The 144,179-nt window shown below is 43.2% G+C and overlaps 2 protein-coding genes across 4 annotated transcripts; one reads left to right on the top strand and one right to left on the bottom strand.

The window, feature by feature from the left end:
• Positions 1–54,563: 54,563 nt before the first annotated feature.
• On the top strand, positions 54,564–58,877 carry ermn (ermin). Its single transcript, XM_080198246.1, has 2 exons — positions 54,564–56,460; positions 57,059–58,877. Exons 1-2 carry the CDS (start codon positions 54,783–54,785, stop codon positions 57,433–57,435), a joined length of 2,055 nt encoding a protein of 684 aa, XP_080054372.1. The 5' UTR covers positions 54,564–54,782; the 3' UTR covers positions 57,436–58,877.
• Positions 58,878–63,342: 4,465 nt separating this feature from the next.
• galnt5 (polypeptide N-acetylgalactosaminyltransferase 5) lies at positions 63,343–130,173 on the bottom strand. 3 transcript variants are annotated; one of them, XM_080199101.1, is made up of 11 exons: positions 125,534–125,704; positions 117,819–117,907; positions 113,130–113,296; positions 99,317–99,436; positions 93,611–93,746; positions 79,984–80,103; positions 79,117–79,234; positions 74,727–75,062; positions 73,480–73,560; positions 69,853–70,011; positions 63,344–64,667 (listed from the first exon to the last, which is right to left on the bottom strand). In XM_080199101.1, exons 1-11 carry the CDS (start codon positions 125,684–125,686, stop codon positions 64,527–64,529), a joined length of 1,620 nt encoding a protein of 539 aa, XP_080055227.1. In that variant the 5' UTR covers positions 125,687–125,704; the 3' UTR covers positions 63,344–64,526. The 3 variants fall into 3 exon arrangements, with proteins under 3 accessions (XP_080055225.1, XP_080055227.1, XP_080055228.1); XM_080199102.1 differs by lacking the exon at positions 125,534–125,704 and adding an exon at positions 121,177–121,213 and having other exon boundaries at positions 63,345–64,667; XM_080199099.1 differs by lacking the exons at positions 117,819–117,907; positions 125,534–125,704 and adding an exon at positions 128,171–130,173 and having other exon boundaries at positions 63,343–64,667.
• Between the last annotated feature and the right edge of the window lie 14,006 nt (positions 130,174–144,179).

The raw sequence follows: 144,179 nt of genomic DNA, 5'->3' as shown, positions 1-144,179 counted from the left end.
GCCCAGAGGGTGGGACGCTACCACTTGATCACAATTCCTCCCTTTTCTGATGAAGGTCGTTGACCTTAACATATTCTTAGATGTTGCCTGCCTTTCGAAGTGTCTCCAACATTTATTGTTTTTATTTAAGTTTTTCAGTATCCGCTGTATTTTTTTTCATTAATGGGGTTACGTTTGAAGTCAGGATCTTCATGCCTAGCATTCTATCATTTAAATCACTGTGGTCTGTGAACTTGATTAAAAACAGGATGTGGTGAACATGCAGATGCTTTTTCAAGAGCAGCTTTTTCCAACATGTAGATTCAACTGAGCCTCCTTTTCTTGCTACAGTAAAATTGAAATCAGACACAGCAGGAAACCTAAACAAATTTGAGAGGGTAAATAATACTAGGAACCATATTGCCTTAATGTAACAGTGATACTTGGACACGATGGATTTTTAGCAAACCTGAAATAGGTTCGAAAAGGTAGAGCTACAGGCAGCAGGACCACAATAACGGGGGCGGCACCGTGGTTAGCATTGCTGCTTCACAGCTCCAGGGACCCGAGTTCAATTCTGGCCTTGACTGACTGTCTGGGTGGAGCTTATACGTTCTCCCCATGTCTGTGTGTGTTTCCTCCGAGTGCTCCAGTTTCCTCCCACAATTCAAAGATGTGCAGGTTAGGTGGCCATGCTAACTTGCCCCTTGGAGACTCAGGATATGTAGGTTATGTGGATTAGCCATGGGAAATGTGTAGGTTTACAGGGATAGGGTGGGGGTGAAGGCCTGGGTAAGATGTCCTTTCGGAGAGTCAATGTAGACTCAAATGGCTTCTTCTGCATAGAGTCAGAAAGTCATAGAGTCGTAAGGTTTACAGCATGGAAACAGGCCCTTCAGCCCAACTTGTCAATGCCACCCTTTTTTTAACCTCTAAACTAGTCCCAATTGCCCGTGTTTGGTCTATATCCCTCTAATCCATCTTACTCATGTAACTGTCTAAATGCTTTTTAAAAGATAAAATTGTACCTGCCTCTACTATTACCTCTGGCAGCTTGTTCCAGATACTCACACTTTTTATGAAAAAATTGCCCCTCTGGACACTTTTGCATCTCTCCCTCTCACCTTAATCCTATGCCCTCTAATTTTAGACTTCCATTTGGGAAAAGATATTGGCTATCTAGCTGATCTATGTCCCTCATTATTTTGTAGATCTCTATAAGATCATCCCTAAGCCTTCTGCACTCCAGAGAAAAAAGTCCCAGTCTATCCAACCTCTCCTTATAGCTCAAACTATCAAGTCCTGTTAGCATCCTAGTAAATCTTTTCTACACTGTTTCTAGTTTAATAATATCCTTCCTATAATATGGTGACCAGAATTGTACACAGTATTCCAAGTGTGGCCTTGTCCAACTTCAACAAGACGTCTCAACTCCTGTATTCAATGTTCTGACCAATGAAACCAAGCATGCCGAATGTCTTCTTCACCACTCTGTCCACCTGTGACTCCACTTTCAAGGAGCTATGAATCTGTACCCCTAAGTCTCTTCTATAACTCTCTCTGTAGGAAGAGTTATGTAGGGATTCTGTGATTCAAATACTATAATTATTCTTTCTCACCTTGTGCGACAAAATGTATAATTTTCTTTCAACGAAGTGACTCAATTCCCACACCAAAATATATTCCAGATGCCTGTTTAATGCTGTATGGGGCTTTTCATTCAGTAGCCCAATACAAATCAAGAAATAATGTTTGAGCAAATGACCATGTCTCTCCTTTCATGTCGTGTGAATATTGGAAGTTTCCCTCCATTCAGGCCTATATCTCTCTCTGGTACACTCTAGATTGTTCTTTCATGGAAGAGGTGGTTAGTTCATGGCAATGTCACTGGAGTAGCAATTTAGTAAGCCCAAGCTGATGCTCTGAGGCATAGGTTCAAATCCCATCACAGCAGCTGCTGGAGTTTAAAATTAATTTAATACATTTAGAATTGAAAGATGTCTCCATAATGGTGACCATGAAATGATAATCAATCTGCAGAAACAGAAGCCATCTAATTTATTAATGATCTTTAGGGAAGGAAATCTGTCATCCTTCCCTGGCCTGGTCTATATGTGACTCCAGACAAGTGACTTTACGATGGCCTATCAGCTACTGCAGGAAAAATGATAAGGAATCATAAGGAATCAAAGAAGAGGTGGCACGATAGCATAGTGGTTAGCATTGCTGCCTCATAGTGCCAAGGACCCGGGTTCAATTCTGACCTCGCGTCACTGGCTATGTGGAGTTTGTATATTCTTCCCGTGTCTGCGTGGGTTTCCTCCAGGTGCTCCAGTTTCCTCCAACAGTTCAAAGATATGCTGGTTAGATTGATTGGCCATGCTAAATTGACCCTGGTGTCAGGGGATTAACAGGATAAATATGTGGGGTTATAGGAATAGGGCCTAGGATTGTGGTCAGTGTAGACTCAATGGACCCAAATGGCCTCCTTCTGCAATGTAGGAATTCTATCATTCTATGAATGAAACTATCAGACCTCCCAGCATCAATCTGGGTACTGGAAATGACAATGGCACACTTAACTCTATCGACACTACAACATCCGCCCCAAAGTTGAGAGAGCAATCCCACAGACTGGTTAAGCAACAGTCTGACATAGTCATACTCATACTGGACAAAATTATACCTTACCGAAAATATCCTAGACCCCACCTTCTCCATTCCACATCCTGTCCCACTTCAGAATATACCCTGGGTGGGGACGTCAATGTCCATCACCAAGAATGGCTCAGTAGCTCCACTACAGACTGAGCTGGCTGAATCTGATAGGATATAGCTGCTAGGCTGGGTTTGTAGCAAGTGCTGATGGAATTAACAAGAACTAAACCCAGCATGACCTTGTCCTCATCTCCTGACTCCCCAAAGCTTGTCCATCATCTACAAGGCAGGAATGTAATAGAATACATTTGTCTGTGTAGCTCCAACAACACTCAAGAAGCTTGATACCATTCAGCTCAAAGCAGCCCATTTAATTGGCACCCCATCCACCATCTTAAACATTCACTCCCTCCACCTCCATACACAAAGACAGCAGTGCGTACCTTCTACAAGATGCACAATAGAAACTCACCAAGGCTCTCTGATCAGCACACTGCAAAGCCCACAATCTCTACCACCTAGAAGGATAAGGGCAGCAGATGCATGGGAACACCATTACCTGCACGTTCTGCTCCAAACTACTCAACATCTGACTAGGAAACATATTACTGTTCCTTCATTGTCACTGGGTCAAACTCCTGGAACTCCCTCCTTAACTACATTGTGGGGGTAACCAATACTTCAGGGACTGCAGTTGTTCAAGGCAGCAGCTCACCACCACTTTCTCGGGAATAATTAGGTTTGGGCAACAAATGATAGCCTGGCCAGCGATGCCCACATGCCATGAGAAGAATAAATTTTAAAGAAGAATGTTGGCATCACAGGCAAGGCTAGCATTTATTGTTAATTGAATAGTTGTTCATTTCAGAGTGTAGTTAAGGGTCATCTGCGCTGCTGTGATTCTGGAGTCCAACGTGAACCAGATGAGTTTTAATGGTGATGTTCCATTCTAGCCACTTAATTGTGCTGTGAATAATACCCTTGGCTGTTTAGCCCATTTTGTGCCCGATTCCTGGTTGAAATTATGAAGTGTGGATAGACTAACCCTTCCATCTGCGTAATGCCGTTATGTAAATTTAAAATAATTCAATCAGCAACGAGCTAAAATTCTGCCTTCTTGGTTTGGTGACACAGATATGCCAGGTAAGAGGGTCAGAAAATTATCTAACTGGAGGGGCAGGGGACAGGGGAAGGGGGTGAGGGACTTTAGCTTCTAAGAATAAATGGGTTTGGAATTGGGTGAAGAATTTAAAGTGCTGAAATTGACAATGCATTGGGAAGCCAAACCCACCTCAACATTTAACTGCTTAAATGTTAAAGCATTTAAAACCTTAGAAATCCCCTTGGGAGAGAAAACTTTCAAACTTAAATATGTTAATAGGTGATTAAGATTTTTTGAAATAAAAATGTAATTGTTGGTGCATGGATTTCCTGGGGTCCCTGGAACTCCCCAGTAAAAGCAAAGCAATGGTACAGTGAGAATTGAGCGCAAGAAATGATGAGCAAACATTCCCATACATGTATAAACCTCAGACCTACTTCCTGGCTTAATTGTGTGAATGGCTTTTGCTCACAACTTGTTCTGAGTGTTTGCGTTCACCATTTTTTTAGGTGATTTCTACTTTAGAGGTGGCTTCATTATTTTCGAGCTGTTTTTATTACATGGGAGGCCTGTGACCTGAATCTGCCTTTGGCAACAACAGAAAATGTTGAGACATTTGCCTGCTTGTTAGGAACCTATCCGTGTAATCTTGTCACACCACGTGGCTAATCTTTCCATCTCCTACAGCTTATAGTCAGTGTCCTTAGCACTGCTGCCTCACAGGGATCCAGGCTTGATTTCCTGGGTCTTGGGTCACTGTCTGTGTGGAGTTCTCCCCATGTCTGTGTGGGTTTCTTCCGGGTGCTCCGTTTTCCTCCCACAGTCCAAAAGACATGCTGGTTAGGTGCATTGGCCATGCTAAATTCTCCCTCAGCGTCCCCGAACAAGCACCAGAGTATGACAATTAGGGGATTTTCACAGTAACTTCATCGCAGTGTTAATGTAAGTCTACATGTCACACTAATAAATAAAATAGTCTATTCTGCCTAGTGCCTCTTCCTCATATGATTCACCTCCTGCATATTTGCTACTTCTCTTTCTGTCATCTTTTTCTCTCTTGCATTATGGGTTTCCTTCTCCTGCAAAAGATATGCAGAGTCCATTACACTTAGCTCATTATTGGAAATGACACCCTATGACCACCAGATCTGTATGATACAAAATTCAGAGGGTGAGCAGATTTGCACATTATCCAGTCAGGATATTGTTAGACATTAAGCAAAGGTAGTATAAATGGATTTTGGTTATATGAGCTTTACTGGGATGGTAGGAATTTAGGTTGTTAATTTTGATGAGGTTATTACATTTTTTTCTGCACTGTATTGAAGATCTGAAGGTTGTGGAGGTGAGAGTAAAAGTTTCTTCCGTCTCTCCTCATTTTGGCATGAAATTGTCTCTTTTTCTACATTCCAAGCAGTCCTAGTATTCTTGCCTTCAAAGCTTACACTAAAACATCCACACCTGCTTCAATGAAATTAAAAATTCTCTTCTCTATAGTTCTTCTGGTTGCCATGGTATTGTTGTACTGTTAATTCTGATACTTTTGACCAGTTTGCTTACTCCAAGGTTTTACTCCAGTGCCCTTATTTGCAAAATGGACAAGGAAAAACACAAGTAAAGGTTCAATAAGTTTATTAATAATACTACTAACCCTTAAATTACCCACATAAAAGAAGAGGATACCCTAGATTCAAGTATACTACCAGCAAAGATGGTTTGGTTAAACTGCAGGCTCGATTCTCTGAGTCCCTCTGGTCCATTGTCACGAAGGTGAGTCTTGATGGCAGCTTCTTCCTTCCTTCCTTCTCTGGTCAGTCTTCTGATGTTCAAGCTCGCCTCCCTCATCAAGTCTTTGCTCCTGGTGTGTCTGAAATGTGTACCTTTATCCTCCTGCCTGCCTGCCTTTCCAGAAACTTCTCTGGTTTCCAGTCAATGAGGTTCCAGGAGGGTGTTCCAATACCCAGTAGATTTATTGATTCTACCTGATAGGACACCAGAACCCGCCCCCAGGTGTCCATCTCCATGCTGTTGCTAACATGTAACCTGTTGCCAGGTGAGGTAACTGTAGGAACTTGAAGCAACAGAACGTCCAGCCTGATCTGGGCTTCTAACAATAGTAAGAAGTCTGACAACACCAGGTTTAAGTCCAACCAATTTATCTGATAGTAAACTCACAAGTTTTTGGGGTTTGCCCTTCATCAGGCAACTGGCCTCTGTCTGAGGCCAGAACTCTCCATTCTCTGCCTGTCCATTCTCTGTCCATGCTCTGTCTGAGGCCAGAACTCTCCATTCACCTGACAAAGGGCAAACCCCGAAAGCTTGTGAGTTTACTATCAAATAAATTGGTTGGACTTAAACCTGGTGTTGTCAGACTTCTTACTGTGTTTACCCCAGTCCAACACCAGCATCTCCACATCATGACTTCTAACAATAGGCCAGTGCATTTCAATGGGGTGCGATGATCTCCTGCTGGGTCTCAGTAGAGTGCGATGATCTTTCATGGGCCAAGCCCAGGCATGTTTGCGCATTTGTATAATTGGCCTGCCCGAAGTTTGACTGTGTTTGATTTTAAGATGCCCAATTCTTTAACTTAGGAATCTAACTTAATCAGCCTTAAAACTAGGCCCTGATTATATTACCACATTCACTCCTCAATGAACCAGATCACACAATCCTTATCAAACCATCTCAACAAGAAAGTACTCTGAATCTGGGGTTGATGGTATCATCCCTAATCCACAATAGTACCAACAAATTTAAATGAAGTAAAATAATTTTAACAAGCAATAAAGAAACAATACATCAATAGGGCATATACAAAACAAAGCTATAAACAGTACAAAATGACAAGTGGCTATACATATTATAATATAGATGGGAGAGTATCAAAGTTCTTGATTGTAGCACCTTTCTCTATGTCAGATGGCCCTTGCCGAGTCCAAGTTTTGCAGAAATCCCTTCTTCCATTGGGTGAATTTAAAGGTGAGGCTGCTTAGGTACATTGCCATAAGTAGGATTCCTATAACGGCCAGGTGTGACAGAATGTGGATCCATGGGTGGATTTGGACATTTGAACATCAGTCCCAGAGGTCATCCCAACATGTAGTGATTCTAATTTCATTGATGTTCTTTTTTTCCTCCTGCTTGTTGCACCACTTTGACAAAGGTCTTATGTACTGTAATCAATTGTGTCCGAATTTGTTGAAGTTTCTCGGGTAGAAGTGTTATCCTGATATCAAACTTTTCAAAATAGTCCCCCAAGCTTTGTCTCAATTCCTCACTAGCGTTTATTAGTGTTTTCTCTCTTCTGTGTATATCTACCATCTCAATCAATCCTATCCTGGCCAGAATGTATGGTTTAATGCAAAAGATAGTGTTGTGGATGTTACAAATGGCTGCCCACGCTGGTAATTTTCTAGCGAGGTTGCAATCCAATATCCTCCCTTCCCCCTGTAAGCCACTGACGTGACATCCCTTTCCAAATTTCGAGTTTTCAATGTACAGTTTAGGTCAGTAGTTGCTCTGAATCCGCACGGGGTATATTCATTTTCATACACCGGATATGGGCGCACGACCATTTTGTCTGTGTGTTCGCATTTCTCTAGGCTGGTGCCTATGAGCTCCCCTCCTTTCTTAACAACATATGGTAGAGTATCCTGGTATCCCATCCACATCCCTCCTTTAGTGATCCCTGTATTTTCGGCTTCAAAAGGTCTCAACCCAACTTTATCTTTTTGTATTACTGAGTCCCCTAACACCATTCCTTGTGCAGTCCCTGGGGTTCGTCTACAACTATCGTTAGACCAGACCTTGGTCAGTTGATGTAATTGGCAGTTAGTAACATTGGGGGTGTCTTTTCCCCCGGTACAGGTGTTCAATCTGTTCATCATTGATCCAGGATGGAACTTTCCCCTCCTAATCTGGTCAAGATTCTCTCTTAACTGCTTGATCATTTGTTGCCCATAGATGCTATATAGGGTTTGGTTCTGTTGCCTGGCATCATCTTCTACCCTTCCTTGGGCGATCTGACTAAAGCAAGAAAGCCAGTGATTAAAAGAGCCATCATCCTGATCCCTGATGTTTGAAGGAATTAATTATGTTGATTTTGGGCATGTTTGGGCATGTTCTTTAGTACGGTAAACATAAGGCTACTAGCCTTGTTCTCAGCCAAATCTCCCTCGGCGTCTTGCCGAGCATTTTCATTTAAGCTGTCCAGAGCCTGTTCAACTTGTCAGGTTAGGATCCTGAGCTTATTATCCAAATCCAGATCCGGTGCATTAATGATGGATACCCCCTGTCTGTATGCAGTCACCAGATCATTCAGGATTTCTCTTCTCTTGTGCCCCTTTGACCTGGGTGTCTCTTGCCCCGCGTGTGTCCCAGTCTTTCAGTTTAGCAGCCTCTGGGTCAAGTGGAGATACAATTTTCTACGTGGGGAGGGATACCAGTCTGGTAATTGTGTTCCAGCTAAATCTGCCACTACTGGTACCAATTCATAGTATGTGTTGTTGAATAATATTTTCCCTGTATGTTTTAGTTTCAAATGCATTTTGGGGCCCTGGGATGGTTTTGGGACAAGTGGGAATGGGTGTGCTAACAGTTAGTCTTAACCCATTCTTAATTTCATAATATATGTACTCATTTTGAATAACCTTACCAGGGCATTTCTTTCCTAATTCCAGCCCTTTTTCTGGGCCATGGGCTTGACAGGCTTGCTCCATGCTCCCATGGTTAGTGTATGCCCACCAGTCACTAGTAAGGGTCATCCTTAGGGAGCAGTAATCAGAGCTCCCATTATCTTTCCTGTACACCATTCTTTGGTTGTTACACCATAGGTGATATTCTTATTGGGGTGTACCCATAGGATGGCATCCTCACATTTGCCTGCATCTGGTGAGGTGAACCACATATATCCGGGTATATATATCTTTTGGTCTTCAGTTGGTATCATGTCTGTTGTTTGGTCTGTGGCGAGGAGTCCCAGATAGCAGAGAAGTATGTAGTTCATTCTGTGGGAGATCAAGGTAGCACCTGATAATTCTTATTAATACCTGATTCTCTTTTTGTTTTCTTTACTAGAATGTCATATGACTCCCCTCTTTTTAAAAAAAAACAAAGAAATAAGTAGATGAATAATAAAGGCCCAATAGTGTCATATGAAGAGTTGGTGAGCAATCAGTATTTAATGGGGTTGAGTGGGATAAAGAGTTTGCAGAGCTGAAAATATAATGTTGGGTATGTGGCATGTGTCTTTGTTGTTGGAGGACTATGGCACAATATAACAATAGATTTTTAATCCCACATCCAAACTGGGGTGTATTGGAAGATTATGGCGCAGTATAATGTGGGCAGATAAGAAGTCCTTTTCACTTGGGTGATGCATGGAGTGGACAGATAAAGATATGTACAATTTGGACTGTGACGTCCTGATTCTTCCTTAGTGGAGGGATCCTACGTGGGCAGGCTTTGGCTGCCAGGTACCCACTGCGTTACCATCTCTGGTAGTGAGTACCTGGTCAAATGGTTCTGGGAGTCCCGGTACCACGGGCATATAGGGTGGTAATTAAAGGGGTATATGGGGGTAAGGCTTACAGGTGCCCCAACCTTCTCTTCGGGGTCCCCTGGGCCAGGGTTTTATTCCTGAAGCCCTGTAAATTGGGGCAGGAACTGAGGATCCACGTGCTGGTCCTGGGGGTACCTGTGGGGTCAATAATCTGGGGTACAGGTTGTGGACAATGGTTTGAGTCCGGTGGTATGGGGCGAGGTTGGGGCTCTCTTGTGGCTCAAAGACTCCTTTCAGGGTGATGTGGTATTGGTGAAAATTTTGCTGGGAGCTGAATGCGTTCATTTGGTTCATATGATACCACCTGGCTTTCTTGTGGTCTAAAATGACCTTGCATACTGAGGGGCTGGCCTTATCTACCACTGGATAGGGTCCGGCGTATTTGGGGGACAAGAACGTATCTGGCCGGAAGATTCTTGAGCGTTATCTGGTGCCTTGTCGTCCTCATATTTGATGGGTTTTACCTTACCATCAAAATAGGTCTTACTTTGCTGCTTCCATTTGCCTATTTTAACAGCTGCAGCCTGTTGTGAGGCCTGTATGTTTTCCAGGATGACTCTCACAGCATTCTCGTGGATAAGGGCAGTGACTTCAAGCCTGGATAGACTGAGTAAAGGTTCAAATCCTCCCATAGGATGCCCGGTCATGAGGACATGGGGGGTGAATCTGGTGGAATTAGATATGGAATTGCGCACTATTATTAATGTGGAGGGGAGGACTTTGTTCCAGGAGTGATTGTTCTGCTGAACAGTCTTACGGATCATATCTTTGAGAGTACGGTTCATCCTCTCTACAACACCCCTAGATTGGGGGTGGTAAGCAACGTGGAATTGTTGCTTTATCTCAAACAATTCCATTACCTATTGCATTACCTGGGCAGTGAAGTGAGTGGCCTGGTTGGAGTTGATGCTGCAGGGAAGGCCCCACCTTGTGAATATGTGCTCCACTAGGATGTCAGCCTTGACCTTGGCCGTGTTAGTGCGGGTTGGAAAAGCTTCCATCCATTTACTAAAAGTGTCTACAATGACCAGGATGTGTTTGTAACCTCTCACTCTGGGTGGTAAGGGACCAATATAGTCAATCTGGAGATGTGTCCAGGGAACTTCCACAGGATGAGTAAGCCTCAATTCCCCTTTGTGGGCATATTAATCAGGATTGTTTTGTGCGCAGATGATACAATTATTAATGTCACACATCCTGTTCTGGGTTTGACCACCAGCACAATCCTTTGATTCACTCACTTGTGGTTCCTGCCCCTTGATGGCCCTGGACATCATGGCTTTGGAAAATGATTTGGTTATGGTCCCTGGTTGGGACCGCATATAGGCCGTCCTTAAAGACAAGCCCGTACTGTGCTGATACTGAGTCTCACCATTTTTCAAAGGAGGCGGGGTTTGCCCTTCCTGAACTTGTTTCAGGTCCTGGTCACTGCTCTGGGCTTGTTTTAGGTCTTTGACCTCAGTCTAGAAAACAGTTACAGCTTCAATACGCTCTGTAACTATTGGTTGTCAAAATTCCCCCTCTCTAGCACCCTGTTTCGCTAATTCATCCGCCCTTATGTTCCCAATTGGGGAGTTGCAGTGGTGTGCCTCTATTCTAATTATGCCATACTCCTGGTTTTGGGCAGTCTGGAGAATAAATCTTAACAGTGGGGCTGATGGCAGAGGTTTCCCATCTGCCAATATGAATCCCCTTACTTCCTATAGGGGTATGAAGTCTGTTAAACTATTCCAGACATACATATTATTGGCGTGTATGTCTGCGGGTGTGGGGAACGGGTCAGGGTGGCTGACTACATACACCACCGCTACCAGTTCTGCAGCCTGTGCACTCATGTGTGCTGGAAGTTTTAAGGCTATCTCCCTCAGGGGGCTTGCCTTCTTGGTCTTCCACATATATCCTACATCCTGTCCTCCTATTTCCCTCTTCCACCATGGATGACCTATCTATAAAAATTTTTAAATTGCCCTGAGCCCGCATAGCTTAGGTTGCCTGCCAGGAATGTGGGGACCCAGGTGTGTTTGACCGCAATGTCTCGACCCTGTAATATGAGTGTCCACTGTGCAATACGGTTTTGACTAACTGTCCCATCTTTAATTCGGCCGTTCAGCAGTAGTTGTGTGGGGGTGTAAGTATAGTGAAAGGGTTCAAGCCGACTATGTAGTTAAAGCGGTGCACTGCCCAGAAAACTGCTAATAAATGGGTTTCGCACACCGAAAAACATCATTGCACCGGAGTTAATGTGCAGGAAGTGATTGGGCTGAGTCGTCTGTGTCATTCTTGGAGGAGCACGGCAGCTCACAAATCATTTTACGGATGGCCCAGGTTTTTGTATGTGTATTATCATCAAGGTCAAAATTCTTACAGGCTTCCCAACTCCCCTCAGTGGCGTGTGCTATCAGGGTCTGGATCCACGTGACTGGTGGTGTGCGTTTAATTGAACTCGATTTAATTGGCTGAAAACCGTAACAACTTGGTTCCAGAGTAGGTCCTCATTGGCTGTCAGATGTTCCCCTCGCTTTTGTTGGCGGTTGCTTAAGCTTTGTATCGAGTCATCCCTATTGTAGCCTATGGCGGCCGGAATGGCTGCCTTCATTTCTGATAGGGTTCCTCTGGCCACATTCTGGGGTTCGAGTAGGGTGGAACGGATAGCAGGACTTAAGACATAGCAAAATAAGTTCAACCTCTTCTGCCTCGTCTAGGCCATTTAAAACATGAGCTTGGATGACCTGGTCAAAGAGAGCATGTGGATCCCCGGAGGGTTCGAATACCCCTATCGCTTTAGCTATGTCCGTGAGCTGTGTCATGGTGTATGGAGTTACATAATTCATATTGTGGTTCTGTCCGTCCTGTCATTGGACGGTGACCGGATTCATCGGTACGGGAAACAGATTAGTGATTGGACTTATTGGAATGGATTAGGGGCTGAGACTGAGTTTTCCGGGGTGGGGACTGGATTAGGTGGTGCCATTTGTTCCATCACCGGGAATGGAGGTGAGGCTTCCCAGTCGGCAGTGATGCTAGCTGTTGCATAATGGCAGGCATCCACTTCTAAATCCCCCCCACTCTACCCCTGAGTCACTCTCCCCTGTTTCAGTGGTGTATGCACCCATTACATCTCTTTTTATGGCTAGTTATGATTTTAAACCTTCAATCTCGTGCAGGCATTTGCAGTAGTCTGTTGTACAGCTGTATTTTCTTTTCCTGTTTGGTGCAAACCTTTTACTGCAGCCTGCAGGTCGCTGCATTTATGTTTAACTTCCTCTACCTGTTGCAGTGCAGCCTCTCACTGACAGCGCGCTGTGCCTTTTGGTAGGCTTTATAACGCTGAGTCTGGAATTGGCTCATGTGTATCAAATTAATCTGGTTCCTTTCCTCTCGTGTGCCTACCTCTGCTTCCAATTTTATAGGCGGGTGGTAGCACTCCTTAAGCCCTGTTTTAGTTGGGTTACCTGGGCCTCTCTGCCCATTTAGCCCGGATAATCTCTGCTTCTCTACCACGAAGCTGCTCTAGGCAACTAGCGATCACAACCGCTTTCCTAAGCTTGGGGGCCCTTTTACTCACTTCCTATGGTCATGACTCCAGCAATTCTCTCCTTCGGATCCCAGATCAGGTTTCAGGGCGTCTCCCCATTGTACCCATTTCAGCCACTTATGGTTCGAATATAAACGGAGGAATTCCTCCCATTCAGCATGACTGGCCATAATTATTTCCTTTTAGGGTTCGTTACATGGGCATGGGTAAGGGATCGGGGTAGGGGTTTGGTTTTCACTGAATTATATCCTGTAGATTTTACCCAAATTCCCTTGACTATCCGAGTTCTAACCGCAGTTTATCCACCGTGTATTATAGACACCAGGTTTATGGCCCAGTTTACTGGTTGAATCTGTATTAGTCCTTCATTCACTTAAGACTGGCTGTCACATGGGGCAACCTGCCCTCCTAATTCAAGCTCAGACGGAGTGTTGGAGAATACCGGGTTGTAGGTTCGACTTCAGAGTAATGTATCACTTCTTATCGAAGGACTATCTGGGGTGCCAAATGTTGTATCTGTTAATTCTCAGATACTTTCGACCAGTTTGCTTACTCCAAGATTTTACCCCGCTGCTCTTAATTATAAGATAGAACATAGAACATTACAGCGCAGTACAGGCCCTTCGGCCCTCGATGTTGTGCCGACCAGTGGAACCAATCTAATGACCCTCTAACCTAAACTATTCCAATGTTATCCATATGCCTATCCACTGACCATCTGAACGCCCCTAAAGTTGGCGATTCCACAACTGCTGCAGGCAGAGCTTTCCACGCTTTTACTACCCTCTGAGATGGACAAAGAACAAACACAAGTAAAGGTTCAATAAGTTTATTAATAATAACACTATTAACCCTTAAATTACCCACATAAATCAAGATAATACCCCAGATTCAAGTATACTACCTGCAAAGATGGTTTGGTTAAACTGCAGGCCCGATTCTCTGAGCCCTCTGGTCCGTCATCACAAAGGTGAGTTTTGATGGCAGCTTCTTCCTTCCTTTCTTCTCCGTCTGATCAATCTTGCGGATGGTCAATTTCCCTTCCCTCGTTGAGTCTTCGGTGCTGATGTGACTGAAATGTGTACCTTTATCTCCCTACTGCCTGCCATTCCAGAAACTTCTCTGGTTTCTGGCCAATGAGGTCCCAGGAGGGGTTTCCAATACCCAATGGGTTTCTTGATGTCTGCCTGACAGGACGCCAGAGCCCGCCACTAGGTGTCCATTGCCATGGCATTACTGACATGTAACCAGTTGCCAAATGAGGCAACGGCAGGAACTCTTGGTGACAGAAAGTCTGGCCCGATCTGGGTTTCTAACAATAGGCTGGTGCATTTCAATGGGGTGCGATGATCTCCTGCAGGGTCTCACTAGAGTGCGATGATCTTTGATGGACCAGGCCCAGACAGGTTTGTGCATTTGTATAATTGGCCTGCCCAAAGTTTGACTGTGTTTGATTTTAATGTGCCCAATTCTTTAATTTAGGACATCCAATTTAATCAGCGTTAAAACTAGGCCCTGATTATATTACCACAATATTTTAGCATTTTACCAAAGGATGATGTGGCCTATTCCTGTGTTATAATTTCCAATTCACTATAGGCAATGTGAATTTCCAGTAAAACTGCTGTCAGCTTTCAGATCCAATAGTGACTTGATATTGTTATGTTTCCCCAAGTTGTGCCCAGTTCTCTAGCGGGAGATTGTTAATTGTTATGATAATGAATTAGCACTGACTAACATGTAAGATGATGTGGAGATGCTGGCGTTGGACTGGGGTAAACACAGTAAGAAGTCTCACAATACTTTTAGCAAAAGTGGCTTTTGCTACCAAATAAAACCTGCTGGACTTTCACCTGGTGTTGTGAGACTTCTTAACATGTAGGAGGTCAGTGGAGAGGTAAATCGACAGACTGAACTGATACCAACTATTGTGCAAGTGTCAGTTGCCCCTGAGATTTGTATTAAACCTGCCTCATTACACATTACCTGACCCAAAGTAACCTGACCCCTGGTTGGATCCACAACATACAGCTCTCGGAAATTGTTCTGAATAGACTTTATGAATTCTTCCTCATGGGTACTCTGACAATTTGCTTTTCCCAATCTACATGAAAATTAAAGTCATCCATGATTAGAGGATTGCCTTTCTTACTTGCCTACATATCCCCCCTCTAAAACCAGTCCCTCTCTATTTAGTTTAAAGCCCTCTCTACTTCTCTAGTTAGGTGATTTATAAGAACACTTGTCCCAGCATGGTTCAGATGTAGGATATCCAAACGGTATAGCTCCCGCTTTCCCCGATACAGGTGCCAGTGCCCCATGAATGGAAACTCACTTCTTCCACATCAGTATTCATCTCTCTAATTTAATGCACCCTATGCCAATTTGCATGTAGCTCAGGTAATAATCCAGGGATTATAATCTTATGGATTCTGTTGCTTAATTTAGTCCCTAGCTCCTCAACTCTCTATGCAGATTCTCTTTCCTCATCTGCCTATGTTGTTGGTACCTATATAAGCTATGACAATGGGATCCGCCCCTCCCATAAAAGGCTCCAGCCTGCAGCAAATGTCTCAAACCTAGACACTGGATAGGCAACATAACCATCTGGACTCTTGCTCCTTGCTACAGAGAACAGTGTCAATCCCCCTCACTGTACTTTCCCCTACTACAACTACTTTCTTATATGCTCCTCTCACCTGAATGGCTTCCTGTACCACAGTGCCGTGGTCAGTCCACTCAATCACACTGCAGCCCCCACTCTCACCCAAACAAGCTGAATAAAAACCTCAAATTGCAGAGGTTGACATTTCTGCGCTCTGGGTTCCTTTACCTTCCCCTTGCCATGCAGTTACAGAATTTAATTTAAGACTATCATGATAATTGTTTCTTTGCATAAGAGGTAAGTTAATATCTCAAGGGTCAACTTAATATTGAAAGTTATCACAGGAAGGGCATCTTTGTCGATGTAATGAACTGTTAAATTTGGAATTACTATCAATACCCTGCATGTCCTGACTCCTATTCATTGTTTGATGCTGTGTAGATTTGTTTACTTTGCTCTAAAAGCCTGAGTCATGCACTAATAGGGCACATGTTCCTGCTGTTGGCAGTTATGGAGCTTACGTGACAGGACGTGATATATTTCAGTACTCTTGAATTTAGTGGCAAGGGTTCTATATTCGATCTCTAGATTTTAAAATATTTACCTAGGTATTGCATAGATAAAACCGCAATCTATTTCATGACAATGAAATACTACTTATGGGAGAGGTCACTGTCCCTGAAACCAAAGAAATAGCTGGCATAAAAATACAAAATCATAACATGCACATTTCTTTTAGGTACAGGCCCAGCTTCAAGAACATAGCCTTACCAGGTGAATAATGTTAAGTATTCAAGTGACATAGCCTCACAGAATTGCACAGTTAGCATTGTTAAGCTTTTAGCTTGGCTAATCATGCCTAGCACAGATTACACTGGAATTCCAAAATTGAGCCTCTTTTATCAGGACTTGGAACAGAAATTTCCACACGTTAGGTTTAATGGCAGATGACAATGTAGCAAGATCTGAAAAATTTGTTTCCCGCCGATGTAAAATGATGGAGGGGACATGTCCTATGGCGGGTGGGCATTTGCACCAGAAGCTGGTGTAAATAGGATGCAGCAAAAGGCCCACTGAAATCACCCACTCCTGGCCCGATTGTCCATGCCCTGAGCAGGATGTCACACCGGACATCAGGATACCAAAATACGTTTAGACAAACGTGTTGTGTAGATGTTGGAGCTTACCTTAAAAAGGCCTGGGGCAGTTTGCAGAGGTTGGAATGGAAGCCATTAGTCGCCATGGAACTTGGAACATTCAGCAGAGGGAGGGTGGAGCATCTACCAAGTGGATCATCAAGCTTCAGGCCCATTTCTATCTTCTATCATGTCCAGATGCCTTTTAAATATGGTGGCCAGATATGATGATGGGGTGCGGGCAGCTAGCCCACCCTACTGCTCAAAACAGGGAGTTTCACAGAATCACACAGTGCAGAAGAGGTCCTTTGGCTCATTGAATCTGCAACAACACATTAGAAACACCTAACCTACCTACCTAATGCCATTTACCAGCACTTGACCCTTAGCCTCGCATGTTATGACGTGCCATGTGTTCATCCAGGTACTTTTTAAAGGATGTGAGGCAACTTGTCTCCACCACCCCTCATGGCAGCCCATTCCAGACCATCATCACCATCTGGTTTATAATGATTTTCCTCACATCCCCTCAAAACTTTCTAGCCTCAGCTTGATCTTGTGTCCCCTTGTGACTGACCCTTCAACAAGGAGGAACAGCTGCTCCCTATCCCCCCTCCGCCTTCTCTGCTCTAAAGAAAATAACCTGAACCTATCCAGGCTCTCTTCATTGCTCAAACGCTCCATCCCAGGCTCTGCATCTTCTCCATACAATTGCATCCTTCCTATAGTAACCAGAACGCTACACGGTACTGCAGCTGTGGCCTAACCAAAGCTTTGTACAGCTCCAACATAATTTCCTCATTCTTATTAGCTATGCCATGACTGATAAAGGCAAGCTTCACTTTGCCTTATTAACCACCCTATTCACCTGTCCTGCTGTTTTCAGAGATCTGTGGACAAGCACCCCAAGATCCTTCTGTTCCTCTGAGCTTCCTAGTGTCCTGCCATTCATTGACTACTCCCTTGATTTGTTACTACTTCCAAAGTGCATCACTTGCACTTTGCAGGATTAAATTCTATCTGCCACTGATCTATCCATCTGACCAACCCATTTATATCTCCCTGCTAAGACCTTCTTCCTCACTATTAACTACCCTGCCAATCTTCATGTCATTTTCAAATTTACTATCATCCCCTCACTTTTTCATCTATATCATTAATATATATCATGAACTATAGGCGACCCAGCACTGACCTGCCGTGCTATGCCACTGGACATAAGCATCCAGTCACACAAACAGCCTTCTATTATCACCCTCTGTCTCCTAACACTAAGCCAGTTTAGGATCCATCTTGTCAAGTTATCCTAGATCCTATGCGTTTCAACCTTCTCAGTCAGTCTCCCACGTGGGACCTTGTCAACGACGTTGCTGAAATCCATATAAACTACATCAATTGCACGACCCTCATCTACACACCCAACCATCTCCTTGAAAAATGTGGTCAAATTCATTAACCATGACCTCCATCTGACAAAGCCATGCTGACTACCCCTGATCAAACTTTGCCTCCCCAAGTGGAGATGATTTCCCTCCTTTAAAATTTTCTCTAATAGTTTCCCTACCACTGATATGTGACTTACTGGTCTGTAATTCCCTGATTTATATCCATTGCCCTTCTTGAAAAGTGAAAACACATTAGCTGTTCTCCAATCCTCTGGAACTTCCCCTGTGGCCACAGAGTAATTAAAAATTTGGGTCAGAGCCCCTCCAATTCTTCCCTTGCCTGCCACAAAATACAACTCATTCAGACCAGGGGATTTGTCCATTTTTAAGCCCACCAAAAGCTCCAATACCTCCTCACTCTCTATGTCAAACTGTTCAAGCATCTCACAGTCCCTTCTCCCAAATTCTGTACCTATATTCTCCTTCTTCTGAGTGAAGACAGATGTAATGTACTTGTTTAACACCCAACCAATGTTCTCCAGCTCCATGCACAGATTTCCCCATTGGTCCCTAAGGAGCCTTCTACTTTCCTGATTCCCCTTAATATTCTGAGAAAATATCTTGGGATTCTCCCTCATTGTACCCACCAGTGCTTTTTCATGCCCCTTCTTTGCTCTCCTAATTGTTTTTTTAAGATCCCCCTTCACTTTCTATACTCCACGAAGACCTTTGCTGAATTGCTCCCTTTGTACTTGCTAAAAGCTTCTCTTTTTCTTCTTAATGAGTCCTGAATATTTTTAAACATCCAAGGTCTACATGGGTTTCAGTAAGACCTTTGACAAGGTCTCTCATGGCAGTCTGGTGCAGAAGGTGAAGTCACATGGGAACAGAGGTGAGCTGGCAAGGTGGATACAGAACTGACTTGGCCATAGAAAGAAGTCTCACAACACCAGGTTAAAGTCCAACAGGTTTATTTGGTAGCATAAGCCACCAGCTTTTGGACCACTGCCCCTTCATCAGATGAGTGGGATTTCAGTTCACAAAGGGCATATAAAGACACAAGCTCAATTTACAACATTACGGTTGAAATGGCTTGTGCTGTACTTCTCTTTGTCCTTTGTATACCCAGTTCTTCCAATCTCTTCAATTTCATGTCCAACTTTTCTTGCAAGACAGATCATGCTGGTCTTGCTCTAAACAAAAATGAGGGGTCACCTCTGGATCTACATGGATCTTCATCTGGAGGCCCGTTACTTTGCTTAACTTATTGCAAAAAACATTCTCATACTTCATCACTAACTCAGGCAGTCCCAATTGTTCTTGGAAGATCTTCCTTGATTATTCTGAGCCAATGACAGCACAAGAGATTTGTCCTGACGCAATTATTACTGGGAGCTGAGCGGACTTCTGCCAATAGCTTACGGGTACTGTGGTCGTACTCTTTGTCCTGATGGCTTCTCCTATGTACGTTGTTAGTCTTGCTGCAGTATCCCTCAATCTCAACGGTTAGACTCCTTCTTGTAGATTGCGAAACACGTGTTTTCCTATTACCAAGGCAGAGGCTCTCGCATCAAATTCCATCTTTAGAGCCTACTGTTTACTAAACACATAACAGTGATGGGGGCTACCTTGCCTGCTTTCATGTTGAACAATGAGTTTTTTAAAATTCATTTGTGGAACATGGGCATCGCTGGTTGGCCAGTGTTTATTGCCCATTCCTAGTTGCCCTTGAGAAGGTGCTGGTGAGCTGCCTTCTTCAATCGCTGCAGTTCATATTCTGTGAGTTGACCCACAAATCCCTTAGAGAGGGAATTCCAGGATTTTGATCCAGCAACTACAAATGAACGGCGATATATTTCCAAGTCAGGATGGTGAGTGGCTTGGAGGGGAACTTGCAGATGATGCTGTTTCCATCTGTCTGCTGCCCTTGCCCTTCTAGATGGAAGTGGTCGTAGGTTTGGAAGGTACTGTCTAAGGATCTTTGGTGAATTGCTGCAGTGCATCTTGTAGATAGTGCACACTGCTGCTACTGATTGTTGGTGGTGGAGGGATTGAATGTTTGTAGATGTGGTACAAATCAAGGGGGCTGCTTTGTTCTGGACGGTGTCAAGCTTCTTGAGTGTTGCTGGAGCTGCACCCATCCAGGCAAATAGGGAATATTCCATCACACTCCTGACTTGTGCCTTGTAGATGGTAGAAAGGCTTTGGGGAGTCAGGAGGTGGGTTGCTTGCCATAGTCTTCCTAGTGTCTGACCTGCTCTAGTGGCCACTGTGTTTAAGTGGTGTGTCCAGTTGAGTTTCTGGTCAATGGTAACCCCAAGGATGTTGACAGTGTGGGATTCAGTGATAGTTATGTCATTGAATGTCAAAGGGAGGTGGTTAGAATGTCTTTTATTGGTGATGGTCATTGCTTGCCTTTATGTGGCACGAATGTTACTTGCCATTTGTCAGCCCAAGCCTGGATATTGTCCAGATCTTGTTGCATTTGGACAAGGACTGCTTCAGTATCTGAGGAGTCATGAATGGTGCTGAACGTTGCACAATTATCGGCAAACATTCCCACTTCTGACCTTATGAAGGAGGGAAGGTCATTGACAAAGCAGCTGAAGATTGTTGCACCTAGGACACTGTCTGAGGGCTCCTGCCAAGATGTCCTGGAGCTGAGATGACCCTCCACAACCACAACCATCTTTCTATTTACCAGGTTTGACTTTGACCAGCAGAGAGTTTGCCCCAGTACCTATTGATTCCAATTTTGCTAGGGCTCCTTGATGCCATACTCAGTCAAAAGTGGCCTTGATGAAAAGAGCTGTCACTATTGCCTCATCTCTAGAATTCAGCTCTTTTATCATGTTTGAACCAAAGCTGTAATGAGGTCAGGAGCTGATTGACCCTGGCGAAACCCAAACTGGCCGTCACTGAGCAGGTGCTGCTTGATAGCACTGTTGAAGACCCCTTCCGTCACTTTACTGATGATCGAGAGTGGGCTGATTGGGTGGTAATTGGTTGGGTTGGATTCATCCTGCTTTTTGTGTTCAGGACATACCTGGACAATTTTCCACATTATTGGGTAGGTGCCAGTGTTGTAACTACCGGAAGAGCTTGGCTAGGGGAGTGGCAAATTCTGGAGCACAAAACTTCAGTACTATTGCCTGAATGTTATCAGGGCCCATTGCCTTTGTAGTATCCAGTGTCTCCAATCGTTTCTTGATATCACATGGAGTGAATCGAATTGGCTGGAGACTGGCATCTGGGATGATGGGGACCACTGGAGGAGGCTGAGATGGATCATCCATTTGATGCCTCTGGCTGAAGATTGTTGCAAATACTTCAGCCTTATCTTTTGCCCTGCTGTGCTGGGTTTCTCGATCATTTAGAATGGGGGTATTTGTGGATCGTCCTCCTCCAATGAATTGTTTAATTGTCCACCACGATTCACGACTGGATGTAGAAGGACTGCAGAGCTCAGATCTAATCCATTGGTTATGGGATTGCTTAGCTCTATCACTTGCTATTTTTGCCATTTAGCATGCAAGTAGCCCTGTTTTATTGCTTCACCAGGTTGACATCTCATTTTTAGGTATGCCTGGTGCTGCTCCTGGCATGTCTTCTTGCACTCTCCATTGAACCAGGGTTGATCCCCTGGCTTGATGTAATGGTTAAGTGGGGGATATGTTGGGCCATGAGTTTGCAGATTGTGCTGGAATACAATTCCACTGCTGTTGATGGCCCATAGCACCTCATGGATGCCCAGTCTTCAGTTGCTAGATTGGTTCGGTCTGTCCCATTTAGCATGGTGATAGTGCCACACAACACGATGGAGGTTATTCTCAACGTGAAGGCGGGACTTTGTTTCCACAAGGACTGTGCGGTGGTCACTCTTAATGATATTGTCATAGACAGATGCATCTGCAGCCGACAGATTGGTGAGGATGAAGTCAAGTGTGTTATTTCCTCTTGTTGGTTCTTTCATCGCTTGCTGCAGACCCAGTCTAGCAGTTATATCCTTTAGGGCCTGACCAACTCGATCAATAGTGCTGCTGCCGAGCCACTCTTGGTGGTGGACATTGAAATTTCTCACCCAGAGTACATTTTGCACTCCTGCCATCCCTAGTGCTCCCTTCTAGTGTTGTTCAACATGGAGGAATACTGATTCATCAGCTGAAGGAGGATGGTACATGGTAACCAGTAAGAGGTTTCCTTGCCCATGTTTAATTTGCAGCTATGAGACTTCATGGGGTCCGGAATCGGTGTTAAGGACTTCCAGGGCAACACTCTCCCAACAGTATACCACTGTGCTGCCACCTCTGGGGGACAGGACATATCCAGGGATGGTAATGGTGGTGTCTGGGATGTTATGTGTGAGGTACGATTCCATGAGAATGACTATGTCAGACTATTGAACAAAGAACAAAGAACAACACAGCACGGGAAACAGGCCCTTCGGCCCAACGAGCCCGCGCCGCCGTCCCACTGTCTCAGTGTCCTATTCATGATTTTAGTCTACGCCTAATGTGCGAGGATCAGGGAGGTCCAATTTAGGGACAATTTAGTACCCAATCAATCAACCTAAAAGCACATCTTTGGGGATGTGGGAGGAAACCGGAGCACCCGGAGGAAACCCACGCAACCACGGGGAGAACGTGCAAACTCCCACAGACACAGGCCCAAATCCATTTGTCCACACAGCAACAGAGATAGTCTCTGAGCTGTCATGTTGCCCTCGAGATGGTCCAGTTTAAGCACACTAACGACATGAAGCAATAGGCAACTCCCGAAGCAACGTCCAAGAGCAGCCCACTACAACCTGCCGCATGCATGCCCCTTGCTGGACTTAAATGCCTGTGGAGACAAAAAATTTCATTATTAAACAGGCAAAGACTGTAACATCCCTGAGGCAAAATGTATTCCCAAGCCTACAATGTTTAGTAATTGCTTGACTAGTCTGTGAGACAGCTCTCCTAATTTTGGCACTAGCCCCCAGATGTTAGTAAGGAGGACTTTACAGGGTCGACAAGGCTGTTTGTTTTACCGTTGTCTTTTCCGATACCTAGGTCGACGCCAGGTGGTCCGTCTGGTTTCATTTCTTTGTTGAGACTTTGTAGTGATTGTTACAACTGAGTGGCTTGCTAGGCCATTTCTGAGGGCAGTTGAGAGTCAACCACATTGCTGTGGCTCTGGAGTCACATTAGGCCAGACCAAGTAAGGATGGCAGATTTTCTTCCCTAAAGGACATTAGTGAATCAGATGGGTTTTTCCGACAATCAATGATGGTTTCATGGTCATTACTAAGACTCTTAATTCTAGATATATTTTATTGAATTCAAATTCCACCACCTGCTGTGGCAGGATTCGAACCCAGGTCCCCAGAACATTATCTGAGTTTCAGGGTTAATAGTCAAGCAAAAATACCACTAGGCCATTGCCTTTATGAACATACATATCCTCGATTCTTCCATAATTTGCACTTGCATGTATTATTAACTCTGTTATTGGGCTGACTTGACTTACTTTGCTGCCTTAAGTAAGCTTTGCCATGGCAGCAAAAACATTCAGCCTCTTTATGCCAGAGGCTCCAGGGGATTGATTACACCCGCACTGGTAACACTTACTTCAATCCGAGGCAATTGATTAGCTCTTTTAAATATCCTTGCTCTATTTGTGACTGCATTTGCTTCCCATTTTAAAATTACATCTTCATTTTTGGCACCACTGCTGACTCCAGCTTCCTATCCCAACCAGTGATACATGTCATTTTGCAAAGCTCCTGTGTGACTTTCTCCAGCACCTTTTTAAAATTTGTATCTGCCTCTACTAGTAGCTTCCTTGGCCTTATTATTTACACAGGCTAACCGGTCCTGCAGCATATCTTGAAAGTGGTTCCACTTTCCTCTTGCAGTGTTTTGCGATCTATCTTAACTTGATAATATAAGTTGCAATAGTTTCCCCAGGGGCAACTTCCAGTTGAGTTAAACTTAAATCGCTGCAATAATACTGATGCTTTTGGGGTGTTAGTGTGTTTTCAGCAACTTACCTACCTCAGTGAATGAAGTGGAGTGGGGTGTGCTTAGGGATTTGAGGCTGCATATTAAATTGTAGGCCTGAGTGCCACACGTAATCAGAAGAATTTCCTTTCTCTTCCCCTCCTCCTTTATTCTGTTGGTCTGAAAATAGTAGCCCAAATGTTCAATGTCTTTGGTCACCTTCCTTTATGCATCAATGTGTTGCTGATGGTGAAATGCTGCACAGGTCCCCAGTTGCTTCCTGAAAAATCCCAGAGATAAAGAAATTAAGTGTTACTGTCACTTTTACAGCCACTGGCAGGGGGAAGCCTCCAAACCCAGGTGGTGTCAGATCTCCTCAGAGCAAATGGTATATGTGGTGGACCAAATCCCTGAACAATTGCAGCCTTGCCCCGCATTGCCTTCTCACTCATTTGTAGAAAGGAGACTCATGGACAATAGACCCTTGGTGTTGCCAGTCACCCCTGCAGTCTGGGTCTCTGCTCCTCAGCCTCCTGTTGATGCTCATGCTCCCTCTGGCCTTGTCCCACATGTAGTGCCCCCAGTTGGAGCTGACTGCATAGACACCTCTTCCCCCTTCACCTCCTGCTTCCAATGAGGATTCACAGAAAAGCGCTTGGACCACTGGATCCATTCTCATTTTTGCCTTGTCTCCGAAAAGAGATATTGAAGACCTGAATGGTTAAAGGGTGCTGAATACAAAGGTATGAACGAAAGAGCTATGGGAGAAGTGGGGCAGCTAAACTTTGGCATCTGAGATCACGTTGTTCCTCATTCTCCCTTGCCCCTGGGACTGTAGCACGCACACAAAGATGAGCAACATTCCATTCCACAGGTCTTACATCTGGAGCCTTGTGGGGCAAGAACTTGTGCATTATCTCACTGAGCTAATATGACTGCACTCCACTCATTGGCTTGGCATAACTTTGAGCATTCATTTGATCCTGGGAATGAATGGAACCTGTTTGGCCACTGACAAATAGCATTAATCATCAACCCATGACTTTCCTTCACTGATGGGATGGTAGAATCGATTAGCTGTTTCCCCTTCACTGTAGCCTTCTCTCCCCAGGATTGTATTCTTGATGTGAGCCTATTGAGTTGGACAGATCCCTTTCAAAGTTTAATATTGGAAATCTGTCTTGCTCTTGTTTCCTGGGCTATGGGCTGAGCCCTGTGTAACTGACCTGGACCCTGTCCACTGTAGTGGCAGCAACAAGTGAGTATGCAATGCAAGAAGGAGCCCCAAAATTTTGTCATCCTCCCACACTTAATCATACCCCATCCGAGTTGGAACTGAGTTTACGTTTGATTTTGTAAGAAGCCATTTTACCTGAGTTTGGAGTGGTGGTTGAACATTGGCACACCACCCCCCACCCTATCCCTGTCCCCGTCCCCATCCCCCAGAGCCCTTCAACTGTGACGCACCCATGCTTACATGGACCTGTACCCATCTCATCCGGAGACTGTGTGCACTGTCACTTACAGGACTTCCCACCTCCATGAAACATTCACATGTACCACCTGTATTATGTGTTCCCTATCTACAGATGCAAACGTCCACTGTGACCATCAGCATATCCTATGCAGAGTCCTTCATGCCGAGGTACATAACTTTAGGACAGCCCTGTACACCAAGTTGTTCATTTTCCCTCTGAAGCAAACAACTTCCGGCCCCGCCGCCCCCTACAGCTGGGTACACCATGCCTCCAATGATTGTTCCTGCTGCCTGCCTGCTGCTCTTCTGCAACTGTCTCCTAGCTCTGACTACAGACTGAGGTCCACATAGCTCCTGGATTTCCTTTCCATCATCCCTGACTCCTTTCCATTTTGCAGTAGAATTATCTGCACTCTCTGATTCCAATCTGCCAGTCCCTCAACTTAAACAGGAGCATAATGTAGTTCCCATTTTAAAAAAGAATAATGGACAACAGTCCAATTAGTCCTTCACAGAGCACTGCAGCTCTGACCAGTTTAGTGTTCATGTGAACCATCCCTAACGAGTCACTCTAACACACATCATGCCCATAATCTACAATCTGTGCACATCCTTTTAGTTATACATGTGCCTGCCCTTAGACTCTCTTATATGTTAGCATTTCATGCAGCCTTGTTGGCGCCCAACTTCCTCTCTTTGACCTTCCCTCCTCTGGCCATTGAGATCCCCTGTCCTTCCCCTACCCTCTTCTTGTAAACCTTCCTTCACATTGCCCCCTAGTGTTTGTTCTTTCCCCACCTCCCTCCTTGCACAGCTCTCCTTCCACATTCCCCCCCTTGTCTTCTCCAGTTCGACATGAAGGGTAGGAACTGGTCTTCCCTAGCAGGGTGATGTACAGCGCATTAGGAGAAGCATAGCACTATGGCAAGTAGGCTTTGCATGTTGCACTCATCTGAAAGTGTCTGGCGAACTGAGGGCCATGTTGTGCGTGTGAGCATTTAACAATTGAGTTTAATGCTGACATGGTTTCTGTTTGGTGTGATCCAAGATTGGAAAGCCTGGTGGGATTCTGATGGACAGCTGTGCTAATAAACATTCATGGGATGCAGGTGAATGCAAAGGCACTCACATCACCTGCCAGTGGTAAGACTGACCTGCTATTAACCTGCCATTGGGAGACATTGCCATTGCAATGTGATTTAACACTGATGGCTTTCTGACTTTTGGGCTCCCTGTAGTTTCTTCATTCTTACCTGCCACCAAACCCCTGTGTGTGCGATGGCAGAATTCCACCCTTGGTCTGCTTGTTGTAACGTCTTAAGGATGAGGCAGCACACCAGCAGAGAAGGGGAAAAAAGGAAATAAATCATACATTCCGGATCCCACTATCTTGTGTAATGTCTGGTCTCACACGCCCAAAGAGTTGGGGGTTTGAGAATTGCTCGAAATTTGTGATGCTGAGTAGGTATCATCCATGGATTGAGAGATAGAGGCAAAGACAACAACAATTTCAATCGAGTTTTGACTAAGCAATGATGCCAGTACTGGAATGTCCATGTCAAGGTGGTGTGTAACTTGGAGTTAATGGTGCCAGAGTTCCCACATAAAGTTTAAAGTTTAAGGGGGCGATTCTCCCAGTTCACTGCACTGCTTTTGGCAGAAGCTGTTTCACGGGCTTCCCACTGGATGCCCTGGCCTCCGCGTGCCTCCGGCAGCCAGAAATTATTTAACCCCTAATTTGAATGCCATTAGTGGGCCCAGGATTGAAGTCTTCAGGGCCACAGTACCTCATTCAGTTCACCCAATCAGCACCTTTGGGGGTGGCTCATCCTCTATTGAAACCAGGTTGCCTGTACATTATTCACAATGAAAGTTAACTAACAGGCCCATGACTGGCCCAAACTGATTCACCTGGACTCCCTTAACAAGCCAGAGCTGTATATAAGCTGCAATGATGGATACACAGGCAGTCACGGCAGAAAACTGGCCCCGAAGAAAAATGCTCCAAGATTTTCAGAGATGGAGGAGGCCCACCTGCTGGACGTAGTGGAGGAGAGGCACCAGCTACTGTACCCCACTCAGGGATGTGGCTCAGGGGATTGCGCAGCAAGTGTCATGTGGGAGGCAGTGGCATCGGCAGTGAATGCCAGGACTCTGACCCCTTGGTCTGGAGAGCAGTATCATAAATGAGGACACATTACAGGAAACAAGCATGAAACCTGCTTAATGTAGAGTCTATATGCAAGATTTTTAACATATTATTGACAGCCACACGTGTGTAAATGTGAATAACATTTACATTATTGTTTATTGGAAAAATAATGTTTAGTTTGCACTAAAGAAAGCAAGGAAACAATGAGTTAAAAAGTGGATTGTACTAAACTGGATCTTGCCTGGTCACACTGACCACTTAATTAGATTGAGAACTATTTGGCATACTGCTGACTGCTTAGGGTTTTGTCTGATCAGTTTGAAACAATGAATCCTGTTTTGAAAAGCAACCTTGAATCTCGGAAGCAACCTCAAGTGGCCTTAGAATGCTCATATTTTGTGAAAACACTGTCAAGTATATATTCAACCAGCTGGAGATAGGAAAGATTGAACTACATAGGATTTACAGTACAGAAATAGGCCATTTAGTGTTCATGTTCATTACTAATTACACTAATTTACTACTAATTTATATTAACTTATTGATTATAGAAAAGATTTGGATTTTTTTCCTGTAAGTAGAATATTAATGTAATAGGTATTTTTTCGATTCATTCGTGGGACACGAGCATTGCTTGCTGGCCAGCATTTATTGCTCATCCGTTAGTTGCCCTTGGAAGACAACAAACCATATCGGCATGTCTGGAGTCAGGTGTAGGCCAGACCAGATAAAGACAGCAGATTTCCTTTCATAGAGTCACTACAGTACAGAAGGAAGCCATTTGGCCCATTGAGCCTGTACTGACCACCATCCCTCCCAAGCCCTATTCCCATAACCCCACACATTTACCATGCTAATCACCCTGACACTCGGGTCAATTTAGCACAGCCAATCAACCTAACCCGCACATCTTTGGACTGTGGCAGGAAACTGGAGCACCCAAAAGAAACCCTCACAGAGGTGGGGAGAAAGTGCAAACTCCACACAGACAGTGACCCAAGACTGGAATTGAACCTGGGTCCTGGCGCTATGAGGCAGCAGTGCTGCCACCATGCTACCTAATTTTCCTAAAGGATAGTAATAAACATGATGTGATTTTCCAACAATCAACAATGGTTTCATGGTCATCAATAGATTACTTTTTATTGAATTTAAATTCCACCATCAGTCGTGTTTGGAACCTAACCTGTGTCCCCAGAACATTAGCTGAGTTTTTGGATTATTAACAGTCTAGCAATTATATCACTAGGCCGTTGCCTCACCATTGAGTGTTCTTCCTCTGAACGGAGTAAATTTGACAGCAGTTTTTATTCATGACTACAGTAAACCAGTGTTCAGATGAAGTGCATCAGGAAATTTGCTTTCTGCATTGCATCCACTGTTAGTAAGGAAGCCTGAGGTTGTTGACTTAATGATAAAAGTTAAAATACTGTGCACTGTGGTTTTAAGGCTATCGTTCATTGTAGGTGGAGAAACAGAAACTTCCACTGCAGAAACCTGACAAATATTATCCTCTTTTTCAAACAGAAACTGAGTGATATTCTGTTTTAAAGCTTCCACTGGTGGAATTGTACCTAATTACACTTCACTTATTTTGCAGATGTGATACCAACATATCAGATGCAAATTCTGTAAATATTTCAATGCTGTTTTCTGCGATTACTTTAAAATTAGATAATGTTAAGTGGAAAGATTTAAAATATAAAACTACATATAATCATTCACTACAAAATTTGGTAAAAAAAATGAAGTGATCGTTCTTAAATTGGCAACTGGAATTTTGCAGAGCTAAGATGAAAATTCGCATTGTGTTGTATTATTATGCACTTTTATCCAGTTGCATGTTTTTCATTATTAAAAAAACACTTCAGTTGTTATTTTATTCAGTCATTGTATCACTTCGATGTACTAGGCAACAAGGAAGCACGTCTTTAAAGGTTGGCACCAACTCATTTGCTAAAATATCTGTAACTAAAATGTTTATTTACATTGAGATTCATGCTATCTTTCTGCAGCTGCTAATCAACTGTGAACCTAAATTGTGATTGAATTAGAAAGTATATTAAACCAAATAAAGGTGGGAGTTTTATTTGTTTTTCAGTTTTTAAAAAAAAGTAATTCCTGGATGTGGATCATGCTGGCAAGGTCACTATTCTGGTTATGCATCTTCAATAGAATCCTAGCACAGAACATAGTTGTGAAAATTGCATTGCTTGCCTGGGCAGGTAGGCTGAGAGGTTAGCCTATGTGGCCAGAAGAAAATGGTGGCCCAGGTGATAAGCAGAGCTGGTCTGTAACGTTACCACTGGTACATTGCTTCTGTAGCCAAGGATATCCTCTTTGCCTGGAGACATATAGGCTGCCTGATTTTGACAACAATACCCCTGAAGTTATATTGACTTTTGGAAATATTATTGGAACATTAATGGTGATAAGTACTTTTTTCCCAAATGGAACATTCTCAACAGAAAAGGCTTTTTAAAGTTCCCTGCCATAAAATAGAATATTTTTGGTTCACAATAAAAAGGCACACCAAACAGTATTTGATAACATATTCTGAAATTTAACCTGCTTACATGAGGATTTTAGAGATGGTACAAAGATTATATTTGATGAGATAGCTAAAGAACAGTTGGTTTGCGTATTACTTTAACAAATATGATCTATGGGATAGTGTGTTGACATGTTGCGAATTAAACAAAGCAGGGTTGCAGCACAAATCTTCAGCTGGCACAAACACTCCCATTAACGTTTTCTTGAGTTCATGGCAATTTCTTTAAGTGCACTGTCCCTTTAACTTTTCCTTTGCGGCCATGCACACACTGTAATTAAAAGGGGCTTACAAGCACGTACTCGGCACACGGACTTCTGGGTTGCTGTGAGACAACACAGCTTAGCTGGAACTTTGGTTGGTGCTTGCAATGCTTGAGTGGAAGTTAAATTAGCCTAGGGTCACCTCTGTTGGAGAAGACCAACTGTAATAAATACTTATCATTCACTTAAGTGACCACCGTTGGGTTTTACTAGAACAAAGAACAAAACAGCCCGGGAAACAGGCCCTTCGGCCCAATGAGCCTGCGCCTCCATTTTAACATCACGAGCCCCCCCTCCATCCATGACCCTTATCTATGCTTATGGCATTCCACCTTGAAGGAAAACTAATTTAAGGACAATTTATTACATCAATCAGCCTAATAGCACATCTTTGGGGTGTGGGAGGAAACCGTAGCACCCGGAGAAAACCCACGCAAGCATGGGGAGAATGCGCAAACTCCCACAGACACTGGCCCAAATCCATGTATCTGCACAGCAAACAGTGATAGTCACTGAGCTGTCGTGTTGCCCAGCATCTGGTCCAGTTTAAGCGTACACTAACGACGTGAAGTACTAGGCTATTCTCGAAACAACCAATAGCAGCCCTAGTACAACCATCGTGTGTATGCCCCTCGTTGGACAACAAGGCGGACCGAAGCACCTGTGAATTAAAAGAGAAAAACATTAGTATCATCTACATCCTTATACATTACCAGGGACGTCCCAAGGCTACTGAACCTTATTTAAAACGATCTCCTATATCCCTCCATCTCCAACCCACTCATGTGCCTGTCTAAGTATCTCTTAAACAACTCCAGCGTGCCTGCCTCCACCACCTTGCTTGGCAGAGCATTCCACACCCCCACTACCCTCTGTGTGAAAAACCTCCCTCTAATATCTGTGTTATACCTCGCCCCCCTCACCCTAAGCCCGTGGCCCCTTGTAATGTGCGTTTCCAACATAGGAGAAAGCTTACCACCCTTCATCTATACCCTTCATAATCTTATACACCTTATACACTAGGCTTAAAGACTCCCAGGAACAGAAATCTACCCAACAAGAGCTGCCTGTCAGTCAGAAACTGCAGATCTCAATTACAGGCAGTGCCACTGGGAGTGATGGTAGCTGCCAGCAATACAGCCAGCAAATACTCAGCATCTATGGTTCTATGGTTCTATGGATCAATGAGGGACCTGAGGTCATGTGTGCGAATGGGATGAGGGTGGTGGGATGGGAGGAGTGCATTCAGAGGCAACGCAATGGGAAGGCTATTAATGGACCCCTCTTCCAGGCCTTTTGATCAGGAAGTGATTGCCTTAAAATGAAGGACCCTCTGCAGCCTGTAAGCAACGCTACCAAGGGTTTATTTTTCAGGTGTCCCATGTGGTGACTCTCCATTATTTCACTTCTGTTCTTATAAATCTGTATGAAAAATAAGGACATAGGAAAAAAGAAATAGAAACAGGGGTAGGCATTTCAACATTGTCACTTTAATTTGATGTGTGTTGTATCATAACTGATCTCCTGCCTTGGTTTCATATTCTCCATTATCCTTTATCCTGTAATTCAAAAAGTCAATCTTTGATGTTCCATGTTGAATATGACTGAATCTATCCCACAACTCTCTGGGACAGATGATCAAAAGTTGCATGGCCTTCTAAGTAAAGAAATGTTCCCACATCTGTGCGCAAGGCCCAACCGCCTCTCTGCCCCCCCCACTCCACAAGGCCCAAACCAATGCCCATGCTCCCACGAGGCTCAAATCCTGAAAGGCCTGACCACCCCCTGCCCCGAACTATATAAGGCCTGACCTGACCTCCCCCTCCACCTTCCTCAACACCCAAAATTCCCACTTACCTTATACACTTCCCTTCTCTAAGTGGGGCAAGACAGGATGGGAAAAAAATTAAAGCAGCGGAGTGGCAATCTGACTCTGATTGTCACTTCCAGGAAGTTCATTATGTCTCAATGAGATTATTTCTCATTCTTCCACATTCCTGTGAACATAGTTCCAGTCTACTCAATCTCCCCCCATAGAACAAACATCTCATCCTAGGAATCAGCCAAATGAACCTTCTTGCACTCCCTCTGTGGTGAATGTCCCTTTAAGGATCAATCTACAGAGTAAGGGTCACATGACCTGGGAACCAATTGGGGAGCAGGGTGGGGAATCACCCTGGTAATTGTGGGCTTCTGTACTCGGAGGCATCTCGGGAGCTGTCGAGGTTGCAAGCCTCTGTACAGTTTTAATCTATAAATAAGCAAGTTGTATGTCCCAAAACTGGTGCACCAGCATCTTTACATTTGGCGATGAAAAAGAAGTCCTTGCACTGCATGTACCCAGTTTACATTGAAGTTGAGAAGAGTACTTACCAAGATGCCCCTCTTCAGACTGGTAGATCCATTTGATTCCCCTGCGAAAGACTGGAAACAATATGGAGAGCATCTTGGATATTACTTCCTAGTGAATGAAATAGGGGAGGAGGCAATGCATAAGGCAAGTCTCCTGACTATGTGTGGAACCCAAACTTACAATCTGACTCGCAGTCCCAAGTACGCCTGACTCTAAATCATTCAGTGCATTCAAAGAATTGGTGAAGTCATATTTCCAGCCTAAACCATCAATCATACTCCAGCAATTCAAGGGGGACATTCCTAGGCAAAATGATTGTGATTTATATTATTCAATTGAAACAGATACCCGGGTTTAATGATTTTGGAGCTACCTTGAACGATATGTTATGGGACAGATTATTGTGCCAGGTGAATAACAAGGCAATTCAACAGAGATTACTCATAGATGTTGATATAAATTTTAAATGAGCAATGAAGATAGCGCAGGCTATGGGAAGCATTGTAAAAGGTGCACAAGAGTACAGATCATGCAAAATGGCGCCATTCATCGGTTAGGACAGGAGCTTGCAGTCAAGCACTGATGCCAAAAATGCAGAAGTAGCTACGAGACGAGACACGAGTTCAGCCACAAATAAGACAAGAAAATTTACAAGAGGTAATCAATTGGCAAATGTTGAAGTGAATGAAGGACCAACCACTCTCCTGAACCATGTAGGTATAAACAGGCTGAGTGTTTTTGTTATCATTGAGAGATCACTTTTAAGGCATTGGTGCAGAGCCAAGTCAAATCTACTGGGCAGCCAATTAAATAATGTGTCACCAGTACCCAACGTAGAACAGCTGGGCACTAATGATTTAAATATTCACTCATTGTTGAATATAAAAGTGGGCAAGACAGCCCCTATTACAGTAATGTTCTGGGTAAATGGGAAACCTCTTCAGATGGAAGTTGATATGGGGCATCATCTACTATGATAGGTGAGCATACGTATCGGTACTTGAGACAAGGAGTACAACCACTGAATTTGACGATTACTGTGACCAATTTAACAACTTACATTGGAGAAGGGATAAAAAGAATGAGAACTTCAATGGTACCTATAAGCTATTGGGCAACAGTCTGCCCAACTCACATTCATCATAGTGACAGGTGAAGGGCCAAGCCATATAAGCTGTGATTGCTTTAAAGACATCAAGTTAAATTGGACTGAAATTTTCCAATTGTGGAAAGAAGGACTGCGTGAACTGAAGAAATATGAGAGCATCTTCAAGGATAAATTAGGCAAAATGAAACGCCTGCAAATGAAGATCTATGTGGACCCAGAGACGACCACTCGATTCTGTAGGGCAAGACCTGTATCATGTGCTTTACGAGATAAAGTAGATACTAAATTAAGTTGTTTGGAGGAACTAGCATATTCCGGTCAGTTTAGTTCTCAGCATGGGCAAGGCCTATACTTCCCGTATTGAAACCAAACAAGACAACCGAACATTTGTGATGAGCGTTTTTTTTACCAGGTTTGTTGACGTTATTGGTTCCCTTCTATATTCTGTTAAATAAACACCAGTGTTAGTCTTGGGAGTCTCATTGCCTTCTGTTTGAAGAGATGGTGTTGTCACTCCAATGTAATGAGGCCAATACTGCGAGGGTGGTGTCCATAGTGGTGCATTGCATTCACTTCATCACAGAGGCTGTCCACTCCATGGTTCAGAGGCATGGTGTGGCTTCTGGATCTCACTCTAGCTGCAACTCTATCCCATGGAAAACCCCAGGGGCCCCTGGGTACCCAAAGGGAGGTGGATCAGCTGGTGCATAACCTGGACCCTTCCAGCCAGGAGCCTCTAGGGATTTCAACCCATTTGTCTTCCCTCTTCCTGTGACTGACAAATCTCCAGCCTCCCACACTGAGGAAGGTAACACTACAGCATCCATGCTTCCCAAAAACAGGCCAGGGCCTTTCAGACACCAGCCCTCCAGAGGACACCCACCAAGGTCATCTCAGGCAAGTGGCGTGGAAGTCAGAAGGCTGCCTCCACCTCAGTTATGAATCCTGGGGATACATCTCAACAAATTGGTAAAGTTAAGAAGGTTAAGAAATGATAGTCACATTGTGGGCATGGATGGTGTTAGGCACAATGAGATAGTGAGAACTGATGTAATCCATTAAATATCACTTTATGGATCATCCTAGTGCCTCCCTACTTTCAATTCAATAGTGTATTCACTACCATCCTTCACATCAAGGCTGGATGCCCACCAACAGTGCCTCCTCCATATCCCTTCTGTGAGGGTGTCAGCTGAATGGTTGAGCTTCCCTCACACTGTCTCAATGCAGTAATACAGGGTGTGATTCTGGTACCGAGGAGCCCTCCCACCGCCCCCTAGTCCTGGGCATCCCCAAAGTGAGAAGCAATCAGAGTACCTGAGCTCTGCATACCATTTGGGCCCAGCCCATCTATCGAGGCCTTTCCTCTGCCTCCTCCTGGGGTTCCCCCTCAGCAGCCTTCTCAATGACTTCCTCATCTGAGGATATGTGGCAGTCTTCCATGGCCTCCTCTGCTAGTTCCTCACTCCGTTGCTGCACCAGTTTATGGAGGGTTTGGCATATATGACGATGCACGACACCCCCTGGACTATACTTCATGAAAAAGGATAGAGATAAAGGGTTTTAATGCTGTTGATCTGGTGTCCCTGCATGTGAAGACAGATTGGTGGTTACGGTAGTTGTCTGGGCGTTTTTTTCAAAGGAGCTTTGCTGGGGAGAACAAAGCAGAATTAATGTCCTTAAGATCTCTCTCTTGTTTTAGCCTCTCCAGTTTCCAAATATAGATGAGTTCTCCTGAAATGCTGATTTCATAGAGACATAGAAAATAGCTGCAAGTGTAAACCATATGGCCATTCGAGCCTGCATCACCTTTCAATATGACCATGGCTGACCATGCATTCTCAGTATCCAACTCCCACTTTCTCTTCATACCCCTTTCTCCCTTTAGTCACGAGGGCCTCGTCCAGCTTCCTCTTGAACTTTTCTAATGAACTGGTCTCAACAGCTTTCTGTGGTAGAAAACTCCACAGGTTCACAACTCTCCGAGTGAAGAAGTTCTTCGTCATCGCAGTCCTGAATGGCTGACCCCATACTCTTCGACTGTGATCCTTAATTCTGGACTTCCCCAACATTGGGAATATTCTTCCAGCACCTTGCCTGTCCAGTCCCATCAGGATTTTATACGTTTCTATAAGATCCCCTCTCATTCTTCTAAATTCCAGTGAGTATAAGCCCAATTGAACCAAACTTTCTTTATCTGTCAGTCCTGTCGTTTCTGGGAATCTGTCTGGTGAGCCTGCATTGGTTCCCTTCTATATTGTTAAATAAACACCAGTGTTAGTCTTGGGAGTCTCATTGCCTTCTGTTTCAAGAGATAGTGACATCAGCAAGGCAACTGAGGAGATAAGAACTATTTGTTTATTGGAATTTTAATTGCTGAAGGAAAAAGCTACTGCTTAGAACTCAAACTTGAACTTGGTTTGGGAAGGAGAAGGTTGCCCAACCTGAATGCACCGAATTTCAGATGCGTCAGAGACAGAGTAAATTGGGCAACCTTCTCCTTCCCAAACCGAGTTCAAGTAACAAGTTCAAAACAGAAACTCCTCTCAGTCTGGTGGTTTCCAGCACCTCAGCCTCTCTAAACAGTGGCTTTTGTTTCAGCAATTAAAATTCAAATAAGCAAAATAGTTCTTATTTCTTCGGATGCCTTGTGGATGTCATGTGACTTCTTGAAAAAGGTAGCTTTAGGCTGATTCCTGGGATGGCAGGTCTCTCATATGAGGAGAAACTAAGTCGGTTAGGATGATATTCATTGGAGTTTAGAAGAGTGTGAAGGGATCTCATAGAAACTTACAAAATTCTAACAGGTTTGGATAAGGTAGATTCAGAAACAATGTTCCCAATGGTTGTGTATCCAGAACTATGAGTCATAGTTTGAGGATAAGAGATAAGTTTGGGGGCGTTTAAGAGATCCGTGGATAGGTTTATGGACGAAAAGGGAGTGGTTTAGGTTAGTGGGTCATTGTTTTTTAACTGGTCGGCGCAACATCGTGGGCTGAAGGGCCTGTTCTGCGCTGTAATGTTCTATGTTCTATGTTCTATGTTCCCACAGACCAAAGTGAGCTTGAGACCTTTAAAAAGAAATAGGTCAGTTTGCAGGAAAGTGTTCAAATTGTTCAATGTCCTTCCAATTTAAAAATGTTCTTGGAGACATGTATTCATAATGCTATTGTGAGCCTGCATCCAGTTGTCTATGTTCTATTAGTCATATCTCAGTCTTTCTGGTGGTGCGTAGCTTCTGATTCCTAACAATCTATTTAACTGATGATCTTCTACAAATAATTGGAATGATTATATTAATTTGAACACATTTTCAGGCTTGCTTTTGATTGAGCTGAAATCATAGACAGTGCCCACGTTTCATATTACAAGGGTGAATTGATGTATAAAATTATTGCCAACACATTTAATAACAGCCTGCTGCATTCCACTGATTGGGAAAATGTCACAAATGGTCATCAGGGGGAAGTAGATTTTACAAGGACATGACCTTAGCAATTGCTTTGATCTTGTTCACTGTGTGACTCATTCTAAAATGGTTCGATACACTTTTAATAGTATCTTCTTCAAAGGTTCATCTAAGTATCACTGCTTTGGAACAAATCAAACAAGAAATGTATTGAACCTTACTCCTTGGAATGTTTGTACAATTAATTCAAGCAGATGTCAAATAAAAAGTTAATTCAAATCCAGAATTGCTTTCTTTTGCACAAAGTCATTTCTAAACATATAGGAAAGTAATGGCTCCATTTGTAAAATCAAAGCTTTGGATATTATTGAGAGGGTGATTAAGAACCCTGAGTGGAAACAGCTTTGTGCCTGTGTTATGCCCTAATTAGCCAGTATCAGCATACAAGTTCATAGGATCTGTACAGTGCAGAAGGAGGCCATTCATCCCATCAAGCCTGCACTGACAACAATCCCAACCAGGCCCTATCCCTGTAATCCCATGTATTTACCCTGCTAAATCCCCTGCCACTAATGGGAAATTTAGCATGGCCAATCAACCTAACCTGCACATCTTTGGATGGTGAGAGGAAACTGGAGCACCCAGAGGAAACTCACAGAGGAAACCCATGCAGACATGGAGAGAATGTGCAAACTCCATACAGATAGTCACCTTATATAGTTGTTTTATTTTATTTGTTTGTGATGTGGGCATTGCTGGCTGGGCCAGCAGTTATTGCTTATCCCTGAGGATATTTAAGAGTCAATCTGATGGTATTTAAGAATCAAGAGTGAGTCACATTGCAGTGGGATCTAGAGTTACATGTAGTCCAGACTACGTAAGGACAACAGATTTCCTTTTCTATTGGGTTTTTACGACAATGGTTTCACGGTCATCATTAGACTTTTAATCCAGGTTTTTATTGAATTCAAATTTCACCATCTGCCATGGTGGGATTCGAACCAAGTCCCCTGAGCATTACGCTCTGGATTACTAGTCCAGCGATGCGACCACTACACCACTGCCTCCCCTTACCTGAATAAGTTGCATGCTTACTTTCATTACCAAAATTTTGGGACTTATATTCTGTCATGCTATCCTTTCTTTCAAAACTGCAAATTAGTCACAGGCCCCTGGGGCATCTGCCTGAATAGGACAGGAAGCCCTAAAAGAAGCAAAGTTGGAAATTCCAAATAACATCCGACCCTAATGCAGAGTATTAGTGATTGTTTTTTGATTATAGTAGAGTGTTTACTGAGTTTAGCGCTCAATAAGCTTTCATCTCATTCTCGATGAGTACACAAAAATAGTGGTCATTGAATTTTTTTTGAATTGAATATAAAAATGAGGATGTTATGTTTCACTTATACAGGGCTTTGATGAGACCACATCTCGAATACAGTGCAGAGTTTAGACCTCCTGATTTATGGAATGATATAAATGCGTTGGAGATGGTTCAGAAGATGCTTAATATATTGACACCTATAATGATTGTGTTGTCTTATGAGGTCAGGTTGGATAGACTGAGCTTGTTTCCACTGGAGTTTACAAGAGTGAGGGGTGACTTAATTGAAGTATATAAGATTCTGAATATTTTGACAAGGTGAAATAGAAAGGATGTTTCCACTTGTGGGTGCATCCAGAACTAACGTGCACTGTTTTAAGATTAGGCATTGGCCTTTTAGGACACCGATGAGAAGTTTTCTCTCTCAGAGGATTGTGCGACTTTGAAACTCTCTGCCTCAGGAGGCAGTGGAAATGGGGTTACTGAATATTTTTAAGGTGGGGGTAGGTGGATTCTTGCTAGGCGAGGAAATCAAAGGTTAGTGGGGATAGATGGGAACGTGAAACTCAAATCACAAACAGATCAGCCATGATCTTATTGAATGGCAAAGCAGACTTGAAGGACTGAATGACCTACTTCTGCTCCTAATTCATATATTTGTATGTTCATTTCAATATTCAGCTTGTATGTGACTACTAGATGACTTTCATGCATGTCTGTGCAAGATACCCTGAAGACTGCGATGTTGCATTCATAATGTGTCGGTCACAACTCCCATAGGGCTTCATACCTTCAATCAGAGTCAAATAACTGCTCTTTGGAGACCAGACTACCACATAAGGATATGGCCAATGATATCTTTGAGGAACCTCCCACTGGTGCAGAGGAAAGTTACAATCAAAGTCCTATGAGCATATATTGCTCACAGGGTAAGCCACTAGTTTGTTGTGTTTCAGATACTTGGACTGATCTGATCAGTTCAGAATGGGTGTGGTCTGTTTTGTCTAGCACAGTATGGCATGGCATTGTTAGGGTTGGGGGGGGGCGCTTGTTATGGAGTTGACGACCACACTGTATCTTCAGAATATGGGAAGTGAGAAGAGGAGCAGCAGGACGACTTGCATGAGAAACAGTCTGATGTTTCCATTGTCCCTACAGTCACTTATTCAGCTGCTAGAAAATTCTGTGATTGAAGCAAGGTTCATATAACCAGAATGTGAGGAGTAATATGGCAAACTAATGCAGAACTCACTGTTCCTGGCCCAACAGAAATATTTCTCACAGTCAATAATCCCTGCATCTCATTTACACCTTTGCTCATCCTTGATTCTGACTAGACAATGAAAACCTGAAATAAAAGTTACCTGAATAATCCCTTTGTGGAATTAAATATTTCCATTGCCTATTATTTCTACATGGTGCTCAAGGGTTCTGCCAAGTAGTACCAATCTTCTGGCACTGGTTCTCGCATTCCAAGTAGGTAGACTGGCTGTGGCTTCTCTCACAGCTTGTATTTCCACTAAGACCATCCTAGCTAAATGATATACAAGGTGAGTCAGCTGCACTGTTCTCAGTGGATCCAGAGAGTAAACCCCAAATAAAACATACGTTTTTCAAGGCCTCAATGACAGAACAGGTGGATGAATAAGGCACACGTTCACATCAATAGCTGTGAGGGTGGATGAAGGTTCCAGTGGAATTTTACACCCTCCTGTTGTCATGGCTTGCCATTCCACTGGGTAAAAGTTGCCAACCCATCAGGATTGTGCGGTTGTTGACTGGCACTGACTACCACATGTTACAAAAATGACACACGCAGTCTTAAATAAATTTCTAAAGAATTATCTTTTTGGACCTCTTTTTGAAACCAGTACTCTTCCTCACTGATGAGAGATAGGTTTGATTATTATTTTGTTGCGTTTCTGATTTCAGATCCCTGCTGTGGACAAGCAATTGAATAGAGACAAAAAGGCTTCCCATGGGGATTGAAAAGTGTGAAGGAAAGTTGTCAACTGCAGTCATGCACCTCTTAGCAATTGGTTCAAGTGTACCATTTGTGGAAAACTGCAAGAGGTGTATTCCTTGAGAAACTGAAGAAAAATTAAAAATTTAGATGATATTTTCTAAGATTTTAGAAAGAAGCTGAAGATATCTGATTCTTCTTTTGACTTTCCAAAATCATATGACATAACCAATGGAGCTAGGTTTTCTGGGACAGGTGGCTGGGTAACCCTATTCTCCAAGTATACAGCACAGGAAATAGGATCTATATGCCTTGGCTTTCCTTGGTGAGAGGGCAGTAGTCTTTGTATTTTTATAGTCAGCAAAGTAAAAAATGTGGAATGAAGTTTTCCAGGGCTTCCTACTTCATTTTGCTCTTGGTTTGTCTGCTGTAATCTTGGAGAAGTGGGCTTTGAGATCTAAAACCAACTCCTCTGTAAACTGAGAACGTAAGGTCCCTTTTCTTAAATCAGGTCCAGCGGTCATTTGGCTGCTGCATCTGGAAGCCACAAAAGTCATTGCTCCTGCTGCAGTAGCAACTATTTTTATCATTGCATGACTTCCTTTCTTGTACTTCATGCTATCTCACACGAGAATGTTGCACAAAATAATTTGTAAAGTTTCTGTGACAGAACTGAATGAGTTTGTAAATGAGAAATAACAAAGCTATTTTGAAATACTCCCTGCTGCAAGTCAGAGGCAGAAGATTTGTAAAAAAAAATACTATTCTTAGTTGAACTGGTCTGACTAAAAAGTTGTATAATGAATTGATGGCTCCCTTGTGGGGGAACATTGCAGTTGAATTGAGTTCCAATTCTTTAGTGGTGAGGCAAACAGCCATTCTGAGTTTTTTCATGAAAAGGTTGATAATTCTAAATAAAACTATTTGTTATTCATAAAGAGCATTTGTATGTACTGAACCACAGTGTGATGACCGAAGTGCTTCTATTGATGACCATGAAACCATTATCAATTGTCGGAAAAACCCATCTGGTTCACAAATGCCTTTTATGAATGGAAATCTGCTATCCTTACCTGGCCTGGCCCACATGTTACTCCAGAGCCACAGCAATGTGGTTGACTCTCAAATGCCAACTAATAATGGGCAATAAATGCTGGCCAGCCAGTGATGCCCATGTCCTCCAAATCTATAAAAATAAAATTAACTTGTGATACAGGGTAAGATTGGAGGGAGGTCCTGCAAAAAGCAAACAAACAACCAGTTGTGGTGGTCTGTAAGATAGTTTCAGAAAGAGGGTGTATTGTTCTATTGCTTAGTACAAGCCAATAATAAACCTAACCAGTCTGTTGAGGTTTTTGAATCACATCTCTCAAGTACAGCCACATTCTGTGTTTTTATTTGACTTTAGATAGAGTTGACCTCGTCACTTTTTTTTGGGTATCCCTGGCTGGGCATTTCTTGCCCATCCTTAATTGCCCTCCATTTCAGAGGGCGTCTATGAGTCAATCACATTGCTGTGGACTTGGTACCATGTGTAGGCCAGACCTGGAAGGGTGGCAGATATTATTTCCTATCAGAGCAAGTTGACAATGGTTTCGTGATCATCATTTAAATCTTTTTCAAGTTTTTAATTCTAAATTTTTATTGAACTCAAAATCCACCATCTGCCATGGTGGGATTTGAACACACATCTCCAGATCGTTGCCCCATGTCTCGGGATTACTAATTCAGTGACAATACCACTATATCACTGCCTCCGATAGTGGGAACACCTGAGTGATTTTGTTCAGTATCAAACTGAATCATGTTCCTTTGCTACACTTTGCATTTCACCTCTACAGGTGAATTTAGAAACCTGAGACATGACTGAGTTCTACTGCAAACCTATGAAAAAACACATCTAAAAACCAATTGATGTAACCTTTGCAAAATTCCATCCATACTGCAGCTTGTCCTCCCCAGCCACATAACTTCTGGGAGAAGCAACAAAAAGAAAATAAATTTCAAGCCAAATAGATTTATAGGATATCTTAATGCATTGCAGAATTTACATAGAGGTTCTCAAGGTTGTTCCAGTTAACAGTGGTGTCTGATGGGGATGATTATTAGGACCTTGCTCTTCATTATCTTCACAATGTTCATTAATTTCTCAGATGTAGGCGTGGGGGAACTATCCGTGTGTTTATGGATAATACAAAACCGTATGCAATTGTTTGGATTGGATGAAGATCCTAAACTACTGCAAGCATGTGCTGAGGGAACAAATGGGTGATTTCCTTCCCCCTAATTGGCTTGGGTTTTATGTGTTTCCCCTTTCCTAGGACATTACACAATTCCAGGTCTGAGATAGGATCTATATTGAGATTATAAGGCATCATGACTGTATGGGAAAAGCTAGATGCAACAGTTGTCTTTCCCTGTCTGCCATTTTTGTATCTCCATCTTGGTTTCAGTGCACATATTAATCATGTCAGATTCTGCTTCCTTTGCTTTTATTCTGTTTTTCTCCTCTCACAATTTTATTCCCTTTCATCATTTTCTGATTAAGTGACCCTTCCTTGACAAAGAAGTACGTACTTCATAATTGATCATTTGAAGGATAGGGAGAGTGGTGTCAACTAACCAATGTTTTAAACACTTCATCAGAAGCAGAGAAATTCCATTATAAATTTAAAATTGCTATCAGAAACTTTAAATCAATGCAGAAATGCTGGGATATTCATCCTTACAAACCTCCCCATCTAACAAGCCTGGTACATGTTTGGATTCAATCTGCACGTAACTCTAGAGGATCTGGCAAGGTCAGGGGCGTGCAACACTAGCCGACACAAGGCTGCCACCATATTTCTGAAAAATACGTTCTTAGAAAACTATTTTTAGGCTGCCTTAATAGTCAGATTAGATTGAAGTAAACAGATGAATATTTATTTTAAGGTTGAGTTATACATACAGAGCCATCTAGAGGATTTTGAGAATAATTTCTGCAAGAGGAACGTTTGCTTATTGCACTTGTAAGAGTATCACCACAAACGGAAGTACGTCCCTTGGACACACCTATGTGCTCAATAATAGCAGTTTTAGATGGTTAGAGGTCACAGTGATTAAACCAAAGTACCTTAAGTAACACATCATGTTATGTAAAGCTTGCAAATTTGCTCATTTAGATTTTCGAAAGTATAGCAGTTAACTTTTCCATTGTAAAGCTCCATTCACCTGAAATAAAATATCAGCTTTAATTACTTCAGATTGGGTCATAAAATAACAAGTGGAAACTAAGCCGGGACCTTTCCCATCATGCTGTAGTGTGGGGAGGGAGGGACATGTAAAGGTCCTTAGACCTTAGCTGGGATTTTCCGGTTTTGGGGCGAGCACAGCTCGAAAATCTGATCCTAAGAATTATTGAAACAGCACAGAGAGACCAGGACAGCCATTAACTGAATAATATTACTGATAAATGGAAAGCAGCAAATTGAGGAAAAACTACTCCTGAGAAGCTGTCAATATGCACGGTGAAGTTTTCGTAGTGGTCTCACTGTCAGAAGCAGAGAAAACCCTACACTGGCTGTCTACTAAAAACTATCATTGCCAAAGTGTAATTTGCAATTGCAGAAATGGCTGTTGAAATTCTCCAGCAATAGTGGTTTAAAACTTTCGTTTGGCTTAATGCATTCTGGCAACATTGGCGCTTGTCATGGTGAAAGAGGGAGTTGTTCAAACGCTGAAAGGAAGTACATTTGATAAGGAAGAGGTTTTGGATAAGCTGGGTATACCTGAATTTGATAAGGAAATAGGAGGCTCAATTGGCCTCCGTGACTCCGGCCATCATATCAGATCTCTGGTAGTGGAGACCAGTAGTGAGTCATGCTGGCATGACCTCCCTGCCTGAGAGTTGGGAACATTCTGGAAGAGGGGCCCGATTGCATGCCCAGCTCGCTAATGAGACTGAAATCCAGTCAATTTCGATCGAAACAGCCTTACGCCCTTTCTGGGCGTGATCTGGTTTGTGCCAATTAATGGGGACCGGGATGATGTCAAGCACTGGGCACGGAACTGATTTTTAGGCCTGCACGCTATTTTCCAGGATTAGCGCAATCAGCACCAGGCATGGCGAGGTGGAAAAATTGCCCCCTTTACCTTTCACAAATGATAGGAGGATTAGTAAATGGTTCATGAGTTACAATGGCCCTGGTAAAGCCTGTCTAGTACCCACACTTAGAGGAGAAATCAATGTGATAACACATGATACACATAGCAGTAGATTTACTATGCGATGCTTTGAATGCCCAGGCAATCCCAGCCTCAGGGTAGGGAAGCTGCTGTTTAATGATTAATTTTAGTTTAATTAACACACAATCTATGTCAACACAATATGATTTTATACTGAATTATGGGATACACGCTCATCACATGACACGGTCTTAGCATCATAATTTAAAATTGACAAGGGAGAAGGAACATGTGGCCTTAAGGCAGTGATACAAGGCATCAAGATTGAATAATTACTGGTATGTACTATCTACCTCCCTCACAATTGAAATAATCAGTTCTGCTCTTTAAATTCAAAGTCTGTTTATGCAAAGAAGAACAAGTATTAAAACATTCACCCTTGTGCATCAAATTAGTGCAATTTAACTTGTTCCGAATGAATCACTTTATTTCACACTGTATTTTGGAAGTTTAGAATTAAGTTATGCAATTAGCTTTTGTAACTCTTTGAATTCTAATATCTGTTAGTTAATATATTGTGTTACATTTAATAAACCAATCAGTTTTGAAGAATTTTACTGTTTCTAAAGGTAATTCATTCCAAGAAAGCAAACAAAGAAATAGCAGCAGCCTTCAAACAGCCAGTTGGAGTCACTGATAGGGGTCTGATTTAATACCAATTAAGTGAGGTTTTGAGACAATGCACACACGTTATCAATCACAGGAACATGACAACATATTTCTTAAACAAATAGGCAAGGGAGGTATCAAAATGTTTTTCTACCTTAACAAGAAGTAACACGTTTTAATGAGTGGAATGGTCTCAGATGTAATTGACATCTTAGAAGCCAATCAGTGGGAATCCCTGAGTTTCAAAATAGGGGATTATGGGAAATGATGTTAGCAGGTGGCATCACCCCAAGGAAACAAATTAGAATTCAATCTGGCATTACAGCTTGGTCACATACACCCAGTTAGCCAATTAGGAGTTAGTCTTGTTTCATTTAGGCCAATTAGAACACAATGACATCATTGCTGATATTGAAGTCCATTTACAGTATCTACTGTTCAGAGGGGAGATGATGCAGGGGAGAGGAACTTTCAGCTGCTGGTTTGGCCAATTTGGGTAAAGTCAAAAGCTAACAGGGGAGCTGAAAGGGTTAAAAGCACTAAAGTCATTGAATGCAGCAGAGTTCCCCTGTGAATTGATTACAGTACCAAGTTCCCTCCTATGCTGCTCTGAATATGTTCTCACATTTACAGATGCACTGCTCAAACAAGCTGACTAAAGGATGGGCCCGGGGGGGGCAGTAAGGATTTTGATAGCCACAGGGTAATAGCCACAACAGCAGATGTCATATTTGAATGATGTAGGCATGCTTCATTACTGACCAATCATTACAATTAGACAAGCATATTGCGGCTGTAACTTGTTAACTCTATTCATGAAGTAATCAGAACTATTAGTTGTAATTGGATATCAATACACTTTGGTAAATCAGACCACGAGGCTGTGCTCCTGCTCCCAGCTTACAAGCAAAACCTGAAACAGGAGAATCTGTTAAAGGAAGTCATGCTTCCTTTAACAGATTTTAACAGGAATCTGTTAAAGGAAATAAGATGATCTCCTATGGGACTGCTTTGGGTCAGCGGACTGGTCAATATTTAAAAACTCCGTGACTAGCCTGAATGAGTACGCCACTACAGTAACTGACTTCATTCGCAAGTGTGTAGAGGACTGTGTGCCAAAGAAGCAAATCCGTGTGTTTCCCAACTGGAAGTCATGGATAAACAGGGATATCCATTGCTTGCTGAAGTTCAGGTCTGAGGCGTTCAAGTCAGGCAACCCTGACCTATGCAAGAAATCCAGATATGATCTACAGAGATCAAAGATGCCAAGAGACAGTACCAGACCAAGCGAAAGTCCCAGGCTAGCCACATGGACTCCCACTAACTATGGCAAGGTCTATAAGACATAGCAGGCTACAAGATGAAGGCATGTAAAATCACTGGCACCAATGCATCCCTCCCCGATGAGATCAATGCATTCTACACCCATTTTGAACAAGAGGTCAGTGAGAGCAAGCCCTCCATCCCAGATGGCTCAGCTGAATACATATTTGAAGTCGCCGTTGCAGATGTCAGAGCAGCTTTCTCGAAAGTCAACCCACGGAAAGCGACTGACCCGGATGGGGTACCGAAATGGGCACTCAGATCCTGCGCCGATCAGCTGGCAGTGGTTTTCACAGACGTCTTTAACCCCTCTTTACACCAATCGGAGTTACCTATCTGCTTCAAGAAGACCACCACTATTCTGGTACCAAGAAAAGCCAGGCAGTGTGCCATAATGACTATCATCCGGAGGTCTGACATCCATTATGACTATGAAGTGTTTTAGTCGTGACACGAATCATTTCCAGCCTCCTAGATTGCTTGATTCCACTACAGTTTGTCGCTTATCGTTGCAACAGGTCCACAGCAGACGCTATTTCCCTGGCCCTGCACTTAACCCTGGAATGCGTGGATAACAAAGATACTATGTTAGACTCCAACTTATTGATTACAGCTCAGCCTTCAACACCACTGTTTCTACAAAATTCATCTCCAATCTCCATGGCCTGGGGCTTGGCTCCTCCCCAGGTGACTGGATCCTAGACTTCCGAACCCACAGACTGCAATCAATAAGAATAGGCAATAACACCTCCTCCATGATCATTCTCAACACTGGTGCCCCACAAGGCTGTGTCCTCAGCCCCTTACTGTACTCCTTATACACCTATGACAGTGAGGTCAAATCCTCTCCAACTCTATTTTCAAGTTTGCTGATGACACCACCGTAGTGGGTCCGATCTCAAACAATGATGAGACGAAGTACAGGAAAGAGATAGAGAATCTAGTGAACTAGTGTAATGATAATAATCTTTCCCTCAATGTCAACAAAATGAAGGAGAGAGTTATCAACTTCAGGAAACATAGTGGAGAACATGCCCCTGAATACATCAACTGGGATAAAGTGGAAGTGGTCGAGAGTTTCAAGATTACCAATAACCTGCCCTGGTCCCTCCATGCTGATGGTAGAATTAAAAAAACCCAGCAACTTCTCTACTTTCTCAGGAGGCTAAGGAAATTTATTGTTGCAACGATAAGCGACAAACTGTAGTGGAATCAAGCAATCTAGGAGGCTGGAAATGATTCGTGTCACGACTAAAATTGTCCATTACAACTCTCACCAACCTTTACCGATGCACAATAGAAAGCATTTTTTCTGGTTGTATCACAGCTTGGTACGGCTCCTGCTCTGCCCAAGACCACAAAAACTTCAAAGAGTTGTGAACGAAGCCGAGTCCATCATGCAAACCAGTCTCCCATCGATTGACTCTGTCTACACTTCACGCTGCCTCGGAAAAGCAGCCAGCATAATCAAGCACCCATGCACCCTGGACATTCTCTCTTCCACCTTCTTCCTTTGGGAAAAAGATACAAAAGTCTGAGGGCACTTTTAACTGACTCAAGAACACCTTCTTCCCTGCTGTGGTTAGACTTTTGAACAGTCCTACCTCATATTAAGTTGATCTTTCTCTATACCCTAGCTATGGCTGTAAAAGGTTAAGGCGCATGGGATACGAGGCCAGGTAGTTAGGTGGATTGAGAACTGGTTGGGAAATAGGAGACAGAGGGTAGTTGTGGAGGGTACCTTGTCGGGCTGGAGGCCAGTGACCAGTGGTGTGCCGCAGGGCTCGGTACTGGGACCTCTCCTCTTTGTAGTCTACATAAATGACTTAGAAGTAGGCTGGTAGAAAAGGTTAAGGCGCATGGGATACGAGGCCAGGTAGTTAGGTGGATTGAGAACTGGTTGGGAAATAGGAGACAGAGGGTAGTTGTGGAGGGTACCTTGTCGGGCTGGAGGCCAGTGACCAGTGGTGTGCCGCAGGGCTCGGTACTGGGACCTCTCCTCTTTGTAGTCTACATAAATGACTTAGAAGAGGGAGTAGGTGGTGTGATCAGCAAGTTTGCTGATGACACCAAGATGGCAGGGTTGGCGGGTACAGAACTGGATTGTCAGGTGATACAACAGGATATAGATAGGTTGGTGCAGTGGGCAGATAGGTGGCAGATGGCATTTAATCCTGACAAATGCGAGGTGATGCATTTTGGAAGGAATAATGCAGAGAGGAGCTATGTGATAAAAGGTAGGCCGATTAGGAGTATAGACGTACAGAGAGACCTGGGAGTGCAGGTCCACAAATCCTTGAAGGTTGTGTCACAAGTGGAGAACGTTGTTAGGAAGGCTTATGGGATGTTAGCCTTTATAGGAAGGGGCTTAGAGTATAAAAGCTGCCGTCTAATGCTTCAGTTATACAGAACGTTGGTTAGACCGCATTTGGAGTACTGCGTCCAGTTCTGGTCACCTTATTACCGGAAGGACGTGGAGTCTCTGGAAAGGGTGCAGAGGAGGTTTACCAGGATGTTGCCTGGCATGGGGGGACAGGGTTACGAGGAGAGACTGAGGAGACTGGGGCTATTCTCCTTGGAAAGGAGGAGATTGAGAGGGGACATGATAGAGGTATATAAGATACTGAAGGGAATAGATAGAGTTAATAGTGAGAGACTGCTCCCTAGACTGGGTACGAACACAAGAGGTCATCACTTAAGGGTGAGGGGGGGGAGGTATAATTTGGAGGTAAGAGGAAGGTTCTTTACACAGAGAGTTGTGGGGGTCTGGAATGCGCTACCGAGTAGGGTGGTGGAGGCAGGCACGTTGGACTCGTTTAAGATGCAGTTAGATAGGCATATGAGTGAAACGGGAATGGAGGGATATGGTAGGGGCTATTAAATAGGGTTAAACCTCTGGAGACACCGGAAGGGCAGGCTGTATAACTAATATGTTTTGTCTTTATTCCACAGGTGGAGGTCCACCTCGTGTCAAGCGAGGGGCATGCACACGGCGGGTTGTGCGTGGGCTGCTCTTGGAAGTCCAGGAGTGGCCTAGTACTTCATGTCGGTGTGTGTGCTTGATCCTGGACCGATAGACGGGCTCCACAACAGCTCAGTGACTAGCACTGCTAGCTGTGCAGATACATGGATTTGGGCCTGTGTCTGTGGGAGTTTGCGCATTCTCCCTGTGGTTGCGTGGGTTTCCTCCGGGCGCTCCGGTTTCCTCCCACACCCCAAAGATGTGCTCTTAGGCTAATTGGTTTCCACCAAATTGACACTATTTCTTCCCTGAATCTGACTGAGTAGGGTCCCATTCGTAGACATGCAGGGTAGAATAGGTGTAGGGCGATGTGGCGGCGCGGGCTCGTTGGGCCGAAGGGCCTGTTTCCCGTGCTGGGTTGTTCTTTGTTCTTTGTTCTTTGTTCTTTGTAACACTACATCCTGCACTGTCTCCTTTCCTTCTTTCTGTACAGTATAGCGTGCAAGAAACAATACTTTTCACTATATACTAGTACATGTGACAATAATAAATCAAATCAAATCAAAATCAATAACTTCAGAACAAAAGTATACATGATAATTCTCTTCTAGTGCAAATTCCTCCTACAGTTCAAAGCGAATGTCATAATGAAAGTGACAAACAGAAAGCTTGCTGGTATCATAAATTCCACTGGTGGAGGAAAGCTATCCAAAGTTTCAAACAAGACTAATCAGTCAATGCCACAGTTATTAAGTGGAGTTAGTAACCAAAGTTCAGGACTGACATAGTCAGAGAAAGATTAAAGTCAAGTTCATGAAATGGCAAAGGTGGATTTTACTCAGACATAAAGAGGAAGATGTCAGAATTGAAAGTGTTATAATCCTTGTTGAGATTGATAACTTTTAAAAAGAAATATGAATTTATTAGTTACCAACATTAAGGAATTGCACAGCAGGATTTCACATTAAGAGTTTTACTGTATCAAACTAAAATCAACATTGACTAAACATTACTTAGGAAGTATTTAGTTCCAAAAGAGGCATTCTGTATTAACTTGTTACAACTGAAAGCCCCACGTCACTTTTATACATTACGCCACAATTACAACAGAAATGTAGGGTGAAATTTTGTTAAGGTGTCATAATCCTGAATGCCACCTGGAGAACTGACAATGTATTGCACTGCCTCCATTTGTGTTGGCTCACTGAACCGTAAGCCAATCAGGCAGTGGTGAGGTGGAGGTCAATGGCAGGCCTTATCCTGGAATCAAGACCGCAGGTGTACAAGTCTCACCTACCGACTTGCTGGCAGTTCTTGGGCTCAGCAGCACCACAGGAAAGACATCGGAGTACCAGAATTGCACTGCCATAGATAAATAATATTGGGAGGGGGAAAGAGGGAGAGGGGAGAGATCATGTGGTGGAGATTGTGGAGAGAGGATCATGGAGAGGGTTCAGCAGAAGCTCAGGGGGTGTCTCTCAGCAAGCCCCCTCTGTCCCTGACGGTTACAAGACAAAGTACTATTCACTGAAGTTCACTGAAGAGCAAGTCTATCATCAGTCCACACACTGCTGATGAGAGCACAGGCCTAGTGGGCAGGTCATGTCATCTGTATGTCAGACAAGCGCATTCCCAAGCAGCTCCTTTTTGGGGAACTCTCTGCTGGAAAACACTCGCATGGAGGGCAGAAGAAACGTTTCAAAGACACACTCAAAGCCTCCCTGAAGTCGCTTGACATGGACATGACCACCTGGGAAACACTGGCACAAAACCGCTCACGAAGGAAGGTGTATTGCTGAAGCATAACTTAAGCGTGAGCTGTGCAAGTCCAGAGCCACTAGCCCAACAACTACAGTACCGACACAAGTCTGTCCAAATGTGCCAGGACATTCCTCGCCCGAATTGGCCTGATCTTTGGACACACCGCAACCAGCCTCAAAATGACTAATGGTGTTGAGGTCCTCATCGATGACGACGGACAAACAACAACAAGCTGGCTGCATTGTTTTAGCTGCTGCGCATGCCACATGGTGATAGGCCACCGGATTAATTTAAGCATTAAATTAAATGATGTGTTTGAAATACTTGAAGTGCAGTTAAATACTGCATGTTATAAAATGATACACAAAACATGGTGGGGGTTATTCTCCCAACCCGTTGTGCTGCTCTAGCAGTGCAACAAGCTGGTAGACATCAGCGGAGGCTGTTTAGCAGATTCCCCGCTGGGGTCCATAGCCACTGCACATCTCTAACTTGAGTCATCAGCTCCGTGCTGGAAATTGGTGAGGAGCTGATTTAAATATTAAAATTTGAATTTAAATATCACTAGCATCTCCCCACCCACCAAATGTGATTCACTCCAGCAGGGTTACAATAGCTCCACACAAAAGGGGATCTAGCGGCCAACCCCTCTGAAAGGAACAAAGACCATGGAGGCTGTCCCCCCAGGAGGTCAGTTGTAAAGGGGGAGATCCCCTTCAGGCATCGGGCACTGTCAAGGGAATGGGGTCGGACGTGAAGTGGGGCCTAAAGGGGCCAATTGGTGGGGAGGTTCCTGCTGCCAGTCTGCATAGGGATTGGTGGCAGAGGGAGGTAAGAGGAATGATCAAGGCTGGCAATCGAGGTTGAGGTGTTGTGGGGGTTGAGGGGAAGGGGCTGACACCAGGGCTGGCCCGCAGACGTTCAGGAGGCTAGCAATCAGGGGATGGAGAGGGGAGTCTCAGGGTTGGCCAGTGATCGGGCTGTCCAGCAATCAGGTTGGCCAGCGATTGGGAAGCCGACAGTGTGGAGCTACTGTGCAAGCGCCGATCTCGATGCTAACAGATCGGTGCATGCACGATGGCCCCCTCAGCACTATGCTGCCGGCCTCTCCAGTGGGAATAAATTTTCAATGTGAATCTCCTTGAGGCACTCTGCAGTGCTCAGAATGTCGGAGATTCATTTTGAAAATCCCGCAAAAAAAAAGCTCAGTGAAAGTTACTCCAGCTTTTACATAAATTCAGCACTTAGAATTTTTTGGCAGAATTGTCCCCAAGATATATATAATTGCAAGCTGAAAAAAATCACTTTTTTCTGAAAAGAATTAGGTGAAGTTATATTAACTCACATATTGCAGTACTTGTTTCATGAATTTTTTTTTAAACATCATTTTGGCCTTAAGGAAAACAATATTTACATGTAAATTGCTCTGGTAATATCAATCATATGTGTATTAGTTGTGATTGCATAGGTGGCACAATGGCACATAGCACTGCTGCCTCACAGCACCAGGGACCCAGGTTCAATTCCAGTCTCAGGTCACTGTCTGTGTGGAAATTGCATGTTCTCCCTGTAGCTGCATAGGTTTCCTCTGGGTGCTCTGGTTTCTTCCTACAGTCCAAAGGATTAGGTTGATTGGCCATACTAAATTGACCCTGGTGTCAGAGAATTAGCAGGCTAAATATATGGAGTTAAGGGAATAGGGCATGGGTGCTAATATGGTTGGTGCAGACTTGATGGGCAGAATGGCCTCCCTCTGTACTGTAGGGATTCTATACAACCCAACATGCTAGATTTGGTTAGTCATAGTATATTCTGGGAAGTTATGTACATACATCGCTGTATGTACCACTGTACATTTTAAAGGATGTATGGGTATTTGTGGTATGGACCTGCCATTTTTAAAGGGCTCCCAAGTCATTCCAACTGTTGCATTATGAATATTTCATCAAGGTTCTGGATAACCCTTGGAATCGCACCTGTTTCGCATAGGAGGACTGGTGCCGTTTTTCAGTTTACCATAAAATAGTGATGGATCAGCTATTAGTGGGAATAGGATAGAAAATACTGCCACCTAATTTTGATCTTGTTACCTTTGCCAAAAAAGAACAGTATCCGGCTAAAACCAATTAGAATCATAGAAACCCTACTGTGCAGATGGAGGCCATTCAACCCATCAAGTCTGCACTGACAGCAATCCCACCCAGGCCCTATCCCTGAAGCCCCACATATTTACCCTGCTAATTCCTTTAATATACACACCCTGGGACACTAATGGTCAATTTAGTATGGCCAATCCACCTAACTTGCACATCCTTGGACTGTGGGAGGAAGCTGGAGCACCTGGAAGAAAACCATGCAGACACAGGGACAATGTGCAAACTCCACACAGACAGTGATCTGAGCTAGGAATCGAACTCAGGTCCCTGGAGCAATGAGGCAGCAATGCTAACAAATTGCCACCATGCCGCCCAGTTCTGTTGATACATTTTTATAAAAGTTCATCTATTTGAAATTTATTTGAACTCCACAAAATGCTTCAATCTGATGTCATATTTTCTTGCAAGTTATATGAAACAAAGACAGAAAAGTTAACATTTGTCAATACTGGTGAAAGCTCATTTGATTAACATCATTCTTAAAAACAGACGGTGAAAAACTTCAACTTAATAAGATGTATATGAAGTTTTAAGTCTAATTTGATCAAACATATTTCTACATTACAAATCGGTTTTAGTTTTCCATGGACTAGTGCTAATACCTCTAAATATCACTGGAATTACATCTCCTCTGGAGTAGCTAAGATGACTAGAATTTTACCAATGCCAGCATGACTGGGAATTTTAATCTGACTACATAAAATTGTTTTAGCCCAGCACTAGGATACAAGGTGGTTACTCATTAGGAATTAAAGATTTAGAACAATCACTTCATTTTACAGGGACCAAGAGACAAAGAGCCATTTATAGTTTTAGTGAAGGCTACTGTTTACCACTGGTGCAGTAAGGAAAATGAGCCACCAACAGGCAAGTACTCAACTCCTTACACTGTGTATTAATTAAACTGTAAAATGGGACTCTCTCCTCATTGTGCAATCTGATGAATAATTAGGCATGTGATTGATGATTGGTTGACTATATTCCCAATAAGCTGAGAGCCATTCACTAGGTGGTTTTACCTATAAGTTTCTGCTTGCAGCTAACTGGATACACAGCATTTAAACAGCTTTTTATAATTTTCAATCACTTTCTTTTCCTTATTTTGAATTTAGCTAACGCAGTCAGGAGAAGTAAGGTGACTTGTTTTCTGAGGATTTAAAATTGACTTGAACACCATTACTGAGCTGGGAGCAGAGAATGGCTGAAGAAAACTCTACCGCAGTGAGTTCAGTTGAAGCTGATGGAATTAGAATGAGTACACAATCAGAAATGATTGATGTTATAGGAGGAACAGAAAATGCTGTTCAGTCAGCAGAAGAAAGGTTCCTAACCGGTGAGTTAAACAAATTTCTTTCATCTGAAACCATAACAACTACTGAGGGAGCTAAATCCACTGCAGAAGAGATGGTTGCAAACACTGGAGAAACCAGTTCACCCATGGAAGGGAACATTTCAGCTGCAGATGTCATTTCAAATATTAAGGACACCGGCTCTTCGACAGAGAAAGCCACTGTATCTACTGAGGAAAATAGCTCACCTGCACAGGAAACCATTCCATGTACTGAAGAAACTAGTCTCCTTACAGAGACTGTTAATGGATCCGCTCAGGAAGCCAGTTCATCTGCACAGGACATCATTCCAGGTACTGAGGAAACTAGTCCGCCTACAGGCACAGTTAATGCATCTGCCCAGGAAGCCAGTTCACCTGAACAGGTGACCATTCCATGTACTGAGGAAACTAATCCCCCTACAGAAACAGTTAATGCATCGGCTCAGGAAGCCAGTTCACCCGAACAGGTGACCGTTCCGTGTACTGAGGAAACCAGCCAAACTTGGGAGGAAAATATTCCAGTCGCAGAGGCCATTCAATATACCAAGGAAACTAGCTCCTCTGCAGAGGAAGTCACTGTATCTGCTCAGGAAACCAGTTCACCCAAACAGGACATTGTTCCACATATTGAGGAAACTAGCTCCCCTACAGAGACAGTTAACGTATCTGCTCAGGGAGCTAGTTCATTTGCACAGGGCACCATTCTATGTAGTGAGGAAACTAGTCACCCTACTGAGACAGTCACTGTATCTGCTCAGGAAGCCAGTTCACCCGAACAGGACACTGTCCCATCTATTGAAGAAACTAGCTCCCCTACAGAGACAGTTAATGTATCTACTCAGGAAGCCATTTCATCTGCACAGGGCACAATTTCATGTACTGAGGAAACCAGCTCCCCTACAGAGGCAGTTAATGCATTTACTCAGGAAACCAGTTCACCTGAACATGGCACCATTTCATCTACTGAGGAAACTAGCTCCCCTGCCGAGACAGTCACTGTATCTGCTCAGGAAGCCAGTTCACCTGAACAGGACATTATTCCATCTACTGAAGAAATTAGCCCTCCTATGGAGACAGTTAATGCATCTGCTCAGGAAACCAGTTCACCTGAACAGGACACTGTTCAACATATTGAGGACACTGTTTCATCTGCAGAACAGGTTACTTTGACTGCTCAGGAAATCAATTGCCCTACAGAGAAAAATACTCCATGTACTGATGAGGCCTGCTTATTTCCAGAGGTGGAAATGCAAGAAACCTCTGCAGATACAACCATGCCAATTGAAATGCAAACCAGTTTCCCCGCTGAACATACTGCCATACTTGCAGAGAATACAGCTGTATCAGCTGAGAAAATGAATCAGCCTCCCGAGCCTAAAGATGATGCCATTCAGTCCACAACAGGAATTGTTATCTCTCCAGTAACAACCACTCAGGATGTAAATCCAGTATCTGAGGTAGATACTTCACATCAATTAATAGAACAGGAAAAGCTAGAAAACAGTCTCATGGAAATCTCTGCCGATGATGCGAGAAGTGAAACAGGTGAAATATTACATCTCTCTTTTTTGGATCTATGGTTAATTGCTCATGTTTAAGCCATACCGTATATCTTTTGATAGAAATACTTACCTACCTAAATGAAGTCCAGGGCATAGTGAACAATTAAAATGTATTAGTTCTTGCTCCTAGCAAACAGAAAAAGGTGCGTCAAATTGCTTCTTATTTTTTTCAGTCGTAACTTTTAAGAGGATTGTGTTGAAAATATGAAGGATGAAAATATTTTCAGATGATACAGACCTTCTCTGATAATGCAAAAGTATGGAAGGTCCTTTTAAAATGAAACAGAGATTCATCTTGGGCATTGGTATAGAATGGGTGGTATCACATCTATTGCTTGTTATATATTCTTCTCAATATTCAATTGTATTGACCAGTTATAAGTTGGTATTTGTAATAGATGATCGATGGGATATTACCTGTTTTGTATGACTGACCAAGATGAATTTTATCTCTCAATATATTTGTTATGTCTCTGTAATCCAGACCATTGGTTTACAACATTAAAAACACAACACCGATGAGAGTCTTTGGCAGAATCAAAATATCAAGCGCTGGAAACACATTAATATTTAAATTTTAGTCCCTACAGGGGATGAGGTGATCCTTTTACCAACAGAAGAAGTCTATAAGGAGAATGGAGAAGCAGTCACAAGTGTAAAAAATCGTAACACTGATGAAAATGGTGATGATGCAGCTGCTGATGAGGAAATCTATTCAGAGGAGTTCCAACAGGGAAATGACTCTTCTGATTCTCCTTCAACTAGTTCCATTCTCAGTTCTCAACCAGAGTCACCAACTAATACTGATTCTGCTGAAGAGCAGCCAGGGGGTTCAAGGAGATCTGATATCACCAAGCACAGCTATTCCAGGTACAACACTGTCTCTTATCGTAAGATCAGAAAAGGAAACACTAAGCAGCGTATTGATGAATTTGAATCAATGTTACATATAAACTAAATACCACAAACAATATTAATGTAATTGTTTTCACTTCTGGAGCTCGAAAATAATTCAATATCTCATTTAAATGCAAATATTGCTCCTTGAATTCAAACTTGCAAAATACATGAAGTACATTGATTAGAGCTATTACCTAATAAATGAGAAAAGTAGCTTTCTTTTGTATCTATCAAACACACACTATTTTGAAAGTGCAATAATCAGAGTAGAATGCATTGTCATTAATTAAACTTGGGAAGAAATGTACTTTAGTGAAGGGTATGCCTCATGCTACTTCCTTCAGATCTAGCTAATAACTTTGTAGATTATCTCACCATTGTATATTAAAAGTGTCTATCAAGTAGCTCAGCAACAGCATGTTAATGAAAAAAGGCTTAATATATTCTCTGCTAAATAATTCAACTTTACTTACTGCAATATAAGTAGTGAATGGCACTTTAAGAGTCAATACGATTTGCAAGGTTGCCACAAAGGAATGCATCACAATTGTTCCTTGTGCAAGTGGATAATCTGAATTAAAGCTTATTCATTTCATGTGACCATAGTTAATTAGGTCAAATGAATATTTTAAGTATGGTTCTTGCTGTTCTTAAAAGTTTATTTTCAAACAAATTACTATATTTTATGATTCTGTACTATTTTGCTGTGAACAAGATGTTCAATTAGCCATTAAAAATTGATAAGGATGAAATATTGAATGTGACTTGAAATATTTAGTGTTATTTCCTGTGATATTTACAAGTTGCTCTTCTGTTTTATTTTTGCTCATCCAACGCCTAGAAATAATAAACCCATACACCAACGATTTTGAACAATTTTCATTATTGTCTTTCACTTCTGACATTCTGCTCCTAAATATAGCACACAATGAAGAACAGTTGATATTGTACTACTTCCTTCGACAATAGAACTGTTACAGAGAAAGTAAGCTTCCTGTTGTATGGACATTCTGTCACTGAACATGTTATGCTTTTCTGTCAAAATTTGGCTCTTTCAAATGCCCTTGTTATCCTGCAATCATCAGCTTAACATCAATACCTTCTTCAGAATATTGTGAGCTAGCAGTATGGAGTGACAAGGCTGGCTCACACTACTCTGCATGATTTACCGGTCAGGATAGCTACAGCTCTGTGGAGGTGTGCTATGTTTCCACTCAGAATGCCACCCATTTGCTGGTTAAAATAGATCTGATAGGGCAATATTTAAAAAAAAGTTTAAAGGCACTTAGAATGTCCATTCTAACACCACTATTTTAGTTATAGAAGTTCCCTCTGTAAAGGCACAGTGATACTAGTTTATCGTATTCAGACTTTTCACCAGATTTTAAGGTGCTACTAATTTATACTGCAGTTTATGTGTCAATGTAATACGTAAACTGAGTTATATGTGGAGAAAATTTGCAGTGCATTAAGGTCTCCTTTTTCAGTATGGTAAACTAACATTACAGTTTTAAATAATATACATTCATTGTAACTAATAATAAATTATTAATTCTTTCATTTATTGTGCTTCCTTTTCTGTAATATTTGTGAGCCCTTTATGTCATCTATTTATCAGATTACTAGTGAACCACAGCAAGTAAGGCACAGCTTTTTATTATGCTGCTCCAGTATGAAAGTGCTGGCTAAAAAAAAAGAAACACAATGGGGGTGATCTGACCAAAAAAATTCTAAGTATCGAATGAACATGAAAACTGGAAAGAATTGCACTCATTTTTCAGTGAGAGAAAAACTCAAATCTTATACAAAGATATACAAAGAACAACACAGCACGGGAAACAGGCCCTTCGGCCCAACGAGCCCGCGCCGCCGCCGTCCTATGTCATTTAGAGAAAAAAATTAGGCAAAGTGCAATTCGCACCAGAAGGGGGAGTGGATGGAATCTATTCCTGCTGGGAAGCTGGCTGATGACTACCAGAGGGTCATCTCCCATGGCTGATTGCAGCCCTAGCGATTCCCAGTTGCAGACTGCACAGTTCCCCATGTGCAGCCTTCAGGCTCCATGCCTCCCCTTAGGCCCCACCCTTTGGCACTGTCCAGTGCCCAGTGGGCATTACCAGAATCCCAGGTTGGCACTGCTTAAGAAGCAACCTGTTCCCGACCACCCTGGAGGGTTTCCATGGTTTCTGGTCCCATTGCTGGTGAGGATTTCCACTGGTGAGGCTGAGAAGGCAAGTGAGCCCGGACAGGTCTGTCCTGGGCTCACTAATACTATTAAAATATAGATTTATATATTTAAATCAGGCTTGCGCCCTTCCCAGGGTCAAGGCTGAACATGCTGGCAATCCAGTGCTAGCATTGCAAAAGGTGAGGAACAGGGCAGGAACCTGGTTGATTGCCTCTCTTGATAGAATCATAGAATCCCTATAGTGCATAAAAAGGCCATTTCTCCCATCGAATCTGCACCGATCATGATTCCTACCAGGCCCTATCTCCATAACCTCACTTATTTACCCTGCTAACCCCCTGACATGAAGGAGCAATTTAGCCAATCAACCTAACCTGTGCATCTTTGGACTGCGGGAGGAAACCCAAGCAGACACGGGGAGAATGTGCAAATTCCACAGTCACCCAAACCAGGAATCGAACCCGAGCCCCTGGCACTGTAAGGCAGCAGTGCTAACCACCGTGCTGTCCTCTTGCGATCCTACCAATTGATGGCCGTGACGAGCCAGGAAGATCGGCCCCAACAATCCTTACAGAGTGAAGATAAATATCTGGAAATATTGTCAGTAATAATAAATTAGTGATTTGTTTTTCCTCTGCTTACAGCACTGCATGAGGACTATTTTGGGTAATTAAGTTGCTACAAGATAACATTTTCCTACTAGGAATGATGAAGGGTGTTTCTGTAGAATTTTTGTGCTTGTGGATTTCATGAGTGGAGTGTGAATATCATACTGTAACTAATGGTTTACAGTACCAAGCCTAAAAAAAGTGCATTGGAAGAATTTATCTGCCAAGAACTTTTCTCCCTTCAAGCACGTTCTTGAAAATTTATTGTTAAATTCTTTACTAACAGGGTGGACTCAATAGCTTCCAGTCCCATTGGCAATGCCATCATATCAGATCCCTATTGCTGTGGACCATATGCGATCCTCGCCGGTGAGTACCTCCACCAGCGAGGCTGCTAAGGCAAGTGAATCCAGAAGATTCTGACCAGAACTAGGTGGCATAGCCTCACTGGAGCAGATTTAGGCCTGAGTTGAGGAGGAACTTCTTCACCCAAAGGGTTGTGAATGTGTGGAATTCCCTGCCCAGCGAAGCAGTTGAGGTGACTGCATTGAATGTTTTTAAGGCAAGGGTAGATAGATTTTTGCATAAAGGAATTAAGGGTTCTGGTGAGCGGGCAAGTAAGTGGAACTGAGCCCATGAAAAGATCAGTCACGATCTTATTGAATGGCAGAGCAGGCTCAAGGGGCCAAATAGCTTGTGCTCCTACTTACGCTCTTACGTCGCACTCATTCCACAGACAGGCATCAGAAAACACATGTATTTATTGCAGTCTTACTCGCTCCACACTCCAAACAACAACTGCCCTTTCAGAATAGTTCCTGAGCAGATCACTCCACGTCCAGGTTCACCTGATCCGTTCCCTTAAAGGGGCTATGCCCCAACATACATAACATTTATAATGGCTATTTGCATTTTTTAAAACTTGCATTATGCAGTTGATATGCGACTGTTTTTTCATCAGATCACCCCGATTAAGTGCATTAATGCACATTTAATGGGGCATTAAATGTGCTAGTGAAGCATTTCAAACACAATTCTATGGAATATGATGTTGATGTATAGTACTTGCTTTGGATTGTGGCTTTACTTTGATTAGGCCAGCACTGTCAATTATAGAACAAGGAGGAATTTGGATTAAATTGTACAAAAGCAAAATACTGCAGATGCTGGAATTCTGTAATAAAAACAGAAAATGCATGAAATGCTCAGCAGGTCTGGTAGCATCTGTGGAGAGAGAAACAAAGTTAAAATTTCAGGTCTGTGACCTTTCATTTGTCCTGAAATAATATTGACTCGCTACTCACTGAATAGTATTATGGAAAATTTACCTGAAAAGGAATAATGCCTCATCCAAAAGTAGCACCTCAACATCACAGCATTTATTACACTGAATTTTCAGCATGGATTACATTCATACCTGGAGTAGGAACTGGAGGGGAACTTTCTGACTCTGAAATAAGTATTAAGCCAAACTGACGTGTCAGTGTAAATCGTTACAAATTGTTCATTGAGCTTCGAAAGCCCTATTTCAACAAAAGCATAGCCTGTTGCACATTGTTCTACTCATATCTGCTCCACAGTTCCATGTGTATAAATTGCAAAATAATTTTATTTTGCTACCAGATTGAGGAACAACTCCTCATTTTCATTATATCTTACAAGTTTGCAATTTATGGAGAGGACTGAACACAACTAATATGCACATATGTCATACAATTCAATATAAGACAAAATCTTAATCTTAATTAACACTTCTTAAACTTACTCCTGTCAAGTAAACATTTTAGTATATTTCCTGGCAGCTAGAAGTACCATTATTAAAACCAAAATCTGCTATTATAAAATATTTAAATATAGCTTAGTCCAAAGTACGAACTTTTTATTTCCTGTTTCCATTCATTGCAACAGTATATAGCTAAATATAGCAAAACTGCAAGTAGTTGATAGCAGTCAGATAATTTATTTTTGGGTTAATGCTCCAACACAGAGTGCCATGGATTGCTAGAACAATTGTTAGTGGTCACAAATCTCATATTGGCATTTCTGAATTTTGCTCATGTCAATAAGGGAAGATTCTAGTTTTTTTTACCTCTCAGCGGCATATCTGAGATTTGGAGCAAGGGCTATCCCCAGGTTGCAGACACCTCTCCAGAAGTTAACTCAGGAAGACTAACAGGAGCCAAAAGCAGGTTATCGGCACACTTGTTGAATGGAGGAACATTGCAATGTATTTACTTATTTTATGAAGGGAGATTTTTAAAAATGGATAAAATGAATGACTTTGCAATACTATTAGTGGCTTATTTAATGGCAAATGAACATTCTCTGCTAATTTGCATCAGCTTTTTAGATCAAATGACTAAAGACAAGAAACACCACACAGCCGTCTGCTAACCTACCTAACACTCAAAAAATTCAATAAAAATGAGCCTGCAGCTAGCAGAAAATATCTCTTTACCAAAATATTAAATAAAGAATCATCATGAGTAAATTGTTTACGATTACTCACCATTAAATGTTTTCCTAATTAAATAGCATTAAACAGCATTTTTTATTTTCTCTACATAGAAAGTAATGCATTGCCTTTTTTATTGCCTGAATCATTTTATATCACTACAGTGTTGACATTATGAAAACAATTATTTATAACTCAAGCTGAAAAAAATGAATCACATTCCCATGTCTGCAGCTATTTTGACCTTCATTAACAAAATGACAATTCTCATGCAGAATAAACGCATGAATCATTGCACTAGTCCAGAAGAGAAATTTATACAAAAAATATTTTATTTCATTGTGTGTTTTAAAATATTTCTTACTGCTGGATTTTGCAGTTTGTAGATCCTGTGTAACTTTGGCTGTATTTGCATGTTAAATAGTGACCCCCTCTGGCAGATTAGGCACATAACCACACGTGACATTACGATTTCAAGTTAGCAAAATTCCGATAATCTAATTTGAACTATCAATTGTGAATATTGCTAACGATGTACTTCTTCAGTCCTCCGGCCATGACCTCCATCACTGGCAGGGCAAGGTGGCAGATCTAGACTGCATTCTAATTGGAACAGGGTTTGAGCCTCTGCTGTGGGTGCCAAGCTGATCCACACTGGCCATCCAACTAATTGGTTGCCACGGCATCAAGAATTGATGTGGTAACACCCTCTTTCTACAGCTCCAGACTACAACATGCATGCAATGGTGATGGTAGGGGTCCAATTTTCATTTCATTACATGGCTGACCAGGCATCTCCCGCATTTGCCATCTGCCACTGGCGCATGTTGGAAGGGCTTACAAATTGATACTTAGACTATTTGGTCACATCACACACGTTCTTGGTTACCAAGTCCTGAAGTCGAGCTTGAACCCAGAATTTCTGGCTTAGAGACAGGGACATCATCTGCCACAACTCAAAACTTCCAATTATGTGTTAAACATATTTTTAATTATGGTACTTTGTTCCTGATGTCCTATAGCCTAAGCAAATTCAGCTTACTATTTCGTCAATTACTCTGCTGATCTTTATTAGGTTTGTTCCTGTACAACAAATGTGTTATACTTCCCATCTCTGTTATCAAGCAGTTGCCTTTCTACTAGTTGCAAATTATTCCTGGTTGTGATTAATTCATTTACAAGTTTGAATTACAAGATGTACAAAGCTTACAGAATTACAGTTGATCAGCAAAGCTCTCTAGTGAATATCTATTGTAAAATATTGTCCAAAGCACTTAAAATTAATGCTTTTATAAGTTAAAGAAATAATTTAATCACAGCAAATAGCATTAAAAATATCCTTTTATTTAGTTTCCAATGATTGGAAGTGTTATAATGAGTGAAATAAAACAAAAATTTGAATGCCTAAAAGTAAAATTACTTTTAAAATTAATTTAACTCCCCAATCTTGACATTGGATTTGAACAGTTAAAGCTCCTGTCTTTCTAAGGATATGAAAGAATAGTTTAAAAACACTCAACAGAGGGAAAATGTCCAAATTACATTAATTCACAGAAGATTTACACTTGTTGTTACAATAAATTATTTTCCACAGTTTTCTAAAAAAGATAGAAAAATACACCACATTAGCAGATGAACAAAATAAGTTTTGGCTTTTCTGCAGGAGTAGAAAAATATTTGTTCATGCCTGAAGCCAAGCATTGCTTAACTCCCCGTGTTCCAGTTCTTTCAGGTTCTCATCTGGAAATATTTATTTGCATGTTACTTAGGATGGCTCAATGTTCTTTGTTCAATGTTCACTGATATGAGTGTCCATCCAATCAAATATCATTTCAAACAATTACAACACTTTAAAAATACTTATGACACTAGAACTAGTATCACCATTGACAACTCCATCAATCTTCATAATAGTTGGTAAATTTCCATTTTTGGAGAGTGTTGGTTGGATCACATGTGTTTAGGATCAATATTTTTCCTAATGAATTGCCTTCTAAACACAAAGGAAACTGAGAAATCTCCCAAAGAATATGATCTTTCTACAAAATAAAAATATGCAATAGTTAGCATGTCTCTAACAACTTGAAATGGACATTCTATACCATATTTTAAACAGACAACTTTTGCACCTTTAAAAATCATAATCCTCTCCTCCTCTTCCCTGAAGTTATAGCTCTTGGGGCTAAAGGGATGATCAGAATATTGAATTTGATGAGCAGTAATGATCAAAATGAATGCCAGAGCAGGTTTGAAGGGCCTACTCCTGCTTCTTTTTTCAATGTTTCCATGTTATTTCTATGACATGGAGGAAAAAAATGATGAAAGCCATGGGGACAAAGGAATTGACATTCAACAACCCTTAAACCTCTGAAAAGTACTATGTTGGATAATTTGAAAATTACCATAAGGGAGGATAAGGGAAGGGGATATTAAGCAGAAATTTATGGAGTTAGGGTGGAAACTTAAGGCCAAGTCAGACAGAGTGGTTATCTCGGGACTCTTGCCTGTGCCACGGGATAGTTTAGAGCGGAACAGAGAGAGGGAAAGTTTGAACTCGTGGCTGAGGGGACGGTGCAGGAGGGAGGGGTTCAGGTTCTTGAGCAATTGGGGCTCATTCTGGGGAAGGTGGGACCTCTACAAGAGTGATGGTCTACACCTGAATCAGAGGGGAACCAATATCTTGGGGGGAAAATTTGCAAAGGCTATGCAGGGGGGTTTAAACTGATTCAGAGAGGGGGTGGGATCCTGAGTAGCAGGGATGAAAGTGAGGGGGGCATAGATGGGGACTGCAATGCACGGCATCGTGGGGGTGGAGCAGAGCACGGTTTGAAATGCGTATACTTTAATGCGAGGAGTATTCGCAATAAGGTGGATGAACTTGCAGCGTGGGTCAGTACCTAGAACTTTGATGTTGTGGCCATTTCGGAGACTTGGATAGAGCAGGGGCAGGAATGGTTGTTGCAGGTTCTGGGGTTCAAATGCTTCAGTCGGAGTAGAGAAGGAGGTAGGAGGGGGGGAGGGGTAGCATTATTAGTCAAGGATTGTATCACAGTGTCAGAGAAGAAGTTTGACGAGGACTTGTCTGTTGAGGTAGTATGGGCTGAGATTAGAAATAGGAGAGGCGAGGTCACCCTGTTGGGAGTCTTTTATAGATCTCCTAAAAGTTCTAGAGAGGTTGAGGAAAGGATTGCGGAGACAATCCTGGATAGGAGTGAAAGTAATAGGGTAATTGTTATAGGGGACTTTAACTTCACTAATATTGATTGGAATAGCTATAGCTCTAGCTCATTAGAGGGGTCAGTTTTTGCACAAAGCGTGCAGGAAGGTTTTTTGACTCAGTATGTAGATAGACCAACTAGAGGTGAGGCTATATTGGATTTGGTGCTGGGAAATGAGCCAGACCAGGTGTTAGACTTGGAAGTTGGTGTGCATTTTGGTGATACTGACCAGAATTCGGTTATGTTCACCTTAATGATGGAAAGGGATAGACTGGAACCTCGGGACAGTAGTTTTAGCTGGGGGAAGGGTAATTATGAGGCTATTAGGAGAGAATTAGGAAGCATAGGTTGGACTAGGAGACTACAGGGGCTGGGAATGTCCGAAATGTGGAGTTTTTTCAAGGAGCAGCTACTGCGAGTCCTTGATATGTACGTCCCTGTCAGGCAAGGAGGAAGTGGTCGAGCAAGGGAACCGTGGTGCACTAAAAAAGTTGTTTCGCTGGTTAAAAGGAAAAAGGAGGCTTATGTCAGGATGAGACTTGAGGGCTCAGGTAGTGCACTGGAAAGCTTTAGATTGGCTAGGAGGGAGTTAAAGAGTGAGTTAAGAAGAGCTAAAAGAGGACACGAGAAGACTTTGGCTGATAGGATTAAGGAGAATCCTAAGGCGTTCTATAGATATGTTAAGAACAGAAGATTGGTTAGGGCAAGATTAGGGCCAGTTAGAGACAGCAGTGGGAAGTTATGTGTGGAACTGGAAGAGATTGGAGAGGCATTGAACCAATATTTCTCTTCAGTATTCACGCAGGGAGACATAAATGTAGCTGTGGAGAACACTGGGTTACAGGGTTGTAAACTGGATAGTACTGCAGTTGATAAGGAGGATGTGCTAGATATTCTTGAGGGTTTGAAAATAGATAAGTCCCCTGGGCCGGACGGGATTTACCCTAGGATTCTCTGGGAGGCAAGAGAGGCGATTGCAGAGCCTCTGGCTCTGATCTTCAGGTCATCGTTGGTCACAGGTATAGTGCCAGAGGATTGGAGGATAGCAAATGTTGTCCCATTGTTTAAGAAGGGGAACAGAGACTTCCCCGGGAATTATAGACTGGTGAGTCTTACTTCTGTTGCGGGCAAAGTTTTAGAAAAAATTATTAGGGATAGGATTTATAGTTATTTAGAGAGTAATGTATTGATTGGAGATAGTCAGCACGGTTTTGTGAAGGGTAGGTCGTGCCTTACTAACCTTATTGAGTTTTTTGAGAAAGTGACCAAAAAAGTGGATGGGGGTAAGGCAGTTGACGTGGTATATATGGACTTTAGTAAGGCGTTTGATAAGGTTCACCATGGAAGGCTTCTGCAGAAAATGCAGATGTATGGGATTGAGAGTGATTTAGTTAATTGGATCAGGAATTGGCTAGCAGATAGGAGACAGAGGGTGGTGGTTGATGGAAAGTATTCGTCATGGAGTTCGGTTACAAGTGGTGTGCCTCAGGGATCTGTTTTGGGGCCACTGCTGTTTGTAGTTTTTATAAATGATCTGGATGAGGGTATAGTTGGGTGGATCAGTAAATTTGCTGATGACACCAAAGTCGGAGGAGTGGTAGATAGTGAAGAGGGGTGTCATAGTTTACAGAGAGACTTGGACAAGTTGCAGAGCTGGGCCGAGAGGTGGCAGATGGAGTTTAATGCGGAAAAGTGTGAGGTAATTCACTTTGGCAGGAATAACAGATGTGTAGAGTATAGGGCTAACGGTAGGACTCTGAATAGTGTTGATGAACAGAGGGATCTAGGTGTATGTGTACATAGATCCCTGAAAGTTGGGAATCAAGTAGATAAGGTAGTTAGGAAGGCATACGGTGTCTTGGCGTTTATTGGTAGGGGGATTGAATTTAGGAGCCGCAACGTCATGTTGCAACTGTACAAAACTCTGGTGCGTCCACACTTGGAGTATTGTGTGCAGTTCTGGTCCCCACATTATAGGAAGGATGTGGAGGCATTGGAGAGGGTGCAGAGGAGGTCTACCAGGATGTTGCCTGGTATGGAGGGAAGGTCCTATGAGGAGAGACTGAGGGATTTGGGGTTGTTTTCGTTAGAAAGAAGGCGGCTAAGAGGGGACCTTATTGAAACATATAAAGATGATTAGAGGTTTAGATAGGGTGGACAGTGATAGCCTTTTTCCTCGGATGGAGAAAGCTAGCACGAGGGGGCATAGCTTTAAATTAAGGGGTGGTAGATATAGGACGGATGTCAGAGGTAGGTTCTTTACCCAGAGGGTGGTGAGGGATTGGAATGCCCTGCCTGCTGCAGTTGTAGATGCGCCTAGTTTGGGGGCGTTTAAGAGATCCGTGGATAGGTTTATGGATGGAAAGGGATTGGTTTAGGTTAGAGGGTCATTGCTTTTTTAATTGGTCGGCGCAGCATCGTGGGCTGAAGGGCCTGTTCTGCGCTGTAATGTTCTATGTTCTATATAGGACAATTAAAGGAGTCAGAGGGCCATACTGCTTATTTTAGATTTTTGTAAAGGATCTTTCAGAATTCACAAAAAAGATGGCAACAATTTTCTAGACAAGTGGGTCTATCAACACAAACTAAGCTAGAAAACTAGCAGAAGTTGATGCAACGCAAAAAACCTGATACTTCATATCTCCAAGCAAGGTTTCACCGAAAGTCAGCAGATAACAAGCTGTAGTCGTAGCCCGCTGTTGATCATTTTTATTGTAGGGACAAAATCCAAAAATATATAAAAGAACTTTGTAACTGTGATGAATTTATAAGTCACTGAAGGACACACATTCTGAAGGGGCTAAATGAACGGTGGAGGCTCTAAAAGCATGTTATCCTTGCCTCTCCTCCACATTGTTCCGCTATTCCCCACCTTGAACTTCATAATGCAGACTCTGGAAGTTTGGAGCCTAAAGTAATTCTGACTTTCAAGTAGGATGGGTAGAATATACTGATGACTTCAGCCAGGCTAATGAGGTTGGCTTGCTCGAGTATGAACGACCTGTTGAGTCCAAATTGATGATTAAATTAGGGAGCCAGATGCTCCCTATTAAAGCAGATATGTCAGTCTCCCAGCCTGCATTTAGCAGGGAGCAACTGAAGAGCTGTTGGGTACAGATATATGGTGTGAATAAAGTAACTTGGTGACGAGACTTTCACCTCAGTGGAGTCATTATATAGAGTTATAGAGGTTTACAGCATGGAAACAGGCCCTTTGGCCCAATTTGTCCATGCCGCCCTTTTTTTTAATCCCTAAACTAATCCCAATTGCCCACATTTGGTTCATATCCCTCTATAGCCATCTTACCCATTTAACTGTCTAAATGCTTTTTAAAAGACAAAATTGTACCCGCCTCCACTATCACCTCTAGAAGCTTGTTCCAGACATTCACTATCCTCTGTGTGAAAGAATTGCCCCTCTGGACACTTTTGTATCTCTCCCCTCTCACCTCAGACCTATGCCCTCTAGTTTCAGACTCCCCTACCTTTGGGAAAATATATTGACTATCTAGCTGATCTGGGCCCCTCGTTATTTTATAGACCTCTATAAGATCACCCTTCAGCCTTCTACGCTCCAGAGAAAAAAGTGCCAGTCTATCCAGCCTCTCCTTATAACTCAAACCAACAAGTCCCGGTAGCATCCTAGTAAATCTTTTCTGCACTCTTTCTAGTTTAATAATATCCTTTCTATAATAGGGTGACCAGAACTATACACAGTACAGTACGTATGTTCATTAATTAAAAAAGACTTTCAAAATAACTGAAACAAAATAAATTGGGAATGGCTACAGTTAAAAGGGGAAGCTGACGAAATAATGATAATTTTCATAGTCTGAAAATTATTTTTAATGTAACCAATAAGAATCCTTGTTCTAGTATGAAGAGTTCACATAATAAACATGAATATATTATTTTACTTTGGTCAGGAATGAAGGGAGTTGTGTGGGGGGGGAGTCAATTTTTACAAGAGGTGGGAAAACCCACCTTTTGTTAAGTCAGTACTTACCAAAGTTGGTTCATCTATAAAAGACCGATGAAGCCACCTTAGATTATTGTTTCTTTTATCACAGGGTTTCATTCCGAGCCCCTGTTTCACATCCAATAAAGCTATGCACATGTCCATCTGTTTAATTAGCCTTAACCATGAATGGCTAAAATGTTGGTTCTGTGAAGAAAATAAGCTTTTAAAACTTTTCTGGCAGGAGGTACTTCAACCACCCTTCCTGAATAATCTGAAGCATGATTAATCCTGCAGGCAACAAGACACTGGAAGCGGTAATGTAAAAAAATGGTTCAATTTCAAATTATTTTGCATACTTTCTCATTGGAAAACATTCAAGGGGTATTTCTTTGCAGCTGCAAGACATAAATTGGATGCAGTGAAATAGCACTATCAATGAAATAGCAATGAGGTCAACACACACCCTCAACCACAAAACAAAAAGTCTACTCTCCCTTTTCCCAAAAGACAGATGCATGTCATGCCATTGCAACCCCAAACACATGTAAAGAATGGCAGATACATTTTAATTCAGGCCAATTAAATAGGAAACATTGACCTGTTGACTAATGGGAGAGCTAAAAAAAAATTGTGGAATTAATAATTAATTCAAGGGAAATACACAATCAATTTGAAGCTATTGGTAACAAATTTAAGAATAATTTGGCTTTGGAATGCTGATATCATTTATTTCACCAGCATTCTTGAAGCAGGGTGAGCAAGATACATCTCAGCACTGGAAACTCAGAACAGTACCTATGATGCTAAGACTTGAGGTGGGGCAAGGTGAATAGGTTTGTGGAAGGCAGGTAACCTGGTGTGGAGATGGATGGATATTATGAAGGTTCACTTAAGTCACTTTTGACATTAGGGAATATTCATGCAAAGCCTGGAAAGCTAAATTGTATTGCAGAAGGCACTATGACGAAGATTGGACGTAAGTGGCCAAATGACCATTTCCTATTTCAAGCTGCATGTTCTTATGTTTGATCTTAACTTTGGCAATGTCTGTAATCAATGGAAAAGAAAACTGGACAGGGTGCTGATATGTGGCCTTCCATTTTTTGCAATTACCAAAAGCCCTCTTGTTTCCTATTGCAATATGAAACAAGAAGTACCCCGAAAAGAACTGTATTTTATAAACTGGAGCCTAACCTCAGGACTGAATGTTCTTTTTCCTCCAATCCACTGGTTCTCAAACTGGGGTCCACATGGTAAGGCTGAGAAGCCTCTGTGTTACCTGATGCTGCCAGTCCTGGAGGCCCAACTGCATCTGCTTCATGGTGTGTGAGCCCTCAGCAACGGCCATGTGAGTCTGGACCAAGCTCTGGAACCCCTCAACAATTGTCCTCTGAAGCTGGGCCAAGCTCTTGAAGCTTGCTGCCATGGCTCTCAGCGACTCGACCATGCCTTTGACCCTGCCACCCATGGCCACCATTTCCTACCCCAATCTTTCCACCGCAGATGCCACCCTTGCAGTGTCAGCCTAGGTACCATGCAATGCTGACACCTTCTCATTCACCTGAAGGCTGTTGGGCCCTTCCAAACAGTATCGCAGTTGTTGGAATGTCTCTGACACGCCACCCTGTAGTTCCAGCCTCTGATTGAGAGCTTGATGACTGATGACTTCAGAATGTGGATGGGTGACGTAGCTTGGCATCATGTCTCACCAGGCAGTGCCAGAGGGATTTAAGAATGGTGCTGTCTGGTCATGGGTGGTCACTGTGGTGACCAGGAATGGGTCGAGGTGGACATTTCAGGTGTGATGGAAGGGACTGATGTCAGGACGAGACAGGTGGACATTCACCCTTACAGCTTGAATGAGGTCATTCATTCTCTGGCACAGTGTGTCAGGCCGCGGGCACTGACAGCTGTAGCCACCGCATCCCAGGCCGCATTTGAGTCCCTGCTCTCGGGTCAACTTCCCTACACAGTGCCCAGCAGACATCCAAGTTCTGCCTTGGTGAACTGTGGGGCTGGTCTATGTGGTGCCATCTTTCTGGTGTGACTGGCTGTGAGTGCAGAGCGTTTAAATGCAGCTGCCCCTTGTTAATGGCACATAGCTTGGCCACCTTGGATAAGCCTGGAGACTCTATAACAGCGTTATTCAGGTGATGGCTCTTTCAGTGCATTGTCAGCGAACTGCAGTGTGGAGTGCACTGGAGACCGGCACAGATCACTCCATTGTTCTTGCTGTAATGACACTTTGAAATTTTTTGGGAGAATTTTGCCCCATATTTCAAGCTGTGATCTTTTGTCAAAACTATTCTGATGAAAGGTCACAACCTGAAAAGTTAACTGTTTCTTTCTCCACAGATGCCGTCAGACCTATAACGTATTTCCAACAGTATCAGTTTCTATTTCAGACATTCTTTCTGCACAGTAGTTTGTTTTTGGATGAAAGTAAAGGAGCCTAAATAAAAGACTGATTTCTCTAAAGGTCTAACACAGAACAATGGAGTTAGTTACATGATGATGGAACTGATAAGCTATGTTGGTTGGCCAAGAACAAGAAAATCTGTGCCTTGACTGTGTTAAATGAAGTATATGATTGCTTTCTATCATGAGGTAAAATAGTCCTTTTACAACTGTGATAAGCATGGAAAATAATAAAACAGAATATAGCAGATTATACTGAAATTGCATAATGGAGTTCAAGGAAACATTTCATTTGCAATATGACTTATTTTCCTTTCTTTCAATTTTGAAATAAAATCCTTAGATTAGAAATTCAGCTTCAACCTGGTTCAACTGTAGGCATTTTTATATAAATTCAACAGGTTTAGAACAAAGTCTAAAACAGGCATCTAAAATAGTAATATGGTATCTAGCTGTACATCAAATAGGAGTTAAAATTATATTCATTTAAACTTGAGAGAGTCTTGGCTATATGAAAAAAGCCTATAGGCTCTAATGTTTTTTCAACTCTTAGTACTAAAAATTTATAGAAAATCACTATTAAAAATTGCATTTTCACCAACCAGAAGGGGGATAATACAATAGATGAAATTGGAATTATGTTGAGGTACTGGGAAGATTGGGCAGGCCATGGGCAGAACAATCAGGACACCCGTCAGTTGTCACCAGTGAAAGACTAAAATTAATTTGCTTGTCAGGCATCATTTACATTTAGCAGCGTGAGCTGTCAGTGTTTTTCTGGCATTGGTCAACTTGCCAATAAGTAGAGTAGGAAAATTGGCAATCCATTTAGGGAGCCAAACCATTGAAGTGCTAGGCTGATTGGAATGGGCACAGTGGAAAGTGAAGCATTATGTTCACCTAACCCCCAAAAATCCAGTATTTACATTACTACCAGCGTCCAGCGATCTATTTAAGATGTTGGATTGATTATATTCCACCTTTTTGCATGGAACTTGCACAGCTTGGACATTGAAGGTTTACTCATCATCAAAATTATATTGGGATTCTATGTGTATCACAGGACCCCCAAAGTGCATAATGTAATGATGTTCTTGTCTGTCTCTGGAAGCCTCCATCCTTTACTTCAGCTTTTGGACTAAAATGAGAGCAGGTGCAAAAACAAAGGAAGATGACAAAGTTTTTCAATGTAATTTTGCTCTTGCTGAAAACCAGAGATCAAAAGTGGCTCCAATGTAACAGTTACTGTCTTACCTTTTGATGAATATTACAAACTTCAAATGAAAATGTGCCATTTTCAACCGCAAGACATTTTCTTGTTCCAACATTAAAAAGCTGGAAATTGATAACAATCGTTAACTTAATGCAGAAAAGGTTGCATATTAAATACTGTTTACCTGTGGGTAAAACATTAAACAATTAATATCCACCTACCTATATTAATTGCACTGAGAGCTACATTGAATTGTCAATCTCCTGCAACAATAGTTGAAAGTGTGATAGTAACAGGAAAATGATGTAAATTCCTTCGTTAAATAGCAGACAGTGTAACCTAACACAAATATTTAATATCTTTTAATACTATTATATAATATGATTTCACATGGATGAAGTTTCAAATAATTGAAACTGATGCAGAGAATAAGATTGACAATAAAAAGATGAAAACAGCTCCTGCAGTTCCTGAGTAGAAATCCATGATGTAGCAAATAGATATACTTCAAATATACTGTAAAGTTTTAACACACTTTATATTAATTGGCAGTGTGCCATAACTAAACACATCTGAGACTATTTTCTTTTAATTGGTTAGGCTTTTTCTGGTGGTATTAGAAGGCAACTGTATATTAATTTAAAGATTGTTCTCTGTGTATGTGAATTAATAAATTTTCTTTGCAATCATGAATGGTCACTGAACTGGAGACCATTTAGCCCATATCTGTAGGAGCAACTCACTTAGTCCCACTACCCTGTTTTTTGCCCGTGACTCTGCAAATTTGTTCTTTTCAGGGGAACACTGTACCATAGAGGTAATGTCACTGGACTAATAACCAAAAGATCTAGACTAATACTCTGGGGGTGAGAGATCAAATCCCCCCAAATGGCATAAGTTCAAAATCGTAAATCTGAAATATAAAGCTAGCTCAATAATGGTGACCATAACAACTATCATCGATTGTTGCAAAAGTCATCTGGTTCTCTAATGTCTTTTAGGGAAGGAAATGCACCATCCTTACATGTGACTCTGGACCAGCGAGGCCCACATCCCATGAAAGAATGAGGAAAGAAAGATAATTATCCAAATCACGTTTGAAAGCCAGGATTAAATAAATCTGCCACCACCTCATGCTCAGGTGCATTCCAGATTCTGACTAACATGACTGATAACTTCCAGATTTTCTAAGATTATTTTTTAAAATTCATATGAAAGCCACCATTAAGTGCCCAGGCTCCTCTCACTAACATTTCCTTAAAAACAATGTTTCTCCAAAAGAACTTACCAAGCCATCAGTTCTCACTAAAGATGTCTGTAAATCAGGGTAGACATTTTCTAAATACCACTTAAAGCTCTTACATTGGAGCCTTTTCCGGAGTTCCTTCTGTTTTTTTAAGTCCCCAATGTTAAATTCAATGTTATTTGTGTTAAGAAGGTGGTGGTAACCATGCCCGTAGAAAACATCAACATATTCATCCAGCCAAACTTCTGCCACACGGGCTAGATTCCGTTCCACAGTCTTAATTCTGTTCTTTGGAAATGTGTATGGATTGCCATCGCGAAAAATATGGCCCACTCTTGAACATGGGATAATCTCAATTTCTCCTCCGCACATCCAAACCTGTTCCATGAAAATAATGAATATATTTGAGAACTAGTGAAGAAATAGCAGCAGGGATGGACCATATAGCCTCTTCTGCATGCTTCGTCATTCAATAGGATCATGGCTGACCTTATGCTTCAACGTAACTTGCTTGCCCGCTCTTTGATTTCCTAAGCCACAAAACATAACTGAAATATACCCAATGATGAAACATCCATAATCCTCTGAGGTAAATCCAAAGAGTCAGAATACTTTCTCCAGAGAATTTCTTCCTCATCTCAATCTTAACTGATCGCGCCCCCAACCCTCATCCTGACATGAGTCCCTAGGTGGGATTTTCTGCACCTCCCCACAGAGGGCATTATGTGGGCGAGAGCGAAAGTATAATGAGCAGGAAAATTGGTTTTATGATGATGTAAAACCAATTCGCAATGGTGTCATACAGACTCCAATGGCAGGCTCCTTTTTCCGCCATAAATTGTTCTCAATTGAAGAGTCAACTGCAATAAGCTTCGGGGTGACACGGAGCCCAGTGGTTAGCATTGCTGCCTCACAGCTCAAGGGACCTGGATTCAATTCCCTACTTGGGTGTCTGTCTGTGCGGAGTTTGCATATTCTTCCTCTGTCTGTGTGGGTTTCCTCTGGGTGCTCCGGATTCCTCCTACAGTCCAAAGATGTGTGGGATAGGTTGATTGGCCATGCTAAATTGCCCTTAGTGTCACAGGATGTATGGGCTAGAGGGATTAGCAGAATAAATATGTGGAATGACAGGGATAGGGCCTGGGTGGGCTCAAGGGGCTGAATGGCCTTCTTCTGCATTGTAGGGTTTCTATGATTCTTTCTATGAGCCAGATTTAAAATGGGAAAGCAGACTTCAGAGGTAAATCAAAAGTTTGGTGTCACCTTAATACAGCCTGGGAACCGATAGTTAAAGCAACTGTGAAGATTTTATGCAACAGTCGAGACAAGGAAATCCTGAAGGGGAAGACATCAAATCTGGATGCTGGATTTCTTGTTAAAAGTGAAGCAGTGGAAGGGTCTTTTTCTGGCTGGAGGTCTGTGGCTAGTGGTGTTCCGCAGGGCTGTGTCCTGGGACCTCTGCTATTTGTGATATATATAAATGATTTGGAAGAAGGTGTAACTGGTGTGATCAGTAAGTTTGCGGATGGCTGGACTTACGGATAGCGATGAACATTGTCAGAGAATACAGCAGAGTATAGATAGGCTGGAAAATTGGGTGGAGAAATGGCAGATGGAATTTAATCCAGATAAATGCGAAGTGATGCATTTTGGTAGAACTAATGTAGGGGGGAGCTATACGATAAATGGCAGAACCATCAAGAGTATAGACACACAGAGGGACCTGGGTGTGCAAGTCCACAAATCCTTGAAGGTGGCATCACAAGTGGAGAAGGTGGTGAAGAAGGCATATAGCGTGCTTGCCTTTATAGGATGGGGCATAGAGTATAAAAATTGGTGTCTGATATTACAGCTGTATAGAACGTTGGTTAGGCCATATTTGGAGTACTGCGTCCAGTTCTGGTCGCCACACTACCAGAAGGACGTGGAGGCTTTGGAGAGAGTCCAGAGAAGGTTTACCAAGATGTTGCCTGGTATGGAGGATCTTAGCTCTGAGGAAAGATTGGGTAAACTGGGGTTGTTCTCTCTGGAAAGACGGAGAATGAGGGGAGACCTAATAAAGGAATATAAAATTATGAAGGGCATAGATAGGGTGAACAGTGGGAAGCTTTTTCCCAGGTCGGAGGTGATGAACACGAGGGGTCACAGGTTCAAGGTGAGGGGGGCAAAGTTTAACTCAGATATCAGAGGGACGTATTTTACACAGAGGGTGTTGGGGACCTGGAATGCACTGCCAAGCAGGGTGGTGGAGGCAGATATGCTGGGATCGTTTAAGACTTAGCTGGATAGCCACATGAAAAGACTGGGAATGGACAGATACAAACGAATGGTCTAGTTGGACCAATGAGCAGCGCAGGCTTGGAGGGCCAAAGAGCCTGTTTCCTGTGCTGTATTGTTCTTTGTTCTTTGATATCCAATTCTCTATTACTTTACCTAACTTATCATATGGTGAAAAACTGGGACAACAATGCAGATTCCTGAACACTACCTGGCATTGCACGCCAATCAAAACATGAATCTTATTATTCCTATTTGTGTCTTTTCTCCCAATCAATTACCAACCTATGTCACAATGTTACCTGTAATTCTACATAGTCTTATTTACAGCTAATACATAGAAACTGCATCATCCCATCAGAACAATTTAGTTTAGTGGCTTCCTGTTGTTTAAACTGTAGTACGGAGAAGTTGATGATCAACCCATTTGGCTTCTCTGCTGCTCAAATTGTTGTACATTTGGCTATTTCACTACGTAATAATATAAATCAACTCTGCTTCTGATCACGCTATTCCCTCCCTGTTACAATGGAGAAGTAGTCTAAATTATATGCTCAAGTCTCTGGAGTCACAGCCTTCTGACTCGAAGATTTGAACCAGTGAATCAAAACAAACAACACTGAGAGTGTATATTTTCACTTATAAGATTCAGTGGACATTTATAATATGATTCAGGATAGGTTATTGTACTGTGATGCTACTGTACTTCTAAGAAATGTATTTTTTCAAATCACGTTCTCTGCAGTTTGTAAGCAGGCCTTTTGTTTTCATAATGGCATCAACTGCCTGCTTAGAAGTCCTTTTATTGCTGCTTGAATGGTTTATATAGGGTTTTGTTTATTGAGATGTTGTGGGAAGATTGAGTGACAAGTCAAAGTCAGGTGGTTTCTCTACAGAGGAATCCAAGCATTCATTTTCATTTTTAGTTCAAAGGTGTTTTACTTCAGGCTGGATGCAGTGTTCAGTCTCTCTCACTCCTTGGTATTATAGTTTCCGCTGGTTAGCTGGAAGCAGATTTTATTACCTTCCTGGAGTGAGAATTCTGTCTCTCAGGGGTTCGCTGGCTAAAAGCTAGAGGCCAGCAGTGGCATTATCTCTACCTCAAGGTCTGCTGCAAGTTACATGACTGGGAAGTCAGAATTTCAATTCTTCAAACAAAGGACTAAGTTCCAGCACCACATGAGAAGTATTATTTTCTGTATTAAACCTGTGGCAGGGATATGTTTATAAGGTGGTTGGTTTGGTTGGATCATTTCATATAGTTGTTAAGGTTTATACATTATAATGGCTGTTTCTTTTTTTTTGTTTGTAATTGATAAAAGTTATTGCTATATGTTAACTATATTCCTAAATAAACTTTGTTTGATAAAAGCTTCCTAGTGGGCCATTTGAATCATACCCGAAGTGAATCATCTCACGCTTATCCTAGCAAACTTCAAATTGCAAAATATATGATCCAGGCAGACTTCGTAAAACACTTTGGAGTTTCTGATCTGGATTATAACAGTACTTATCTTTTCCCTAGCTGTTTTTTAGGACTACTTTAAATAATTAATATTATAAATGCTCAACATACATAAAATGGAACCTCACAATGAAATTTTAGCAATGTAACTAAGTAACAGCCACTGCACTTTCATGATCTACCAGGGCAGAAGCATTTTTGAAAAGCTGTATTAAGTTGCTTTAAGCATAATCCTGAATTCACACTTCTATTATCAAATCATGCTTTTCAGGTGCTCCTTCATTGGTTAAACTACTTGGGCCTTTCCAGTGTGTTTATTTAATGAAGATATCATTACTTATCGATTATTTTTGGCCAGAATGAGATCATTTTAGTGGACAGACAATTATAATATTTTGGAACCTAACTGTCTAAAAGAAAATGCAGGTAGTTAGAAAAAAAACTATGGGGGATGACTTATTATGTTTTGAATCTCAAAATGCTTGAATGTTCTCAAAATTTAAATATTTAAATGTATTCAAATTATGGCACTCTCAAATGTGGAAATTGTTGGTTAGTTCAACGCATTTCCTGTGGAATTCTCAGTTCTCCTCAAATATTAATAAAGCACTTTTAACTCCAAATAAAATGATTTAACGTTCAATAATGCATGCATGTTTCTGACATCTGGTGAAAGGTCATTGATGGTACCTTAAAGGATAGCTCCATGTTTTCTCCACCCCAGACTTCCAAGCCTGCATCATAAGTACCCAGTTCATAAAAATATTTCTTGTCAATTGAAAATAATCCTCCTGCCATTATTGGACACCTAAATGAAAAACAGTTATAGAGTTGAAGTATATTTTATTGACTTCTTATTTTTGGACAATACAAAATTTATAGAATGCTGAATTGACAAAGCAACCATGGCTTCACCTGTAGAATATACAAACAACATGAAACTAGTGTGAGTGAATGATTCCAACATTACTTGCTCTTTAGGAAAACGTTTGATCAAAATTTGACTAGAATAAATTAATCTGTCACAGAAAAGCCATAAAATAAGAATAAAACGCTGCAGATGCTGGAGATGTGAAATAAAAACAGAAAGTGCTGGAAAAAATTCAGCAGGCATGGCAGTATTGGTGAAGAGAGAAACAAAGCAGAGATAGTGTTTTGACTCAAATATGACTCTTTTTTTGGAACCAGGAAAACCATGAGTTTGATAAGAAACATATTGCTGGAGTAGGGAACAGAAACAAGCATCTGGCAAAAGAACAGAGCAGGGAACAATGGGAGGCTGGCAAAGAAAGAATAATCACAAAGTGTCAAGCTGCAACCTATATCCTAGCTCAGCAAAGCTAGACAACAACTCATGTTAGATGGCTAGCAAATAGGGTTTACACAATTCATCAAATTATTATGCACCATAATCATAAAGTAGATCTTCATTTTTTTCACTCTAGCTTTATCAATTAGCTCAAATATGGAACTTTGAAGGGGCAATTTCAGAAATGCTTTATGGCGAATTGCAAGGACAGATTTATTAACATTATTATCTTTAATAAGTTGAGTTACCTTATTGGGTCCATTTCTTTTAGATTATATTTTTTAATCATTTCGTCAGGTATTGCCTTCCATTCAAAATTCATGGGCCAGGTAAATACTCCTCGGAGAAAACCAGTCACTCCTACATAGCTAAGTTAGACATAAAAATTTAAAACAATCATTAACAAGCAAACACTGTTGAATGAAGAAATTCCTAGAAATCAAAAGATCTTAAGTGTGAAATAACAAACTATCATAAATGCAGAAAATCTATTTTAGAAATACAAATCAGACTTTCAGAAACATTGTGAGACAATCAATGATTCTAGCAGAACACAAAAGCAAGAGCAGAATAAATATGTGTGGCTTCTAGCAAGGACTTTTGTCTTACATGCTTACAAAAGATGCTTTATATCATTCTATTCTACTGAAAAGGGCAGCACTTTTATAATGATGTGGTATGTGGAAGCACAGTCCATGTGCAAGAATCAAATTTCTTAACTAACAGCTGATCTTAGTCACCCTAAAGTTGCACACAATCAGTTGTACTGGATTTGTGCCAGTGCATCTATAGTTGCTGATTTTGAGGCCAATTCAGATCCCTCCTAATGGAGTGCATTCCATGCATTCGATATCTGGTGGCAGTGCTGGTTCAGATCACATCCTACATTTTATACTCTCCTCTGTACCAGAAAATTTTTTCATTTGTTTCTTCAAACCTAACAGGTTCCTTTCATTCTCCTGGAAAGCTCTATCCAAACAACAGAAATATTTGTTTTGAAGAAGGGTGGAATTTTCCCATCCTGCTATGCTGACTCCTTTAGCGCAACGAGCCGAGAGACTCGAGCAGCGGCCAATTTGCCTGATTTGCGCTGGTGTCTGGGCCTCTGCGTGTCCCAGCCAAAGTTTTGTGGTGCCAACAGATCCACACTGAAAATCAGCATAACGGACATTAGCATGTGTTTGCAAACCTTAACATTTAATTAGCGACTATAATCTTTGCCCCACTGGCGTCTCCCCTGCCTCTGGTGTGACGTCACGCTGGCGGGGATTACAACTGTTGTATAAAAATCGGGACTGTTGAACAGGAGTAAAGAGAGACATTTTATGGAGCTGCAGCCCCTGGGGTGCAGTGGAGATTGGAGGCAGGGCTTGGAAAATTTTTGCTTGTTGTGAGGAGATCCCTGGAAAGCTGGAAGTGCTGTCCCCATGCCCAGGGATGTTCCATGCAGTCTCTGTGGGGTAGGGTCCTTTCCTGACTGTTGGTCAGGCTGCTATCTCCCTGCCTACCGTGTTAACGATGCCAATGGCAAACAATTTAATCAAGTGACATATGGCACCACAGCATCCACAAGTGGGGGGGTACTGGTCCTAGTGAGGGGCGGGGATGGGGGAGAGGGGAGTTGTGCTGAGGTTGTTGCAAGCAATGACATGTATCTATCAATCTCTTACTCTCTAACCCCCACCGTGCAAAATGGATCTTGGTCTCATTGATTTAGAACAGGCCATTATGGTGGTGGCTGAGAAGGAGGAGGTGGCTCAGGAGGTGGAGGGCATGGGGAGGCCACTCCAGGAGCAGCCAGTGACAGTCCCTCAGTAAGTAGGGCAGGGGGGCTGCCAGTGATGCCCATGAGGTGGGACAGCAGCCTCCCGAAAAGGTGGCCAGGAGAAGGATGTGGAAGCTTAGGCAGTTCTAGACCAGGACATCATTCAAGGGGCTGTTGGAGGTTATGCGCCATTGCCAGCTCCACCTATCTGAGGACACAGTCTGCATCTGTGTAAAGTGCTCATATATCTGGCACCTCAGGGAAGGGGCAGCCACCTGCTGCCAGTAGAAGTTAAAGTGATGCAATAGGATCATTTCAGCCACCCAGTGGAATCTCTCAGGCCTCAGTCCATGGATGTGTTCGCCACGTGACAGATGCCTTGTTCCCCCAAAATACGTCCATTTTGATGTTGGACAGGATCAGCAGGGGCCCGGGTTGCAGGCTTTGCCGCCCCATGAGCAGCAGTGGATGGGACACACATCGCCCTGCAGTCCCAGCGAGGTGAGGGGCAACCATTTATCAACAGAAAAGGGGTTCTGCTCCCTCACTATACAAATTGTATGTGACCATCAGATGAACATCATGCAGGTCTGTGCCCATCACTCAGTGAGTGTCCATGACAGCTATGTGCTGAGGTGGTCGGACATCTCTGGGCTCTTTGATGATGAGCCCAGGGTGCCAGGATAGCTTGTGGGGGACAAGGGCTACCGGTGAGGTCATTGCTGATGATGCCAGGGCAGAGGCCCAAGACCAACTGTTGTGATGAGTCCGTAGTAGACCATTGCACAAGCCTGCTGAAAATATGATTCCATTGCTTGACTGTTCTGGAGGTACTCTCCAGTATGACTCTGTGCGGGTCTCACACATTATAATCATCTGCTGCACCCTGCATGATATAGTGCAACAGCAGAGAGACCAGCTGGAGGAGGAAGGATCGGCACCAGGCAGAAGTGGACAACTTGCCATATGTAGAGCTGGAGATGGATGGCAGGTGGCAACAGCAGGTGGCAATGACAGGACAGGGCAGGACAACAAGGGAGGCCCTGAAAGCAGCTCACTTCACTTAACTGGTGATGTCCAGTATGGAGGTTGCTCCCAACACTCTTCCACCACATCTCAGGAGCCACTGCAGCCAACCTCCACAATGCAAAGCTGGCCACTCAACCCACATAACCCTCCCTCTTCTTCCCTCCCCCCTACATCAAGAAACATCACAACAGGTTAATGGGCCTGGGCTGGCATTGTTAATGAGCCTTTGGTGAAGACTGGGGGATGATGATGACTCACTGTAAGGCACGCTGGGATCCTGTCCTGGTGCCACTCAAGTCTGAATCCTATCTTATCTCCAAATGCACTCTGCCACTGGGCCCAGGTAGCAGTAAGGGTTAGGAATGCAATCATGTGGGGCAATGGGTCGGGGGGCTTCAATGGGGGAAAGTGTTGTTGTTTGAGCGAGGGTCTGGGGCAGTAGTGTGGGCAGTCTATAATCTTTGGCCGAGGGGCTGTTTTTGCATAGCACAGCAGTCTGCGCCTCGATGCATGAGACTGTACTGCAGGGGGAGAATCAAAGACAGATGAGTCATAGCTGTGAGGTACAAAAAACGTTATTGTGCTCTTAACATTGACCAGAACTTAACCCTGACTACTGGTGACCTTCAACTATGCCCTTTTGATGGCCCCACAACTTTCTAATCTGTGCGGCCTACTACTTCGTCTAGGTGCTCCCCAAGATGCACATCGGAGATAGAGGGGTCCAGCTGTGATCCATGTCTCGTTGCCTGTCATGCCCTTGGTGGCTCCCTGTCCTGCAGGGCCTGACACCTGGCTGACTTACAGATGACACTGATATTTCTTTGCCAACTTGTTCATCTAGCTGGCCCTGAGATGCTTCAGTGTGAGGAAGGGGAGAATTGGAAGGTCTCGGGGCATCTGGAGTCTCCTGGGTAGAAGACCCTGGCATGGGCTCTAACCCTTTCTCCTCCCTTGGGGTGCCCTATAGGACCCAGGGACACTCCATGGGACACCAGGGTAGTAGGACCGAGCTCCAGAAGCTCCAGTGTCACCTGGCTCTGCTCACCTGGAGGCCCTGAAGCATCTGGCCTGTGGTCTATCCCTCAGCCTCTGAGACTGGGCCAAATTTTGGACCCCTCTGCTTCAGCATTCTGTGAGAAAGCCAGGCTCTGGAGCCCCCTCAGTGTTAGCCCTCTGAGACTAGGCTAACCCCCTTGGGGTGTCTGCGGATGGCACATATACAGGTTTCAGAATGGGATGTACACTCACCCTTGCAGCCCAAAGAAGTTTGTTCATCTTCTTATGGTACTGCTCTCCGACCGAAGGTCAGTGTCCTGGCATTCACTGCAGGTGCCACTGCCTCCCATATGGAGCTTGCTGCACGACCCCTTGGGCGGTGGCCCTGAGTGGGATACAACAGATGTTACCTCTTCTCTGCTGCATCCAGCAGGTGGGACTACCCAATCTCCAAAACTCTTGGAGCATTTTTCTTTGGAGCCATTTTCCTGGCGTGCCTGCCTTTGTGTCCATCATTGTAGCTTATATACAGCTCTGCTTGTTAAGGGAGTCCAGATGAATCAATTTGGACCAGTCATGGACCTGTTAGTTAAATTTCATTGTGAATAATGTAGAGGCAACCTGGTTTCAATACAGGATGAGCCATCTCCAAAGGTACTGATTGGGTAGTGTGACTTACTAAATTCATAATTGACATTCTACCTGTCAGATAGCTCAGAAAGGTAAACTTTCCCTCGCCATCATTTGATCAGTCTCCAGTCTTTGACACAGTTATCCACATCAACCTCCTTCAATACCTGTATATTATTGTTTAGTTGGGTAGGACTGCTCTCACTTGGTTCCATTTTTTTCTTGTTAATATGAACCAGAGAGTCACTTGCAATAACTTCTCTTTCTGCTTCCGCAAATTATCCCTTGTGTCCACAGGGATCCTTACTTGGCCCCTTTCTATTTCTCATCTACATGCTGCCCCTCGGTGACAGCATCCAATGGCACTGTTGATCAGCTTTACCTCACTACCATCTCTCTTGACTCCACTACATTAGCTAAATATCACACTGTTTATCCAGCATGTAGTACTGGAGGAGCAGGAATTCCATCCAATTAAATATTGGGGACACTGACGCCATTGTTTTTGGTCCCTCTATCAAACTCCCTTTCCTAGCTAATGACTCCATGCCTCTCCCTGGCAATGGTCTGAATTAGGCCAGTTTGTTTGCAACCTTGGTGTTACACTTGATCTGAAGATAAACTTCTTTCTTCATATTCCTGCCATCGCGAAGACTGCTTATTTCTACACCTACATACATTACCCAACTATATCCTTGTCTCAGCTCATGTGCTACTGAAATTCTTATTCATGACTTATTAACCTCTGGATCTGACTATTTAAATGCACTCGTAGCTGCTCTCCCACATTCTACCCTCCATAAACTAGAAGTCATCTTAAACTCTGCTGCCCACATCTTAAATAGCACTAAGTCTAGATCCCTGATCACTGACCTATATTGGCTCCAGGTCATTTAAAATTCTCATCCTTGTTTTCAAATTCCTTCTTGGCCTTGCCTCCATCTATGGAATCTCCTCTCACAACCCTATGAGATATCTGCAAACATTTAACAGTGGCCTCTTGTGTAGTCCCAATTTTAATTGCTCTGGCATTGGTAGATGTGTCTTTGGCTGCTTAGGGTTTGAAGTTATGGAATTCCCTCTGCATACCTCCCCATTTCACTTTCCTCCTTTAAAACTGTAGTAATTCATCCAAATGCCAGTTTCCCTTCACCATCACCCTTTACTGTGCACCAAAGAGAAGAGCTATGCCTGCAGCTCACAGCTAGACAGTCTACACCTCAAGGCTTACAATGCCGGTCCAGGTTGAGAAGCAGGTTTAAAAGTCTTCACTGAGAGCGAGCCTCTGCTCATTTAATAAGGAACCTCATACTCCACGAAGCCAATGGAGAGATCGAATGACAATCCCCCGTGGTCTTTGTGGCCATCATAACATCCCTCTCCCCTTAGATTCATATCTCTCTCAGCGCCCCCTTGTAAGAAGGTCTTTCTGTTGCTTAGCAGTCAGTCTGACGTCTATCAAAGGCGGGACTGGGTTAGGAGTTTTAAACTGAACAGGGGACCTTCATTTGCAGAAGGAGCATTACAGGGTTACCAATGCGGGTTCTTCTTCAGGTTTCTGTTTCAGCCCAGAGGCCCACTTGTTCAGCCTCCATCTCCGAGTCCATACTTACACTACCTGGACAGGCTTCGAGCTGAGGGCTAACACTGGTAGCGACCATCTTCATGACTGGCAGTGACACCTACTCAGGCAAGAACTCCCTGATTCTGAGATTGTCCTAGTGCTTCTTTATCTTGGACTTTAACTTTGTAAGATACTGATCCAGTTTTCTCCATAATGATCCCACCTTTTAACACATCTGTGCGATGCTTTTCCCCCCTAGCATTTTACAATTTTACCAACACCAAATTCTAGCTTCCTATCTCCCAATCTACAATTATTCTACCCAACTTCGCAGCACATGGAACCCATAAAGGATCCTGTAAGTTTCACATGTACATGCGCCCACGGTCTGTCAGATCACCCACATAGGTACAGGGAGGCTGAAGGAGGGAAGTTTTGATTTTCCTGGCACAGGTCACATCGCTTCACCTAATCTATGTCAGAGTCAAGATTGAGCCATCAGACTTAACTCCCAGCCAGCATTTTCACTTTTCATATGCCTCGATAGCCAATATGTAGTTCCATTAATATTGGGCATCATCCTGGAGGTGGAACAATTACTCTTGGGATCCCCAAGGAATGATCCTGACCTCAACATGAAGTTCATTATTCTTAATAGGGTAGGGTTTCATTTCTTCAGAGGGCCATCTTTGGAATCCACCATGTAGGATCATGTACCTTATTTCAGATAAAGTTGGTTCTTTTTGGTTCCGGGCTTTAATCTGCCTTGCTGACACTGGCAAAGTCTCCAAAAAGGTCAGAATAATCACAACCTCTTCCAATGCTGGTAAAGGAGTCAGGTCTGTGGGCAACGGGAGGTGCATCAGCACTGGATATCTGGTTTACAGGTTGGTGCTCTCCAAAGTATTCATAGGTTGCCAATAACAAGGCCTAAGCGGAGATGATAGGGGAGATTACTTTATCCTCTTTCAAAAGCCAAAAAGGCTTTATGGTGGGTAACTAGAAAGTAACGTGTATCATAGTACTGATGGAATCTTTTTGCATCAAATCTAACTGCCAGCCCTTCATTCTCAATCTGAGAAAACCTTTCCTCCCTGCCCAACATGGTTTTAGGGATATAGACGATGGGTTCTTCTGTCTTTCCACAATGTGAAAACACTGCCCAAATCCTATATGGGGAACTGTCACAAGTCAATAGAAGTTATTTTTTTCGTGTCAAAATAGGCCAGTAGATTAGATGACAGCAGCTGACATTTAGCTTTACAAAAAGCCTCTGCCTGCAGTGCTTCCCAGGACCCTCTCTAATATTTTTACAGCAGGGCTTGCAAGGGGGAGGGGGGCCAGCATGGAAGCCAAGATTGGGCTAAATTTTCCATAGACATTTACTAATCCCAGGAAAGATTTCAATTCCAGGTGTTCCTTGGGGTTGGTGCTTCCTTGATGGCCTTTACCTTATCCTCTACTGGACCTACCTCATGCCATCTACTTGGTAGTCTAAATAGGTTACTTCAGCTGCTTGGAAATCGTATTTCTCTCTCTTCCAGCAAAATTCTGCTCTGGAAAATCTCTGCAAGATTTCTTCTAAGTTGACCAGGTGTTCTTTCTCCAAAGCCCCGATGGCTGAGATGTAATCTAAATATATTATGTTGTTTAGCCCATGAAGGATGTTCTCCATAATTCTTTGGAAAATGGGACACACTGATGAGGCCCCTGGGCAAGCGAGTATACTTATAGTGTCCCTTATGTGTGTTGATTGTCACGTATTTCCGGGATGACTCCTTCAGTTTAGGCATGGCTCATGTCCAACTTGGAGAATGTCTTGCCGTCTATTAATTTAGGATTCAAATCTTTGATTTGGGGCATGGGATACCTATTGAATTTGGAAACCTGACTCAGTGTTAGTTTATAGTCCCCACAAAGACGAACTGGTTTGTTGGGCTTGAGAATAGGGAGTGGAGCTCTGGCCCATTCTGCAAATTGCAAGGACCTCATTATATCCAAGCTTTCAAGGTGTCTTAGTTCAGTTTGTACCTTCACCAGCATGGAGTAAAGAGTCTGGTCTGGCTCTGAAATACCTACATGTTGTGTTGGGGCCAATTCAGATCTTAGCCTTGGCTCCTTTCATTTTCCCAAGCCCCCCTGAAAAATTCCAGGGTACCCAATAATAACTTTGTACAGTTCCCCCCCAACACAGCGTGAAGATCACCAACCAGTTCAGCCAAATCTGCTGGAGTCAATCTCTCCCCATCAAGATTGGTCTATGCCCCCATACAATGAGTGGGAGGTGAGCTGATTGCTGCCTAAAGGTTATTGGGGCCATTGTGGTGCCTTTCATTCGTAAAGTCCTCGCATATGGATGGCTAGTCTGGCCTTCATATCTTCCAAACTCAGGAGCTGGATGCCCAATTGGAGGTGCTTATAGGTTTGTTCTTTGATAATGGAAACTGCAGTTCCCGTGTCCACCTCCATCTTCAATGGATGGCTATTTACTAATAATTACACTATTATTGGGGCAACCTTCATTGTTACAGTACAATTCTGTTGTAATGTCCCCGACTCTGGAAGAAGGATACCTGCATGGTAGGCTCAAATACTGGACTGGGCTTTTTCACTAGGCAACATGCGTTTTGCTTGATTCTGAAATGTTGCCATGGCTGTGTCCTTTGACACTGCAATGTGGTCAGAAGTGGGGATGTTCACCGATGATTGAACAATGTTCAGCACCATTCGCGACCCCTCACTAAAGCAGTCCAGGTTCAAATGTAACAAAATCTGGACAATATCCAGGCTTGGGCTGACAGGTGGCAAGTAACATTTGCACCCCACAAATGCCAGGCAATGACCATCACCAATATGAGACACTCTAACCGCCATCCCTTAACATTCAATGGTGTAACCATCATTGAATCCCCACCGTCAACATCCTTGGGATTACCATTCACCAGAAACTCAACTGGACTCACCATATAAATACAGTGGCTATAAGAGCAGGTCAGAGGCTAGGAATGCAGTGGCAGGTAACTTACTTCCTGACACCCCAAAGCCTATCCACCATCTACAATGCACAAGTCAAGAGTGTGATGGAATATTCCCCTCTTGCCTGGATGGGTGCAGCTCCAACAACATTCAAGAAGCGTGACACCATCAAGGACAAAGCAATCCACTTAATTGGCATCACATCTACAAACATGCAAACCCTCCACCACTGACCTCAGTAGCAGCACTGCAGCAATACACCAAAGATCTTTAGACAACACCTTTCAAACCCACAACCACTTCCATCTAGAAGGACAAGGGCAGCAGATAAATGGGAAACCACCACCTGCAAGTTTCCCTCCAAGCTACCCACCATCCTGACTTGGAAATATATCGCCATTCCTTTGCAGTCGTTGGGTCAAAATCCTGGAATTCCTTCCTTAACGGCATTGTGGGTCAATCCACAGAACATGGACTGCAGCGATTCAAGAAGGCAATTCACCACCACCTTCTCAAGAGCAACTAGGGATGGGCAATAAATGCTGGCCAGCCAGTGATGCCCGTATCCCATGAATGAATATAAAAAATCATCTAGCAAGTGCACCTTTCTGGAGTATGCTCTCTAAAACTCTTAGGGTTGTCACTGACTGTCCTTTTCCTGACTGTCTGGTAGTGTTGTTAGGATTTGTATATGGAGGGGAGCTCTTTAATATCTAATTTACATGAGCCTTCTCCATGGAGGACTGATTACATGAGTTCCCTCCCTGTAGTAGGAGGGTATTGCTATCTGATGCTCCCTGTAGTTCCTGAGTCCCTTTTTCTGCATTCTCAAGTGATAAGGCTATTTCAATTACATTTTTAAATCTAAACTGGATTCTGCCAACAGCTTTTTTGGGTGGTTAGGTTATTGATGTTGCATACCAATCTGACTAGCAACATTTCATTACAAGATGGTCCAAATGTGCAAACTTGAAATATCTGGCTAATTTCCACAGCTTAACCAAGAACTCAGCGTTCCTCAGAATTTTTCCCAGCAATGTTAAAGCAATATCTCTGGAGGACTGCAGAGGGCTTTAGGACATAGTGGTTTTTCACCAGGTCTAGTAGCTCATTAAAAGTTTTAAAGTCAGGGACATCTGGATAGGTCAGACATTTTATCACACTTAAAGTTGGGATCCTGCATGCTATTAATAACATCACCTCTTGTTTTTCTCTCCTGAATATTGTTAGCATGGACGAAATAACACATGTGCTCTATAAATTGGCCTAGTCTTCCCCATTGGTGTCACTCTTCCCCACATTATATTCTCTTAGGCACATTTTTGCCCACTCACTTAATTTGTCTATATCCTTTTGCAACCTCTCTACATTCTCCTCACAGCTTACTTTCCCACTGAACTTTGTATAGTTACCAGGCCTGGATACATTACACTCTCTTCCCTCACCTAGGTCGTTAATACAGATCATAGATGACTGAGCCCCATGCACTGATTCCTGTAGTACCCCGCTAGTTAAACCTGCCAAGCTGAAAAATGACCCATTTATCCTGTCTCTCTCACAAGAGGTACCTCACAAGAGGTTATTGCAGAAGGTCAGGGGACATGGAGTTGGGGGTAGGGCGTTAGCGTGGATAGAGGATTGGTTGTCAAATAGGAGGCAGAGAGTGGGGGTCAATGGGTGCTATTCGGATTGGCGGTTGGTGACTAGTGGGGTGCCCCAGGGGTCGGTGCTGGGGCCTCAGCTATTTACCATTTATATAGATGATCTGGAGGAGGGAACCGAGTGCAGGGTGTCGAAATTTGCTGATGACACCAAGATTGGGGGAAAGGCAAATTGTGCGGAGGGTGTGGAGAGTCTGCAGAAGGATCTAGATAGGCTGGGCGAATGGGCCAGGAAATGGCAAATGGAATTTAATGTTGGCAAGTGTGAGGTGGTCCACTTTGGTAGGAAGAATGGTAGGAAGGACTATTACTTACGTGGCGAAAAACTGCAGCAGGCGACGGTGCAGAGGGACCTCGGGGTCCTTGTGCATGAGTCGCAAAAACCCAGCTTGCAGGTGCAGCAGGTGGTCAGGAAGGCAAATGGGATGCTGGCCTTCATAGCGAGGGGGATTGAATATAAAAGTAGGGAGGTCTTGCTGCAGCTGTATAGGGCATTGGTGAGGCCGCAGCTGGAGTACTGTGTGCAGTTTTGGGCGCCGCACCTGCGCAAGGATATTTTGGCCCTGGAGGGAGTGCAGAGGAGGTTTACTAGGCTGATACCGGAGTTGAGGGGATTGAGCTATGAGGAGAGGCTGAATAAACTAGGCTTGTACTCGTTAGAGTTTAGAAGAATGAGGGGAGATCTCATTGAGACGTATAAGATGATGAATGGGATGGATAGGATAGAGGTGGAGAGACTCTTCCCGCTCAAAAAAGACAGTAGGACTAGGGGGCACAGCCTCAAGATAAAGGGGAGGCGGTTTAGAACGGAGTTGAGGAGGAACTTCTTCACTCAAAGGGTGGTGAATCTCTGGAATTCTCTGCCCGTTGAAGTGGTGGAGGCTGCCTCGCTAAATATTTTTAAGAAGCGGGTTGATGGGTTCTTGATAAGAGAGGGGATTAAGGGTTATGGGGAGAGGGCGGGAAAGTGGAACTGAGCCACAACAGATCAGCCATGATCTTATTGAATGGCGGGGCAGGCTCGAAGGGCTAGATGGCCTACTCCTGCTCCTATTTCTTATGTTCTTATGTTCTTATGTTCTCTCTGGGCAGAATTTTACAAGATTTTTTCCAAGTGTCCAGCTGGTCTGAAAATGGAACAGTTCTAGATCTGTTTTTTGGGCGAGTTTTCAGGCCCAATCTTATGCACTCTTGTCTCTGAAATTTTGGACTAGTCAGTTTCTGGCCAGAGAGGCTGTGGGTCAGGCTCAACATGCCAGACAGCCTGTAGAGGGAGGTATTGCGCATGTGCAGGCCTCTGATGCTGCACATGTGCATTAACAGTGGCAGGAACCTACTAAAGAGAGTGCTGTCAGGCACCCGCAACTACAGGCAACCTCAAGTATCATTTCCCACCCCACACAATTGCAGGGGCCCATGACCCGAGATGCAGCCCCTGTCGATCCCCCCCATCGCCCAAACTGATCACAGACCACCTCCGTCCCCCACCAATCACGGTCCCCCTCCTTTCTCCACCAATCATGGATCCCTTCCCTCCCCTATCGATCTTGGTCCCGCCACCCTCCCCCACTGATCACATGCAGAGTGGCAGCAGGCCCTTCCTCCACAGGCTCAGTCCTATTGGCCCCAACCACACACACAGCCCTCCCATCCTGATACTTCCTCCCATAGGCCCTGCCTCCATTGGCCCCGTCCCTGGTGGGCATTGCTAAGGTGCCAGGCTGACATTGCCAAGGTGCCAGCCTGGCACTGCCAATCTGGCATTACCCTAGTGGCACCCCTGCCACCCCAGGGGAACTCAATGGCTTCCAGTTCCACCGGCAAGGCCAACATGACTGTTCCCTGTTCATGGGAAGGTGTTATCCTCGATGGGGAGAACTTTCCCGACGAGGCCATAAAGGCAAGCAAGTTTGGACTATTGAGCGCCGGGCTTGCTAAACACATTGAAATTAACATTTACATAAATTTCAATAAATTAACCAGCCTTGCGCCCATTTCCGGCGAGAGGCTGAACGTGCTGGAAATCCGGATGTTGTAAAATTGCACCGGTTGCAAAAACCATTTGTGCTAGCCGCTTTATATCCAATTTTACAGCATTTTCCCACCACAAAACAGGTGTAAAGCAGCAGTAAAATTCCACCTTCTGTTTACTGTCAATTAACCAATCTTCAATTCCATAAACCCTATTTTTTTGTAATAACCACGTGTGGCATTTCGTCAAATAATGTTTGAAAATTGAAACACACTACATTTACTGGTTCCCATTATGCTACCCTGCTACCTTCTCTAAGCACTTTGTTACCATACCCCTAATAAATTTTATCATTTTGCCTACTGTTGAAATTGGGCTAACTGGTCTATAGTTCCTTGCTTTTTTCTCTCCCTCCCTTTTGCACAATGGCATTTTGATTGTTACCTTCCAATTCACTGGGGCTATTCTAGGATCTAGGGAATTCTAAAATGTCATAACTACTGAAACCAGTATCTGCACTCATCTAATTCTGGCCACTTGTGCATCCCTAATTTTAATCTCTCCATTATTAGTAGTAATGCTTTCAGTTGCCTGGATCCTAAACTCAGAAATTCCCTTCCTTGCCTAGCACATCTCGCTCTCCTCTTTCAAGACCTCCAAAAAACCAACCTCTTTCACTGGCTTATCACCTTCTCTGACTTGTGTTAAATTTTGTCAAGAGCCTTGGAATGTTTTACAAGATTAAAGGCAATTAAAATGGCAAGTTGTTGCTAAAAATATTGTTTCTTATGTAATAATGTACATCTGTATTTTCCAGTTTTGGAATAAAGTACTGGTAAGAAGTATATAGACCTTAGTTGAAACAAAAAGAACTCTTACAAAATGATGAGCATCATCGGAAATATAAATATATGCCCATTTCTACCATCCCATCTGGCATCAAGCTATGATTAAACCATGCCCACTTTGATCAAATCAAGGTTGAATAAAAGTTAGGAATGAGGTTCAGTCATACAAATACTTTGTTGTGCAAACTGAACATAGAAAATTTATTTTGAACATTCCTGGTCAGCAGATGTAACTTCAGTAGCCCCATTTATGCATTTATCCAGGGTCTCAGCTGATATTCTGTCAAAGCTACAGTGGTCAATGTGAGACCATCTGTGGAAATTCCCAGTGGAATACAGTGGAATAAGTAATAAAAGTTAGATATCTGAACCAAGCTAAAGTAACAGCGTAATGACCCGGATTTGTGCCAAACAGAATTAAATAATTGTACCTCATATCCTCATCACTAATAACTTCAATCACAGGGCAAGCTACTTTTGTTCGTTTTAAATGGATCGTTTCCAAGAGTGGCTCTAGCCAGCCAACATTGCATTCAACATGGGAATCCAAAAATGTCAGCACATCTCCTAGAAATGAAAAGGAATGTATTAACTCCATCCTTGGTTAAATTACTACAGCACTCACAATATTTTCAAGTCTTGCTAATGGATAAATGATTCTGGAAAAATCAACTCAAAAACATTTTTTTCACGCATTGCTCAGCACATCAGTCAATGAACATGAGAGAAGTTGGAGCTGTAAAAACATCAACCTTCAAACAGACAATGGCTGAGAATTTTTCAGAATTTTCCTCAGTCTGCTGAAAATACAAAAAGGATCCATCAACAGCTCAAAAAATAATTGTACTGTAATATTCGAAAAGCTTATCCACAATTTTAATACAGCTGTTGATTTTACACAAACTGCCTGGCATGCTGTGTTTCAAGCAGTTTCTGTTTCTACAATAAAGTTATATTATAATGAAATGAAACAAAACTATCAGTGTACGTTCTGCTACAATATTAGAAATATTCCATTTTTGACCATTTCGAAAATGTAGGGATGATTCTCCAAAATAAATTCTAAATGCTGAATTCATGTAAAAACTGAAATAACTTTCACTGGCATTGGTAACAGGATTTTTAAAATGAATCTACCACACTCCGAACATTGCAGAGTGCCCTAGCACGATTCACGTTGAAAATTTGTGGGCAGGGCCTATTCCTGCTGGAGAGGCTGGCAGCATAGCGCTGAGCAGACCACTGCCCATGCACTGATCTGTCAGCGCCAAGACTGGCCCCTTACTGCCGACATCCCAATTGTTGGCCAGCTCAATTGCTGGCCAGTCCTATGACCCCACGTCGCTGACCATATGATCTCCCCTACCTAGATCACTGGCCTCCTGGACATTTCCGGCCCAACTCAGACGGCCCCCTACCCCCGGCAGTCCTGATTCCCCCCACCACCCCTCCCCCGTATTCCTAATTCCTCCACCACTCACATCCCCCAAATGCAGCACACTCCCCTCTACATCCAGATGGCCAGTCCTGATTACATCCTACCCTCCCTCTGCCACTCATCCCAATGCAAGTAGCAGCAGGACCCTCCAACCCCACCGATCTTCCCCAATAGGTCCGCCCTCTTGGCACTGTCCAATGCCTGGTGGGCAGTCAAAGTATCCCTTGGACATTGCCACTTTTTCCCTTGGGCAGTGATAGAGGCCAGGCTGGCCATGCCCAGGGAACAAACCCCCTTACCGCTGACCTCTTGGGGGCTTCCATGGCCTCTTAACTCCAGTGGGATTGGGCTGCTACTTCCCTGTTAGTGGGGAGCTGTTGTAAATCTTGCTGGAGTGAACCACACCTGGCAGGGGGAGAGACGCTTGCAGGTCCGGGACTGAAGTTTCTGAGCCTGCTAATGGGAATTAAACTCAAAATCTTAATATTTAAATCAGCTCCACGCCAATTTCCGATGTGGCGCTGACAACTGCAGAAAAGTTGGAGTTGGAGATGTGCGGAGGCTGTGGTACCCAACAGGGACCTGCTAAATGGCCTCTGCTGATGTCTCCTGGCCTGTTGTGCTGCTAGAGCAATGTAGTGGGCTGGGAGATTCGCCCCTGTATTTTTTTCTCTCATTTAGATATTCTCCCATTTCAATGTGGGAAATGCCCGCCTGGCCAGAATTATTAGACAACCTACACTCCTAAAACTACCTGGACCAGACTCAATGGTTTAACTTCTTGATATAGTTACCAAAACTGGAATGAATAAAGAAAGCTGTAAATCAGAAATAATCTGCACTTTTATTCATCCAGGGCACAAAAGAAGGAACATTTGTACATAATTCTTCAGGATATTAATGAATTGGATATAATGCACAAAAGGGCAAACAATACTTTGCCAATAATGTGAAATTGCCTGATGGCCAAATAACCTATTAATTAGGTTGAAAAAAGTTGGTGATTGAAATTTCAATTGCTGTTTGCTGGCATAAGTCTGAGGGATGTCATTAAGGTATTATTACTGCTTGACTGCTTTCATAACCTGGCACAATCACAGTAGGGGCACTGCAAGTTCACAGGTTAACTGACAGCTCCAAGAGGTTATTAAGGGATTAGTTGTCTTTTGAGGCAGAGTATGAAAACAAATGTTTGTTTTTAAAATCAGGGTTCAAGTATTTGAAGGGATCTAAATGTATTAAGAGACTTTTATCAATTAGAGCATAGATATTGTTACAAAATCCTTTTGTTCATGTGTCCCAGTGTGCCAAATTAACAGACTACTTAGATTGGAATATTTAGTGTACAGGATGTCCCATTGCTCGTTACATTTGTTCCTGCAGGACCCTCTTGGAGTTTATTGATAGGCCACCAGATCAATTCATGAGTTGGCGAACAATCATTTTGAATAGTCAGTCAGCAAGTGCCCCAGATAAAGGTCAAAGACGGGATAAAAACATGTCCCAGTTAAGAAAAAAGAAAGCAGCAAAGAAATGGGCTCCAAATTAGAGAAGGGGTTGCAGGGAGCAGATTTTAAATGAAGTGAGCATGAAAGAAGCCTAGAAGACACCAAGATTGGGGGAACGGCAAATTGCGCGGAGGGTGTGGAGAGTCTGCAGAAGGATCTAGATAGGCTGGGCGAATGGGCCAGGAACTGGCAAATGGAATTTAATGTTGGCAAGTGCGAGGTGGTCCACTTTGGTAGGAATAATGGTAGGAAGGACTATTACTTACGCGGCGAAAAACTGCAGCAGGCGATGGTGCAGAGGGACCTCGGGGTCCTTGAGCATGAGTCGCAAAAACCCAGCCTGCAGGTGCAGCAGGTGGTCAGAAAGGCTAATAGGATGCTGGCCTTCATAGCGAGGGGGATTGAATATAAAAGTAGGGAGGTCTTGCTGCAGCTGTATAGGGCATTGGTGAGGCTGCAGCTGGAGTACTGTGTGCAGTTTTGGTCGCTGCACTTACGCAAGGATATTTTGGCCTTGGAGAGAGTGCAGAGGAGGTTTACTAGGCTGATACCGGAGTTGAGGGGGTTGAGCTATGAGGAGAGGCTGAATAAACTAGGCTTGTACTTGTTAGAGTTTAGAAGAATGAGGGGAGATCTCATTGAGACATATAAGATGATGAATGGGATGGATAGGATAGAGGTGGAGAGACTCATCCTGCTCAGAAAGGACAGTAGGACTAGGGGGCACAGCCTCAAGATAAAGGGGGTACGGTTTAGAACGGAGTTGAGGAGGAACTTCGTCACTCAAAGGGTGGTGAATCTCTGGAATTCTCTGTCCGTTGAAGTGGTGGAGGCTGCCTCGCTAAATATTTTTAAAACGCGGGTTGATGGGTTTTTGATAAGCGAGGGGATTAACGGTTATGGGGAGAGGGCGGGAATGTGGAACTGAGCCACGACAGATCAGCCATGATCTTACTGAATGGCGGGGCAGGCTCGAAGGGCCAGATGGCCTACTCCTGCTCCTATTTCTTATGTTCTTATGTTATGTAAGATCCATGAAGACAGCCAAAGGTTGGTGATTCCACGCTGTGGAACATTGGGGCATATGTACCCCTTTGGAGCAGTAGTGTTCTGCTTGCCACGACCAAAAAGCTGAAACTGTGCTTGAGGGCTAGTATTTGAGTGTACTCAGAAATCCAAGAGAACAAAACCTAGGAAGAAGAAATTGAAACCTGCAAGGTTAGCTAGTATTGAAGCATTCCGAGTTGGAGCAACATTTGGAGAGAATTTCAAATAAGATCTCTGAAGGTGAAGATGAGAAAGACGGAATTTCAGCAACATTGGTTGACTCAGCATGATTAACATCTAGGTGGATTGTTAAGAAATCCATGGTATCTATTTTGGTCATACCTATCATTTAATGTGCAGTATGACCTGTCACAGTTGGCTTGTTAATTCACAAGTCCTTCATCCTTAGCCTGAATGTTAGAATATAAGATAACTATTTGAAATTGTTTTATTTTTCTGATCTTGTATAGTTAAGCTGATTTCTGTTAGTTTAAAACCCTTGGAATCTTGTGGCTTTCATCACTTAATGTCTTGATTTTCAAACTTTGTCTGCTTAAACAAAATGTTATTTGTTAATAACCAGGTCTCTCCAACAACTTGGGATATTGGCCAAGGATCATAATGATGTTCAGAACTTTGTTTTATTTCATCTCAGCATGGCTCTTAAGGTTTGCCAATCAGGGATATTGCAAGTAAATTGGTGTGGAGGAGGTAAGGGCATATGGTGGTGGTCTGGCATTCATAGATTGGCAGGAATTGGCACCAATTAGGAATAGCGGCTATAATGGGCAAAAGTGGGGAGGGTCATAGGTTGACACGAGTTAACAGTAAGTTGACATAGGTGCTATAAGGGGCCCTGGAAGTGGATTGAGAAGCATAGGTTAGCATGAAGGATAAAAAGGTCAATGGGAGGGGGCATAGATGGGACATGAAATGTGGGTAGGGGACTTGAGGAAGGATGAAAGCTAAAGGTCTGACCTATCTTTGTTACACTGTGATGAAATTCCAGAACACTGTGGCGGCCTTTTAAATAACGCGCCTCAGCACTTAGCAACTCTTGAAGCTATCCCTGTCCTGCTTCTGCATATGGTGGGCCTGATGCCAACATGCATCCAATCTTCCAATCCTGAGGTGGGCACACCAAGCAGGAAATTTCCCAGCTCTAAATCCAGGCATAAGTTTCCCAAAACCCAGAAAGGTGTTATTGTTATCAACTAGTAAATAGTTGTGCTGAAACCGGTCCCTTTGTTTCTAAAATGACAAGTAGTGGGAATTAGAGATATCTGATTACCATTTCTACTTTGATACAAGGCAAGGATGCTTCCCATTATCGTGAAAGGAGGAAAGACATGGTCATTTTGAGATCCGATTACAAACCTCCCTATAAGGCCAGACATATCACAGATAGAAGGCACTTGCAGTCTTGATCTTGGAAGATTTGCAGCCAACTGAAAGAAGAGAGCAAAAGACAGATGCTGGCTAGATTGGCACCTTAAGCAGAAACTTGCTAATTCTATCATTCGCCATGTGCAATACGAATGGGGGCTCATGCTCAGTTTGAAAACCAAGTTTGTAAAGAGTGAAAACAAGGCTGGAGGATTCACCTAGCTAAAGCTAGAGGGAGACACTCCAGGAAAATTTTGACAATGGATCATATTGTTTGGAAAGGAAAAGAATAGAAGGAAGACCCTTGAGAACTGTGAAACACTTTGAATTGGTTCCAGAAGTGAATATCTACTTAGGAAACCAAGTAACATAACAAAATTATGATTTTCAGTTGTCAGTAACAGAAGAAAAGAGATAAACTTTGATTAGGTGTTCAGAATATATGTTGACTACAAAAAGAAATTAGTGATTAATAAAGCATGTTTTGTCTTCAATCATTGATCAGTTCTTTCCAAATGTGAAATCTTGACATGGTATCCTTTCAGCCAATAACTGGAAGTTTGAATTGCTCTTTAAACCACTATTTGTCTCTAACTAGAAGTTTCAGTTATTCTTTAAACCGTTATTAGTCTCTATACATATTGTAACAAGTCTCCAACCAACTTATATTTGTAGAATGCAATTCACTTATTTATTTTCATGAAGCCCAAAACAAATTATAAAAATGAATTAAATTAGAGAAAAGCATGGCACTATACCTGTAGCAATGGCTGCACCTACAAGTCTGGCTCGGATTAAACCATGACGTTCCTGTAGGTGAACAACATGAACTTTTGGGAACTGCGACATGTATTTATCTAAATTTTCTTTCAGATATTCTATATAACAAGGAGAGAAGTAGAATGTGCTGGTTAAATTGATTTCTATAAGAAATAATTAGGTACATTTTCATACTTGGACACTTCAAAGGACTTTCTTTCTTCAGAAGCAAACAAAATTTAAGTGACAAATGCTTATTCTCAAGATACAAACCAGTAACCTAAGAAAATAAAAGTAATGAATTGCCACATCTTCTACATATCGATTGCGAAGGCAAATAATAGGAATCTTTCATCAATTATTACAATATTTTAAGTAAGTTATTATTGGTAAAAATATATTTTGTTAAGGCTTTTCATCTTGTACTCATCAGAACAATAGCAAGAGTACCAGTGCAGTGGAAACAACTTTGTACTGTATGACAAGAGAGTTTTGACCGGTTGGCAAGTTGACTCCAATTGATTAAGGCATTGCAATGGAGGATGCACCAGTTAATGGTGACTGACAGTTAAGCCAAGCATTATTAGTTAATTTAAACCAGATAACTTAACTGATTTTTTAAGGTATTGTCCTGAAGAATGAAGCAGCATTTTTTTGTATATTCGTTCACAGGATGTGAACATCACTGCAGCATTTATTGCATATCCCTGGTTGCCCTTCTGAAGGTTGTGAGCTGACTTCTTGAATCACTGCAGTCCATATGGTGCAGGTAGTGTTAGGGAGTTTCAGGATTTTGATCCAACAGCAGTGAAGGAAAGGCAACATATTTCCAAGTCAGGATTGTGAGTAGCTTGGACGGCAATTCCCAAGTGGTGATGTAGAAGTTGTGGGCTTAGAAGGTGATGACTTAGGAGCTTAGGTTGATTCCTGTATTGTACCTTGTCCATGGTACACTGTGCTGCCACTGTGTGTCAGTGGTGGAGGGAGTGAATTTTTGTGGATGGGGTGCTAATCAAGCAGACTATTTTATCCTGAATGGTGTCAAGCTTCTGAAGTGTTGTTGGAGCTGCACTCATCCAGGCAAGTGCAGAATATTCCATCACACTCCTGACTAGTGCTTTGTAGATGATGGGGGAATATATAATAGGGGACAAAACAATGGCCGAGCAATTGAATACATAACAAAGAACAAAGAACAACCCAGCACGGGAAACAGGCCCTTCGGCCCAACGAGCCCGCGCCGCCGCATCCTCCTACACCTACCCTGCTCTGCGTGTATGCGAGTGGAACCCCTAACTTAGCCAGATTCAGGGGAGAATAGTGTCAATTTGGTATACCAATCAGCCTAAGAGCACATCTTTGGGGTGTGGGAGGAAACCGGAGCGCCCAGAGGAAACCCACGCAACCACAGGGAGAATGCGCAAACTCCCACAGACACAGGCCCAAATCCATGTATCTGCACAGCTAGCAGTGCTAGTCACCGAGCTGTTGCGGCGCCCGTCTACCGGTCCAGGATCAAGCACACACACCGACACGAAGTACTAGGCCACTCCTGGAACCTCCAAGAGCAGCCCACGCACGACCCACCGTGTGCATGCCCCTTGTTTGACAACAAGGTGGACCGCCACCTGCGGAATAAAAAGACAAAAACGTTAACATGTAAGTCTGCATTTCCGGTGTCTCCCGAGGCTCTGACCCTATTTAATACCGCCTACTATAACCATCCATCCTTGTTTCGCTCATGTGTCTATCTAAGTAAACCTTAAACAAGTCCAACGTGCCTGCCTCCACCACCCTACTCGGTAGCGCGTTCCATACCCCCATGACCCTCTGCATGAAGAACCTTCCTCTCATATCCAAATTATACTTCTCCCCCCTCACCCTTAGATCATGACCTCTCGTAATTGTACCCAATCTAGGGAGCAGCCTATCACTATTGACTGTATCTATTCCCTTCAGTATCTTATATACCTCTATCATGTCTCCCCTTAATCTCCGTCTTTCCAAGGAGAAAAGTCCCAGTTTCTCCAACCTTTCCTCGTAACTCAGTCCTTCCATGCCAGGCAACATCCTGGTAAACCTCCTCTGCACCCTCTCCAGAGTCTCCACGTCCTTCCGGTAGTAAGGTGACCAGAACTGGACGCAGTACTCCAAATGCGGTCTAACCAACGTTCTGTACAACTGAAGCATTAGACGGCAGCTCCTATACTCTATACCCCTTCCTATAAAGGCTAGCATTCTATAAGCTTTCCTCACAACCTTCTCTACTTGTGTCGCAACCTTCATAGACTTGTGAACCTGCACTCCCAGGTCCCTCTGTATTTCTATACTCCTAATCGGTCTACCTTTTATCACGTAGCTCCTCTCTGCATTATTCCTTCCAAAATGCATCACCTCGCATTTGTCAGGATTACATTCCATCTGCCATACTTTGCCAAATTCCATACTTTGGTTCTGCCTTCACAAAAGAGGACACAAATCAAATGCCAGAAATGTTGGAGAATGCAAGATTTAGTGAGAAGGAAGAACTGAGGGAGATCAGTATTAGTAGAGAAATGGTGCTGGGAAAATTGATGAGATTAAAGACAGATAAATCCTCAGGGCCTGATAATCTACATCCCAGTTAAGGAAGGGGCTCTAGAAATTGTGGAAGCATTGATGGTCATCTTCCAGGATTCTATAGACTCTGGAACAACTTCTGCAGATTGGAGGATAGCGAATGTCACTCCAATATTCAAAAACAGAGGTGGAGAGAAAACAAGGCATTATAGACCAGTAACATCAGTAGTGGGGCAAATTCTTGAATCCATTGTCAAGGGGTTTACAGCAGAGCATTTAGAAAGCAGTGGCAGGATCAGACAGTCAGCATGGATTTATGAAGAGGAAATTATGCTTGACAAATCTGTTGGAATTCTTTGAAGATGTAACTAGTAGAGTTGACAAGGGAGAACCAGTCTATGTGGTATATTTGGATTTTCAGAAAGTGTTTGAAAAAGTCCCACACAAGAGATTATCGTGCAAGACTAAAGCTCATGGGATTGGGGAAAGTGTATTGAGATGGATAGAAAACTGGTTGGCAGAGATGAAATAAAGAGTAGGAATTAATGGGTGCTTTTCAAATTGGCAGGCAGTAACTAGCAGGGTGCCACAGGAATTGGTACTGGGACCCCAGCTATTCACAACATATATTAATGATTTGGATGAAGGAACAAAATGTAACATCTCAAAGTATGCAGATGACACCAAATGGGAGGGTGAACTGTGTCGAAGATGCAGAGATCCTTCAGAATGATCTGGACAGGTTGGGTGAGTGGGGTAATCAATGGCAGATACAGTACAATTTAAATAAGTGTGAAGTTATTCACTTTGGAAGCAAAAACAAGAAGGCAGATTACTAACTGAATGGCTGTGAATTCAGAGAGGGGAGTGTGCAGCCAGACCTGGGTGTCCTCGTGCACCAGTCACTGAAGGTAAGCATGCAGATGTAGCAGGCAGTAAAGAAGGCAAATGGCATGTTAGCCTTCATTGTTAGAGGTTTTGAGTACAGGAGGGATGTGTTGTTGCAATTATACAGGGCCTTGGTGAGGCCAACCTAGAGTATTGTGTGCAGTTGCGGTCTCTTTTTCTGAGGACGGATGTTCTTGCTCTCAAGGGAGTGCAGTGAGGATTTACCAGGCTGATTCCAGGAATGGCGGGACTGATGTATGAGGAGAGATTGACTAAATTAGGATTGCTTTCGTTGGAGTTCAAATGAATGAGGGGGATCTCCGAGACTTATAAAATTCTAACAGGACTAGACAGGGAGGATATTCCCAATTGTGGGGGAATCCAGAACCACTGAATATTCCCAATTGTGGGGGAATCCAGAACCAGAATTCAGGGTAGATCATTTAGGATGGAGGTGAGGAGATATTTCTTCACCCAAAGCATTGATGGTCATCCTCCAGGATGTAGATGGGGTGAGAAGAGTGGTGAGACTGTGGAATTCGTTACCACAGGAAGTAGTTGATGCCAAAACATTGAATTTATTCAAGAGGCGGATGGATAAAGCACTTGGGGTGAATGGGATCAAAGGTTATGGCGAAAAAGCAGGATTAGGCTATTGAGTTGGATGATCAGCCATGATCGTAATGAATAGCGGAGCAGGCTCGAAAGGCCAAATGGCCTCTTCCTGCTCCTATCTTCTATGTTTCTATGACAGGCTTTGGGGAATCAGGATGTGAGTTACTCAATGTAGGATTCTTAGCCTCTCCCATGCTCTTTTGGCCACAGTACTAATATGGCTAACCCAATTTGGTTTCTGCTCAACGGTGGCCCCCAGGGTGTTGACAGTGGGAAATCCAGCGATGGTAATGCCATTGTGTGCTATAGAGTCATACAAAACAGAAACAAACCCTTCGGGCCACCACGTCTATGCCAACCATCAAATACCGAGCTATATGATCCCATTTATTTATATTTGGACTATAGCCTTCTATGTTTTGGTGATTTGAGTGCTCATCCAGATGCTTCTTAAATGTTGTGAGTACCTGATTCCACCACCTTCTCAGGCATCATGTTCTGTATTTTCACAACCCCCTTGGTGAAAAAAAAAATCCCCTCAAAGCCCCTTATTCCTCACCTCAAACTATACCCTCTGGTCTTAGGCATCTCTGCCGTCAGGAAAATATTTTTACAATCCACCTTATCTATGCCTCTCATAATTTTTGTATACCTCTCTCACATTTCCTCCTCAGTCCTCTGCTTTAGGGAAAACAAACCCAACCTATCCAGCCTCTGCTTATAACTGAAACTTTCCATTCCAGGGAACATCCTGGTGAATCTCCCCTGCACCCTCTCCAGTGTAATTAAGTCCTTTCGATAGTGTGGGAACCAGAATTGCACACAATATTTCACCTGTGGCCTAACCAATGTTTTATAAAGTTGTAACAAGATGTCCCTCCTCCTTTATTCTCTGTACTGGCTAACAAAGTTAAGTTTTTGTATGTGTTTTTCAAAGCACTATCTACCTGTGCTAAAACCTTCAAAGATCTATGGACTTGTACACTAAGGTCCCTTTGTTCCTCAGTATTTCATTGTTCATTGTTTATATCCTACCCTGATTAGAGCTCCCAAATTGCATCACTTTACACTTCACAGAATTAAGTTCCATCTGCCATTGCTCTGCCCAATTTACCAGCAGATCAATGTCAGTCTGTAGCCTAAGACTACCCTCCTCACTAGTAAAAGCACCACCAATTTTTGTGTCTTCTAAAAAATTACTAATTATACCTTCTACATTCAGGTGTTAATGTATGTAACAAACAGCAAGGATCGCAGCACCAATCTCTGTGGTATACTGCTGGTCATAGGCTTCTAATCACGAAAGCAATCTTCCATCATTATTAATAAGCCAATGTTGGATCCAATTTGTCAACTTGCCTTGGACCAGGGGCTCTAACCTTCTGGACCAGTCTTCCATGTGAAAGGCCTTACTCAAGTCAATGTAAACAACATTAACTGCGCTATAAGAACATAAGAACATAAGAAATAGGAGCAGGAGTAGGCCATCTGGCCCTTCGAGCCTGCCCCGCCATTCAATAAGATCATGGCTGATCTGTCGTGGCTCAGTTCCACTTTCCCGCCCTCTCCCCATAACCCTTAATCCCCTCTCTTATCAAAAACCCATCAACCCGCTTCTTAAAAATATTTAGCGAGGCAGCCTCCACCACTTCAACGGGCAGAGAATTCCAGAGATTCACCACCCTTTGAGTGAAGAAGTTCCTCCTCAACTCCGTTCTGAACCGCCCCCCCTTTATCTTGAGGCTGTGCCCCCTAGTCCTACTGTCTTTTTTGAGCGGGAAGAGTCTTTCCACCTCTATCCTATCCATCCCATTCATCATCTTATACGTCTCAATGAGATCTCCCCTCATTCTTCTAAACTCTAACGAGTACAAGCCTAGTTTATTCAGCCTCTCCTCATAGCTCAACCCCCTCAACTCCGGTATCAGCCTAGTAAACCTCCTCTGCACTCCCTCCAGGGCCAAAATATCCTTGCGCAGGTGCGGCGCCCAAAACTGCACACAGTACTCCAGCTGCGGCCTCACCAATGCCCTATACAGCTGCAGCAAGACCTCCCTACTTTTATATTCAATCCCCCTCGCTATGAAGGCCAGCATCCCATTCGCCTTCCTGACCACCTGCTGCACTTGCAGGCTGGGTTTTTGCGACTCATGCACAAGGACCCCCAGGTCCCTCTGCACCGTCGCCTGCTGCAGTTTTTCGCCACGTAAGTAATAGTCCTTCCTACCATTCTTCCTACCAAAGTGGACCACCTCACACTTGCCAACATTAAATTCCATTTGCCATTTCCTGGCCCATTCGCCCAGCCTATCTAGATCCTTCTGCAGACTCTCCACACCCTCCGCACAATTTGCCTTTCCCCCAATCTTGGTGTCATCAGCAAATTTCGACACCCTACACTCGGTTCCCTCCTCCAGATCATCTATATAAATGGTAAATAGCTGAGGCCCCAGCACCGACCCCTGGGGCACCCCACTAGTCACCAACCGCCAATCCGAATAGCACCCATTGACCCCCACTCTCTGCCTCCTATTTGACAACCAATCCTCTATCCACGCTAACACCCTACCCCCAACTCCATGTCCTCTGACCTTCTGCAGTAACCTCTTGTGAGGTACCTTATCAAACGCCTTCTGAAAATCCAGAAAGACCACATCCACCGGCTCTCCTCTATCCACCGCCCTAGACACATCCTCATAGAACTCCAGTAAATTTGTCAGACACGACTTCCCTTTAATGAAACCGTGTTGCGTCTGCCCTATCAAGCAATTCCCTTCAAGATGCCTCGCAATTTCCTCCTTAATGACGGATTCTAACATTTTACCTACCACAGACGTTAAACTAACCGGCCTGTAATTCCCCGCCTTTTGCCTGGCACCCTTCTTAAACAACGGCGTAACATTAGCCGTTTTCCAATCCTCCGGCACTTCCCCGGAATCCAGCGACGTCTGGAAAATAACCACCAAGGCATCCACTATCACCTCCGCCATTTCTTTCAGAACCCTTGGATGCATTCCATCCGGTCCTGGGGACTTGTCCACAATCAGCCCCTCCAGTCTGTCGCGCACCACCTCTCTAGTAACAGTAATGTCATTAAGACCCTCCAGTCCTACCACCTTTCCATCGCTAACACCCGGCAAATTATTCACGTCCTCCTCCGTGAAGACAGAAACAAAAAAGTTATTCAAGACCTTAGCCATATCCCCATCCCCTACCACTAGGTCCCCTTTCTCATCCGCTAAGGGACCAACGTTCACCCTAGCCAGCCTCTTCCTTTTTATATATTTATAAAAACTCTTGCTATCCTTTTTTATATTAAGCGCTAGCCCAGCTTCATAGCTTCTTCTACCCTCCTTTATCAACTTTTTTGTCAATCTTTGTTGACATTTAAACCTTTCCCAATCCTCTTCTCGCCCACTGCTCTTAGCTACTCTAAATTCCTCCGCTTTTAATTTAACACTTTCCTTCACCTCCTTCGTTATCCACGGCTTATTACCTCTCTTCCTACTGTCCTTTTTAACCATCGGAATAAATTTCTGCTGAGCACCAAGAAAGATCTCCTTAAAGATCCTCCACTGCTCCTCAGCAGACCTACCTTCCAACGCGCTCCCCCAGTCCACATTCGCCAATTCTTCTCTCATCCTACCATACTCCCCTCTATTCAAACAAAGGACACGTGTCTATCCTCATTAATATATTTTGTTACCTTTTCAAAAAACTAATTTAAATTAGTTAGATACAATCTCCCACCAACAAATCCATACTGATTATTCAGATAAAATCCCTATCTTTCCAAGTGTTAGTTAATTCTGTCCCTCAGAATCTTTTCCAGTAATTTCCCTACCACTGATGTTAGACTAACTAGCCTGCAATTACCTGGCTTATCCCTACTTCTTGACAGTTGCCACATTAGCTATCGTCCAGTTCACCTGGCACTTGAATCTTCAGCGAAGATTGAAATATCTCCATCAGGGTACCTACAATCTCCTTCCTTGCCTCCACTAGTAACCTGCGATACATATGGTCAGGCCCTGAGGATTTGTGTACCTTGGTGCCTGCGAAAACATCTAATACCTCCTCCTTATTAATCTTAATGTGCTCTAGGACTGCATCATCCCAGATGAAATCTCCAGCTACAATGTCTTTCTCCTTGGTGAATACAGATGAAAATATTCATTTAAGACCTTGTCCATGTCCTCTGGCTCCATGTACAGATTGATCCTTTGTCGCTAATAGGTCCCAATCTTTCCCAGGTCATCCTCTTAATATACTGATTTTATCTGCCAATGATATTTCATGGCCCTCCTTTGTCCTCCTAATTTTTTTTAAACACCGCCCCCCACACTCTCTATCTCCAATCTATCTTCAGAACTGAAGTTTCTTCTCTCTGCAACCATCCTTATAAACCTCTTTGCCCTCTCTCCAATGAGTTCACATCCTTTCTAAAGTGTGGCACCCAGAACTGTATACTTCAATTGAGGCCTAACTTGTGTTTTATACAAGTTCAGCATAATCACTTTGGTATTGTACTCTGTGATATTAAATGCTTTATTAACTACTCTCTTCTCCTATTCTACCTTTAATGACTTATGTAGATATACACTCAGATCCCTCTGCTCCAGCACACCCTTTAGAGTATATCCATTATTTTGTATCGTCTCCACGTTCTTCTTACCAAAATGAATGACCATACACTTCCCTGTATTGAACTTCACCTACCACTTATCTGCCCATTCCACCAACTTGGCTTATGCCCTTTTGAGGTTCTACACTGTCCACCTCACATAGTGAGGTTTTTTGTGGAGCAGGTCGCTCGCCTGTCACCAAAGACTAATAGTTTGGGGTGTACCACTCTGCATCAAACATAGCTAACCAGGAATCTCTTCTGCTCTTACCGCCTACCATTGGCACATTGGAAGGATTTTGCAGGTTGATTCACAACTTGTTGGATGCATTTGGCCATTAAGTCTTGGAGTGGGTCTCTAACCTGAAATTTCTGGCACAGAGGCAGGAACGCTACCAACAGTGCCACGAGACTTCCTCCATAAGTGAATAAATAAGAAAAAAATTGTTTTCAGTGGTAAAATGGTGAGTAACCCGAGAATACAGATTTATTGACTGTCCAAAGAACCAATGGCAACACAGGAAACATTTTTTTTCAGTGAGTGGTTAAGGTCTGGGATGCATTGCCTGAGGGTATGACGGAGGCAAGTGCATTGACGCAACCAAAAAGCAATTAGGCTGGACCTGAAAAGGAAGAATGTGCATGATTATGTGGTGAAGGCAGGAGAACGGCATAAATGAATTGTTCAGAGAGCTGGTGTAGACACAATGAGCCAAATGGCCTCCTTCTGTGCTAATAACTCTGATATTTTTAAAATCTGTGATCTGGATTGCACTACCTGAAAGCATGATGAAAGCACACTGATAGCAACTTACAGAAGGCAATTTGATAAATGCTTAAAGAGAAAACATTTGCAAGGCAATAGAGTGTGGAGGGGTAGGAACATAGGATTTAGGAGTAGGATTATGCCATTCAGCCTTTCAAGCTTGCTCCACCATTCAATAAGATCATAACTGATCTGGTTGTGGTCTCAACTCCACTTTGCCATCAGTCCCCCAAAACCCTCAATTCTCTTGCCTATCAAAAATCTGCCTAACTCAGCTTTAAATAAATTCAATGATTTAGATTCCTTTGTTTTCTGGAGAACAGAATTCTACAAATTAATAACCCTTTCAGAGAAAAAAATCCTCATCTTCATCTTAAATGGCAGATCTCTTATTCTTAAACTGTGTCCCCTGGTTCTTGTCTCTCCTACACATGAAAACATCCTCCTGGTATCTACTCTATCAAATTCTCTCAGGATGTTGTATGTTTCAATAAGATCACTTCTCATTCTTCTAAACTTCAATGAGTATTGGCCCGACCTGTTCAACCTTTCTTCATAAAATAAGCCTGTCAACTCAGGAATGATTAGAGTGAATCTTCTCTGAGATACTTGTTTGTTATATGGAAATTGACTTGGAAGAAAATGTTGCTGGTCTGATTAGCAAGTTTGCTGATGCTACTAAGATTGCTGGAGTTGCAGATAGTGATGAAGATTGTCAGAAAATACATCAGGATATAGATAAACTGGAAAATTGGGTGGAGAAATGACGGATGGAATTTAATCGGGACAAATGCGAGATGATGCATCTTGGTAGATCCAATTCAGGTGGGAGCTACAAAATAAATGGCAGAACCATTAGGAGCATAGACACACAGAGAAATCTGGAAGTACAGGTCCACAGATCCTTCAAAGTGACAGCACAGGTGGAAAAGGTGAAGAAGAAAGCATATGGCATGCTTGCCTTTACTGGCCAGGGCATCGAATATAAAAGTTGGCAAATTATGTTACAGTTATATAAAATGTTGGTTAGGCCACACTTGCGTTGCATTGTGGTCGCCACACTACCAGAAGGACGTGGAGGCTTTGTAGAATACAGGAAAGGTTTGCCAGGATGCTGCCTGGTATGGAGGTATTAGCTATGAGGAGAGATTGAATAAACCGGTATTGTTCTCCTTGGAAAGACGGAGGCTAAGGGGGTGACCTGATAGAAGTTTATAAAATTGTGAGGGGCATAGATAAGGTGAACTGCTGAAAGCTTTTCCCCAGGGCAGAAATGAAATTACAAGGGGGAAAGGTTTAGTAGAGGTGTGCGGGGGATTTTTTTTTTACATAAAAAGTGGTGGGGGCCTGGAATGCACTGCCAAGTGAGATGGTTGAAGCATTTCTGGGTGGCATGGTAGCGCAGTGGTTAGCACTGCTGCTTCACAGCCAGGAATCGAACCCAGGTCCTTGGAGCTGTGAAGCAGCAATGCTAACCACTGTGCTCCACACTGTGTGGAGTTTGCACATTCTCCTCGTGTGGGTTTCCTCCGGGTGCTCCGGTTTCCTTCCACAGTCCAAAGATGTGCGGGTTAGGTTGATTGGCCATGCTAAAAAATTGCCCTTAGTGTCCTCAGATGTGTAGGTTAGAGGGATTAGTGGGTAAATATGTAGGGATATGGGGATAGGGGCTGGTGGGATTGTGGTCAGTGCAGACTTGATGGGCCCGTATGGCTTCTTTCCGTACTGTAGGGATTCTATTTAAACACATTAGTGACATTTAAGATTTACCTGGATAGACACATCAACAGACGGGAAATAAATGGTTACAGGTGGTTGGTCTAGATAGGACAACGTGATTAGCACAGGCTTGGTGGGCTGAAGGGCCTGTTTCTGTGCTGTACTGTTCTTTGTTTTTTGTACTGCTAATGCAATTTTCAAATGAGGTCTAAACTATACACAATACTCTAGATGTGGTCTCACCAATGCCCTATACAGCTGTGGTAAAATTATCTTACTTTTATATTCCATTTCCCTTCCAATAAATGCCAACATTCTATTTCCCTTCCTAATTGCTTGCTACACCTGTGCAGTAATACTTCGTGATTCATGTTTCAGGGTACCCACGACCAGAAGTGGGACTAGGTAGATAGCTCTATCAAAGAGCTGGCACAGGCATAAATGGCTGAGTAGCATCCTTTTGCACTGCTTTACAATTCTATTTTAAGCCCCTAAACCAATACTTGTAGAGTCCTGAATGGAATATGTTTAAAAGGATCGAGTTACAAAACCTGAATAACATTAGAAAAACAAAACCAGTTTCACTGATTATGATTGGAATATTTATGAATGCACTCAGTTATTTGCATTTGTCAGTCACTTACCCAGTAGAGAGAGATTACCAGTCAAATGTGAATAGTTAACTACTCATTTTGGGGACAAGCACTGCAAACCACTAGCAACCTACAAGCATTAAACTGATACTTTACTCTGTTTATGCATTTTCAAATTACTAATTCACATTTTGTCTTACAATATAGCATAGATAAAAAGCTCTCTGAGAAGGGTCATAGAAGTCCCTGATGACAGCTCCAAGTGATAAAGGCTAGACAGCCTACACAACTAAAGTAAAGAGCCAGAGTCTACAGGGAAGTCCACATCTTCAAATAAAGTTCAATATTGAATAGCATTCTATTTTATTCTTTCCCTCCCCCCCACTAGTATCTTGATATGTGTATTCAGTAACGTTTAAAGTGCTGTTCAGATTTTACCTTTTCAGAGTGAACTGAAAACTTATATTTTCCCTGAAAACTTTATTTTCTAAAACTATATTTTTCTGCTCTCCCCATATGAATGAGGAAATAAAAAGCTTGCTTCACTGAATTTACTATTTTTAATAAAAAATACAATCTTAACTGGCCTTCCAGATTTCAAATTGGTTTTTCCAATACAAAATCATTCAGGGAAATATTGTTAATCAATCCATAGTCTTTGTCAAAGGTAGATTCAGCTGGATCTGAATGATATTGAAATGTTGCATCATACCAAACCACATTTGAGAAGTCAATATATATATTAGTTCAGGATATTCCAAATGAAAGTGTTTATTAGAGTTCACTTGTCCAGTAAAAAAATGTAATGAACTAATGAGTCAAACAGTCCAAGAGCTCATCTCTGCTGTTGAGACACTGCCATTCAGCATCTCTAAGCTAGGGAGAGTAATAATTAGTTGGGTGTAATGCTTGTGATTTCTTTCTGCTGGATGTGAGTAATGGTAGCAATGCTCTACTGTCTAATAGCTCAATGAATGGATCTTTATATAATGACTGACGTATTGTGCCTTGTAACTGAAAAATATTTTCTTTGCACTTTTTGTTAAAACTGATGCAAAAAAATGACATTCATTGGTCACTGAATCAGAACTATAAAAAATAAAATTTATGATTCTTCGTGCCTTACGTTGTCTATCATTCCTTAAAAAGTTAAATCCCACATAATTTGGTTTGCTAGCTACATCATAAATTATGATTTAAATACAGCTCTAAGTGGAATTTCAACATTCATTACATATAATTATTCTTTTCTGGAGCAAAATCTGCAAATTAAAATGTCACTCCCACACAATCATAACCTGATTTCAAAGTTGCGTCCTTTTTACTTTTCCTTACATACAATCTGGTTTTGTGAGTTCAGTCAGATGAATCCTAACCATGAGTTGTAAAGGGAGGCCTCTTTTAAGGAAAATCTAACTAACTGCAAAACTTTCACATACGTATGAGCCTTCTGCATTTTTATTTTCTTCAGTTTTCAAACAACATTTATAATATGTATAATAATATTGACAATGAGTATACAGATGCAAAGTAAATTATAATGAATCGGATGTTGATAACAAGCCTAATAAAACAATTAATTCAAACAGGTATAACTATTTCTGCAATGATTTTCCCCAATCAGCTATGGTAATTTCAAGGCAAGATTGGCGGAAAACCCAGAGAAGATCGGGTTTCTGTCAAAGTTATGACAGCTGATCATATGTACTCAAAACAATTCTTGGCAATAAAAGTTTGGAAAGAATGGAATTTGCTAAGTTTAGTTTTACTTATAATTCAGGCAGCCCAACTCATACAGAACTTTGATTATTCTGTGGTTACATAAAAATTAGAAACAGTCCAGCTGGCTTTGGCTGCAGCAGCAAAATAAAACTTCATACAATTCTGAGACTAACAAAATATGATGATAATCATAAATAGATGTGCTCCTTTCAAGTTTAAGAACAACTGCTTTTTTGCATTTGACTCCTATTTAAAGGTAATGATTTACAGGAGTCCTTTCAGGAATATATGGTTCAGTGGCAATGACTAAACAAGTCCTTTCTTACCTTTGGTGCTGAAGTCATCCACAAGGATAACCTCTTTAATAAGATGAGCAGGTGATCTGTTGAAGATGCTGTGAATAGACCTCAAAAGTGTAGACCACACTTCATCCACGAAGCACATGATGATGCTGGTTGTTGGAAGGTTATTGTGAACTACCTGGTCGGAACACCTGGAAAAAATACATCCCCAGGAGTATAAAGTTTAAGCAGCGAAGTGTCATGGCATTTTATAATGTTGTTTCAATGCAAATGTAAACCTACCGATTCTTGATTCCTCTGTACATTCATCAACCTCTTTCAAATGAGATAGAAAACGTGGTCCCAAAACTGACCACTGGAGAACACCACTGTCTACCATCCTCCAATTGAACAAAAATGACTCACTACTGTTCCCTGTCATTAAGCTCATTTTTTATCCAAGCTGACATTGACCCTCCTATTCCAAGAACTTCAATTTTGTTGACCAGCTTTTTATGTGATACCTCCCAACACTTTCTTGAAATCCACAAATATAATATTCATTGCATTCCCTTCAACAACCTTCTCTGTTACTCATCAAGAAAATCAATTAGAATCAACCCTAATCTCCTTTTTACAAATCAATGCTGGGACCAAACTTCCCCGTGTCACTATTGTCTTTTTCTCCGATTGTTTCCAAAATGCAACCTAATACTGTTGTTAAACTGATCAGCCTATAGTTACTAGAAATGTTCTCACATCTTTTTTCCAATAAAGGTGTCACGTCTGTTACTTTTTAATCCTCTGGCACCTTCCCTGTAACTATGGAAGATTAGAAGAATATTGCAAGCCTTTTGCTATCTCCAGTACTATCTCCTTTATCAAACTGTGATGAAAGCCATCTGTACCAGGCAACTTATCCATTCATAAGTCTAACCAACTTTTCCACTATATCCTGCCTATCAATTTCCACCCAACTACACCCCCCATTTCTGTAGCTGGATATTTTGTCAGCCATCTCTGCAACACTGATACAATATATCCATCAATGTATATACATCACATTCTTAGTCTTTAATAGGATCCAACCTGCCACTATTTGCATGCCAGCAGAAGATTTTGGAGTTCCTTTTATATTATCTACTATTCTATTCTCATACCCAGCCTTTGCCAATCTAATTTTTCTCTTCAGATCTCCTCTCAATGTACTGCATTTAGCCTGGTTCTTGGTTGAAGACTTCATGCATCCTAAACCTTTTTTTTTGTTTCTCTTTTTATAAATATATAAAAAGGAAGAGGCTGGCTAGGGTGAACGTTAGACCCTTAGAGGATGAGAGGGGGGACTTAGTGGTAGGGGATGGGGAAATGGCTGAGGTCTTGAATAACTTTTTTGTTTCGGTCTTCACGGAGGAAGATGTGAATAATTTGCCGGGTGTTAGCGATGGAAAGGTGGTAGGACTGGAGGGTCTCAATGACATTACTGTTACTAGAGAGGCGGTGCTCGACAGACTGGAGGGACTGATTGTGGACAAGTCCCCAGGACCGGATGGAATGCATCTGAGGGTTCTGAAAGAAATGGCGGAGGTGATAGTGGATGCCTTGGTGGTTATTTTCCAGACGTCGCTGGATTCCGGGGAAGTGCCGGAAGATTGGAAAGCGGCTAATGTTACGCCGTTGTTTAAGAAGGGCGCCAGGCAAAAGGCAGGGAATTATAGGCCGGTTAGTTAAACGTCTGTTGTAGGTAAAATGTTAGAATCCGTCATCAAGGAGGAAATAGCGAGGCATCTTGAGGGGAATTGCTTGATAGGGCAGACGCAGCATGGTTTCGTTAAGGGGAAGTCGTGTCTGACAAATTTATTGGAGTTCTATGAGGATGTGTCTAGGGCGGTGGATAGACGAGAGCCGGTGGATGTGGTCTTTCTTGATTTTCAGAAGGCGTTTGACAAGGTACCTCACAAGAGGTTATTGCAGAAGGTAAGGGGGCATGGAGTTGGGGGTCGGGTGTTAGCGTGGATAGAGGATTGGTTGTCAAATAGGAGGCAGAGAGTGGGGTTAATGGGTGCTATTCGGATTGGTGGTTGGTGACTAGTGGAGTGCCCCAGGGGTCGGTGCTGGGGCCTCAGCTATTTACCATTTATATAGATGATCTGGAGGAGGGAACCGAGTGTATGGTGTCGAAATTTGCTGATGACACCAAGATTGGGGGAACGGCAAATTGCGCAGAGGGTGTGGAGAGTCTGCAGAAGGATCTAGATAGGCTGGGCGAATGGGCCAGGAAATGGCAAATGGAATTTAATGTTGGCAAGTGTGAGGTGGTCCACTTTGGTAGGAACAATGGTAGGAAGGACTATTTCTTACATGGCGAAAAACTGCAGCAGGCGACGGTGCACAGGGACCTCGGGGTCCTTGTGCATGAGTCGCAAAAACCCAGCCTGCAGGTGCAGCAGGTGGTCAGGAAGGCTAATGGGATGCTGGCCTTCATAGCGAGGGGGATTGAGTGTAGAAGTAGGGAGGTCTTGCTGCGGCTGTATAGGGCATTGGTGAGGCCGCAGCTGGAGTACTGTGTGCAGTTTTGGTCGCCACACTTACGCAAGGATATTTTGGCCTTGGAGGGAGTGCAGAGGAGGTTTACTAGGCTGATACCGGAGTTGAGGGGGTTGAGCTATGAGGAGAGGCTGAATAAACTAGGCTTGTACTCGTTAGAGTTTAGAAGAATGAGGGGAGATCTCATTGAGACATATAAGATGATGAATGGGATGGATAGGATAGAGGTGGAGAGACTCTTCCCGCTCAGAAAGGACAGTAGGACTAGGGGACACAGCCTCAAGATAAAGGGGGGTGCGGTTTAGAACGGAGTTGAGGAGGAACTTCTTCACTCAAAGGGTGGTGAATCTCTGGAATTCTCTGCCCGTTGAGGTGGTGGAGGCTGCCTCGCTCAATATTTTTAAGACGCAGGTTGATGGGTTTTTGATAAGCGAGGGGATTAAGGGTTATGGGGAGAGGGCGGGAATGTGGAACTGAGCCACAACAGATCAGCCATGATCTTATTGAATGGCGGGGCAGGCTCGAAGGGCTAGATGGCCTACTCCTGCTCCTATTTCTTATGTTCTTATGTCATTCAAGGAACCTTGGCTTTAGTTCTCTAACCTTTACCCTTGTTGGAACATACCTTAGCCTGTTCCTGAAACATTTTAAAAATCACTCAGTATTCCATAGGTCCTTCCTGTTTGGTCTTTGACCCCATGTTATCCTGGCCATACCCTCTTTCATCCCATTCATTTTAGTTTTTTCGAATTTATGATCTTTGCTTTTCTCCATTCTCAGTCTAATTATGAAACAAGAAAAGAGAATACATTTATTCTTCAAGCAAGAACCAGGCCGAGCACAATAGGAGATACTATTCAACACTTTCACTCCTTTATGCATCTTTTGCCTCTTTTTACCTCCATATGCCAGTGGCAAACCTCTGTCAATTTAATTTATACCCTTCCCAACTACACTAGGGAACCTTCTTTTGAGGGCATTAGTTGAGGGGCAACCTGTCCCTCTGTATAGGTGCCTCCTGCCCTTGAAGTACCAATAGCCTTTTATCTTTTAGTTAATTGTCCCTCTGTTCATTGAAGTCTGAAATTACAGTGGTATTCAGGAGTTTTCTGTATAATTGAGTACATATTTCCCTATTGTCAGAATGTAAATAAAACCTTTTCTGTTAAACAATTGCTAACAATCTATGCACATGAAGGTTCTTAATTCAAAGAAGTTTTCCAGTGGCAATAACCAGTTTTCGGCTGCATTTCAAGGAATAGTGACATGAGGCTGGTGGTCAATAGCCAAAGAACAGATAATAATTAGCTCTCTAAAACAGCAAATATATAAATTAAGGTTAAAAATTTACAGGTGAGGCACTCATTGGAAAATTACGATTGTACATATAAAGAGACACTTCATTTTTCCCTCATTTTGTTAATGTAGTCTATTCATTTATCTAAAATGAGACACCAAAAAGAGCCCTGAAGAATCTATAAAGAGACATTTGCCTGGTGCAGAGAGGGGACGTCCTTGTTAACCTTGTTCTGGGTCAGAGACAGGGATTATCATCCCTCTCATTTTTGTTTCACTTATTGACTATTGTTTTCTTGAAAAAAAAGCGACAATTTTTTCCTCATTTTGTTCATTTGTTTTGTTTGTTTACCCAAAACACAATAAAGAGACAGTTACCTGGTATGGAGGGGGGCAAGGGGGGAGGAGGACCTCCTCAAAAGCCTGTTCCTGGGCCTGGCCATGGCACAGTACTTGGGGGATGTGGTCAGTGACCCATGATCTCCAGGATTGTTACAGAAATATTGATTTCTTTCATGAGCATGGATAAAAGTTTGAAATGTGGAAGCCAAGTTTAAACCTAGCCAGACTCTGCAATTTGCAAAGTTTGAACAGTTTTCATGCAGCAGGCCTTGGACAATCAACTACCTATTGAAACCAGGCAGGCCTGGAACTGCGTGGCCAGTGTAAATGGCTATATTGTTTCAGCATGAACCGTTGTTTTCATCTCCCGTGAACCTCCTTTGTTAAAACGGGGCTACGCAGATTTGGTGGCACCCAGCTCAGTAGGAGGGCAGAGGCATAATGAGACAAGGACTGGACACAGACCATAGAATCTTGGAGAAGGGCATGAAGAGAAAAACCTGGAGTCTCAGCTCTCTTTCTCTGCCCTTCAACAGCATCTCCAGAGAATACCTTTGACTGGTAGCCGAGCAGCACAGCATCCCCAGCTCCTTGTAGCTTGTGACAAGCATCATCAGATTGATCAGACCCAAAATACCACCCTGGTGAGACAAACCATAGATCAGTCAGCCCTAGAGGCGAAGGAGTGCTCAAATCGGTGACTGAAACATAAGCCAATGCTCAAAGACAGAGGAACTTATTGAACAGGTGTTACCAGTCTTTTCAGCCAAACAGTTCAAATATAGTGATAGGGTGTGGATAGGGTGCAGCGAATCCTCAGAAGTACGTGTTAGGACTGGATAGCCAAAGTAAATTTGAGACTTTTGACTTTTCAGGCTTTTCTGTTGCAGTTACAGGTATGCTGAAGAGAAAGATCAGCTTAATATATGTTAGGGCCATTCAAAAGTCCAATGATAGCAGGGAAGAAGTTGTTCTCGAGTCTGTTGGTATGTTTGCAGATTTTTGTATCTTTTTCTTCAACCCCCTATGAAGAGATTGACTCTTGTTTTTCCTTGATAATGTGTTCAGTAAAGTTGTGTCCCCTTTGTCTATCTCACCACGTAAGCATGAGTTAAAAAAGGTTACTGCAAATTGGTCAAGGTTAGTCAGCGTTCAATTACCCACCATTCACTTTACAATAAGGAGGAATGTACCTCCAGGGCTTGTGACTGACATGAAATGCTATAAAGAGACTCTATGGGATGATGGTGGTGTAGTGGTAATGTCATTGAGCGAGTAATTTAAAGACCAAACTAACACCCTGGGCTCCTGGGTTTGAATACAGCAGCTGGCGAAACTGGAATTCAACTAATGTATAGAGTTAACTGCTTTTTTAAGGGACTGTTAATTTATTTATTTGATCTCTTGACCCAAAAGAGTGTAAAGAGACATTTTTAATTTATTCATTTGAATTTTGATTTAATTTATTATTGTCACATGCACAATAAAAAGAATTGTTTTTTACACGCTATACAGATAAAACATATTATTCATAAAATACATACAGGAAATGGAAAAAGATAGGGTGCAGAAATTAGTGGTGCAGTTACAGGTATGCTGAAAAGAAAGATCAGCTTAATGTATGTTAGGACCATTCAAAAGTCTGATGATAGCAGGGAAGAAGCTGTTCTTGAGTCTGTTGGTATGTTTGCAGATTTTTGTATCTTTTTCCTCAACCCCCAAATATAGAGTTCATCCATTTCTTTGGTGGTGTTTGGGCGGGGGGATGGGTGTGGAACAGGTAGTTGGTGATTTGAACATCTAAAAACTTTAAGCTCTTGACCATCTCCACTTCAGCACCACTGATGTAGACAGGGACACGTTCTCCACCATTTTTCCTAAATTCGATGGCTAGCTTCTTCGCTTTAATGACATTGAAGGAAAGATTATTGTCATTGTACCATTTCACCAAATTATCTGGCCACGATTTTCCTGGCCTGCTACACAGCTTGAGAAGCGCAGCGCTCTGGGAAAAGTCAGCTGGTGGCCAAAAGCTGTGGCCAAATTCATCTCCAACTCAATTTTCAAGTTTGCTGATGACACCACTGTAGTGGTTGGATCTCAAACAGTGATGAGATGGAGTACAGGAACGAGACAGAGAATTGGTGAACTGGTGCGACGACAATAATCTCTTCCTCAATGTCAACAAAATGTAGGATATTGTCATCGACTTCAGGGAATGTAGTGGAGAACATACCACTGTCTACATCAACCGGGACCAGGTAGAAATGGTCAAAAGCTTCAAGTTTTTAGGTGTCCAGATCACCAACAACCTGTCCTGGCTTCTCCATGCTGACACTACAATTAAGAAAGCCCACCAATGCCTCTACTTTCTCAGAAAGACAAGGAAATTTCGCATGTCAGCTATGACTCTCACCAACTTTTACAGATGCGCAGTAGTCCAATCCATCCTTTCTGGTTGTATTACAGCTTGGTATGGCTCCTACTCTGCCCAAGACCCCAAGAAACTACAAAAGGTTGTGAATGTAGCCCAATCCATCACGCAAACCAACCTCCCATTCATTGACTCTGTCTATGCTTCCCGCTGCGTCAGCAAAGCAGCCAGCATAATTAGGGACATACTCTCTTCTACCTTCTTCCATCGGTAAAAGATACAAAAGTCTGAGATCATATAGCAACTGACTCAAGAACAGCTTCTTCCCTGCTATCATCAGATTTTTGAATGGATCTACTTTGCATTAAGTTGATCTTTCTCTACACCCTAGCTATGACTGTAACATTACACTTTGCACTCTCTCATCTCCTTCTCTATGAATGGTATGCTTTGTCTGTACAGCACACAAGAAACAATACCTTTCACTGTATACTAATATATGTGGCAATGATAAATCAAATCAAAATTTAAAAAATGGGAATCATGACTGGCTGGACCATTTTTTTAACATAATCAGCCTTGTGCCGGAAAACAACGCAAGGCTGATTACGCTATGCAAACACTTATTTCCATCTATTTAATGAGCCTTAGATGCAGATTTGCTAATGTTTTTGACTCCGCCAGTGGAGGTTCACATCAGCATGGATCACGTATGGTCCCCAGCACTGGAACCAGCCATAATGGCCTCGCTGGAGAAACCATAGACCACTCAGGCCCCCTGGGGAGACTGGGGGAGCGGAGTATGCCTATTGGGCATGACCAGCCTGGCACTGTTCATCTGGCATCAGCTACTAAGCACCCTGGCACTGTCAGCCTGGCATACTGTCAGTACCCACTGGGCACCAAGCAGTGCCAAGGGGGCAGAGCCTAATGGGAGTGGGGCAAGACACTCTGGATGGAGCCAGACTGGTGGGTAGATGAGAGGTAGGAGGGGAAAGAATGGGTGAACTCTCCATTGGGAGGTGGGGGGGGCTGTGGGAGGTGGGGTTAGGGCATTAGGGCTGGTGGTGAGGCCAGTGCTTGGAAGCCAACCATTGTCTGGGGGGAGTGGGGGGGCAACAGTGGTGTCGTCAGCAAACTTGAAAATGGAGTTGGGGTGGAATTTGACCACACAATCATAAGTGCCACAAGAGGCTAAGGGATACAGCTTTGCAGGAACCAGTAGAGGAGATGTTGTTATCTATCCTTATTGATTGCAGTCTGTGGGTTAGGTCGTCTAGGATCCAGTTGTAGAGGGAGGAGCCGAGCCCAAAGCCACAGAGTTTGGAGATGACTTTTGTTGGGATACTGGTGTTGAAGGCTGTGCTGTAATCAATTATCATGAGTCTGACATAGGTGTCTTTGTCATCCAGGTGTTCCAGGGTTGCATATAGGGCCAGGGAGATAGTGTCTGCTGTGGACCTGTTGCACTGACATGTGAACTGTACTGGATCCAGGCAATCTGAGAGACTGGAGTTGATGCATGCCATAACTAACCTTCCACAGCACTTCCTAACGATGGATGTTAGAGTCTCCAGGTGTGGTCATTAAGACACGCTGCCAGGCTTTTCTGTGGTACAGGGATAATGGTTGTCTTCTTGAAGCAGATAGGAATCCTAATCAGAGTAAGGAGAGATTAAAAATGTCCATGCACCTGTTCAGGTCAGTTGCTCTCTTGGGTTAACTTTCAAGAAGGCTGATGTAACATCTGCAATAGTGACCTTGGATATTGGTTCAACCAAGCCTTTCAGAGCAGCTGATGTCCTCTCACTGACTTCTTGCTCTAAACTAGCATAATTTGCATAGAGCTCATCGGGGAGGGGTGCATTGTTGCCGGCTTTACTACTCTTCACCTTGTAGACCTCATCATAATTGGTCGGTGTTTGTGTGGCTAGCCTGGGACTCTAGCTTGGTCTGATATAGCTTCTTGGCATCATCAATGATTCTCTGTGGACTGTATCTGGATTTCTTGTATAGGTTTTAAGTTCAAGTTTATTCACAGTATCACAAATAGGCTTACATTAACACTGCAATGAAGTTACTGTGAAAATCAGGGTCACCCAACTTAAACGCCTCAGACATGGACTTCAGTAAGCAGCGGATGCCTCCGCTCATCCATGGTTTCTGACTGTGAAACCCTTGGATTAGCTTCTTTGGCACACAGTCTTCTGCGCACTTATTAATGAAGTCTGTTACTGTAGCGGCATACTCATTTATGTTAGTCGCTGAGTTCCTGAATATTGACCAGTCCACCGATTCGAAGCAATCCCAAAGATCATACTTTCCTCAGACCAACATTGCATGACTTTCTTTATTGGATTCTTTGGCTTCAGTTTTTGCTTTTAAACCAGGAACAGGAGGATAGCCTTTTGGTCTGATTTGCCAAAGTGTGAATGGGGGATAGAGCAGTAGACATGTGTTTGATGGTTGTGTAACAGTGGTTAAGGATGTTAGGGCCTCTGATGGGAATATCTTGGTCGGATACTCTTGAGCTTGGCCTGGTTGAAGCCACCAGCCACGACCCAACTTAAACGCCTCAGACATGTCTCGAGATGTTTTGTCTTAAGGCTACTTGTGGTGATGTATATTTCATCCAGCGCAGTCTTCACATCTACATGGGGTGGGATGCAAACTGTTGTCAGGATAACAGAAGTGAGCTCCTGCAGCAGGTTTTAGTAGAGACATTTCAGGGTCATGTAGACAGCGGGCAGTGTCGGGAGTGAGCAGCGGAGTGAGAGGGAAGCAGAGTGAGCTGTAAGGGCTTCGGATCAAAGGGCTTGGGAGAAAAGAGCCAGGTAAGTTTGACTTCTCAACTGTGTTCAGTAATTACTAAGAGACTGTGATGGAGGGGTATGTGATGTGCTGTTTCTGTATGATGTGGGAGCTGGTGGTTCTTCCCAGTGACCATGTCTGCAGTAAGTGCTGGTTGCTGGAAGAGCTCCAGCTCAAAGTAGATGAGCTGGCCTCTGAGCTTCAGACACTGAGGCTCATTAGGGAGAGGGAGTGTACCCTGGATAATGGGGTGCAAGAGACATCCACACCCCCTAGACTGGCTAACTCTAAGGGTCAGGAACAAGAGGTTGCTGCTGGGGGGAGGAAGGAGGGGGGAGTGGGGAGGAAGGGTGAGAGGAAGGAGGGGGGAGTGGGGAGGAAGGAGGGGGGAGTGGGGAGGAAGGAGGTGGGGACCCAAAGGCCTCAGCCTCTCAATCTGCGCAACAGGTTTGAGGTTCTTGCTCCCAGTGTGGACAAGAACGAGGGCTGTAAGGTTGATGAGCAAACTGCCCACGGTACAGTGGTGCAGACACAGGACAAAGAGGAAGAAGTAAAGAGGAATGTAGTGGTAATTGGGGATAGTGTAGTTAGGGGCATAGACACTGTCCTTTGTGACAGGGATAAGGAATACAGGAGGGTGTGTTGTCTGCCTGGTGCTCAGGTCCAGGATGTCTCATCTGGGCTGCAGAGGAACCTGGAGTGGGAGGGTGAGAATCCCGTCGTTGTGGTGCATGAGGCTGCCAATGACATAGGCAAAATGGGGACTAAGGATCTGCAGAGGGAGTATGAAAAGCTGGGAATGAAATTAAAAAGCAGAACCGACAAGGTGGTTATCTCTGGATTACTACCTGAACTGCGTGCAGATGGGCGTAGGGTAAATAGGATTAAAGAGGTGAATGGGTGGCTCAGGGAGAAATGGGTTTGAATTTATGGGGCATTGGCACCAGTATTGGGGCAGGTGGGACCTGTTCAGATGGGAAGGTCTTGGTCTGAACCATACTGGGACCAGAGTCCTGGCGAATCGTATAACTAGGACTGTAGATAGGGCTTTAAACTAACTGGGGGTGGGGGGGGGGGGAGGTGGTGCAGGGATGGGAGAAATTACAATGTCTAAAGTAAAAGAGAGGGTACGGATGTGGGAAAATGACAAGGATGTCCCAATAATAAAGGGAGTGGGGGCATGAGAAAGGTTGGTAGTGTTCCTTCAAATAGAGTCCAGATAAAGGCTGAGATAAAGACACTTTATCTGAATGCACGAAGCATTCGGAACAAAGTGAATAAGCTAGTGGCGCAGATCAGCGCAAATGGATATGATCTGGTGGCCATTACGGAAACATGGTTGCAGGGTGACAGGGACTGGGAGCTGAATGTCCAGGGGTATCAAGTGTTTAGGAAGGATAGACGGGAGGAAAAAGAGGGTGGGGTAGCTCTGCTGATTAAGGATAATATCAGGGTGGTAGTAAGGGAAGATATAGGCTCCAAAGAGCAGAACGTGGAATCGTTGTGAGTGGAGATAAGGAACAGTAAGGGGAGGAAGACGCTGGTGGGTGTGGTCTATAGGCCCCCAAATAATAACTTGGAGGTGGGGCGGGCTATAAACAAGCAAATAAATGATGCGTGCAGAAATGGAACGGCAATAATTATGGGGGATTTCAATCTACATATTGATTGGTTGACCCATGTCGGACGCGGTGGGCTTGAGGAAGAGTTCTTGGAATGCTGCCGGGATAGTTTCCTTGAACAGTGTGTGATGGAACCGACGAGGGAGCGAGCTATCTTAGATATGGTGTTATGTAATGAGGCAGGTAGAATTAGGGATCTTGTTGTGAGGGATCCTCTTGGGACGAGCGATCAGTGTATGGTTGAGTTTTTGATGCAGATGGAGGATGAGAAAGTAGGGTCCCGGACTTGTGTCCTCTGTTTGAGCAGAGGGGAGTACAATAGGATGAGAGAGGCATTGGCAAATATTGATTGGGGACGCAGATTGGTCGGTAGGACTGCTGAGGAACAGTGGAGGATCTTTAAGGAGATCTTTTTCGGTGCTCAGCAGAAGTTTATTCCGATGGTAAAGAAGGAACGTAGGAGAAGGGATAATCAGCTGTGGTTATCAAAGGAAATAAAGGAGAGTACTAAATTAAAAGCTGATGCGCTTAGAGTGGCTAAAAGTAGTGGGCGAGTAGAAGATTGGGAGAGGTTTAAAAATCAACAAAGATTGACTAAGAAGTTGATAAAGAAAGGAAGGATAGACTATAAAGCTAAACTAGCACGAAATATAAAAAAAGACAGTAAGAGTTTTTATAAATATATAAAGAAGAGGAGGCTGGCTAGAGTGAATGCTGGACCCTTAGAGAATGAGAGGGGGGATTTAGTGGTGGGAGATGAGGAAATGGCTGAGGGCTTAAATAAGTTTTTCGCTTTGGTCTTCACGGAGGAGGACGCGAATAGTTTGCTGGGTATTAAAGACAGAAAGATGGTAGGAGTTGAGGGCCTGAATGCGATTACTGTCACTAGAGAGGTAGTGCTTGATCGACTAGCGGGACTGATGGTGGACAATACCCAGGACCGGATGGAATGCATCCCAGGGTTCTGAAGGAAATGGTAGAGGTGATAGTAGATGCCTTAGTGATTAATTACCAAACTTCGCTGGATTCCGGGGAAGTGCCGGAAGATTGGAAAACGGCTAATGTTACGCCGCTGTTTAAAAAAGGTAGCAGGCAAAAGGCAGGGAATTATAGGCCGGTTAGTTTAACGTCTGTGGTTGGAAAAATGCTCCACCTTCCCTAGCCTTGCCTGAGGCCACCATTCGGTCCATTCAGCTTAGAAGGTAGACTCCACCTTCCCTAGCCTTGTCCAAGGCCACTATTCGGTCTATTTGGTGGGTTGAGAAACCCTCTGGATGTAGGGCACAGTCCTAAGAAGCAAGAGTGAGCCACACCTCTGTGAAACAGAGCACACAGCAGTCTCTCAGTTTCCTTTGAAAAGTGAATCTAGTTTTAAGTTAATCTAACTTTTCACGAGATTGGACATTTGCCAGGAGTAAACTGGGGAGAGAGGCCTTAGGGCCATGTTATTTCAATCTCACCTGCAGACCTGCAAGTTTGCCAGGCTTCCTGGATAAGTGGCTGCTTTTGTTTGTGTCTGGGAGTTGGTGTGAATAGTCTGTGGTATCAAGGGTATAGGTACATCCAATGAAGTTCTTCACGTTGGTCTGCATGGGTAAAGGATTCGTTTCCATGGTCACGGTTCCTGTGTCAGCAGTCAGGTCTGTGTGGTCAGAATCACTACAAAGCAGAAGGAGGCCATTCGGCTTATCATGTCTGCAATGATTCTGATAGAGCAACTTATCCAAGCCCTATCCTTTTGACTTCATCAGGATAGAAAATGTGCCCATTTTAAAGAAAATTCTGTGTTCCTACAAAAATGCGCCATCATGGAGATTGTGCACCTTCCTATTCTCGTTCAATTCAGGTCAGCTTCATGCAAGCAAAAGGCATTGTCTGCATTCTACCTGGAATGTAATTATCATCATTATGTCTGTAAAACTTTGTGCTAATTCAGCGATCTATATTTCAGTCCTGAAACTGACCATAACTGGGTCCCACCTGTTGAATAGAAACAATATACAATACACACCCATATTGCTGGTTTGATATTATTAATGACATACCTTGGATCTAATCTGCTAAAATTTGTACTAAAAAACTAGGAAGAAATACCAATTTTGAGTTGCAAATCCATTGAAATAAAAACAGTCATGGTCCGGACAACATCCAAATGTGGGGGAAATTCCTTTGCACTTCTAAGCAGGATATTGCAACCTATTTCTGACTTTACTATTGTTGGCTTGGTTATGGTTTATGGAACTAATTTACTTCCGCAATGATGTACACATATGCCAAGAATGTAGATTCAACATCAGAAATTTATGCTATAAAGTAAACCAAACTGGAGGATCTGAAATGATTATAAAGGGTACACAATAAATTTAAATTATTGTTCTCAATAAAATAGTCATTAGCACATATTACAGCAATTAAATAGTTCTAGCGTTTGAAAATAGTTTTACAATTTGAATTCTTTATCACCACCTGTCCTAACAAACTCTGTAAAAGAATCTATGCAAATCTCATATTGTATTTGGTTTGCAATACATCCATATAAATTTAGGATTATTTAAGAGTATGGAAAATTAAATTTAAACTAATTTGGCAGAGGGGTGGGACCCAAAGCAATATGGAGACAGAAGAGAAGGTTGAGGACAGCACCGAAGTTATAGAGAGCACATTAAGTAGTAAAGGCAGTGTCAGTAATCCTAGTATGAGACAGATCAGGCAAAAGTAAGACAGGCAGCAAGGGAAGTCCAGATTAAACTGAATTTATTTCAATGCAAGAGGCCTGATGGGCAAGGCAGGTGAACTCAGGACGTGGATGGGTTCATGAGACTGGGATATTATAGCAATTACTGAAACATGGCTACAGGACTGGCAACTCAATGTTTCAGGGTACAGATGCTACAGGAAAGATAGAACAGGAGCTAAGAAAGAAGGGGGAGTTGCGCTTTTGATTAGGGAAAACATCACAGCAGTACTGTGAGGGGATATATCCAAGTCTTCGGCCACTGAATCTATGTGGGTAGAACTGAGGAATAAGAAGGGGGGGAATCACTTTGATAGGGTTGTAATATAGGCCCCCAAATAGTCAGCAGGAAATTGAGGAGCAAAAATGTAAGGAGATTACAGAAAGCAGCAAGAAAAATGGGGTGGTAATAGAAGGGGATTTTAACTTTCCCAACATTGACTAGGACAGCCATTGTGCTAGAGGGTTGGATAGAGGGAAATTTGTTGAGTGTATTCAGGAGGAATTTCTCATTCAGTATGTGGATGGCCTGACTAGGGAGGGAGCAAAACTGGACCTCCTCTTGAGAAATGAGGAAGGGCAGGTGACAGAAGTGTTCAGGAGAGATCACTTTGGGACCAGTGGCCATAATTCTATTAGTTTTAAGATAGCTATAGAGAATGATTGGTCTGGCCCAAAAGTTAAAATTCCAAATTGGGGCAAGGCCAATTTTGATGGTATCGGGCAGGAACTTTCAAAAGTTAAGTGGGGGAGTCTGTGGGGAGGCAAAGGGATGTTGTAAATGGGAGGCTTTCAAAAGTATATTAACCAGGGTTCGGGGTAAGCACATTCCTCTTAGAGTGAAGAGCAAGGATGGTAGAAGTAGGGAACACTGGATGACTTGGGATATTGAGGCCTTCTATTGAGAAGAAGTAGGGACATGCCATGCACAGGCAGCTGGGATCGAGTGAATCCCTTGAAGAGTATAGGGGTTGTAAAAGTAGAGTTAAGAGAGAAATCAGGAGGGCAAAAAGGAGACATGAGATTGTTTTCGCAGATAAGGCAAAGGAGAACCCAAAGATCTTCTACTGGGAGAGAGTAGGGCCTCTTAAGGATCAACAAGGTCATCTATGTGTGTGGATCCACAAGAGATGGATGAGATCCTAAATAAATATTCCTCATCAGTATTAACTGCTGTTATCTATGTTGTAAACAATCAGGTTCTAAAATATAAAACAATGAGTAACCAAACTGATGCGTGTGATTTGGACCATGAGCTACAGAGGTACCAAAGTATATTCTACAAATTGCCAGACAACTGAGATTATATAATTGGAAAATTAAACACAAGTAAGCAACAGTACTTTACTAATGACAATCTCACCCTTCAGGTCTGGTATCCGGGATAGCTCGGTCCAGTGGGATCATGTCACTGAGATATACGTTGAAATGTCCCTCATTCCACTTGTCCTTTGCTAATTTTTCATGTTCCTTTGGCACAGCTGCTGACTGCCCAAACTGACCGATGGCTTTAGGATCACGAGGTGAAATGGTCATGTCAATCGCCAAGACTTTATGTACTCCTACAGTGGAATCTAAATTAATGACTGAATGATTTAAAATACCGCCCAATCTCTCCTGACTAATTGTTTCATTGATTTTTGGAGTCAATCTCATCCCAATATCTTTGGGAAAACTCTGTGGCTCGATGGCATGTGTCTGGTTTTTAAATTCTAAATTGTTCGTCACTGTTTCGTTCGTTCCAGGGACAATCTGTGTGGCGTTGGTTAAACCGCTTACACTTGTTTTTTCAGTTACAGATTGTTTTAATACATCTCCTGTGTCAGTGATATTGTTGAGGGATTCGTTTTTCGTTCCATTCCAAACTTTAAGAGCGGGAGTTGTTTTCCCATGGGAGTGTTTGACTGTACCATTGACCACCGGAGCCACAGGATGTGGCTGGGTGGTTTTGACAGATGAATTAACCTTGCTCCCTTCTTCCAGCGCGGCTCTGACAGAGTTCGCCGCCGCTCTGTCTGGTAGGGAGACGGGGAGAGGCTGGGAATCGGGGGCGACTTTTCCCGGGCGCTGCCTCTCAGGTTTCTCCTCTGCCGCCCTCGCGCTCTGCTGCCACTTTTCTCCGGGCAGCCCAGGCTGCGGCTGCGGGCCAGCGGCAGACACCGGCCGGCCCGTGATTTCCCCGTCGCCCCTCGGGGGCTGTGGGGCCATGCCGGGAGCGGGCCTCCGAGCCTCGGGCACCTTCGCCGGTAGAAAGGCGGGGCGAGAAGCCGCGCCTGGCGGCCGTGAGGGCGCGGGAGCCCTGCTGCTGCTGCTGCCATGTGTCTCGGGCTGAGCAGCCGTTGGCTGCTTCCAGAACGTTCCAGCGGGGCTGAGACCGTTGGCCGGGGGGCGCGTGCCGGCCGCCGCGCGACGCTGCGCCAACTCTGCCGCCTCAGCCCGCTGCCTGTTGCCGCCGCCATCGTCGCCACCACCCGCCTGCCAGCCGCCGGCAGCGGCCTCCCTGCCTCCCAAGGCGGCCAGCTCTCCGGCTCTTTTCCTGATCATCTTGTGCAGCTCCTGCTCTTGCAGCACCTTCGCCCTGAGCCGTTCCAGCCGCGCCAGTTCCTCTCTGGAGACTCGACTGTTGATCTCGCTGAAGGAGAAGCGCAGCGCTGCCATGTCAAAGATCAGCCAGATGATCGAGGCGGCGAAAATGATCGCCAGGATCCTGCTGCTGCCTCGGAACAACCTCCTCACTCTATTCATCATGCTGCTGCCTCGACCTTGCAGCGGGTGACCCCCCTCACTCCTCGCCTTTCCTCACGATGTAGTGATGCCCCCCCCTCTGTCTCCCTCCTTCTCTCTGCCTCTCTCACACTCCGTCCCTGTCTGCCTGCGTGGCATTTCAACAACTGGCTTCCCCAGGAGCGATCCAGCTGTGCAGCGCAGCGAGATTGCAAAATGTGCAAAAACACCCCGGAACACCTATCACCTTCAGCCAGAATAAATATTAACAGCCACTAAAATCTTAAACCGGATCTTGCAAACTACATAACCATTGTTCCTCGGTACAAGGTGCATCGCAGCAAGTCCACGTGTCCAACTTTAGATCTTTGTTGGGAGCTGCACCAACGATCTTGAATTGTTCATTATAATCCCAATTTTATGCGTGAATGATCTGAATGTATTCGTTCCCTCTAATAAATACAGTTTTAAGCCTCGTTGTATATATGGTCAACGAAATTTCGAAACATCAGACTAACGCCGAGAAATAGCTCGAATATCGTGTTTTCTCCGGTTTGAACTTTTGTGTAACTGCTGACTTTTCAAAGTTTCGTCAAACGTTTTGTGAATTAAGAAGCAGAACATCCTGTTGTAAGTGTTTTGAAAAATGTCAACTAATGTAGCTGAATGGAAGTAAGAACTAGTGAGTCCATTATTTCTTTTATCCTTAACCATTGGATTACTAAGTTTAAATTCGTACAGTAAATAGGGTTTAAAGTTTACTGATTAGTGTGACAAGTAGGCTTACATTAACACTGCAATTGAGTTACTGTGAAAATCTCCTTGTTGTCATATGCCTGCACCTGTTCTGGTACACTGAAGGAGAATTTAGCGTGGCCAGTGCACCTAACCAGAATGTCTTTCGGACTGTCAGAGGAAATCAAAAAGCCTGGAGGAAACCCACCCAGACACAGAGAGAATGTGCAGATTCCACACAGACAGTGATCCAAGATGGGAATTGAACCCAGGTCCCTGGCCCTGTGAGGCAGCAATGCTAACCACTGTGCCAGTGAAGAGTCATTAATTCAAACTTAATTAAAATAACTAGTCACTAAAATTGTTTTTAAAATATGTTAGCTAATGTAGAGACATTAGCAGAAGGGAAGTAAGAACTAGTGAGTTGATTATTTTGTTCTTAACCATTGGGTTACTAAGGTTTAAATTCATACAGTAAGTGGGGTGAGAGGAGGCATCAATTTCATTCAGATTTAATTCAAATAACTAATTACTTAGTTAAGATACAGTAAGGCTGGAGGGCCAGGATGTGGGCGCTCCTGGATGTTAGTGAGATTCAGGGCAATCACATCTGCAGTAAGGTGTCTGCAATGTGAGGAGCTTTAGCACCGAGTCAATGAGCTGGAGGCCGATCTGTGGACAGGTTTGAGGTAGTTATAACCAGTACAGCCAAGAATGGTGACTGCAGGGTGGATGAGCAATCTGACATGCCATCATGGTACAGGAAGCTATTCAAGTGGGGGGACCTAACTGGAATGTATGGTAGTTGGGGGCAGTATAGTAAAAGGGCCAGACATAGTTTGATGCAGCCGAGAATAGGCGTCCTGATTGCTGTGTTGCTTACCTCATGCCAGGGTCCAGGATATTTGCTCTGAGCTGGAGAGGAACTAGCAGTAGGAGGGGGAAGGAGCTAGTAGTCATCATCAACATAGGTACCAATAACATAGGTAGGACTAGGAATGAGGTTCTCCTTAGAGTGTATTAACAGTAGCAACAGCTAACTGCTAAATTAAAAATCAGAATCTTTGAATTATTACCTGTACCACAAGCACATTGTTGTAAACTAAATATGATTAGAGAGTTAAAGGCCTCAAAGATTGGTGTGTGGGGGAACTGTGTTTCGATTTCTGTAGTACTGACACCTACTGGGGAAAGTGGGAGCTTAACCATTGTCTTCACTTCAACCATATTGGCACCAGTGTTCTGTCAAGTGATATAACTAGAGCTGTAGAGAAGGCTTTAAACTGAACATTGATGATGAGGAAAGATGCAATAAACCCTAAGAGAGAGAAAGTTAGAGGATACCAGAAAGGTATATGATTATCAGAGTATGGCAGGAAGGGACAGATTGTACAAACATAAGAGCCTGCCAGCAGTTAAGGCTTGCAATTGTGACAGCAACAAAATAGAATTAAATACACTTTATTTGAATGCACGCATTTGCAACAAATGGATGAGTTGATGACACAAATCAAAATAAACAGATATGGCCTATTTGCTATAATAGCAACATGGCTGCAAAGTGACTAAGGTTGAAGACTGAAAGTTCCAAGGTATTTGAAGGTTTGGCAAAAAGGAAAAGAAGATGGTGTTGCACATTTAAAGGATGGGATCAGTACATTAGTGACAGACTGTCTTGGATTGGAAGATCAAGATGCAGAATCAATTTGATGGAGCTAAGAAACAGCAAAAGGCAGCAAACTTTGGTAAAAGTTATTTATAGATCACCAAATAGTAGTGATAATGTAAGACATAGTATAAGTAATGAAATTAGAGTTTCATGTAACAAGGATAACATAGTAATCATGGAGGGACTTCAATCTATATATGGACTGGGTAATGCTGAGGAGGATGAATTCTCGGAATGTATAAGCAAGGGTTGTCTAGAACAGTATATTGAAGAACCAACTAGGGAATAGTCTATTTTAGATCTAGTATTGAGAAAGAACTAATTAACAATCACATTGTAAAGGAGCCTTCAGGAAAGATAACCTTAATATAATGGTATTTTACATTTAAGTTCGAGAGTGACGTAGTTCAATCCAAAACAAGTGTTAAATCTAAACAAAGGAAACAATGAAGGTATGAGTGGCAAGTTGATGGAAGTAGATTGGGAAACCACATTAAAGATATGACAGTAGATAAGCAATGGCTAGCAATTAAAGAATTAATATATGGTTTGTGTGGTGATTTTAAAAGATAGCTGCCGGTCTCAAGGGTTTAAACAAATGAAGAGCTTTATTGAAAGGATATTAACACTGCAAGCTGCTAAGTTAGACTGCCTGTTTGTCCGCACCTGCCTGTTTGAGCGAGTTCAAATCTACTATCTTGTCAACTTAAACAAAAAAACCTCAAAAATACTTTCTCACCTTTAGGGGAAGGGGGCAGGATTTGAATTGCTGAGACGTTGGGGATCACTACTAGAGGAGGCTGAGATGGATCATCCACTTGGCATTTCTGGCTGAAGATTGTTGCAAATATTTCACCCTTGTCTTTTGCAATGATGTTCTGGACACCTCCATCATTTAGGATGGGGATATTTGTGGATCCTCCTCCTCCAGTGAGTTGTTTAATTGTCCAGCACCATTCACGACTGGATGAGCTTCGATCTGATCTGTTGGTCGTGGGATCACTTAGCTCTATCACTTGCTGTTTATGCCATTTGCCATCCAAGTCGTCCTGTTTTGTAGCTTCACCAGGCAGACACCTCATTTTTGGGTGTGCCTGATGCTGCTCCCTGCATGCCCTCCTGCACTTTCCATTGAACCAGAGTTGATCCTCTGACTTGATGGAAATGGTTGAGTCAGGGATATGCCGGGCCATGAGGTTGCAGATTGTACTGGAATACAATTCCAGCGTCCACAGTGTCTCATGGGTGCCCAGTCTTGAGTTGCTAGATCAGTTCAAAGTCTGTCCCATTTAGCATGTGATAGTGCCACACAACACGATGGAGGTTATTTTCAATGTGAAGGCAGAACTTCATCTCCACAAAGACTGTTAATGGTCACTCTTACTGATACTATCATGGACAGATGCATCTGCAGCCGACAGATTGGTGAGGATGAGGTCAAGTGTGTTATTTCCTCTTGTTGGTTCTTTCATCGCTTGCTGCAGACCCAGTCTAGCAGTTATATCCTTTAGGGCGTGACCAACTCGATCAATAGTGCTGCTGCCGAGCCACTCTTGGTGGTGGACATTGAAATTTCTCACCCAGAGTACATTTTGCACTCCTGCCATCCCTAGTGCTCCCTTCTAGTGTTGTTCAACATGGAGGAATACTGATTCATCAGCTGAAGGAGGATGGTACATGGTAACCAGTAAGAGGTTTCCTTGCCCATGTTTAATTTGCAGCTATGAGACTTCATGGGGTCCGGAATCGGTGTTAAGGACTTCCAGGGCAACACTCTCCCAACAGTATACCACTGTGCTGCCACCTCTGGGGGACAGGACATATCCAGGGATGGTAATGGTGGTGTCTGGGATGTTATGTGTGAGGTACGATTCCATGAGAATGACTATGTCAGACTATTGCTTGACTAGTCTGTGAGACAGCTCTCCTAATTTTGGCACTAGCCCCCAGATGTTAGTAAGGAGGACTTTACAGGGTCAACAAGACTGTTTGTTTTACCGTTGTCTTTTCCGATACCTAGGTCGACGCCAGGTGGTCCGTCTGGTTTCATTTCTTTGTTGAGACTTTGTAGTGATTGTTACAACTGAGTGGCTTGCTAGGCCATTTCTGAGGGCAGTTGAGAGTCAACCACATTGCTGTGGCTCTGGAGTCACATTAGGCCAGACCAAGTAATGACGGCAGATTTCCTTCCCTAAAGGACATTAGTTAATGTTGATGATGCAGGTATTTTTTTAAAATGAAGGGATAGCCTTGGCTCAGTTGGTGTCACTCGCGCCTCTGTCAGAAGGTGTTGGATTCAAGAACTATTCCAAAAATTTTAGCACATTGTCCAATTTGACACTTCATTGCAGTACTGAAGGAGATTTGCACTTTGGAGATGTAATAAACTGAGACCCCAAATGCCCTCTTAAGTGGATGTAAAGGAATCTATGAAACTATTTGAAAGAGAGCAAGGGAGTTTCCCCTTGGTCGATATTTATTCCTCAATCAGTATCACTAAACAATATTTTTGACCATTTCCATATTTCCATTCTTGGGATCTTAATAACAGTGCTTAACTGAATGTAAGTCACTTTAGGATGTCATGAGAGGTGTTATATAAATGCAACTATTTTTATTTAATTCACTGAGATGCCAATGTTTTGAAGAAATCATTACAATTGCTTCAGTGAAGCACTTGATATGATCTATATCATTGTGTTAATATATCAGGAGATCAGAACCTGTTTGGCAAGCATTTTTTCATCAAGACATTTCCATTAACATATATATTGAAAGGAAAAATGAATAATAGAAAAGGAATAACAAATGCTTCAAAAAAACTCAGCTCAGCACATCTATTAAAACACTAAACATGCAATAAAATGCTTGAAGTTTGAATAAGCAATCTAACACCGAATTCCGGAGACTTCTGAGAAGTTCTTCCATTCCATTTTCTCACCTTGCTGTGAGGCACCAGTAGCATCTTCGATTCCTCCTGCTCAGTTCATAAGCTTCCTTGATTGTGTCTTAACATCTTTCAAAAAGAAAACGTGAGAAGCCATTATTAAAGATACCATAGCAGGGCACTTGATCAGGCAGATTCCACTTGGTTCTGTGAAAGGGAAAGAATTTTTAACCAATTTATGAGAGTTTCTTTGAATGAATCATGCACCACCCTTTCACCACTCCCATTCTCCACCCCACCCCCCTAACCTCTCCCCCCACCACATCCCCCACTCCCTTTCCCCCACCCCACCCCCTTCCCCCACCTCACCCCTAGCTCCCTCTCCCACTTCCCCACCTCTCCCCTCATCTCCACCCCACCCCTTCCACCCTCACCCCCTCCCCCTCCCCAGGCCTCCACCCCCACTGTCCCCATCCCCCACCCTTCTCCCCCCACACCCTCCTCCTCCCCCACTGTCCCCATCCCTCTCCCCCCACACCCTCCTCCTCCCCCACTGTCCCCACCCCCCACCCTTCTTCCCCCACCCCCTCCTCCTCCCCCACCCCACTCCCTCCCCCACCCCACTCTCCCCACCATCCCACCCCACCCCCTCTCCCAACTCCACCCCTCCCCATCACACCCACCATCTGCTCTCCCTCACCCCCAATCCCTCTCCCCCACCCCCTCACCCTTCCTACCGCACCCCACCCCCACCCCCCTCATCCTTCACCCCTCCACCACCACCCTCACCCTCCCCCAGTGCCCACCCCCTTCACCCCTCCACTCCCACCCCACCCCAACCGCCCACCACTCTCCCACCCCAACAGCCCCTCCCCATTGTCCCCACTGTCCCCCCCCACCCACCACATCCCCCAGACACCCCACACTCCCACTCCATTCCCCCACCCCTGCCTCACTCCTGCCCCACCCTTCACACCCCCTCCACCCCCATATGGAAATATGGTTTTCCATGTTTCTTCCAGCTTATCATAACACAAGATGTTCATCTTCTCAGACCACAAATAATTTCTTGAAGAAAGCACTTTTCCTTGTAAAAGTCTGATAATTGATGACTTGTGTTGAACTATTTTAATTTAAAATAATTTTTTCTCTCCATGTTTACTTTATACTAGCAAGGTCAATATTCAAACCTTCCTCAGTGTCAAACTGATGAGTCTCTAGTTCTGAAAATACTTTGCAGCCGATTCATTTTTTGTTGAGAAGCAATCATGCAAAGGCCATCTTTTGCTGTTCTTTGATAAGGATGCAAAGTAAAGCTTATTTATTAGTCACAAGTAAGGCTTATATTAACACTGCAGTGAAGTTACTGTGAAATTACCCTAGTGGCCACACTCCGGTGCCTGTTAATGCACCTAACCAGCACGTCTTTCAGAATGTGGGAGGAAATCAGAGCACCCAGAGGAAACCCATACAGACACAGGGAGAACATGCAGATTCCACACAGACAGTGACCCAAGCTGGGAATTGAACCCAGGTCCCTGGCGCTGTGAGGCAGAAGTGCTAACCACTGTGCCACCATGACACTCCATGAAACATATTTATTTCATTGTTTATAAATTCAGAGAACATTAATGAAAAATCATACCCTGACATTTCTACATTTAGTTTCAGCCTTTCTTCTCAATAGTTATTCCAATTGCAATCTTGCATCTAAAAAGAGAATTATTCTTAGTTTCTAATCTTCACCTTTAAGTACCCAGCCTCTGTTATTTTTTAAATGGATCCAAATCAGATAAAATACAAATAAGACAGAAAGCTTTTCCTTGTAGTAAATTTGTTCACAATATATAGCATTATTGAGCTCTGCCTCATTACAACTAATTCAATGTCTCAGTTGATTCTCTTAATTAACTAATCCATAAACAAATCAGTAAACAAATCAACAAGCTAGCAGCCCTCAAAGGGGCATTGTAACAAAAAGAATCAAAACTTTAAAGGAAACTTATTTAAACTATTGTTTCAGACAGATATGCACATTTCAATGCCTACTGGTCATGGAAGGCCTCGAGCGTAATGGTGGACACTAATGGATGTAACCATCTGACTCTCTTTATGAGCTCTTTTGAAACCAATAAAATAAACAAATTAACTAATTGATCAACTCAACAATCCCTTCAAGGGGCACTGTGCAAAGGGACAACATTTTAAAGAAAACTTAACAAATTAAAAGAAAATGATATTTCTGGGGCTGATGATGCACTCCAGAGCCTATGATGTCCACCAGTTACAGAAAGTCATTAGCGCGCTGGTGGACACCACTCATTATACTCCTTATAGTTATGTGTGGCCAAATTCCACTCCACTCCAACTCCATTTTCAAGCTGATGACACCACAGTAGTGGGTCAGATTTCAAACAATGAGGCGACGTAATATAGGAAAGACTTAAAGAATCTGGTGAAATGGTATGACAACAATAATCTCTCCCTCAATGTCAGTAAAATGAAGGAGATAGTCATTGACTTCAGGAAGTGTAGTGAAGGACATGCCCATCAACATCAACGGTGATGAAATGGAAATGGTCGAGAGCTTCAAGTTTCAAGGTGTCCAAATCACCAACAACTTGTCCTGGTCCCTCCATGCTAATACTATTGTTAAGAAAGTCCACCAATACTTTCTCAAAGCCTTTTCGAAGGTCAACCCATAGAAAACGACTGGCCCGGATGGGGTACCCGGACGAGCACTCAGATCCTGCACAGATCAGCTGGCGGGGGTATTCACAGACACCTTCAACCTCTCTTTACAACAATCTGAGGTCCCTATCTGCCTTAAGAAGACGACCATCATCCCAGTACCTAAGAAAAACTAAGCAACCTGCCTTAATGACTATCAGCTAATGGCTCTGACATCCGTCATTATGAAGTACTTTGAAAGGCTAAGTCAAGGTACGAATCAATTCCAGCCTCCTGGAATACCTAGATCCACTACAGTTTGCCTATTGCTGCAACAGGTCCACAGCAGATTCCAGGCACTCAACCCTGGAACACCTAAACAGTGAGGACATCTATGTCAGATTACTATTTATTGACTATAGCTCAGCCTTTACACTATTATTCCCATGATACTCATCTCCCAAGTTCATGGCTTGGGCCTTGGTACCTCCTCTGCAATTGGATCCTGAACTTCCTAACTCAGACCACAATCAGTAAGGATAGACAACAACACCTCCTCCACGATCATCCTCAACACCGGTATCCCACAAGGCTGTGTTCTCAGTCCCCTACTATACTCCTTGTACATTTATGACTATGTGGCCAAATTCCCCTCCAATTCGATTTTCAAGTTTGCTGACAACGCCATCGTAGTGGGTCGAATCTCAAACAAAGATGAGACAGAGTACAGGAATGAGATAGGGAATCTGCTGAACTGGTGCGGCAACAATAATCTCTCCCTCAATGTCAACAAAATGAAAGAGACTGTCATTGACTTCAGGAAGCGTAAAGGACAATATGCCCCTGTCGACATCAATGGGGACAAAGTAGAAAGGGTTGAGAGCTTCAAGTTTTTAGGTATCTAGATCACCAACAACTTGTCCTGGTCCCCCCATGCTGGCACTGTTGTTAAGAAAGCCCACCAACACCTCTACTTTCTCAGAAGGCTAGGGAAATCTGGCATGTCAACTATGACTCTCACCAACTTTTACAGATGCACCATGGAAAGCATTTTTTCTGGTGGCATCACAAGTTGGTATGGCTCCTGCTCTGCCCAAGACTGCAAGGAACCACAAAAGGTCATGAATGTAGCCCAATCCGTCACGCAAACCAGCCTCCCATCCATTGACTCTGTCTTGGCAAAGCAGCCAGCATAATTAAGGACCCCGGACATTCTCTCTTCCACCTTTTTCCGTATGAGAGTCTGAGGTCACGTACCAACTGAATCAAGAACAGCTTCTTCCCCGCTGTTGTCAGACTTTTGAATGGACTTACCTTACATTAAGTTGATCTTTCTCTACACCATAGCTATGACTGTAGTACTACATACTGCATTCTCTCACTTCCTTCTCTGTGAACAGTATGTTTTGTCTGTATAGTGCTCAAGAAACAATACTTTTCACTGTATGTTAATATATGTGACAATAATAAATCAAATCAAAATCAAATACCTCTACTTTCTCAGGAGGTTAAGGAAATTCAACATGTCTGCTACGAATCTTACCAATTTTTACAGATACACTATGGAAAGCATCCTTTCTGAATCTATCACAGCTTGGCATGGCTCCTGCTCTGACTAAAACCGCAAAGAAACTATAAAGGGTGGCGAATATAGCGCAATCCATCATGTAAACCAGCCTCCTATCCATTTACTCTGTCTACACTTCCTGCTGCCTCGGAAAAGCAACCAGCATTATCAAGGACCCCACACACCACGGACATACTTTCTTCCATCTTCCGTCAGAAAAAAGATACAAAATTCTAAGATCACATACCAATGAACACAGAACAATGACCATAGAACAGCTGCTTATCTGCTGCCATCAGAATTTTGAGTCGACCTACGATATATTAAGCTAATCCTTCTATGCATCCTTGCTATGACTGTAACACTGAACCCTTTCCTTTCCTCTCCTGTCTACTCTATGAATGATATGTTTTATCTGTGTAGTATGGAAGAAACAATGCTGTTCACTATATCCCAATACAAGTGACAATAATAAATCAAATCAAATAACATGCTACTTCTCCAGACACACCTAATCACAGAATTGGGGAAGACAGCCGGGTTTAGTAGCCCCTCCACAGACCACAGCCTGGACCTTTAATGGCCACCTGAGCCAAGCCCAGGAGCAAGCCTATGAGGAGGACATATATTCTGGTTGCTCCCAATCACCACTCCCCCACTGTCCCCCGAACTGTGTAGCCAAAGATTATGAGTGTGTGGCTGAAATGCAACCAAAATTTGAGGACTGGACCCTTCAACTAACCAAAGAGGGGCTGCAACCTCTGGCAATATATATATATGTATGGAACATGGACGCCTCATGACAGCAAAAAATACAGGCAGTCCACGAACTAACTTGATTGTCAGTTACACAGGGACTGCTGCATGCAATACCCTTCACACCAAAACCCCGACGGAAAAGGGGAGGAAAGAATATCCACTTCGGGTCACTGTCACCTCCATGTGGAAAAAATATCCACTTGGGGTCACTGTCACCTCCAGGATGGAATGCCCGGCATGTCCAGGCAGTTGATGAGGGCACAGAAGTAAAGTGGGCATATATTGTTTAGTAGTAAACCCAGGCCTCCCAACACCCCATCCTCAATGTCTGACCCTTCCTGCCTCAGATCTGAACTGACCCCTGCTTCAAGACCTGATCCAACCCAGCTCCTCCCGCCAAAATCCTACCCACTCACCCTGTAAAAAAATCTTTAAACTTACCTGGTTTATGGCAGCAGGTGCCATAAAAAGAGATCATTGCTTACTTAGCTTCAACTCTACAGTCCTCAATGCTAAGCCCTGGGGTGGTGTCACACTGCCCAGATCTTGCCTGGCCCGATCAGGAATTTGGGCAGAGAGGATCAACTGGATTTCAAGCTCAGAGCTTTGAGCAGAGTGACAAGTTGACTCAATTGCCACTCCATTAGAAGTTAAGGCCCAGTGTCCCTTAAAGAAAAGATTAAGCAGGGTGATGAATTAAAAAATTAATGTTTCTCTCACTACAGATGGTGTAAGAACATAAGAAATAGGAGCAGGAGTAGGCCAACTAGCCCTTCGAGCCTGCCCCGCCATTCAATAAGATCATGGCTGATCTGTCTTGGCTCAGCTCCACATTCCCACCCTCTCCCCATAACCCTTAATCCCCTCGCTTATCAAAAACCCATCAACCCGCGTCTTAAAAATATTTAGCGAGGTAGCCTCCACCACTTCAACGGGCAGAGAATTCCAGAGATTCACCACCCTTTGAGTGAAGAAGTTCCTCCTCAACTCTGTTCTAAACCGCCCCCCCTTTATCTTGAGGCTGTGCCCCCTAGTCCTACTGTCCTTTCTGAGCGGGAAGAGTCTCTCCACCTCTATCCTATCCATCCCATTCATCATCTTATACGTCTCAATGAGATCTCCCCTCATTCTTCTAAACTCTAACGAGTACAAGCCTAATTTATTCAGCCTCTCCTCATAGGTCAACCACCTCAACTCCGGCATCAGCCTAGTAAACCTCCTCTGCACTCCCTCCAAGGCCAAAATATCCTTGCGTAAGTACGGCGCCCAAAACTGCACACAGTACTCCAGCTGCAGCCTCACCAATGCCCGATACAGCCGCAGCAAGACCTCCCTACTTTTATATTCAATCCCCCTCGCGATGAAGGCCAGCATCCCATTCGCCTTCCTGACCACCTGCTGCACCTGCAAGCTGGGTTTTTGCGACTCATGCACAAGGACCCCGAGGTCCCTCTGCACCGTCGCCTGATGCAGTTTTTCTCCACGTAAGTAATAATCCTTCCTACCATTATTCCTACCAAAGTGGACCACCTCGCACTTGCCAACATTAAATTCCATTTGCCATTTCCTGGCCCATTCGCCCAGCCTATCTAGATCCTTCTGCAGACTCTCCCCACCCTCCGCACAATTGCCTTTCCACCAATTTTGGTGTCATCAGCAAATTTCGACACCCTACACTCGGTTCCCTCCTCCAGATCATCTATATAAATGGTAAATAGCTGAGGCCCCAGCACCGAACCCTGGGGCACTCCACTAGTCACCATCCGCCAATCCGAATAGCACCCATTGACCCCCACTCTCTGCCTCCTATTTGACAACCAATCCTCTATCCACGCTAACACCCTACCCCCAACTCCATGCCCCCTTACCTTCTGCAATAACCTCTTGTGAGGTACCTTGTCAAACGCCTTCTGAAAATCCAGAAAGACCACATCCACCGGCTCTCCTCTATCCACCGCCCTAGACACATCCTCATAGAACTCCAGTAAATTTGTCAGACACGACTTCCCTTTAAGGAAACCGTGCTGCGTCTGCTCTGTCAAGCAGTTCCCCTCAAGATGCCTCGCTATTTCCTCCTTGATGACGGAGTGCCTAATGTTGACAGAATTTTCTATTTTTTTCAGCTCTCAAGCATCTGCAGTATTTTGATTTTCTTCTTGAATGGTGTTAAGTTACAAATGTCCTCTTGCAATGAGAAAAAGACGGATAATTTGTATCCCCAAGTAGCCATTTAAATCAAATTATTCTCATTGAATGGGCTTAAGAACAAGACTTGCTGAGTTCAACAATTAATTTCATTCACAAACCTGTGACCTGAGAACATGCTGGTTTTTCATATGGGGTAAGATGAGAATAGTTGATTTCTTCAGAGTTTTAAAATTAATTACTTGAATAATCCAAGTGATAGATGAGCCCATTAGTACAGCTCTTAGGAACACTGCAGCAACTATGAATAATTTCTGACGGCAAGCTGGATTTTCTTATAAGTAGTGACTGAAAACCTTTGAGGAACTACATGCTTTAGCCAAGACCATTGAAGAACTAGTTGTACTTTACAACTTAATTGTTTCCTGGTCATGACCAAAACTTATCCTGTGGTGACTACACTATGGGTGAATTTTAATCTAGGAATTGGCACGGCTAACATCCCATGCATGTGTAAAATCCATCATCATAATATAAGCTCACAAACCTGTTTCAAGACACCAATCAATACAGAAGTCAGTTGGATGCCAAAATCGGTAGCCTGCCTGCCATTTTTGAAAAACGAATGAACAATTTCAGGTTGTTGACAAGGCTATTGGCCACAGTTGTATGTTATCTTTGCATAATACGGTGAATGCACAGGAAATATGGTCAGTGAACATTATGTTTTTATCAGGCATTTTGCAGAGACAGATACATAAGCTGCAAGCAGGGCTATGGCTGACTTCAACAGAACAGGCCTGGGAGACTTTGCTAGTGCTGGTAATTTGGCTTTTCATTCATCTCAACATTGTATTAGGGCTTCCTCTGAGAAAAGGGGAAAACCAGGAGGTGCTGCATCTAACATTTTGCAGTGCAGCATTTGTGCTGAACATTGCTGTTCCACAACAGGAATCATCCCCTCAGTGGGAGACTCCTCTTCCAGTCAGGAAGTGATGGACAATGGCAGCTGGCCAGAGACAGGTGGGGCATAACCTACTGCAGAAGATGGGCTTGTGGAGAAGAGGCAGGCAGATGAAGGAGAAGGCAGTATCCTGTCAACAGAATCTACTAGACAAGAGTGCCATACTTACAGATGACAGAGTGCCAGTGATTCCAAAGACTTTGGCTCTTCAGGGAAACTGTCACAACAAGCTGATATGCTGGCTGCCAACATCATATCCAATTGTGTAGGTGAGAACCAGATGTCAGTGGCTTTGAAGATCACAGTGGCCCTGAATCTATTCACCACAGGACTGTTCAAGCCATCAGTTGGAGTCTGAGTGGGATCTTCCAACCAGCTGCAAAGTGACTGATATCCTTCCCAGGCATGTACACAAATTTATTTACAAAGAACAGTACAGCACAGGAACAGGCCCTTTGGTCCTCCAAACCTGTGCCAATTTACTTACTGATGACAACTCCAGTCAGGCTAAAAGAGCCATAGACTTTGCCAGTATTGTTGGTTTTCCAAAAGTGCAGGGTATAACAAAATTACACGTGTGCGGCCAGTGAAGTACCTTTCAAACAGTCAGGGGCATTCATGAACAGGAAAGGATATTATTTCCTTAACATGCAGCTGGTATGCAACCATAGATAACACATCATGTAGGTCTGTGCATGATTTCTGGACAGCAGGCGCAATGCTTACATACTGAGGCATTCTCCATGAACTGCAAGCTTTGGAAGGCCGGTTTCTGGAGGAACACAGGATAACCTTGAGAAGGTGACTGATGATACCAGTATGAAACCCACAGATGGAGTCTGAGAGCAGATCAATAAGTGCCATACATCTATCACGGACTTTGTTAAGCACAGCATTGGTGTGCTTACAATGCAATTCTATTGTCTGGACTGATCAGGTTTTATTCTGCAATATACAGCTAGAACAGCATCAGCAATGGTTGCAGTATGTGGCAAGCTGGCCCTCCAGAGAGGAGAAATGCCTCGTCTGAAAGGACAATTTCATGATGAGAGCCCCATTCTCTGATGACAATTTTGATGAAGAGGAGGAGAACCATGCCTGCAGATTCAAGGAGGACACATCCTCCCTTTTTACTGCACTAGCTGCAGTAAAGCAGGTAAGTTTAAAGGGCTCAGTGAAATTGACAGGCCAGGAAGAAGGTAAGTGGGATAGGATTTGGTTGTCGGGGGGAGGGGGGAGTGTGGGGGGGTTT

This window comes from Carcharhinus amblyrhynchos, chromosome 11, assembly GCF_965287045.1.
Source record: "Carcharhinus amblyrhynchos chromosome 11, sCarAmb.v2.hapA, whole genome shotgun sequence".
In the NCBI taxonomy this organism is placed as follows: domain Eukaryota; kingdom Metazoa; phylum Chordata; class Chondrichthyes; order Carcharhiniformes; family Carcharhinidae; genus Carcharhinus; species Carcharhinus amblyrhynchos.
Note: the sequence above shows the minus strand (reverse complement) of the source record. Positions and strands in the feature narration are given on the sequence as shown.

Excerpts from the sequence above, each read along its gene's own strand:
- ermn (XM_080198246.1), top strand. The coding sequence starts at position 54,783 with ATGGCTGAAGAAAACTCTACCGCAGTGAGTTCAGTTGAAGCTGATGGA. Across the intron at positions 56,461-57,058 it reads TGATGCGAGAAGTGAAACAG|TCCCTACAGGGGATGAGGTG; the intron begins GTGAAATATTAC and ends TTTAAATTTTAG.
- galnt5 (XM_080199099.1), bottom strand. The coding sequence starts at position 129,555 with ATGATGAATAGAGTGAGGAGGTTGTTCCGAGGCAGCAGCAGGATCCTG. Across the intron at positions 99,437-113,129 it reads GGATGACTTCAGCACCAAAG|AATATCTGAAAGAAAATTTA; the intron begins GTAAGAAAGGAC and ends CTTGTTATATAG. Across the intron at positions 70,012-73,479 it reads TTTGTAATATTCATCAAAAG|AACCAACATTTTAGCCATTC; the intron begins GTAAGACAGTAA and ends TTTTCTTCACAG.